At 40.4% G+C, this 118,012-nt stretch overlaps 1 protein-coding gene, 1 long non-coding RNA gene and 1 pseudogene across 2 annotated transcripts; 2 read left to right on the plus strand and 1 right to left on the minus strand.

Moving 5' to 3' along the window:
* Nucleotides 1–1,035: 1,035 nt before the first annotated feature.
* Nucleotides 1,036–4,631, plus strand: LOC100605833 (annotated as a pseudogene).
* Nucleotides 4,632–26,531: 21,900 nt separating this feature from the next.
* On the minus strand, nt 26,532–103,024 carry ATAD2 (ATPase family AAA domain containing 2). Its single transcript, XM_003256177.3, has 28 exons — nt 102,746–103,024; nt 86,796–86,944; nt 78,830–78,879; nt 77,873–78,038; nt 77,439–77,541; nt 77,103–77,190; nt 76,052–76,231; nt 75,286–75,403; nt 66,380–66,487; nt 64,390–64,498; nt 64,045–64,160; nt 62,412–62,586; nt 61,236–61,324; nt 54,113–54,272; nt 52,999–53,089; nt 51,913–52,227; nt 51,444–51,576; nt 50,911–51,097; nt 49,725–49,910; nt 46,147–46,282; nt 44,459–44,655; nt 43,223–43,382; nt 41,067–41,189; nt 40,745–40,888; nt 35,149–35,538; nt 32,865–32,998; nt 29,913–30,041; nt 26,532–27,853 (listed from the first exon to the last, which is right to left on the minus strand). Exons 1-28 carry the CDS (start codon nt 102,914–102,916, stop codon nt 27,812–27,814), a joined length of 4,149 nt encoding a protein of 1,382 aa, XP_003256225.2. The 5' UTR covers nt 102,917–103,024; the 3' UTR covers nt 26,532–27,811.
* On the plus strand, nt 41,124–55,771 carry LOC115830696. The gene is made up of 3 exons (XR_004026254.1): nt 41,124–41,196; nt 44,579–44,674; nt 55,734–55,771. It is a non-coding gene; the product is annotated as an uncharacterized LOC115830696 (long non-coding RNA).
* Nucleotides 103,025–118,012: the final 14,988 nt, after the last annotated feature.

Below are 118,012 nucleotides of genomic sequence, written 5' to 3' on the forward strand. Positions count from 1 at the left end.
TTTTGGGCATTTAAATCATTTTGATTCAGCATGTGCTGTGAAGGTAGAAGTATTTCAGGAGCCCTCTCGCTGCATGTTAAGTGCTGTTCTCTGACTCCCAGCCAGAGCTCGGATGTTGGCAGGGTTGATGGCTCAAATGTAGTGATTTCATTTCCATCCTTTGCACACTAAAATTACATAGCCTAAACACAACACTTCCAGATTTTCCCTCTTAGAAGCACCACTTAACATTGCCACAAATAAAACAATCTTTAAAATGGGAAGAAATTTGAAAATAAAATTGTAATGCTGTCACAATAAAATATTGGGGATATTAATGCTGGTTTGTGAGGTTTGGTAGCTGCGAAACCTTTAAAAAGTTATTGTTGGAGTATTTAATTTTTCCTACTTTTATTTTTTAAAGACAGTGGGTGTCTTAGGTTGGGCTGCCCCTAAAACGGACCCTGAGTAAAGGATATGAGGGCAAGTGGTTCATTTGGGAGGTGATGCCAAGAAGAATGAGTAGGGGAGTGGGGATATAAGAAAGGGAAGGGAAGGAAGCTAGCAATAGTACAGTTTCAAGCAGTTGCTGCTGTGGGACCTAGTGCTCAACTGTAATGGAGAACCTAGAGATAAAGTGTAGAACACACCTCAGAGGTATCCCACCAAAGGGCCAAGGGAACAGGGGTATTATTCACCAACTCCCATCTATGTCTAGCCAGAAGCTACTCACAGGGGTGTTAACTCTTTGTCACTTCCAGACCACCTCCAGCGTCAGTCATGAGAAAACTCTCAGGTGGAGGGTTACAAACATTTGCAGGAGTTGCCATTGGCACATACTGGAATGCTGAGTGCCAAAGCCCTACAGTGTCTGTTCAAGGAAGGTGGTTAAGAACATGGGTTTCGAGTGACAGATACCTCATTTAAGTCCTGCTTCTGCCACTTATGTGTGATAGTGAGTGAATGACTTAATCAGTCTCAGCATCTGTTTCTTTATTTGTAAAATAAAAATAATACTAGAACCTACCTACTAGGCCTTTTATGGCCATTGTAAGTATGAATGAGATACTGTGTATAAACTGCACACAAGGTGAGTGTTCACCATACGTATCAAATAATTGGCTCAAATGGACATGAGAGAGTAAGTCAGCAAATTTTGTCTGTTAAACTTTTGTGGCAGACAACTCCCGGGTTGCCTGCCAGGGTCACACTTTCTTATAATATGGGTTTCCCCTAATAACATCTAAATTATGTGACATCGGTCTCTGGCAGGAACTAGGGTAGACATCAGGACCAATCCAATTCTTTGGAACCGGGAGGGTACTATGAAGTCTAGAACAGAGAATCACTGAGCCTGGGTGGCCTTGTCTTTGTCGAGTCACATTAATGGCAACTATTTTAGGAACTTCAGCCAAGGGCTTGAAGCAAGACTAGTTCCCTCTCATTGACCTTTGGTTGTTCTAAACATCCATGAGGTAATTTACATCCTTTCAAAAATGTGCCTTTTTGCTAAAGTTAGAAAGAGGATTTCTGTTACTTAAAACCAAAGAATCTTAACCAATAAAACCCATCTGTTTTTTATTTTTGTTAATTTTTTAGAGCTGTATTTTAGGCTGAAGCTTGGTAGGGCAATCATGACTCACTGAAGTCTCAAACTCCTGGGCTCAAGTGATCCTCCTACCTCAGCCTCCCGAGTAGCTGGGACTACAGGCATGCACCACTACACCTGGCGAATTATTATTATTATTATTATTATTGTAGAGATGGGGTCTTGCTATGTTGCCCAGACTGGTCTCAAAATCATGGCCTCAAGTGATCCTACTGCTTCAGCCTCCCAAAGAGCTAGGATTACAGGCATGAGCCACTGTGTCCAGCAAAAACCCATCTGTTTTTATTTTATTTTATTTTATTTTTTTGAGACAGAGTCTCACCCTGTGGCCCAGGCTGGAGTGCAGTGGTGCGATGTCAGCTCACTGAAACTTCCACCTCCCAGGTTCAAACTCCTGAGTAGCTGGAATTACAGGCATGCGCCACCACGCCTAGCTAATTTTTGTATTTTTAGTAGAGACAGGGTTACATCATGTTGGCCAGGCTGGTCTTGAACTCTTGACCTCAGGTCATCAGCCTGCCTCAGCCTCCCAATGTGCTGGGATTACAAGTGTGAGCCACTGCACCTGGCCCCATCTGTTTTTAACCTAATAATTTAATTAACTGCTGGATGCTGTCTTCTTTTATTAATATTTTATATAAATATAATATTTCTTGGTATTTTATACTTGTTCCCAGAGCTAGTAAAAAACAAAACAAAACTCCCACAACCTTTCAGTCCTTTCTGCAGTTATTTTACTGACTGACTATGCAAAGCTTAGAATATACAGTAGTAACTAAATGGATTTCAATCTCATGAAGGTGCCCAATATGTAAACAATTAACTGTAGGCAAATCAGACTGAAAATTTGTTCTTTCATGGCCTTGGAATGAGAGAAATCTAACAGAAGCAGCTTCTAAAAATACAATCAAGATGATCTTGTATCTTTTTAAAAATAAGCCATTATTAGCAAGACCCTTCTCTCCTTTTCTGAAGTATGGGCTTCCCTTCACCATAGCTATATGTGCCTCCATTTCTTAGTAAACTCATATCTTTCCATTCTGCTTTCTTAATCCTCTTCTTATCTGTTTATCCAGCAATTAACTCAACTGATACCTATTTAGTGCCAACTGTGAATTGATTGTGGTAGGTGCTAGATCTATAATCATAAAACAAAACAAAACAAACTTAGTTCCTGACCTTAAAGAGCCTATGATCTCATAGTGAGACAAATATTAAATAAATAAGCATTAAAAAATACCTAGTCACTGGGCACAGTAGCTCACGTCTGTAATCCCAGCGCTTTGGGAGGCTGAGGTGGGTGGATCACCTGAGGTCAGGAGTTTGGGACCAGCCTGGCCAACATGTGAAACCCCGTCTCTACTAAAAATACAAAAATTAGCCAGGCATGGTGGCAGGCGCCTGTAATCCCAGCTACTCCAGAGGCTGAGGCAGGAGAATCACTTGAACCCAGGAGGCAGAGGTTGCAGTGAGCTGAGATCGTGCCATTGCACTCCAGCCTGGGGGACAAGAGCGAGACTTCGTCTCAAAAAAAAAACCTAGTCAAAGTATGTGTCACTGCAGGCTGGACTCATGGTCTCACCACTGAGTTTCAACAGCTGGTGATACTGGTCACTGGTGTAGGGGAGGACTGTGCCCAGTCTATGCCCTGGCTTTTGTAGAAAAAGGAGCACTAATTGTGAATTATTTAAGAGGGAGTTGGTAAAGGCTCCTTAGTTGCTGATAAGGTTGGTGAAGAAATAAAAGACAAAGGTGGAAAAGTGGTGGCCAACTATGATTCAGTGAAAACAGGAGAGAAGGTTGTAAAGACAGCACTGGATGCTTTTAGAATAGATGTTGTAGGTCAACAATAGTGGAATTCTGAGGGATCATTCTTTTGCTAGGATAAGTGATGAAGACTGGGATATCATCCACAGAGTTCAATTGCGGGGCTCATTCCAAGTGACCCTGGAAAGCATGGGATCACATGAAGAAGCAGAAATATGGAAGGATCATTATCACTTCATCAGCTTCAGGAATATATGGCAGCTTTGGCCAGGCAAATTATAGTGCTGCAAAGTTGGGTCTTCTGGTCCTTGCAAATTCTGTTGCAGTTGAAGGCAGGAAAAGCAACATTCATTGTAACACTGTTTCTCCTAATGCTGAATCAAGGTTGACTCAATTATGCCTGAAGATTTTGTGGAAGCCCTAAAGCCAGATTATGTAGCATCGCTGGTCCTTCGGCTTTGCCAAGAGAGTTGTGAGGAGAATGGGGGCTTGTTTGAGGTTGGAGCAGGATGGATTGGAAAATTATTCTGGGACCGGACCCTTGGAGTGGTTGTAAGACAAAATCAGCCAACGACTCCTGAAACAGTGAAGGCTAACTGGAAGAAGACATGTGACTTCGAGAATGCCAGCAAGCCTCAGAGTATCCAAAAATCAACTGGCAGTATAATTGTAGTTCTAAGTAAAATAGATTCAGAAGGAGGAGTTTCAGCAAATCATATCAGTCACGCAACATCTACAGCAACATCAGGATTTGCTGGAGCTATTGGCCATAAACTCCCTCCATTTTCTTCTGCTTATAAAGAACTGGAAGCTATTATGTGTGCCCTTGGAATGGGAGCATCAATCAAGGATCCAAAAGATTTTAAATTTGTTCATGAAGGAAGCTCTGATTTCTTCTGTTTGCCTACCTTTGGAGTTATCATAAGTCAGAAATCTATAATGGGTGGAGAATTAGCAGAAGTTCCTGGGCTTTCAAGGAACTTTGCAAAGGTTCTTTATGGGGAACAATACTTGCAGTTATATAAACCACTTCCTAGAGCAGGAAAATGAAAATGTGAAACAGTTGTTGCTGATGTCCTAGATAAATGATCTGGTGTAGTAATTCTTATGGATGTCTATTCTTATTCTAAGAAGGAATTTATATGCCGTAATCAGTTGTCTCTCTTTCTCATTGGCTCTGGAGGCTTTGGTGGAAAATGGACCTGAAAGTCAAGGTAGCTGTAGCCATACCTAATAGACCACCTGATGCTATACTTACAGATACCACCTCTCTTAATCAGGCTGCTTCGTACTGCCTCACAGAAACTGGAATCTGTTACACGTTGATCCTAACTTTGCTAGCCTAGCACGTTTTGACATGTGTACATGGATTATGTGTATGTGGATTATGTACATTTAGATTTTTTGCCAGGCATGTTTTATAATGTGTCAAGATTCAAAGTGATTAAGACTTGTTTTGCAAAACCAGTATATCCAGGGCAAACTACAAACTGAGATGTGGAAGGAAGGAAACAGAATTCACTTTCAAACCACGGTCCAAGGACCTAGAGACACTGTCATTTCAAATGCATATGTGAATCTTATGCCAGCATCTGATATTTCAGCTAAGACACCCTCTGAAGGTGAAGAACTTCAGAATACCCTTGCATTTGAGGAAAAAGGTCACTGCCTTTAAAGGATGTTGGGCGTGAGATGGCAAAGAAAGTAAATGCTGTATTCAAGTGACATATTAGTGAAGGTGGAAATATTGCAGCTAAGTGACCTGAAAAGTGGCTCTGGAAAAGTGTATCAAAACCTGGAAAAGGTTTTGCTGATGCATACTTTCAGATGAAGATTTCACGGAGGTAGTTCTAGGCAAGCTTGACCCTCAGAAGGCATCTGTTACTGGCAGACTGAAGGCCAGAGGGAACATTATGCTGAGCCAGAAACTTCAGATGATTCTTAAAGACTACACCAGGTTCTGGCTGGGCGCGGTGGCTCACGCCTGTAATCCCAGCACTTTGGGAGGTCGAGGTGGGCGGATCACGATGTCAGGAGTTCGAGACCAGCCTGACCAACTGAAACCCGTCTCTACTAAAAATACAAAAATTAGCTGGGCGTGGTGGCAGACACCTATAATCCCAGCTACTCAGGAGGCTCAGGCAGGAGAATCGCTTGAACCCGGGAGGGGGAGGTTGTGGTGAGCCAAGACTGCACCATTGCACTCCACTCTGGGTGACAGAGCGAGACTCAGTCTCAAAAAAAGAAAAAAAAAAAGACTATACCAATTTCTGAAGGGCACACTATATTATTAATAAAAATAGAATAATTAAATGCTCTCTTCACCCAAATATGCTTGATTCTTCTGCAGAAGTGATCAGAACTAAGATGCAGAGGAAGTTACTTACCATTTTCAGATGTCAGATAAGTTTTCAGATTTTTTTTTTTTTTTGAGACCCAGTTTCGCTCTTGTTGCCCAGGCTGGAGTGCAATGGCACGATCTCGGCTCACCACAACCTCCGCCTCCCAGGTTCAAGCGATTCTCCTGCCTCAGCCTCCTGAGTAGCAGGGATTACAGGCATGCACCACAACACCCAGCTAATTTTTGTATTTTTAGTACAGATGTGATTTCTCCATGTTGATCAGGCTGGTCTTGAACTCCCGACCTCAGGTGATCCACCTGCCTTGGCCTTCCAAAGTGCTGGGATTACAGGCGTGAGCCACTGCGCCCAGCCGAGATTTTTATTTTCGACTATTTTTTAAATGTATAATTATTTTTACAAGGAACTATATATAAGCTAGCATATAGTTATCCTTCTGTTCTTAGATCTATATCTTCATAATAAAAAATTTTCACTCAAGTCTAGATTCTTTAGAATTTGTGATAGCATTTATAAAAGTTAAAAGGAAAATTAAATGAATAAAGGCCACTTTGATACCTTTAAAAAATACCTAGTTAAAAATCATGAAATATGTAATATAGGAATATTGTACATTAAATGAGAGGTTAAAATACGAAGTCTTGTTTAGATTCAAGGGGTAAGAAAAACTTCTCTAAGACAGTGACTTCTATGCTGATAAATGAAGGATAAAGCATAGAGGTTAGATAGGTACAGAAGAAGGAAAGAGCATTCTAGACAAAAGGAACAGCATATGAAAGAGCCCAGAGGTAAGAAAAAGAACTTTAAAAAGGACAAGTGTAGGCCGGGCGCGGTGGCTCACGCCTGTAATCCCAGCACTTTGGGAGGCCAAGGTGGGTGGATCACCTGAGGTCAGAAGTTCGAGACCAGCCTGGCTAACATGGTGAAACTCCATTTCTATTAAAAATACAAAAAAATTAGCCGGGCGTGGTGGCAGGCACCTGTAATCCCAGCTACTCTGGAGGCTGAGGCAGAAGAATCGCTTGAACCTGGGAGGCGGAGGTTGCAGTGAGCTGAGATTGTGCCATTGCACTCCAGCTTGGGCAACAAGAGCAAAACTCCATCTCCAAAAATAAAAGGGAGAGAGAAGCTTTGTTTCTGGTTTCAGCATTTAGATGGATGGTAGTGGAATTTATTGTTACAAGGAACTTTGGAGGAGCAGCAGGTTTCAGGGGAAGATCAAGATACATGGGCTTGTAGTTTAGAAAAATGATATGACCTAGAGATAGAAATTTGGGAGCAGTTGATATACAGATGGTATTTAAAGCCTTGAGAGTAGAAAACACCACCTGGGAAAACAGTGTCGACTGGTAAGAGAACAGAACCCCACACCAACTCTGCAGAACAACATGAAGCTAAAGGTAGAGGAGGATGCCATCAAAAAGGCAAAAAGGCCGGGCGCGGTGGCTCACACCTGTAATCTCAGCACTTTGAGAGGCTGAGGCGGGTGGATTATTTGAGGCCAGGAGTTCAAGACCAGCCTGGCCAACACAGTGAAACCCCATCTCTACTAAAAATACAAAAATTAGCCAGGTGTGGTGGCAGGCGCCTGTAATCCCAGCTATTCGAGAGGCTGAGGCAGGAGAATTGCTTGAATCCGGGAGGCGGAAGTTGCAGTGAGCCAAGATTGTGCCACTGCATTCCAGCCTGGGTCACAGAGGGAGACTTACTTCAATTTAAAAGAAAAAAAGAAGGCAAAATGTTTAAGAACAAAAGAACAGCCATAGAATCTGGAGGAAAAACCACATGAGTGTAGAGCAGGCATAAGAAAGCAGGCAGAAGAAAAAATTTGTTTCAAGAAAGCTATATGCTCTATTTCATGGAATGATGCTAAGTGGCAGAATATAAAAAAAAAGTGCACATTGATTCGGTCACATGGCTGTCACTGATCCCCTTAGACTAGTTTGAAGAAGTGTTTTTGCAACTTGCTATGCCCTATTCCAATCATGCTCTTCTCCCTGACCAAAAATTTTAAAAAGCAAAAACCGTTCTCCTACATTTTGCTTTGAAATCTATAGCACTCCTACTCCAAGGTGAGAAATTCTCCTTCATATAAAATGAATTCAAAACCTCTTTCATTTCCTTCCTCACCTTATTCTCACATGATAACCTCCCCATCTTCTGAGGAAGATCCACTTCAAGGGGAGGAACTTAGAATACTTGTTTTTTCTTTCCATCATTACTTCCAGGCAATCATAACTCCACCAGTTTTCTGTTGAGTGAAACGTTGGTTCTAGCATTTGCCTCTAGCATTAATTCAATTATTTAACAAGTATTTATTGTGTACTTTTATCACTAGAAATACAAAGACACAGTATTTATTCTCAAGAAGCTTATAGATTCCTAGAATAAGCAGAGATAGTGGTATGATATAGATATAAACAAGTATTTTACTGAGAGGAATTACTTATGGACCATAAATATGTATAAAATCACGATGACTGGGCCAATGGAAATAAAGGCCACAGTGGGATGCCATTTTACACCCATTTAATAGACAAATGTTACAAAGTTTGACACTGTCAAGTTTTGGAGGAGGAAATATGCATTCACAAAGTCTCTTGTACACTACAAGTGGAGCGGAAGTTCTGTGGCCATTTTGAAAAGTTTGACATCACCTCCTAAAGGTGGACATTCACATGCCTTATGACTCTAGGTACACAGCAGTGTTGGATACTTTCTGTTTGTCCCTCCAGGTCTGCTTTCCACCCTTCTTCATCCTGCTCTCCACTAAGATGTCTGACTTGTATGGACTGCATCGACAGGATCCCATACACCACTGCTTCTGGTTGGGTTAGCTACTGGGAAGCAACGACAGGAAAAGAGGGAGAGTGAGGTTAGGGCATTTATTCCAATTCCCTCTGTGGGGTTGCTGTGGGGTGGCCATATCCCTCATCTGATGGTTACTGTTTCCCTCAAGGTAGCAGAGTCTACATGACTCTTTCTCTTTCCAGGTTTCAGTAACTGTTCCCCGCCCTTGTTCCTTTGGGCTTAGGGGTAATAACTAGCACCATGCACCCACACATTTGTAAATAAATGTTCTTCACAGGTACTATTGCATGCTAAGACACTGATTGATACAGTATTTGACACCAGACCTAGGTTAAAACAAAACAAAAAACAAAGAAACTTCTCAAAATAGGATTCTGGGACTGGGTTAGTCATATATTCAAATGCTTGTGCACTGTTGTGAATGTAAAATGATATAGCTGCTATGAAAAACAGTATGGCAGTTCTTCAAAAAATTAAAAATAGCATTATTATTTGATCCATCAATTTCACTTCTAGGTATATACTCAAAAGAATTGAAAGCAGGGCCAGACACAGTGGATCACACCTGTTAGTCCAGCACTTTGGGAGGTTCAGGAGGGCGGATTGCTTGAGCCCAGGAGTTCCAGACCAGCCTGGGCAACATGGCAAAACACCGTCTCTACAAAAAATACAAAAATTAGCCAAGTGTGGTAGCATGCACTTGTGGTCTCACCTACTCTGGAGGCTGAGGTGGGAGGATCACCTCAGCCCAGGGAGGTCAAGGCTGTAAAGAGCCATAGTCATACCACTGTACTCCAGCCTGGGTGATGGAGTGAGACCTTGTCTCAAAAAATAATAATAATAAATAAAATAAAATAAATCGAAAGGGGGATTTTTTATTTTTTTGTTTTTCAGATGGCGTCTTGCTCTGTCACCCAGGCTGGAGTGCAGTGGCATGATTTCGGCTCACCACAACCTTCGCCTCCTGCGTTCAGGCAATTCTCCCTGCCTCAGCCTCCTGAGTAGCTGAGATTACAGGTGTGCCACCATGCCTGGCTAATTTTTGTATTTTTTAGTAGAGACGAGGGTTCACTATGTCAGCCAGGCTAGTCTCAAACTTCTGAACTCAAATGATCTGTCCGCCTTGCCCTCCCAAAGTGCTGGGATTACAGGCATGAGCCACCATGCCTGGCGTTTTTTGTTTGTTTTGATGGAGTCTCACTCTGTCGCCCAGGATGGAGTGCAGTGGCGCGATCTCAGCTCACTGCAACCTCCGCCTCCTGGGTTCAAGTGATTCTCATGCCTCAGCCTCCCAAATAGCTAGGATTATAGGCATGTGCCACCATGCCTGGCTTTTTTTTTGTATTTTTAGTAGAGGCAGGGTTTTGCCATGTTGGCCAGGCTGCTCTTGAACTCCTGATCTTAAGTGACCTGTCTGCCTTGGCCTCCCAAAGTGCTGGGATTACAGGCATGAGCCACTATGCCTGGCCTGGAAGCAAGATCTTTTTTTTTTTTTTTTTTTTTTTTTTTTGAGGTGGAGTTTTGCTCTGTCACCCAGGCTGGAGTGCAGTGGCGCAATCTCAGCTCACTGCAACCTCCGCCTCCTTGGTTCAAGCGATTCTCCTCTCTCAGCCTCCCAAGTAGCTGAGACTACAGGCATGCACCACCACACCTGGCTAATTTTTTTGTATTTTATTTTTAGCAGAGACAGGGTTTCACTATGTTGCTATGTTGGCCAGGCTGGTCTTGAACTCCTGACCTCAGGTGATCCGACCGCCTCGACCTCCCAAAGTGCTGGAATTACAGGCATGAGCCACTGCGCCCAGCCCTTCCAGGGTTTTATAGTTTTGGATTTTACATTTAAGTCAGAAAGACAATTTTCTTATGTTAAACTTCCATCTTACAACCTTACTAAACTCAACTATTAGTACTAGAAGTTTCCTTTTTTTTTTGCAGATTCCATTTTCTACACAGATGATCATGCTATATATGAATTAAGACAATTTTGCTTTTTCCTTTCCAATCTGTATGTCTTTTATTTCTGTTTTTTAATTATGGCAAAATACACATAACATAAAATTGGCCACCTTAGCCATTTTGAAGTGTTCAGTTCAGGAATGTTAAGTATGTCCATGTAGTTGTGCAACCAATCTCCAGAACTTTGGCATCCTGCAAAACTGAAACTCTGTATCATTCAACAACTCCCCAGCAACCAGCCCCTGGCAACCACCATTCTACTTTCTGTCTCCATGACTTTGACTACTCTAGATACCTCCTATAGGTGAAATCATATAGGATTTGTCTTTTTGTGATTGGTGCATTTAACTTAGCAAAATGGTTCATCCATACTGTAGCATATGTCAGAATTTCCTTATTTTTAATGCTGAATAATATTCCTTTGTATGTATATACCACATTTTGCTTATTCATTCATCCATGGATGGACACCTGGGTTGCTTCCACGTTTTAGCTATTGTGAATAATGCTGCTATGAACATGGGTGTACAAATACCTCTTCAAGATCCTGCTTTCGGCCGGGCGTAGTGGCTAGTGGAAGACAACCTAGACAATACCATTCTGGACACTGGAACGGGCAAAGATTTCATAACGAAAACTTCAAAAGCAATTGCAACAAAAGGATTATATAGGATTTGTCATATAGGATTTGTCTTTTTGTGACTGGCTCATTTAACTTAGCAAAATGGCCCCAAAGTTTATCCATATTGTAGCGTATGTCAGGATTTCCTTCTTTTTAATATTCACATATATATATGTACACACACACGCCACATTTTGCTTATCCATTCATCTATGGATAAACACTTGGGTTGCTTCTGCATTTTAGCTATTGTGACTAACGCTATGAACATAGATATACAAACATCTCTTCAAAGTCCTGATTTCAATTCTTTTCAATATATACCTAGAAGTGGAATTGCTGGATCATATGAGGAACCGCCATACTGTTTTTCAGTGACTGTACCATTTTACAATCCCACCAACAGTGCACAAGATTTCCAACTTATCCATACCCGCACCAACACTTGTAATTTTCTTTCTTTTTTTTTTTTTTTTTTTTTAGGTGGAGTTTCTCGCTTTCACCCAGGCTGGAGTGAAGTATGAAGTAGTGCAATCTCAGCCCACTGTAACCTCCACCCCCCGGGTTCAAGCGATTCTCCTGCCTCAGCCTCCTGAGTAGCTGAGATTATAGGCGCCCACCACCATGCCTGGCTAATTTTTGTATTTTTAGTAGAGACGGGGTTTCGCCACATTGGCCAGACTGGTCTCGAAGTCCTGACCTCAGGTGATCCACCCACCTTGGCCTCCTAAAGTGCTAGGATTACAGGCGTGAGCCACCGCGCCTGGCCAATTTTCTGGTTTTAATGTCAGTCTTCCTCCCGGGTGTGAGATAGTATCTCACAGTTTTGATTTGCATTTCTCTAATGATTAGTGATATTGTACATCTTTTCATGTGCTTGACCATTTGTATATCTTCTTTGAAGAAATGTCTATTCAAGTCCTTTGCCCAATTTTGAATTGAGTTTGTTGTTGTTAAGTTTTAGGAGTTTTCTTTATGTTCTGGATATTAATTCTGGGTATATGATTTGCAAATATTTTCCCCCATTCAGTGGGTTGTCTTTCTTCTCTGTTGATAGTGTCTTTTGATGCACAAAATTTAAAAAAATTTCCTGAAGTCCAATTTGTCTATTTTTTTTTATTATCTGTGCCTTTGGTGTCATATCCAAGAAGTCATTGCCAATTCCAATGTCATGGAAATTTTGCCATATATTTTCTTCTAAGAGTTTCATAGTTTTAGGTCTTACATTTAGGTCATTAATCCATTTAAGTTAATTTTTGTATATGGTGCTAGGTAAGGGTCTAACTTCATTCTTTTGCATGTGGATATCCAGTTTTACCAGCACCATTTGTTGAAAAGATTGTCCTTTCTCCATTGAATGGTCTTGGCACCCTTACCAAAAATCTCTTGACCATATAAGTGAGGGTGATTTCTGGGCTCTCTATTTGATCCCATTTGTCCTTATGTCTGTCTGTCTTTATGCTAGTACGACACTGTTTTGATTACTGTGGCTTTGTAGTAAGTTTTGAAATCAGGAAGTATGAATCCTCCTGCTTTGTTCTTCTTCTTTTTTTTTTTTTTTTTTGAGATGGAGTCTCACTCTGTCACCCAGGCTGGAGTGCAGTGGCACGATTTCAGCTCACTGCAAGCTCTGCCTCCCGGGTTTATGCCATTCTCCTGCCTCAGCCTCCCGAGTAGCTGGGACTACAGGCGCCTGCCACCATGCCCGGCTAAGTTTTTGTATTTTTAGTAGAGACGGGGTTTCACCGTGTTAGCCAGGATGGTCTCGATCTCCTGACCTTGTGATCTGCCTGCCTTGGCCTCCCAAAGTTCTGGGATTACAGGCATGAGCCACTGCACCCGGCTCTTCTTTTTCAATATGGTTTTGGCTATTCAAGGTGTTGTGAGATTCCATATGAAATTTAGAATGGGTTTTCCTATTTTTGCAAAAAAAAAAAAAAAAATCCCAAAAAGTCATTGGGGTTTTAATGGGGATTGCATTGAATTTGTAGATCACTTTGGGTTATGTTGACCTCATCGACAATGTTAAGTTTTCTAACCCATGAACATGGGATGTGTTTGAATTTATATATGTCTTCAGTAATTTCTTTCAGCAATGGTTTGTAGTTTTCATTGTACAAGTCTTTCACCTCCTTGGTTCAGTTAATTATCAAATATTTTATTCTTTTTGTTGCTATTGTAAATGGAATTGTTCTTGCAATTTCCTTTTCAGATTGTTCATTGTGTTTAGAAATGCAGTTGATTTTGTGTGTTGACTTGGTAACCTGCTACTTTGCTGAATTCACTTACTAGCTCTTAACAGTTTTTTCTTTGGTATTTGTGTGTGTGCGTGTAATCTTTGTTTTTTTTCTACTTATAAGGTCTGTCTGTAAACAGATAGTTTTACTTCTTCCTTTCCAACATAAATGCTTTCTATTTTATTTTATTTTTCTTAAATGCTCTGGCTAGAACCTCCAGTACTACATTGAATGGAAGTTGCGAAAGTGGGCTTCCTTGTCTTCTTTCTGATCTTGGAGGAAAAGCTTTGTCTTTCACAATTGGGTATGATGTTTGCTGTGGGTTTTCATATATAGCTTTATGTTGAGGTAGTTTCCTGCTATTCCTAGTTTGTTGAGTGTTTTTATAATAAAAGGGTGCTAAATGTTGTCAGATGCCTTTTTTCTGAATCAACTGAGATGATCATGTGTTTTTTCCCCTTCATTCTGCTAATTTAGTGTATTTCACTGATCGATTTTTGTATATTGAATCATCCTTGCATTCCAGGAATACACCTTACTTAGTCATGATGTACAATCCTTTTTTTTTTTAATTGATATGGAGTCTTACTCTGTCACCCAGGCTGGAGTGCAGTGGCATGATCTTGGCTTACTGCAACCTCTGCCTCCTGAGTTCAAGCGATTCTCCTGCCTCAGCCTCCCAAGTAGCTGGGATTACAGGTGTGAGCCACCATGCCCGGCTAATTTTTTGTATTTTTAGTGGAGATGGGGTTTCACCATGTTGACTGGGCTGGTCTTGAACTCCTGACCACAAGTGATCCACCCACCTTGGCCTCCCAAAGTGCTAGGATTACAGGAGTGAGCCACATGCCTGGCCTACAATCCTTTTAATATGCTGCTGAATTCAGTTTGCTAGTATTTTATGGAGGATTTTTACATCAGTGTTTGTAAAGGATACTAAAGAAAACTACAAATATTTATCTGTAATTTTCTTGTACTGTCTTTGGATTTGGTATCAGGACAATTCTGGCTACAGAATGAGTTAGAAAGTGTTCCTTCTTAAAAAAATTTTTTTTAAGAAAAGTTTGAGGATTGGTATAGTTCTTTAAATGTTTGCTAGAATTCACTGGTGAAGCCATCAGGTCCAGGGTTTTTCTTTATCAGGAAATTTTTGATTACAAATTCAATCTCTTTGTTACTGATCTATTCAGATTTTCTATTTCTCTATGTTTTAGTGTTGGTAGGTTTTGTGTTTCTATAAATGTGTCCGTTTCATCTAGAGTTTCCAACTTGTTGGCATGTAATTGCTCACAGTACTATTATAATCCTTTATATTTCTGTAACATCAGTAATAATGTCCCCATTTTCATTTCTGACTTCATTTCATTTATTTATGTATTTATTTACTTATTTTTGAGATGGAGTTTCACTCTGTCTCCTGGGCTGGATTGCAGTGGTCCAATCTCATCTCAATGTAACCTCCACCTCCCAGGTTCAAGCAATTCTCTTGCCTCAGTCTCCTGAGTAGCTGGGATTACAGGTGCCCAACACACCTGGCTAATTTCTGTATTTTTAGTAGAGACAGGTTTCACCATGTTGGCTAGGCTGGTCTCGAACTCCTGACCTCAAGTGATCCACCTGCCTTGGTCTCCCAAAGTGGTATTACAGGCGTGAGCTACCGTGCCCGACCTAATTTCTGACTTTAGTAATGTGTCTTCTCTCATCTTTTCCTAGTCCTTCCAGCTAAAAGTTTGTTGATTGCGTTGTTTCAAAGAACCAATGTTTAGTTTCATAAATTTTCTCTATTGTTTTTCTATTCCTTATGTTGTTTTTCTCTGCTCTAATCTTTAATATTTTCTTTCTGTTAGCTTTTGGTTGTTCGCTGTTTTTCTTCTAGTTCCTTAAGTTGTAAAGCTAGGTTATTGATTTGAGATCTTTCTTGTTTTTCAGTGGAAATGTTTATAGTCATAAAGTACCCCTTCGCACTGCTTCCCTGTGTCACATAAGCTTTGGTATGTTGTTTGCGTCTTCACTTGTCTCTATTTTCTAATTCCTCTTATGATGTTTTCTTTGATCCATTGGTTAAGAGTGTGTTGTTTAATTTCCAGAAGTTGTGAATTTTCCAGTTTTATTTCTAACTTCATCCTAATGTGAATGGAGAAGATACTTGGTATCTTTTTACATGTATTGAGACTTAAATTGTGAAATATGGTGTATCCTGGAAGATGTCCCATGTTGCACTTGGGAAGAATGTGTATGCTGTTGTTGGGTAGAGCATTTTGTATATGACTCTTATATTAGTTGGTTTCTATTTTTTTACTTATCTTCTGTGTGGTTGTTCTATCCGTTATTGAGAGTGGGGTATTGAAGTCTCCAAATGTCATTGTAGAATCATCTGTTTCTTTCTTCAATTCTGTCAGTTTTTGCTTGATATATTCTGATGGACTGTCATTATGTGTGTGTAATGGTTATAATGTTTCTATCTTCCTGCTGTATCGAACCTTTATTAATAAAAGTCATTTTTTTGTCTCCTGTAAACTTTTCTTTTTCCTTAAAGAGTCTTTTGAATAATTTACATATTTAAGATCTTCCTATTCACCTGCTTTCCATCAGCATAGGTAGCCAAAATTTAGGTATAGCTTTCATTAAAGAGAAAAATTAAGTGAGAGACTGACAGACAAAAGGAAAGGACAGACAAAAGCCAGGATGGAGGTGAACAGATGGATGTAAGGAGAAACATTTATTGAATGCATTCTGTGACTTTATTTCTCGTAAACTTTTTAAAACTAAAATCTATTTTGTCTTATAGTCACCCTGCTTTTCTTTTGGTTACCATTTGCATGAAATATTTTTTGCTACCCTTTAACTTTCTGTTTTTTTTTGAGATGGAGTCTCACTGTCGCCTAGGCTGGAGTGCAGTGGGGCGATCTCCGCTCACTGCAAGCTCCGCCTCCCAGGTTCATGCCGTTCTCCTGCCTCAGCCTCCCGAGAAGCTGGGACCACAGGTGCCCACCACCACGCCCGGCTAATTTTTTGTATTATTAGTAGAGGTGGGGTTCCACCATGTTAGCCAAGATGGTCTCAATCTCCTGACCTCGTGATCCACCTGCCTTGGCCTCCCAAAGTGCTGGGATTACAAGCGTGAGCCACTGCGCCCGGCCTAATTTTGTATTTTTAATAGAGATGGGGTTTCTCCATGTTGGTCAGGCTGGTCTCAAACTCCTGGCCTTAGGTGATTCACCTGCCTCAGCCTCCCAAAGTGCTGGGATTACAGGCATGAGCCACTATGCCCGGCCCAGTACTAATAATTGTTTTTAAATATATATTAGTCTCTCAAATAATGTAGAAAACAAAAAGTGCAGTTACAAGCTATTACTGCAATAATACTACTAGCTTTTATAATCACCCATGTATTTACCATTATTCAGTTCTTTATTTCTTCATACAAGTTCAAATTACTGTCTAGTATTTTTTGACATTTCACTCTGCAAGAGTCCCTTGACTGTTCTTGCAAGGCAAGTCTAGTGGTAACACACTCCCTCAACTTCTGTTTATCTTAAAATGTCTTAATTTCTCCCTCAACTTCTGTTTATCTTCAAATGTCTTAATTTCTCCCTCATTTTTGAAGGACAGCTTTTGCCAGATATAAGATCTTTGGTTGACAGTTTTTTATTTGATTTTTGTTTTTTAGCATTTTAGCTAACTGCCTTTGGTATTCCAATGTTTCTGATGAGAAATTTGTTGATAATCCCACTGAGTATCCTTTGTATGTGATGAGTTGCCTCTCTCTTGCTGCTTTCAAGATTCTTTTGCCTTTCAAAAGTTTGATTATGTGTCTTGGTGTGGATCTCCTTCAGTTAATCTTACTTGGAGAATGAATTTCTTGGATGTTTATATTCATGTCTTTCATCAAATTTGGGAAGTTTTCAGCCATTATTTCTTCAAATATTTTCTCTGCTGCTTTCTTTCTTCCCCTTGTGGAACTCCCACAATGTGTATGTTAGTCTACTTTATTGTGTTCCACAGGTTCTTTATGCTCTGTTCATTTTTTTTCAATTTTTTTTCTGTTCCTCAGACTCAGCACTCCCCAGTATCCTATCTTCAAGTTTGCTGATTCTTCTTCTGCAGATTTCTGTTCAACTATGCCTTTAAATCTCTTTACTAAATTTGTCATTTTAGTTATTATACTTTTCAGCTCCAGAATTTCTGATTTAGTTTGTGTCTTTTTATTATTGATAGTAAAAGCAATAAAATAAATAAATAGCACAGTTTTCTTTGCTTCTCCACATTTTCCTTTAGTTCTTTGAACTCTTTAAGACAGGTTTTTATCTTCATACTACATGCCTGTTAGTATAAGACAGTTTTTAAAAGAGTCTTCGCCTAGTTTATCTGCCATCAGGTCTTTTTCAGAAAGTTTTTGTTGATTATTATTTTTTACTTTAAATGGGCCATATTTTCCTGTTTCTTCGTAAGCCTTGTGATTTTTTTGTTGTTGTTGGAAACTGAGCATTTAAATATATTACTGTAGTAACTCTGGAAATCAGATTCTTCCCCTTCCCCCAGGGCTTGCTGTTTTTGTTACTGTTTTTGCTTTTTTAAAAAAATTTTTGTCTCTGAGCCAAGAATCAGCCCAAGCTGTAAACTTAAGGTCTTCTCAGCTTTTCTGAGCCTCTCTTTGGGCGTGCAGTCACTTTCTAATTTTCCCTGTATATGCAGTTGTTGAGGCTTTTCTCTTCACTTTTTTTAAAGACAGGGTCTCTGTTACCCAGGTTTTAGTGCAGTGGCACAATCATGTCTTATTGCAGTCTCAAACTCCTGGGCTCAAGTGACCCTCCCACTTTGGTCTCTCAAGGATCTGGGATTACAGGAATGAGCCACCACATCTGACAATATATGCAGTTGTTTTTGAATGGCCTAGTCTTAATGTCTGGCTCCCAAAAGGGAAAAAGGGTGCCAGCCTTTTAAATACCCCAAGAGCCACAGGAAAAAAAGACTTGCAACATTGGAGGGAAGTGCAACAATGGTCATCCACCTTCATCTGTACCTTTGTAATCAGGAGGAGCAATCAGAGCACAGATCCCTGATATTTGGAGGACAGGGTCCTTTCTGCCCACTCTGGCTCCAATAAATTGTGTGTAAGCTGCTGCCGGAATATGTGCACAGCTGCCTGTCACAGGGCTGATTATGGGTAACTACTACTGTGCTAAAAGCTGAAATTGACTGAATTAACCACAATTTAGTGTCCAAGCCTTTCCCTGGAATTTGCAAGCCTTGAACAGACCCTAGAATTCCAAAACAGTAACATCAGACTGATTTTGCCAGTACAATTGTCTTCTAGGTGGGGAGACAGATTCCTGGTGTTTCCCACTCCACCATCTTCCCAGAACTTTACAGTATATGTGTTAACCAGCAGTATTTTATGCCACCTCCCTCACACTCCAAAATGCAATAGAAAAGTAAGGGTAGGGATAACTTGTGTCCCCTCTCACCATTGCATTTAATAACCCACTGGAATTTTTGCTTCCCATTCCTGAGACCTTGAGATCAGAGACTTTAGAGTCTTATCTTAGTGCTCAAGGAAGAAGCTCTCACCAGAGAACATGATCATGGTTCCAGTTGATCGGCCTCTTTTAGGTCCCCATGCCACTGAACCAACTGGCAAAGACAGCAGTTACTGTACTGACCAGGGTAATTGATTCTGATTATACTAGGGGGAAATACGGAAGCTAGGAAAAGTGTTTGCAACCCAGGGAATTCATTTGGGATGCTTTTAAGTACTCCCTTTCAATAGTCTTGGTCACTGAAACACTGCAATAGACCACAAAGAATTCATATCTTGCAGGAATGAAAATACGGGTTACCCCATTAGGTGAAGAAGCCTGTCCAACTGAGGTACTGATGGAAGGGAAGGGCAATAGGTAAATGGGTGGTGAAAGGCAGTTCTGATTGCCAACATAAACCTAACGAGTAGATACGGAGGTAAATACTATAGCAGCTGGTTTTTAAATGATCTTTCTTCTCTCTTCCTTCGACCTCCACTACCTTGTATGAGTAACACTGGTTGTGGTATCATTTTAGGTTTCAGGTGGGAATTAGTAAAATGACATAATCGCACAATGATTCAGTATCTAATGGACTTTTTATATCCCTGATGTTAAAGACAAACTTTTCACATGGACAAAGAATAAAAGTGGATACAGGGGTGCAAAAGGGGTAGACTGTGCCAATTATTTTATTTGTCCTCCATCCTTCTTCATTCTACTCCCTGCTCCAGAAAGCTGACCATATAGATTACAGCAGTGGGCTCTGCAAGTGTGGTTTTGACCGTGTTTAACTAACTGGAAACCCTAGCAAGAGCCTAAAGAGAGTGAAGTCAGAGCACTTTTTCTTCTGGTTCCCTTTATGAGGTAATGTTGCCTAGGGCTGAATAGATGCTGTGACTGCAAATCACTGCTTTTCTCAAGGTGGCAGACTACATGCAGCCACTCCTCATCCATTACAGCCTAGGAAAGGTAACTAGGGCCAAGTTACTACTTGACATTCCCCTACACCAATAATCTTTCCTTGAGTTATTCTATCTTCAGTATGGTGTTTCCTAATACCCAAGTGGATCTCTTGCACAACACATACAACAGACAGAAGGTGCAAGAATGTCCTTAAAACAGTTGACAATAATCAAAACCTGGAAAAACTCCAAATGCCCCCACAGTAAAGTGGATTGATAAATAAACTGTGATTTACTCACAAAATGGATTCTATAGCAGTCGAATGATGTACAATATGCAATCCTATAAAAAATTTTAGCAGTAACATTACGTGAAAAAAGGAAGCTCCAGAAGATATCACACATGTAGTAGCGTAATACCCTTTCTCTAAGGTAAAAATCTGGTATTTTAAAACATGATTTGTAGGAACACACGGATGCAATAAAATTACATACAATAGAAAGCAAGGAATGATGATTGAGGATTATAATTATAGTGGGTGGTAATGGGTTAATGTGTCCAATAGGTGATTTGGTTAGTTCCTTTTGAGAAACAGGTTTTTATGGGGCATTTATTATTTTAAAAAATAAACTTTCTAAAGGGGGGGCATGCATGAATCGATGACAAGTGTGTCATAGTGCATGCTGATTAATTCTGTATACTTGACATTAAATTTAAAAGTGGAAGGGACTTATACAGGAAGCTATGAGAAATTAAAAGGTCCCAGTTTAGCCTGGGGAATTAGGGAGATCTTTCTGGACCATCTCTGATGCCTAAAGTAGTCAAGTGAAAGGAGAGTTGAGAGTGGGTGAGAAAAATTATTTCTGGCAGAGGATATAGCCTGAACAGAAGCCCTGAAGAGAGAAAAGTCATTTTTAAATTATTTTTTAAAATTATACTTCTGGGATACATGTGCAAGAAAAGGCATTGTTTATAAAATGGCAGTTTTGTGTTGGTATAAGGTTGTATTAGTTTTCTGTAAACATTGTAACAAGTTACCACAATCTTGGTGGTTTAAAAAATTCTTTCACAGTTCTGGAGGCAGAAATCTGAAATCAGCATCATTAGGCCAAAATCGAGGGATTGACAGGGCTGCACTACTCTGGAGGATCTAAGGAAGAATGTTGTGTGCTTCTTCAGCTTCTGGTGGTTGGCTGCTGACATTACCTTGGCTTGTGGCTGCAGGACACCAATCTCCGACTCTGTGGTTTCACAGCCTTCTCCCTTCTGCATAAAATCTCCCTCTGCTCTCCTTTTATAAGGATACATGTGATTGATTTGGGGCCCACAGAGATAATCCAGGATAATCTCCCATTTCAAGATCTCAAAATCTAAAAGAAACCCTTCCTCCTTTTTTGTTTTGCCATATAATGTAACATTCACAGTTTTCAGGGATTAGGACAAAGATATCTTTGGGAGTGGGGGAGGGGGTAATTTCTCAGCTTACCACAAAGGTTTTGTGCGACATATGAACTGTAAAAACACTCTTCTGAGCTGGGTGCGGTGGCTTATGCTTGTAATCCCAGCACTTTAAGAGGCTGAGGTGGGTGGATCACCTGAGGTCAGGAGTTTGAGACCAGCCTGGCCAACATGGTTAAACCCTATCTCTACTAAAAATACAAAAACTAGCCAGGTGTGGTGGCACACACCTGTAATCCCAGCTACCTGAGAAGCTGAGGCAGGAAAATAGCTTGAACAGGGAGGCGAAGGTTGCAGTGAGCCAAGATTGCGTCACTGCACTTCAAAAAAACAAAAAAACTATTCTCTTCAGCCTCGACAGCATCCCTACATTACCTGAAAAATCCAGATATTTCCAATTGTAATCAACTAATAGCTGAAATGGGCAACTTTGCTTTTAATGTCATTGCCGAGGACCTTCTACATATATAGAGAAAATACGGAGAGTGTAAATGGTTTCAATTTTGAAGTCCAATTGATCATTTTTTTGTGTTTTTTATGGATTGTGATTTTAGCGTATCTAAGAACTTTTTGCCTAACTTAAGATCATGATGTGTCACTTCAAATATGAAGCTATAGAAAAAAGAAAGATCAGCTGGGCGCAGTGGCTCATGCCTGTAATCCCAGCACTTTGGGAGGCCGAGGTGGGCGCATCACCTGAGGTCAGGAGTTCGAGACCAGCCTGACCAACATGGAGAAATCCTGTCTCTACTAAAAATACAAAAAAATTAGCTGGGTGTGGTGGCACATGCCTGTAATCCCAGCTACTTGGGAGGCTGAGGCAAGAGAATCACTTGAACCTGGGAGACAGAGGTTGCAGCAAGCTGAGATCGCACCATTGCACTCCAGCCTGGGCAATAAGAGCGAAACTCTGTCTCAAAAAAAAAAAAAAAAAAAAGAGATAAAAGAAAGTAAGATCATGATGATTTTCTCTTATCCTCTCTTCTAAAAGTTTTATAGTTTTAGCTCTTATAGACAGGTCTCTGATCAATTTTGAGTTAATGTTTTATGTGGTGTGAGGTAAGGATCTAATTTCATCTTTTTTTTTGCATGTGAATATCCAATTAATCCAGCACCATTTGTTAAAAAATAACTATTTTTTCCCAACTGCCTTGGCAACTCTCTTGAAAATAAGTGAATACATAAAGACTCTCATAACTCAATAAGGAAACAATTAAAAAATGGTCAAAATATTCAAAAGGCCATTTCACCAAAGACGATATATGAATGGCTAATAAGTACATGAAAAATGTTTTCAACATCATTAATCACTAGAGCAATGCAGTTAACAACCACAAAGAGTACCACTTTGTACCCGCCTGCATGGCTATTAAAAGCAGACAAGGCCAGGCCTGGTGGCTCATGCCTTGTAACCCCAGCACTTTGGGAGGCTGAGGCAGGAGGATCACTTAAGGCAAGGAGGCAAGGAGTTTGAGACCAGCCTCACCAACATGGCGAAACCCTGTCTCTAGTAAAAATATAAAAGTTAGCTGGGCATGGTGGTGAGTGCCTGTGGTTCCAGCTACTCAGGAGGCTGAGGCAGGAGAAACGCTTGAACCCGGGAGGCGGACGTTGCAGTGAGCTGAGATTGCACCACTGCACTCCAGCCTGGGTGTTAGAGCAAGACTCTGTCTCACACACACACACACACAAAAAGGCAAACAACAAAAACAGTACAGATGATAACAAGGGTGGTAAGAATGTGGACAAGGTGGAACCCTCATATAGTGCCAGTGGAAATGTAAAATGGAGCAGCCTCTTTGGAGAGCAGTTTAAGATAATCATAAGTTTACCATATAATTCTGCAATTCTAGTCCCAGGTATCTGTCCAAGAGAAATGAAAACATAAGTCACACAAAGACTTGCATGTAAATGTTCACAGCAGTACTATTCATACTAGCCAAAATGTGAAGCAATCCAAATGTCCATCAACTGTGGATGAATAGGCAAAAGGGGCATATCCATACAATGAAATACTATCCCACAATACAACATAACAAATTACTGATACATGCTACAACACTGATGAATTTCAAAAACATTACGTTAAGTGAAAGAATCTAGATGTAAAAGACTATATATTATTTCATTTACATGAACTGTCCAGAAAATGCAAATCTATAGAGACAGAAAGTAGGTTAGGGAATGCCTGGGGTTGGGGGTAGGAGGCCTGACTGCAAATGGGCACGAGGAAGAGATTGGAAATCTCTCTTTTGGGGAGATGGAAATGTTCTAAAACTGATTCATGCTGATAGTTGCACAACTCTGTAAATTTACTAACAATCATTAAATTGTACTGTTAAGATCAGTGAATTTTATGATATATAAATTATACCTCAATAAAGATGTTAACAATAAATAAAAAAATACATATAAGAATTGGAGACAATATTTTTTATGCTTAAGGGTCTGTAAAGGCCTTGCTCAGGATCTGCTACTTATAGTAAAGTTGAAAAAAATACATATTTATTTTATATGCTTTTACTGGTTAAGAATTACATTCCACTATCAGTAACAGAGATCCACTCAAGAATACTGAACAGCAATTCCCTAAAATTATCATGCACACACACATACACAGAGATGCTTAACTGTATATATGTATATATATATATATATGTGTGTGTGTGTCTGTGTGTGTAGGAAACTCAGAAGGCAGAAAGTACTCTCATCCTTGCCCTTCCAGAGAGCTTTCCTAGAAACTGTGTGCAATTCTCTATCTCACTGGCTAGAATTTAGTCACGTGGCCATATTTGGCTGCAATGGATGAAACATAATTTACCAAATGGGACTTTGTTACAAATAACGGAAGAATGGATATTAGGAGGCAAGTTGGCAATCTTTCCCTCAATGTCAGGGAGCAATCTCTTAATTACATTACTTTGAACAATAAAATATTCTGTGTATAAGGTGGGGAGTAGTAGGGAGAAGACACGAGTCTAAAATAAGCTCAATTAACTCTACAATATGTACATTTAGGGATCACTGATAGAACTGGCCTAAAAATAAATGGCAGAGTATAACTCCTCACTCCTTAAGAGTGGGCTGTTCATTGTGTGACTTCTTTTCATAGTACAGTTCAAAAGAGAGAAGTATAGTTCAGAAAAGATTAATTTTTTGGTGGAGAAACCTGAGAAATACTACTTAACTTGGTGATCAAAGTCAACCAATAGTCAAAAATCACATCACTAGTAGGCAACCTTGATATGACCACTTTGCCTCTGTGATCTTCCTTCCCCAAACCCATAATTCTGGTCTGGTCATGAGAAAAACATTAGACTATTCCAAAATAGGTATCTTCCAAAATATTTGCCTGGTATCCTAAATATTGTTAATGTCATAAAAAACATCCACATCCATTGGGTTGTCTTTTTCTTGTTGAGTTTTAGGAGTTATATACATTATTTGTTGAAGCACAAAGTTTCAAAATTTTGATGAAGTCCAATTTATCTAATTGCCAAACTCAAGGTCATGAAAATGTGCTTGTTTTCTTCTAAGAATTTTACTTTTAGCTATTCAACTTAGGTCTTTAATCCATTTTGTTGTGTTTTTTTTTTTTTTAAATCAACTTTTAAGTTCTGGGGTAAATGTGCAAGATGTGCAGCTTTGTTAGACACAGATAAACGTGTGCCATGGTGGTTTGCTGCACACATCAACCCATTACCTAGGTATTAAGCCCAGCACGCATTAGCCATTCTCAGATAGGGATCTAACTTCATTCTTTTGCATGTGAATATCCAGTTGTCTCAGCACCATCTGTTGAAGAAATGGTTCTTTCCTATTGAATAGATGTGGGCACTCTTGGTGAAAATCAAGTGACCATAGATATATTGGTTTATTTCTGGACTTTCTATTCCATTGACCTATATGTCTAACCTTACGCCTGTATTATACTGCTTTAATATATGTAGCTTTGTAGTAAGTTTCAAAGTCAGGAAGTGAGTTCTCTCCTTTTTCAAGATTTTTTGGGCTATTCAGGGTACCTTGCAATACGTCATGATTTTTAGGATTTACTTTCCTATTTTTCAAAAAAAGGCCATTGGGATTTTGATGGAAATTGCATTGAATCTGTAGTCGCTTTGGGGATTACTGCCATCTTACCAGTACTGTCTTCCAAACCATGAATACAGGCTGTCTTTCTGTTTATTTAGGTCTTACTTAATTTCTTTCGGCAACAGTTTGTAGTTATCAGTATGTAAGTTCTTATACATCCTTGGTTAAATTTATTCCTAGGTGTTTACCGTTTTAGATGTTATTATAAGTAAAATTGCTTTCATAATTTTCCTTTTGGACTGTTCATTGCTAGTATATAGAAATACAACTGATTTTAGTATGTTTTCTATCTTGTAACTCTGCTGATTTTTTTTTTTTTTTTTAAAGACAGAGTCTCACTCTGCCACCCAGGCTGAAGTACAGTAGTGCAATCTTGGCTCACTGCAGCTTTGACCTCCTGGGCTCAAGCTTTGACCTCCTGCCTCAGCCTCCCAGGGAATAGCTGGGACTACAAGTATGTGCCACCATGCCCAGCTAATGATTGTATTTTTTTTGTAGAGACAGGGTTTCACCATGTTGCCCAGGCTGGCCCTGAACTCCTGAGCTCAAGTTGAAGGCCACCCACGTCGGCCTCACAAAGTTCTGGGATTACAGGCATGCACCACCACATCCAGCCTGCTGAGTTCTTTTACTACCTCTAACAGATTTTTTGTGGATTCTTTAGGATTTCCTACGTAATACAAAAATTAGCCGGGCGTGGTAGTATGTGCCTGTGGGCCCAACTACTCAAGAGGCTGAGGCGGGAGAATCGCTTGAACCTGGGAGGAAGAGGTTGTGGTGAGCCGAGATCATGCCATTGCACTCCAGCCTAGGCGACAGAGCAAGATTCTGTCTCAAAAAAGGATTTCCTACATATAAAATCATGTCATTTGTACATAAAGAGAATTTCACTTTTTCCTTTCTGAGTTCCTTTTGTTTTTCTTGCCTTAACTGCACTTTTGAGCAACAAATGAGAGATAACATTCAACACTGCAATTTCAGCATGGTTTTCAAACTCTGCATAGGAATGTAGACATAACACTTCTAAAATCTGTAGAAGACATTTCAGGAAGCACTTTAGTCGTTGTACCTAAAATACATGTACCATATAAACATTCCAGTGTCAACAGCACTTTAAATTTGCACAGTAATATATGAAAGAACAGACTTTACACTTCTTTTGCACTGAATTATCTTTGCTATGTTTTAAAATACTTAAGAAATAGAAACAAATTTGACAGTTTTCACCTTTAAAATTTATTACATAAGCTACACACACAAAATGAAATCCTAGTTATAAAAGATGCATCTAGAATAATTTATAATAAACCAACAAAAATGAGAATGTGTATCTCCAGGAATACAGACATATTTAAATGTTCTCAGTGACTGGCATTGCTTTATGCATTACATAAGACAGTATCTACTAATTAAGATATTGAATTTACTGGGTTTTAGAAGGCTTTAAAAACAATATCCAGATAAATCAACAACAAAAATTCAGCTCAACTTTGAACTGCATTAAAATCCAGAATCTCTCATTTTAGATGACCATTCCTTATTCCTCTCAAAAGGTTTCCAACAGAAGCTATTTCACAAACTAATTATTAGAATGTCTTCTCCCCACTCTCCCCAAAAGCAAGTATGCATAGAAATGCATGCTTTTAACCTTAAGAAATGTATTTTTGGTATCATTAATATAAAATTATAATATTTATATTTATAAAATTGTATATAAAAAGTATCAATAGAATATAACCTAAACACAATTTTAGAAAGATATCAACAGCTTGCAAATATAAAAACTTTGTGCTATTAAAAGGTGTTTAACAAGGTAGTTATTAACACATTTGTTGTGTATATAATTACAAAAGTAAACCAAGAAATATTTAAAATCTTTATTAACCCAAATTAGAATTATAAGAATGTTTGTCTCAAAAACAGTAACTGTGACACTCAAGTACAGAATTGTGGTGCAGCCAGAAGTTGTTTAAGAGCCCTCCCGCAAATCATGACTTGCACTCTGGCTTTTAAGTGAAGACAAGGGAATCTCAAGGCAGATGGGAGGAGGGCATTTAAAGAAAACAAAGATGACAAAAAAGATGGGAAGGACACAATGGTTAGGTAAGTTTCTTGTCTGATACAATAAACTATTTTTAGGAAGGATAAAATTAAAAGTGCTTAATACAAACAAAGTTTAACGCTGCTAATTATTCTTAAGTGCCGTAAAACATTAGTTACCAAAATAACTTTATTAAGAGTTGGCCAAACTTCAACTATTATTACTATTACTACAGGGTCTTGTTCTAGCAAAGTTCCAATATTTATCAGTTATCTTACACATGACATTTATCTTAATATGTACATAAATATCAGGAAAGTTTAAATACTTTTATTTTACTATTTTAATCTTTTCCTTAAAGATGCAGGGTTTCATACTACATCAATTAGGCGGACATGACAAAAATGACTTGAATAGGAACTGAATATAAAGAATACTCGATACCATGACATCATCATCTGGAACAACTGAAGTTTTCTACCTCTTCCTCCATTTTCTAGATAAAGGGGAGGAAGAGCAAATAGTAAGTTTCAATATGGAATAAGCTAAAGAAACATTTCATTACTGTTTTTTTTCAGTAAACAACCTTAAGAATATTAATATTCGTGTATATATTTGATAGTGAAAATAAACATTCAGTTCAATATTTAAGACTGCCACATAAACTGATTTTACCTGTAGGACTTCATTATTTAAATAACTTTGAAATGAGTCTGGGGTGCATTCATCTTATGTTAAATTCAAATAGTATTATCAAGGTACTGATGTAGTTAAAGAGTTTAGTATTTTACACTTTGTAGGTATCAACATTATATATATACTACATAGTATACTTTAGTAGGTATACTAAATACTATATATATACTAATCGGTATCATTTTTATATTTTGTAGTTACCAATAATATGCATATGTAAGTAATATCTTTTTTTAAAATTTAGCACTCTCTAGTGAAATGATCTGTTATTAAAAATAATAACAAGGCCAGGCATGGTGGCTCCTGCCTGTTAATGCCAGCACTTTGGGAGGCTGAGGCGGGAGGACTGCTTCAAGCTAGGAATTTGGGACCATCCTAGGCAACACAGCAAAACCTCCATCTCTACAAAAAATTTAAAAATTAGCCCAGCATGGTGGTGCTTGCCTATAATCTCAGTTACTTGAGAAGCTGAGGCAGGATTGCCTGAGCTCAGGAGTTCCAGGTTATAGTGAGCTATGTTCTTGCCACTGCACTCCAGCCTGGGTGACAGAGAAAGATCCTGTCTCAAAAATAAATATTAATGCTCTAATTAACACTCTTAATACCTACTATAAAGGAAGATTAAGTACATAAGTCTTTTTTTTTTTTTCATACAGAGTCTTACTCTGTCAGCCAGGCTGGAGTGCAGTAGCTTGATCTCGGCTCACTGCAACCTCTGCCTCCCGGGTTCAAGTGATTCTCATGCCTCAGCCACCCGAGTAGCTAGGACTATGGGTGCACACCACCACATCTGGCTAGTTTTTGTTGTTTTAGTAGACACGGGGTTTCACCATGTTGGCCAGGCTAGTCTTGAACTCCTGGGCTCAAACAATCCACCTGCCTTGGCTTCCCAAAGTGCTGAGATTACAGGCATGAGCCACTGTGCCTGGCTGACAAGTCTTAAAAGAAGCTATTATTCTTCATTAATACATACACACAAAAAGGGTATTCATAGTTTACGTTTCACTATTTTTTTTTTTTTTTTTTTTTTTTTTTTTTGAGAGGAGTCTCGCTCTGTCGCCCAGGCTGGAGTGCAGTGGCGCAATCTCGGCTCACTGCAAGCTCCGCCTCCCGGGTTCACGCCATTCTCCTGCCTCAGCCTCCAGAGTAGCTGGGACTACAGGCGCCCGCCACCACGCCCGGCTAATTTTTTGTATTTTTAGTAGAGACGGGGTTTCACCGTGGTCTCGATCTCCTGACCTTGTGATCCACCCGCCTCGGCCTCCCAAAGTGCTGGGATTACAGGCGTGAGCCACTGCGCCTGGCCTCCACTATTTATTAAAGACACAAACTATGGCTGGGTGCAGTAGCTCACGTTTGTAATTCCAGTATTTTGGGAGGCTGAGGTGGCTGGATGGCTTAAGCTCAGGAGCTCAAGATCGGCGTGGGCAACATAGTGAAACCTCATCTCTACAAAAAACACAAAAATTAGCTGGGCATGATGGCAGGTGCCTGTAGTCCCAGCTACTTGGGAGGCTGAGGCAGGAGGATCGCTTGAACCTGAGAGGTGGAGGGTGCAGTGAATGAGTTGAGATCGCACCACTGCACTCCAGCCTGGGCGACAGAGACCCTGTCTCTAATTAAATAAATAAACAAACAAACTAAGTTCTAGATTGAAAAAATACTAAACTCACTTGCATTTAGAAATAAGTCATCATATATTAAAAATGATCTTTATGGAATGGGACATCAACTTTGGAAATAGAAAGATGGTCTTTAAGTTCTTACACAGATTAAATAAAGCCTCAACAATCCTACATAAGTGATATATTAATGTGACCATAAGAGCATTTGTAAAAAGTTTCCACTCAAGAGTTTACCTGAATAAGTGATGTTTTATCATAGTCCTTGCGATGCCGATAAATACATTGGCTGATTACTGCATACAAATTTTCCAACTGAAATATGTTGTAGTTTCGACTTTTTTTAACAACAGTCTTCAAAAGATTCTAAAAGAAAATATGAGTGTCAGTGTGTGAGAGAGAAACTTCCTCAGACAAGATACTTAATTTAGAAGGTTTGGGGAATTATTACAAGCCTGACAGAGGGTAGACCAAGCCATCTGATGACACAGGGCAGCCTCTGGCAGTGGCTCTGACATTTAAATGTACTTAAGTCTAGCTATAATCCTGGCCTTGACCTTGAGTAACTCATATTCTAAAAACTACAGCTGAGGGGATTGCCAATTCTACGTCTAGCCATAAGCATCTACAAACAAATTAAAAACTAACCTCAATTTAGATTAACAGGAGAAAAGCAAAGTTTTTTTGCAGGAGATTTTATGATAGTATAAGTAGATTTTAACTAATTTTATTATGTGAAACTAAAAAAGATACTACATAAATGGTGAACTACCTCACCACTTCAGGGTTCTTATATAAAAAGGATTTTCCATCTGCTAAGTGTTTTTTTCTCATGACTAAAATGGTGGACTTACTGGATTTCTGTAATTCTTCAAGTCTGGCCCTTCCAGAATATGCTGCCATTACCTCATAATTAACAAAAACACACCATTATAGTTAAGTAAAAACCAACTAAAATGGCCATAGGTAATGGTCATAAAAACAATGTATGGGACCAGTAATTTAGATCAGCAAGTTAAAAACTGCAATTTAATACATTAGTCACCTCCAACTACATCCTTTATGCAAATTATTCTATAGCAAGTATATCCTCTCATAAAAGGCCATTATTTATTGCATGCCTAATGGATATATGGTACTATTACATAGTCTATTTTGATGGGTTATATTATCAGAAAAAGTAAAAATTGAAATAGTCTCAGTAATGAATTTAATTGACTCTGAATGACACACATGTATATTGAGCAGAACAAAGCTGTAAAATTTATAAAAATTAAGTAGAATAATAATTACTACTCTTAACCCCAAACAACATAACACGGTGAACTTACACACAAGTTCCTGTTTCAGCACTAGGAATACTTTTCACTGTCATGAGATTTACATGGGCTTTCAGTTCCACACATATTTTTTAATAGAGTTTTTCAGAAAGACCACAGTTTTTTGAGAGAAACTACTCCAGGAATACTGCTGCTTCCTTCTCTAAGAAGTGTAGACATCAAGTTCTTATTAGCTCTGCTACATTCAAGAAAAAGGCTTTCCTAAGTTCATTAGTACTAACAGGTTCACTTTGTACTTAAACAGGGCAGATTTCCCTCTAAAATGCCAAAACTCTTATCTGTATTACAAATAATGTATCTTTGATAAATGTATAATGTTTTCAGACTTGAAATGTGGCCAAAATAAAACAGGTAAATTGGAATTGGGATGCGAAATGTTTTTACTTTTGAAGGAAAAGGGCAAGAAATCAATCTTATTTCAAATATGTTAAGGCAACTGTAACACATCCAAGTTGTTGGTTGAGGAGATAAGACTGTTGTTTAGGTGTGTCAGGGTGTGGGGTTCCAGATGTAGGATCACCGTTACAGAGGTGATGGCTATTCCAAAAGTACAGAATAATAAAGCAAATGATCAGAAAAACCCTGAGGAGCTTACAAAAGTAGTTGAAGGCAAGGATGACTTAAGGACACAACAGTCAAGGAAGAAGAGTTATCTATTGTGTCAAGTGTTACAGATATGGCAAGAAGAATTCAACTTAACAAAGGCAAGTATTATTAGCTATTAGGATGTCATTTTATTACAGTGGTCAGGATGAAAATTGAATTTAGGGGAACAGGCAGGGGAATAGAATGAGCAACAGATAACCTGACAGCTATCAGAATCACTTAGCTATTTTCTCTCTGATTCCTACCACAGATCCTTGGATATAATTCTTAATTTTGGGCCAGGCATGGTGGCTCATGCCTATAATCCTAGCACTTTGGGAGGCTGAGGCGGGAGGATTACTTGAGCTCAGGAGTTCAAGACCAGACTGGGCAACATAGTGAGACTTTGTCTATTTTTTTAAGAATTAAAAATCTATTTTATATTAAAAAATAATAGTAATAATTCTTTTTTTTTTTTTCTTTTTGAGAGAGTTTTGCTCTTGTCACCCAGGCTGGAGGGCACGATCTCGGCTCACTGCAACCTCCGCCTCCAGGTTCAAATGATTCTCCTGCTTCAGCCTCCCTAGTAGCTGGGAATACAGGCACCCAGCACCACACCTAACTAATTTTTTGTTTTATCTATTACTATTTATTTTTTTTGGACAGAGTCTTGCTGTATCTCCCAGGCTGGAGTGCAGTGGCACAACCTCGGCTCACTGCAAGCTCCACCTCCCGGGTTCACGCTATTCTCCTGTCTCAGCCTCCTGAGTAGCTGGGACTACAGGCGCCAGCCACCACACTCAGCTAATTTTGTTTTTGTATTTTTACTAGAGATGGGGTTTCACCGTGTTAGCCAGGATGGTCTCAATCTCCTGACCTCATGATCCGCCCACCTTGGCCTCCCAAAGTGCTGGGATTACATGAATCATGGAAGGCATGAGCCACTGCGCCCAGCCTAATTTTTTATTTTTAGTAAAGACAGGGTTTCACGCTGTTGGCCAGGCTGGTCTCGAACTCCTGACTTCAGGTGATCCGCCCACCTCAGCCTCCCAAAGTGCTGGGGTTACAGGCGTGAGCCACTGTGCCTGACCTATTCTTAATTTGGAACAGGGGAAGGAGAAGAACAGTAAAGGGAAGCTTGGAGGAAAAAAAAGTTTTACTTTTTCATGTAAATCCCATGTAGCCAGAATGCTACTAGTCACAAGCCAGTGTTTGGGGATTACTAATCTGCAGAATAAAAGCATTATGATTTCAATTTACATACTTTTAATCGCTCATGATCCACAACAAGTGAGGGTATAGGCTGAGAAAGAATTGCCAAAGCCTTTTCAACACTGATGAGCTGCTGCTGTTGTACCTGGGAACGTCTAGCTCGAGTCATTCGCAGAACACACATTTCTAGAATGAAAAATCAAATGATTATTATTTGGTCCATAGATACTATGATGCCTAAAATAAATAATAATATTAGGCAGATTAAACAGGACATGTTTACTAAGGACATAAACAGCAATTCTGGCTTATTAACTCGTTCTAAGATTAAGATACTGCCACTCATACACTCAAAAATTAAGGACAGTTTGAGAAGTATGTTTCATACTGAGTATTTCAAGGGGATTCTCAACAGGTTAGAATGTCTTCTACTTGAGCACAAGACACACAACTGAAAAGCTAGAAGGGACCTCAATAATCTAGAACAGGGGTTGTAAAATACCATCCATGGTCAAAATCTGGCCTACCACTGTAAATTACGTTTTATTAGAACACAGCCTGCCTGTAATCCCAGCACTTTGGGAGGCCAAGGCAGGTGAATCCCTTGAGTCCAAGAGTTCAAGACCAGCCTGGGCAACATGGAAAAACCCCATCTCTTAAAAAAAAAAAAAAAAAAAAAAAAAATTAGCTGCGCATGGTGGTACATGCCTGTAGTCTCAGCTGCTTGGGAGGCTGAGGTTGGAGGATCGTTTGAGCCCAGGAGGCAGAAGTTGCAGTGAGCAGAGATCATGCCACTGAAATCCAGCCTGGATGACAGAGCAAGACTCAAAACAAACCAACCAACCCAGCCATATCCATTTTATCTACTCTCAATGTAGTTTTCCCAGCAGGGTTGAGTAGTTGTCACAGAGACCAAGATTGTACGGGCCCCTGTGTAGGCTAAAGTATTTAACTATCTGGTATTTGGTTCTTTAAAGAAGTCTGCTGATCCATGATTTGGCACAATACATTCAATGATAAATGAGAAAAATAAGGCCAGGAGAGGTGAAGAGACTTTTCTTTCTTTTTTTTTTTTGAGATGGAGTCTTTCTGTCACCCAGGCTGGAGTGCAGTAGCATGATCTTGGCTCACTGCAACCTCCGCCTCCGCCTCGTGGGTTCAGGCGATTCTCCTGCCTCAGCCTCCAGAACAGCTGGGACTACAGGCAGGAGCCACCACGCCCAGCTAATTTTTGTATTTTTAGTAGAGACGGGGTTTCACCATATTGGCCAGGCTGGTCTCGAACTCCTGACCTCGTGATCCACCCACCTCAGCCTCCCAAAGTGTTAGGATTACAGGCTTGAGCCACCGTGCCTGACCGTGAAGAGACTTTTCTAAGGATATACATCTAATTGTTGTGAGAGCCAGGATAAGAACCCAGACTTCTTGATATCGAAGCAAGTACCTGTACCGCTAAATAGTATTCTTTTTAAAAAGAAAACGATGAAAGAAAAAACAAATCTGATTCAAACCAAAACATATTCTACAGCCAGAAGATTAACATTTAAAATATTCACACTAGAAAGTATATCCTAGTCTATTATTGCTAATTACTCAAATACACTTAGAACTCATGTCAAAGAAGCCCTTGCAAAAGCCTTGCATTCAGTGTATTAGCCACTAAAAAAAAAAGTCCATTAACTGAGTCAATGCTTATTTTTGACCAAAATAAATGTTTGGCCCCATTATCCACTATTTTGCTTTGTATAATTAAATAATGTTTGGCTTTTCTAAAATCCAAACAAAACTACTGTCAAGGGCTCCAGAAGATCCAAATGAGGACAATTCTAAATAGAAAATTTGGGGAGCAGGATCAGTGGAATAAATATAAATAATCTTGGACTTAACCTACAATAAGGGATAGAAAAATGATCGGGGTAAGAGTTGTTCATACCACTCAGCAAGAATCATAGCAGACTCTTACCTTGCTTAAAAATGAAAGGGTATCATATGCTTTAGTTTGTTACATTTAATCTTCAAAATACCTCATTACCAAGCAACTATCTTATCTACCCCAATTCTGCAGATGAGCAAACAGGCTGACAAGTTAAGTATCTTGCCAAAGGTCACAAGCTACTAAGTAGTGAACTGGAGGCTCAAATCTAGGTCTGTTTGATGCCACAGCTTGTAACTATCCTTACTAGCTCAATAGTAAAGATAATGCTATTGTTTTCTAATTAACTAACATCTGCTCTGAAAGGCAAGCAAAAAGCAATAAACTAAGATGCAATTAGGTGTTTAGAAACTTTGAAATATCTTTTAAAATTGGTAGATTATTTTAATTGAAAAAGACGTACCTTTTCCTTCATTTTCATCAGAAATATGTATTATCTGAGAGCTAGAAGCATCTTCATTGCAAGCAATCTTGTCTCTCAATTCTGTACATGCTGTAGTCTTCCTAGAGTCTTCAAGCTCATTCTCGATATTACAAGTATTTGAATTATTTCTCAATTCCAGTATGCTTTCAGAGGCATTTTGCTGTTTTTCATTTTCTTCCACTGAAGACTCTCCTGTGTTTCCGGTCTCATTATGATCTACACTTGTGTCTTGAGTTTCCTCTGTATCACTCTCAATTTTGTGGTCCATGGCATTCTGGCTATCATCCTTTGCCTGTGAAATCTTCCTTCGCTTTTTTATGGTGCCTAAGTACCAGTTTGACTTTTTGCGAATTTTCCTCTTCAACTGAGCTTCAAGAAATTTAAAGAAAAATGATGAAAGAACATTCAAGCATTTTCTAAAATTCAAAGAGTGAAAAGCCCTGATATATGAAAGGATAAATAGTGAGAAACCACAGTAGTTTTGTATGATTAAAATACAGAAACAAGAATAGAGCATACTGTGAGAAGGTGGAGAAGTGGGTAAGGCCCAGATCATAAAATGGTAAAAAATTTTGATTTTATCTTGAATTTTTTTTTTTTTTTTTGACACGGAGTCTCGCTCTGTTGCCCAGGCTAGAGTGCAGTGGTGCAATCTTGGCTCACTGCAAGCTCTGCCTCCTGGGTTCATGCCATTCTCCTGCCTCAGCCTCTCCAAGTAGCTGGGACTACAGGCACCCGCCACCACGCCCAGATAATTTTTTGTATTTTTAGTAGAGACGGGGTTTCACCATGTTAGCCAGGATGGTCTCGATCTCCTGACCTCGTGATCCGCCCGCCTCGGCCTATCCTGAATACTTTTAATCTTGAATAATTTTAAGGAGGGTACTGACACAATCTGTCTAATGCATATTTTGCAAAGATCACTTTGGCAGCAGTATGAGAAATGGACTGGAAGAACGACAAGACTTGAAATAGGCTACACTTATTGAGCATTTATCATATACTAGAAACTATCTTACTACATTGCCTAGACTGGAGTGCAATGGCGATACAGAAGCACAGTCTTGGCGCACTACAACCCCCAAACTCCTGGGCTCAAGTGATCCTCCTACCTCAGCTTCCTGAGTAGCTACAACTATAGGTGTATGCCACTGCATCAAGCATACACTAGGAATTCTTCTAAGCCCCTTATGTATACTTACTCATTAAAATTTAATTTAACCTGGCGGGGCGCGGTGGCTCACACCTGTAATCCCAGCACTTTGGGAGGCTGAGGTGGGTGGATCACGAGGTCAGGAGATCGAGACCATCCTGGCTAACACAGTGAAACCCCATCACTACAAAAAATACAAAAAAATTTGCTGGGCATGGTGGCCGGTGCCTGTAGTCCCAGCGACTCACAAGAGAATGGTGTGAACCTGGGAGGCGGAGCTTGCAGTGAATCGAGATCATGCCCTGACGCGACTCTGTCTCAAAAAAAAAAAAAACTTCACTTTAACTCAATGAAGTTTGCTACCATTTTCATCATCATTTTACAGATGAAGAAACTAAGGTACAGAGAGGTTAAATATTCTGTCTAGACTAGATGCAGTATAACCACACAGCAGTAGTCCTGGAAAGAAGTGGTAAAACTTTTAGGTAACAGAAATGACAAAGGAGAATGAAAGATTACCTTTCTCCCCAGTGGCTTTTGTTTTTTTTTTTTTTTTGAGACACGTTCTTGCTCTGTCACCCAGGCTGGAGTGCTGTGGCATAATCAATAGCTCACTGCAGCCTTGAACTCCTGGGCTCAAGCAATCCTCCTGCCTCAGTCTCCCAAGAAGGTAGGGCTACAAATGTGTGCCACCATGCCTGGCCAGTGTTTTGTTTGTTTTTTAGAGATGGAGTCTTGCTCTGTTGCCCAGGCTGGTCTTAAACTTCTGGCCTCAAGCAATCCTACCACCTTGGCCTTCCAAAGTGCTGGGATTACAGACATAAGCCATAGTGCCTGGCCTCTGTCCAGTGATTTTCTTAATGGTGTTTGGGAACTTGTCTGCTGCCTCTTGGTTGTCAGAAGCTGCTTCTCTTGTTATCTTGATTTTTTTTTGAGATGGAGTCTTGCTCTATCACCCAGGCTGGAGTGCTGTGGTGCGATCTCGGCTCACTGCAAGCTCCGCCTCCCGGGCTCACGCCATTCTCCTGCCTCAGCCTCCCGAGTAGCTGGACTACAGGCGCCCACCACCGTGCCTGGCTAATTTTTTGTATTTTTAGTAGTGATGGGGTTTCACCGTGTTAGCCAGGATGGTCTCGGTCACATGACCTCATGATCTGCCCACCTCGGCCTCCCAAAGTGCTGGGATTACAGGCGTGAGCCACGCGCCTGGCCCTATCTTGATATTTTTTAAGCCAAACCTCTTTCTAAAATTATCAAACCATCTTTTGCTGGCATTAAATTTCTTCTGCTTTGTCATACAATGACTTCATTTTTTCTTGAATTGTATTAGAGTCTACAGGTATGCCTTTCTTATAGCAATCTTGCATCCGGATAAAAGCTGCATTTTCAATATCAGACAAAAGGTATTTCACAAAAAGTACAAAGTTTTTGCATCTGCTAGTGTAGCTGCAACAACAGCTTCAGAAATTTCCTTCTTTTCTTTATTTTTTGAGACAGTCTCACTCTATTGCCCAGGCTGGAAGGCAGTGGCGCGATCTCGGCTCACTGCAACCTCTGCCCCACTGGGTTCAAGCAATTCTCCTGCCTCAGTCCCTTGAGGGCTGGGATTACAGGAGGAGCTGGGATTACAGGCGTGCACCACCATGACCAACTAGTTGTTGTATTTTTAGTAGAGACGGGGTTTCACCACGTTGGCCAGGCTGGTCTTGAGCTCCTGACCTCAGGCAATCCGCCCACCTTGACCTCCCAAAGTGTTGGGATTACAGGCGTGAGCCACTGCGCCTGGTATTCTTTTCTTTCTTTTGAGACAAGGGTCTCACTTTGTTGGCCAGACTGGAGTGCAGTGATGCAGTCTGGCTCACTGCAAACTCCACCTCCTGGGTTCAAGTGATTCTCATGCCTCAGCCTCCCCAGTGGCTGGGATTACAGGCACTCTCTACCACGCCTGGCTAATTTTTTTTTATTTTTAGTAGAGACGGGGTTTCACTGTGTTGACCAGGCTTGTCTCAAACTCTTGACCTCAAGTGATCCACCCGCCTCAGCCTCCCAAAGTGCTGGGTTTACAGTTGTGAGCCACCACGCCTGGCTCTTTATTATTGTTTATAATGGTCCTTATACTGGATTCATTTGTCTTGAAAGGGCAGGATACTACAGCTGCAGACCTCAATCTATGGTATATATCAAACAATTCAACTTTATCTTAGAAAGTTATGACTTTCTCTGCTTCTTGGGAGCACTTCCAGCATTACTAGTGGCACCTCCTAGGTGTCCTATGGTGTTACTCAAGGTTTTTTGTACTATACTAAACACACAAAAAAATACTTGAGAACCGCAAATCACTTTTTACTGCAATAAGCAATTTCCTGGAGAGGCCAACTGCTCACCGCATCACACATCGTTTTAAGCAGATACTCACGAAACTTGAGCTCACCACAACAGTAACAGGAGGTGGCTCCGAAATTACGGTAGTAAAGTTATGTACTACAGTAAATTTTATGCAGTTGTGATTTAATACTGAATCTTTACATTTGTTTACATTTCTCTTGACTGCAAATGGTGCTATGTACGATCTGTGTTTGTGTGATAAGTTTTGATAAATCTTAACTTCTTAAAATAGACTTGTGTATATTTTATGGTGGTGATAAAATAGACTACTGTTTATACATATTGTATGCATCTGTGACATACCTAATTTTTTCACTATTTCTAGGCTATGCGATTCAATCTGCAAGTTTTTTCAAACTGTTGCAAAGCTCCAAAAAATTTTCCAAGATATTTATTGAAAAAAATCCACACATATGTGGACCTGTGTACCTCAAACTTGTATTATTCAAGGGTCAATTGTACTCAGAACATAAACATGAAATGAATATCCACCAACAGAAGAAACTCACATAATCAGCACCCAGATTGAGAAACAGAATATATACTAACATTCCAAATCACCTTTATTCTAATTCTAGTCATAATATCCTAAAAAGTAAACAGTATCCTGATTTATAACACCATGGATTAGTTTTGCCCATTTTTGACTTCATACATATATAAAAATTTTAAATGTATATTTTAAAATTTATTTCACATGTGAATGTATCTAGGATTCACTCAACATTGTTTGGGAGGTTCGTCTATGCTGTTATATGTAGTTGGCGTTTAATGATTCTCACTGTATAATAATTCATATCTTTCCATTCTACTGGTAATGGGCATTTGAGTTACCCCCAGTGTTGAACCATGACTTTTAATGGCAAAACCACAACCACTTTTGTACCAACCTAATATTACGAATATTGCTTCTTTGAATATTCTTGTACATGTCTTTTGGTGGACACAAAATATGTAATCCTGTTGGGTATCTATCAAATGACTGTTTTAAGGTAGCCAATTTCCATGTCATCAATTTATATATTCTTGCTTAAAGCTGATTTGACTGTCAGCATTCTAGTAGTGAAGGCCTCTTGCTAATTTTCTTCTCTTATCTTTCCTTTCCCAGCTGCCTCCTCCCATTTTTTCAAAAGAAGGGCTTATTCTTTATCTATCTCAAATCAATTACCCGAGGATGGACAAACTTGCAATACAATAGAAGGTTCAACCCCAGCAAACACCGCTAACCATAACCTTAACACACACACAGAGATCTAAAAAGGTAGTGAGGAATGGCCAGGCGCAGTGGCTCACGCCTGTAATCCCAGCACTTTGGGAGGCCGAGGCGGGTGGATCATGAGGTCAGGAGATCAAGACCATCCTGGCTAACACGGTGAAACCCCATCTCTCTAAAAAAAAAAAAAAAAAAAAAAAAAAAATTAGCCGGGAGTGGTGGCGGGTGTCTGTAGTCCCAGCTACTCGGGAGACTGAGGCAGGAGAATGGCATGAATCCGGGACGCAGAGGTTGCAGTGAGCCGAGATCGCACCACTGCACTCCAGCCTGGGTGACAGAGCGAGACTCCGTCTCAAAAAAAAAAAAAAAAAAAAAAAGAGTAGTGAGGAATTACAGTGCTAAAATCTGGGAAAACAAATGAATAACAGAGGCTGAGAAGCTGAGCAGTCTGACAAAGGGGCTTAAAGAACAAAAATTGGAATTAGAGGTCTGCCAAGGAAGGCAGGCCTTAGAAAACCCTACAGGCTTTGAATAGGTAACATGTGGAGTTACCTTCTAAGAATAAGGGGGAGTAGGAAATAGACCAGAATTTACAGACATCAGTTTCAAATCAAGGCAGTCCACAATTAGATGGTGACTTCTGGGTTGCAAGTGGTACATTAAAAACTTGGATTTATTTCAAGAATGCAAAGTTGTCTTAATAGTAACAAAATCAATGTAATTCACTGCATTAACACATATAAAGGAAAATAAGGGAGAAAGTTAATGGTATTAGAAAAGAATAAAGTTATAGTTTCATAAATGAAAACTACTTGAGTACTTACCAGGAGTGCTGCAAGCCATGGGAGTACTCGGTGTCTTTAGCTTTTCATTCTGCTCTGGGTCTGATCTTTTATCACCAACAAGAGTGGAATTTTGCTTTGGCATCACGTGGTAGTAAGACGGGGCATATTTGGAGGAGCTACAACCTTATAAATAGATATGTGGGATGTCAAAAGGATTTCCAGATTTCAAAATTACATGAAGGATTAACTAAAAGTACAAAATACATCTGAAGCATCCTTTTCAGATGCTTCTGAAATTCATATATTCTGAAATTCATTCATAATATTAAGTTGGTACAAATCAACCAAACCACTTTCCTACCTCTTTTCTTTCTAGATTCCTGAATTTCTTCACAGAGCTGCTCAAAGTCTTCATCAAGTTCTTCTTTAATTATGGCATAGGCAGTATCTCTTAAAGCACAGGCTCTATGCCTAATAAGACGATCTATGAAGTGAGTAAAAAATGTAATTTTTAATTTCCCCCTTTTAATAATATACCAAAAATAAACTCAGTATATTAGGCTAAGATAATAGCTCTTACAATTCCTTTTGACTTTTATCAAGAATAGTAAAAGTTACTAGAATTGTCCTATTCTGTTTCTGGTGCTAATCTAATGTTCTGGACATCTGATTCAATATGGCAGACTAAACCCAAACAATTTTACTGCTCTGTCCTGTTCAGATCCCTTTGAAATATCAGAAGAAAAAAGAATCAATCAATAGCAAGAGATTAAACATGATAACAAAAAATAAGAGGCAGCTATCAGTGTCATTAGTGAACAAAGAATGTGAAAGAATTTTGCAAGAGATTTATAGAGGTTGTTATTGCATTGACAAAGAAACTAGACAATGAAAAAGCAATCCTCCACAGGAAACACTGGGAAAATCCTAGGCTGAGAGTATGAATACTACAAACTGGAATATGATTTGAGGCAGAAGACGGAATAAGCGAATGCAGGATTGCTTGAGCCACATCAATACTCCTCAAAGGACAAGAGATTGCAAAATTCACTCCCAGGTTATACAGTACATCACACGCAGAATGTTGAAGTGGGCTTTCTAACATGGCATTTGGGCCTGAAGAAAGTCAGAGCAAGGTCTAAGTAGTGGTTCCTGAACCCAGCAGCATCAGTGTCACCGGGAAACTCATTAGAAATGCAAATTCTCAGGGTCCACACCTACAGAATCAGAAACCCTAGAGATGGGGTCCAGTGATCCGTATTTTATGAAGTCCTTTAGGAGATTCTGATGTCCACTAACATTTGACACCACTAGCCTGAAGTAATTTTAGATTGCCACAATAGACAGAAAGGGAGTAGCAGCAACAGCATGATTGCAATGCAACAGAGAAAGCCCTCTGCCTCCAGGGTACCTCGTTTCTTCTTCCTACGTACAATGGACTGTTCTCATCTTGTTAGTCTGTTTCCTACTGCTTAACTCCAGAACTCTGAACTACAGGGAAATGCCTAGGGAAGGTGAGCTAGAGGACTGGGAGGGAAAGAATAGTAAGATTTTCAATTGTTGAAAAAAATTTTAGTAGTTTCCTATACTAATCAATCTAACAAACAAGCGCCACCAATTTAAAAACAGAAAGCCAATGTACTGGAGGAGAAATTAATACAGAAAACAACTATTTTTAAAATGTATCTTTTTATCCACTGTAAGAGTTAAAGAACTCTGCATCTGTAAGAACAGGAAGCCATCAAAAAATTAAATAAGCACCCAAGAACATTTCTTGGAAATGGACAAGCTGCAGAACAAACATATCATTAAAAATCCTTTATACATTTTATTTTTAAAAATTTGTAAAAATTTATGGGGTGCAAGTGTAATTTTTGTTACAGGCACAGACTGCACATGAAGTCAGGGCTTTGGGGGCATCTACCACCCAAATAACATACATTGTACCCATTAAATTTTATATTAATAGAGGGGATAGGTGAGAGCAGAACGGGTATATGCACAGAAAAAGGTCTGAAAAGATATCCTCAAACTTAACAGTGTCTGCCTTTGGAGAAAGGAAATGGGGGACTAGACTTTTTAAAATATTACTACTAGTAAGCTCTATATTATATTGCTTTTGGAATAAAAATTATAATGGTCTTAACTAATAGAATATTTTAAAAACTATTTCATTACTGAGTGCCTACTTTTCCACTTTGAGGAAGAGCACTAATATAGAAAGTATACAAGCCATTTTGTGTCTCATTAGAGGATCTATCATGTAATTGTTAATAAACAGGGATTTGGGAATGAAAGAAACCTGCATTCAAATTCTCACTGTCCCTTCCTGGAAATGTGACCTTCAGCAATGTTTTTAACCTTTCTAAACTTCATTTTTACCATTTGTAAAATGGTTGTTGAGGATTAAATAGTATTTTGATTATGTTTATAATACAGCACCTGACATAAAAATCAACCCTAAGTGTTAGCTGCCCCCCAACTCAATCCCCTGAAAAAAAATTCACTAATGCTCACCTCCAGGATCTCTATCTGGATTGTATTCTAAGGCATTACTACAGATTAGATCAATATCTCTCAAATAGTCTTTCACGGTCAGATACTTGTGTAGATCAATTTTACTGATTATAGATGAAAGGTCCATTGGTTGCTTTATTACAGTGACATAATCAGGAACCTAAAATTCAAGCAAATGATGAAATCACGAAGTTAACTCTAAACATAACATGTGAGTCAAGTTTCTCTGACAGGCAATATAGGAGATAGAGAATAAATACGTAAGAGATTATGATAATATATTTAACATAAAACCTTTCACTTGATTTAAGGCTATTTTTGTTTTGTATTTGTTTCTATTCCTTGGGCAGCTGTATTCTCCAGTAATTGCTTCTTATTCTTGGGCAGCTATATTCTCCAGTAACAGCCTATATTCTTTCCTCATCCAATTGCCACCCATCCTTCAGGGCAACTTAAGACCTGGCTCTCTAGGTCTCTTCCAACCGTGTAGGTCATGATAATAACATGCCTTTAATCCCCAGCACTTTGGGAGGCTGAGACAGGAAGATTGCTTGAGGCCAAGAGTTTGAGACTAGGCTGGGCAACATAGCAAGACCCTATCTCTACAAGGTTGCAGTGAAAGATGATTGTGTGACTGCACTCCAGCCTGGGCAACAGAGTGAGGCCTCAACCCTTACTACAAAAAAGGCCAAGCATGGTGGCTCATGCCTGTAATCCCAGCACTTTGGGAGGCCGAGGTGGGTGGATTACCTGAGGTCAGGAGTTTGAGACCAGCCTGGCCAACATGGAGAAACCCTGTCTCTACTAAAAATACAAAAATTAGCTGGGCGTGGTGGCACATGCCTGTAGTCCCAGCTACTTGGGAGGCTGACGCAGGAGAATCACTTGAACCTGGGAGGTGAAGGTTGCAATGAGCTGAGATCGCGCCATTGCACTCCAGCCCGGGCAACAGGAGCAAAACTCCGCTTCAAAAAAATAAAAAATAAAATAAGACATTCTCAATTACTTCTGGAATGTTTAGGTTGGGGAGACAAAGTTAACTGTCTGCAGGAAAGGAAAATGTGTTACCCTGCTCTTATAAAGTCTACATGTGCTTAGGACACTACCCCGGTACATGTTTCCAAATAGATAAAACTAGTTCAGAGTGTAGGCAGAACCACATAAACTCTTCAAATATCCTTTGATTGTGAAGCATTATGGCCTAGAATACACTTGATCCAAAGATTAATCTAATACCTCATCAGGGTCAACAGGCTTAGTAAACACTCGGAATCGCTTGTCAATAGCAAGCCTATGTGTAACATTTCTTAAGAAAATCCTCAGTTCTCTAAATGTATCTTCTTCTTGTTCTTCTAGTCGTTTCACTTCTTCTGCTGTCAGTGATCTTGGCTCAGGTGGTGGTGCTACTGGGAGTACCTCCAAAGCCTGCAAAACTTCACATGAATGGAAGAGGTTAGTTACTGCTCCTCCGTAACATTGAGGGTGACAAGTGATTTAATGAAAACAGAGTCAGGATTTGAGGGATTATCTTCCTTATATATGCAAGGAATCCAAAGATTTGAAATACAAAAGTACTACCATAATCTCTAACCCTACATCCCCTCTAGAAATCATTAGTAACTTGTAATTTGGAATGCTAATTCCTACAAGTCATTACCTCTGTTCCATTTTAAGATAATTTAAGAGGCAGCTGGGTGTGGTGGCTCACACCTGTAATCCCAGCACTTTGGGAGGCCGAGGTGGGTGGATCACCAGGTCAGGAGATCCAGACCATCCTGGCTAATACAGTGAAACCCGGTCTCTACTAAAAATACAAAAAATTAGCTGGGCGTGGTGGCATGTGCCTATGGTCCCAGCTACTCAGGAGGCTGAGGCAGGAGAATGTCATGAATCCGGGAGGCAGAGCTTGCAGTGAGCCAAGATCGTGCCACTGCACTCCAGCCTGGGTGACAGAGAGACTCCGTCTCAAGAAAAAAAAAAAAAAAGAGATAATTTAAGAGGCTATTAAACTTCGAAATTGCATTATTTCCAGGACAAAAATATTCTAACTATAAAAAAGCCTTCTTTACTAGTTTTGAACTAATGAAAATGTGTAATATGTTTCAAATATAACAACAGGTTATTTTGTTTAAATAGATGTCCAATGAGTACTCAGGATAAAAAAAGGATTATTAGAGTCCTGCCACAATGAGCTGACAAACTACTAAGGGCGTAAGAGGCATAATTATATCATTGTAATGCCATATTAGTAGTATTTTAAAAGTATGATGGGTCATAAAGGCAGAAGCAATTCATTTTGCCCATATAAGTTAGGAAAGGCTTCATAATAAAGAATAAATGAGGTATACTAAAAGGACAAGTATTTAGCCGGGCATTTTGGCATGAGCCTGTAGTCCTAGCTACTTGGGAGGCTGAGGTGGGAGGATGCTTGAGCCCAGAAGGTTGAGGCTGCAGTTGAGCCTCAATCATGCCACTTCACTCCAACGTATAACACAGACCCTGTCTGAAAAAATAAAAATAAAAGAATAAGTAGTTCTTTAGACAGAGATGGGGGATAGAGATAGAAGCTTTACTGAGGAGAGAGCAAGCATTAATAAAATAGTGAAAAGGTAAAATCATGTTACATATGGTTTAAAGATAGTGTTTTATAAGAAAAAAAAATGTGGGGGTGGAGGGCTGAGCAGAACACAAGTGCCCAAAATGAGCTCAGAAAGACAGACTGGGGCTATACTATGAAAGACCTTGTGTACCTTAAGAACTTTAGTCTATTTTAATGGGAAGCATAGAGATTTTTAAGCAGCAGATGCATCAACCTCATGACTGAAGTTTTGAGCTTGTGTTTTCAGACACATGTCAATGCCATTAACTATTTCATTCCTACTTTCTCAAAATTATTAAATATTAACTTTGATATAGAAACTAACCTGCTTTCTTTTTTGATATAGGAGGCTTAGCAGCTTGTTTTAGAATTAAATCTTCAAAAAATTTTGTCCGTTCTTCTTTATGCGGTAACTGGACATTAAAAATCTCTCCATAATCACGGATAAACAATTCTTGCACCTTAAAAAAGAAAATAAATGCAATATATATCATATATACAGATGATCCCCAACTTACAATGGTTCAATTTACAATTTTTAGACTTTACAGCAGCATGAAAGTGACATGTATTCAGTATGTCCCTCCACTTAACAATCGGGTTATGTCCAAAGAAACCCATCATATGTCAAGGAGCATCTGTACAGTATATAAACATATGTATGCAGTATATATACACACATGCATATGAAATGCATGTGTCAGTCATTTAAGACAATAGCAGGTTATTATACACATATTTTTAATGACAAGCTAAATTGTATATTTTTTAAAAGAGTCTTTAAAGAATGTTAGATTTATGTATAAACTATGTTTAGAAGAGATTGAGGAACTAAAAATCATGAGAACTCAAGAACCCAAACTACAATTAATAAAGGACCTGACTTGATGATATTTTACTTTTTTCGTTTTCTTTTTTTTTTTTTTAAGAGACAAGGTCTCGCTCTGTCACTCAGGCTGGACTGCAGTGGCACAATCATAGCTCACTGCAACCTCGGACCGGGCTCAAGCAATCCTCTTCTCTCAGCCTCCTGAGTAGCTGAGACTACAGGCACGCACCACCACACTCAGCTAATTTTTAAATTTCTTGTAGCGACAGGGTATCCTTGTGTTGCCCAGGCTGATCTCAAATTCCTGGGCTTAAGTGATCCTCCTGCCCTGGCCTCCCAAAGTGCTACAATTATACGCATATGCCACTGTGCCTGGCCCTGATACTTAAAAGGTTTGTTGAGATCAATTAATTCATTTTCCCAACCCCAAATGAGATGAGATACAAGAAAGAGAAATTGTTCAAAAATAAAAAGCAGGCGGGGCGCAGTGGCTCACGCGTGTAATCCCAGCACTTTGGGAGGCCGAGACGGGTGGATCACGAGGTCAGGAGATCGAGACCACGGTGAAACCCCGTCTCTACTAAAAATACAAAAAATTAGCTGGGCGTGGTGGCGGGCGCCTGTAGTCCCAGCTACTTGGAGAGGCTGAGGCAGGAGAATGGCGTGAACCTGGGAGGCGGAGCTTGCAGTGAGCCGAGACTGCGCCACTGCACTCCAGCCTGGGCGACAGAGCGAGACCCCGTCTCAAAAAAAAAAAGAACTGTGTAGAAAGTGTTTCAACATAGGTGAGATATCCACATAAAGGCGATAGTGTAGAGTATGAAACTAGATAATTAAATAAACTGGAAACCTTTAAGGACCTCCCCCACTCAAAGAGTTTATAATATATACTTAATATTCATTTCCTAGCTTATTTAACTTAGAGGTTCTGTAATCAATTATTATTACATAGAGTCACTGGGGACATAATCTGGTCCCTTGATAACCTTGGCCTCCTTTCCTCCTGCATTACCCCTCACTTACTCTGCTCTATCATCCTGGCCTTCTTGCTATTTTTCCAACCCGCCAGATACAGATCTGCCTCAGAGCCTCTGCATTTGCTTCTTCCTCTGCTGGGACCTTTTGTCCCTCAGCTATTCCAATGGTTCACTACCTTACCTTTTCCATGTCTTTCCTCAAATATCATCATCATCATTTTCTTTTTTTTTTTTGAGATGGAGTTTTCCTTTGTCGCCCCAGCTGGAGTGCAATGGTGGGATCTTGGCTCACTACAAACCCCACCTCCCGGGTTCAAACGATTCTCCCGCCTTAGCCTCCCGAGTAGCTGGGATTACAGGCACACATCACCATGTCTGGCTAATTTTTGTAGAGACAAGGTTTCACCATGTTGGCCAGGCTGGTCTTGAACTCCTGATCTCAGGTGATTCGCCCACCCCGGCCTCCTGAAGTGCTAGGATTACAGGCGTGAACCACCGCACCCGGCCAAATATCATCTTACTGAGGCCTTACCTAGCCTATTTAACACTGTAACCTACCCATACTCTTTTACCCTTAGCTAAATCTTTCTCCACAATAATAGTTAGTATTATAATTTTTTTAAAACTTCTCTCCCCCACTCAACTAAAATGTTAGCCCTATATGTGTAAGGATACACGTTTTTGTGTATATTATTCACTGTTATATCTCCAGTTCCTAGAACCATGCCTGGGAGAAAATAAACACTCAATAAATATTTCTTTAATAAGTATTTGAGCTTATCTTCCTACTAGTGTTCTAAAAAGTGTAAACCAATTTTGTCAAAGTTGTGAAAAAAACATTAAACTCATTCATTAAAATATACAGAAGCCTACAATATGCTTGTTATGTGCTCTATGGACACAAAGGTGACAAAAAATAGTTCCTAATTTCATGTACTTTACATTCTGATGGGGAAACAGTCAAGCAAATTAATATTTAATGGAAGGAGGCAATACAAATAAAGCAGGAAAAGGGAAAAGAGTGTGATGGGTGAAAGACCTATTGCTATTAGTGAGAAACTCTGATCAAAGAAGGCCTCCCTGAGGTGATATCTGAGCAGAGATTTGAGAAAAACAGAAAATGATGCCAGGCAAGTATGTAAGAGAAGAGTATTCCAGGCAGAAGCAGCATGGCCTTTTGTTCACTATTGGCAGTTGTCTAAATTGGCACAAACTTGAATGAGTAATTTAATATTGTTAAAACTTGTAAATGTAAAACACTCTTTGATTCAGCTACAGCTATTCCACTTCTAGGAATCAATACTAGAAAAATCCACATACTAGTGCTCATACTAACTAAAATACAAGGATGCTCACTATAATAGTTCAGTAGAAAAAAATCTGCAAAACCACCAAAAAACCTATCAACAGGGCTTTGGACAAATAAATTATAGTACATCAAGAGTGGAAAAACCATGCAGCTCTTAAAGAGACTTTCGCACTAACAAATACATGACTACATTTATTGATAAATGAATAAAGCAAATTGCAGAATAGTATGTGTCATATAATCCCGTTTTTTAAATACTTTTTTTTTGAGACGGAGTCTCGCTCTGTCACCCAGGCTGGAGTGCAGTGGCTCACTCAGCTCACTGCAAGCTCTGCCTCCAGGGTTCATGCCATTCTCCTGCCTCAGCCTCCCGAGTAGCTGGGACTACAGGCGCCAGCCACCACACCCAGCTAATTTTTTTTTGTATTTTTAGTAGGGACGGGGTTTCACTGTGTTAGCCAGGATGGTCTCGATCTCCTGACCTCATGATCCACCGCCTTGGCCTCCCAAAGTGCTGAGATTACAGGCGTGAGCCACTGCGCCCGGCATATAATACCACTTTTTTAAGAGAAAAAATTTATGTATCCTTAATATATATATACACATATACATATACCATCTTACCCAATGAGCATATATACCAAATAGTTAACAATGGTATCCTTGATAAGAAAACTTATCCTTTTATTCACTTCTATAGCATTTGAATTTTTTCAATAAGTTATGATTATTGTGGTACCAACAACTCTCTTTTTAAAAGTATAACAATACTGCCCCACATAAATTACCTCTTCTGGCAAAGCAGAATGGGGTTTGTCAGAAGTTGCAAGTAGTAAAACTGGAGCAAATGAAGGAATATTCTGTAATAATGTGGTAAATGTGGCTTTAAGTGTTGGTCCAACTATTTCCCACCACACGTGGATATGAGGAACATACACTATACTTGGTGCTGTTCTCTTAGCTTCACGAATCACCTAATAGAGAGAGAACAAAACAAATTCAGAGTCAGCATGTTAATAATGCTAGTTCTATTAGTCTGAAACAATGTTTAACCTCCCAGGAGTAACATATAAAGTCCTCAAGTTTTTAAAATGCTTCTCCAAAATCCCACAACCTTATTTTTAAATGTTGATTAAAAGTTTCATTTTTTTGGAAAAAGATAATTTCTTCAAGCAACTAGAAAACAGCTGGAGAAATCCAGAAGATTTTTCTATTGTGGTAATCAAAAGTAAACAAAACTACAAATATAAAATATTTTTATATTTTAAAAATGTTAATATAGCCAGGCGTGGTGGCTCATGCCTATAATCCATGCACTTTGGGAGGCTGAGGCGGGTGGACTGCCTGAGTCCAGGAGTTCGAGATCATCCTGGGCAACATGGTGAAACCCCGTCTCTATTAAAATACAAAAAAAAAACCAAAAAACTGGGTGTGGCGCCATACACCTGTAGTACCAGCTACTTGGGAGGCTAAGGCAGGAGAATTGCTTGAACCCGGAAGGTGGAGGTTGCAAGGAGCCAGGATCGTGCCAACTGCACTCTAGCCTGGTGACAGAGCGAGACTCTGTCTCAAAAAAACCAAAACCAAAAACAAACAAAAGTTAATATACAAATACCAAAAACAGAAACTGCAGAATATCTGAGTACTTACTAAGGAGCAGTCACCATTTTAAGTACTTTTACTCATTTAATTCTCACAACAGCCATATGAGGTAAGTATTATTATCTCCATTTTCCAAAAGGGGAAAATTAGATCTAACAACTTTACTAAGGTCACAAAGGTATTAAGGGTGAATGTGGGATTTAAAGTTATTCTCTTTAATGACTAAGCAATCATGCATAATTCTGTTTTGTAAACCTGAAGTTACAAATCACAAAGACAAAAAAACACAATACAAAAAAATGGGGCAATTTTAGCTTTTGTCTCCGAAAGGCTGTTTTGTCTTACACTTATACTTGGGCACCAACAAATTACCTGGGCACATGTTTCTTCAGGGGATGTAGCACTAACTCCAAAAAGAACAGGAATGTCTAATGTATATACAGTAAACTTTTCCAAAGCATGAATGACAGCTGGTGCCAAGTGAGAACCCTGCCCAAATCCTGGTTCTCCTACTATCAATATTCTCGGTCGAAAAGACATAGGTTGGTAACAAGCATTTCTGAAAGAGAAATGATTAATAAGCTATGTTTTAGAAAAAACAGTTTAAATTTCCCCTCTAAATTGTCAGCTATAAACTTTCATAAGTAAAAAGTCTTGCCAATAAGGCCAACCAATCATAACATGGTTCACATAGTTTCTGGAAACAACCGACCCTCAAAGGTTTTTAGGAATATTTTTATAGACTGTAATTTCTACTGTTGTGACAACTGTAACAACTAAAAATTTCTGGTAGTTTAATTTAAATAAAAAGCAGATTGGTTAGCATTTTTTACTTTTTCAACCACATCTCATTTATTTTTAGAAAATTTACACATGTAAAACATTGATTTGCAAGAAAAATATACCTATTCAAATGAAGAAAATTAAAATTGTCTTTTGTCTTATGAGAAGATTTCTGAGAAAGTCCATTTTCATAAACTGATGGAACATCATCATCACTGTAAGCCAAGTCACTTTCTAGCAGAGGACAAGAAATATCTATAAAACCAAAAAATTGTACATTAGTAACTTTTGGATTGCAAAGCAAATCTTTAATGCTTCAGTTACCAAGTCAGCATACTTCAATTAAATTTTTTCAAATAATCAAAAATATTTGTGTAGATATGAATTAATAAGTAAATGTAAAAATGTACCCCAAACTTACAATAAATTAAGGGCAATCCATGGAGTAAATTTCCTTCAAATATCCCAGGTAAAGCATTACCAAATTCTTTTCAAGAGATTCTTTTACAAATAAATATTTCTGGTATGTATGAAACATTTCACTTTACTGATTATAAAAACTAACTTTAAATGGTCAATCAAGTTTTGTACCTGAGTCTAATGTTTTATTTGTTCTGAATTCTGCATGTGGAAATACTCTCTGCAGGGCTTCTAAGATCTTGTCAACAGTGTTTTGCAGGAGTGGTTTCACAATGGTGGACAGTGCCTGCCCAGGTGATGTCACAGCTCTTTGGGAGGCTGGTATCATCTTTTGCATAGCTACCTCGAAATCCTTAGCTGAGATATTAATTGAAGAGAGATCCAACTGTAGTTTCTCACTAGTGGTATAGATCTGTGGGTAGCGTCGTCGTAAAGCACATAAAGCAGCTTCAGCACATATTGATTTAATATCTGCTCCACAGTATCCTATCCAAAGCAACCAGGGGAAGAAAAGAACCAGCCGACCAAACAAAGAAACACAAAACTCTATTAGCAAGACCACGGTTAAAAAAAAATTAAAAATCAGCCTCCCAATATAGTTAGCAAATATTTAAGAGTAATAAGACCAAAATCTCTTTTACCCATAAACTTATAGGGTAGTAATGGCCATCAACAATCAATCAACTTTTAAGAGTGCAATACACAAGCACTAAGTATAGCACAGAGGTCAAAAGCAAGAGTTTTAAAATCACACAGACTAGATTCAAATTCCAGTTTGTAATTCGCTAGCTGTATGACCTTAGAAGATTCACATAATGCTCTCCAGCCATTTCCTCATCTGTAGAGATACTGCTACCTACATCACAGGAATGATGTAAAAATTACATGAAATAATATATGTAAAATGCTTAAAAGGATGACTACAAAATGGTTAGTAAAGAATAGCTATTATCTTATTATGATATAATAATATAATGTTTTTATACAATTATATTATTATCTACTCTGCCCCTGATGGCCAATTTGTCAAATATCTCTATTTAATACCAAGACTTCGTGAGAAGAAAATGCCACAAATAAGAGATAAGAAACAAATATAACCTTGTATTTCTTTATTAGTTTGGTGCAAAAGAAACTGGTTTTTGCCATTACTTTTATAGGCAAAAACCACAATTACTTTTGCACCAACCTAATATAACTTGTTTCATATTTGAAATAAATGTAGTATTTATTTTAACTGCTTAAAACAATGTTTACCAACACAGTTTTCTGCTAGCTCTTCTAAAAATGTGTCCAGTGGTTTGGGATTCCAATCCCTGGTGTGAATCTTTAGAATCTCTTTTCGAGCCTATGAAAAAAAACAATTTAATTTTTTACAACTATAATAATAAATGCTATTCGGATTACATTAATTTCAATTAAAATACTTTTGATTATCTAAAATTTTAAAGTGATCAGTACTTAATATTGGCTGGGTGCGGTGGCTCACACCTGTAATCCCAGCACTTTGGGAGGCCGAGGCAGGTGGATCACTTGAGGTTGGAAGTTCGAGATCAGCCTGGCCAACACAGTGAAAACCACTCTACTAAAAATACAAAGATTAGCTGGGCGTGGTATCGTGTGCCTGTAATCCCAGCTACTTGGGAGTCTGAGGCACGAGAATTGCTTGAATCCTGGGGGCGGAAGTTGCAGTGAGCTGAGATTGTGCCACTGCACCCCAGCCTGGGTGACAGAGCAAGACTTTATCACAAACAAACAAACAACCAAAAAAACTTAATATAAGCAAAATATGAAAGTGAAAATAAGAAAAAGGATGTACTTTTAAGAGTTTAATGAACTTAAGTCTCATTATTAAACATATTTGCATTTATAGCACTAAAGTTATATTCGTCATAAATACAAATAAGAGAAAATAAGTAACTACTAAAGTAGCTATTCATTCTGGTGCATATTAAGAGCTGTTTTTAAGACTACAGAGAGCTCTTCGCATATTTTCCTCTTTGGTTCCCAGAAGATTAAGTAGACATAAAAAAACTCAGTAGAATTATATAATGATATTCATGAAAAAGCCAAGGCTAACAAACTGGCTAAGGATTGATTACTCATTAAGCCATATGTTCTGAAGCAACACTTAGAACATCCAAAGGCTACACTCAAATTGAAATAATTTTAAGAGTAATTTTGGGAAGGCATTATTATATTTAAAGAAAAGAATAAAAATTTGTCCCCACTTGAGTTGTTTACTAACAACTATCACTTGACAAGACCATGATATAAAACGCAAGAATCTCCAAATTTTTACTATACCAAGACTTATTATTAATAAACAGCAATATATTTTGTCAAAATTTGAGTGACATTAAATTCTTACCTCTTTATCAGGCAGGCTAAAGAGGAATTCTCTGTCAAAGCGACCAGGCCTTCGTAAAGCAGGGTCTATAGAATCTAGTCTGTTGGTAGCACCAATGACCACAATTTCCCCCCTGCTGTCCAATCCATCCATAAGAGCTAGCAGGGTGGAAACAATAGAACTAAATTTTAAAAATAAGAGAGAAGAGATTAATACTATGAACACAGTCTATATCATTCAATAATATTTCTTCTTTTGTAATATTTAATGCATTACACGTGAATAAATTTTCTCAGGGCACCTCACTATTTCCAATGGATTACAAAAATCTATAAAATAACATCCCAAATGGCCCACAGAAATTGAAATAAATGGAAAACAGATGGTCGTTAGACCCCCAAAAATGAATCCTAGAAGACATTTCATAAAGCATAATTTCAAAGGAACTTAAGAGTTCCCAAACAATATATAACATCAAAAAGAAAAAAAAGGCAAGGCATGGTGGCTCACGCCTGTAACCCCAGAACTTGGGGGCTGAGGTGGGAAGAGTGCTCGAGGCCAGGAGTTTGAGACCAGCCTGGGCAACATAGGGAAACCCCATCTCTATTAAAAAAAAAAAATTAGCCAGCATGGTGACATGACCTGTGCCTGTAGTCCTACTACTGGGGAAGCTGAGGTTGTACGTAGTGAGCCAAGATTGCACCACTGCATTCCGGCCTGGGCGACAGAGCAAGACCTTGTCTCAAAAAAATAAAAAAGAAAAGAAAAAGAAAAAAAGTGCTGGTAGCACCAGGTAGGACACACAGTATCTAAAAATAATAAAATTCCCACTATATATACATTATCAAAGGACACCAAAATAAAATACAATATACATAAAGCATAACAGAATTTTCATTACATTTCAAACTTTTTATTATAAAGACAGAATAGTAAAATGATATCCAAATTTCCATCGCTCAGCTTCAACAATTATCAGTATGCCTTTTTTAATGTCTTCACCTGACCACTTTTAAAAAGAAAAATAAAACCTCGGACACACAGTTCAATTCATAAATATTTCATGTAAGTACTTCATGTATGTATTTCTAAGAGATAAGGACTTAAACCCAACAATATCATCATCCTAAGTAAATGACTAATTCTTTAATATCCAATACCCAATTTTTCCTGATTACCTCAAAATATCTGTTTACATTTGATTTAGTTAATCCAGGACCCACACACCACACTTATTTGTCACTCAATTCCTTGACAGTTCCCACTGTGCCTCTTACATCTTTTTTCCCTCCATGCCATTTATTTGTTGAAGAAACTGGGTCATTTGGCTTGTAGAATTTCCTTTCCACATTCTGGACTGGGCTGACTGCTTCCTGACAGGGTCATTTAAGTTGTCCCTCTATCTTTCGTATTTCCTGGAAACTGGTAGCTAGATCTAGAATCTTTTTTTTTTTTTTTGAGACGGAGTCTCACTCTGTCTCCTAGGCTGGAGTGCAGTGGCGCGGTCTTGGCTCACTGCAAGCTCTACCTCCTGGGTTCATGCCATTCTCCTGCCTCAGCCTCCCGAGTAGCTGGGACTACAGGCGCCCGCTACCATGCCTGGCTAATTTTTTTGTATTTTTTTTTTTTTTTTTTTTTTTAGTAGAGATGAGATTTCACTGTGTTAGCCAGGATGGTCTCGATCTTCTGACCTGTGATCTGCCTGCCTAGGACTCCCAAAGTACTGGGATTACAGGCATGAGCCACTGCGCCCAGCCTAGATCTAGAAGCTTAATGGATGCTGGCTAAACCATTTGGGATGACATATTTCACAGGAAGATACCAGGTAATTCCTATTATATCCCCACAGGAGTCACCTAATACCAGTTTCCCATTTAAGGTCAATCAGTGGGTTGAGTTTCGGTCAGGTGTTATCAGCTTGTTCCACCCATCATAAATATCCCCATCAATCTTCTTTTTTATCTTACTGCTTGAGTGGCCATTGATAATTATTGTTTAGATAAAGGTTTCCCAAATTAGCACTACTGACATTTTGGGCCAGATAATTATTTGTTGTGGAGAGCTGTCCTGTATGTGTAAGATGTTTAACAGCATGTCTGGCCTTCATTTACCAAATGCTAAGTAGCTGCCCCCACCAGTTGTGACAACCAGAACTGTCTCTAGATATCTGTCCCTGTGGGGAGGGGGATGGCATCATCCCTGGTTAAAAAACGACAGGTCTAGATCCACTATTTCATAAGAGGGGGCAAAATGGTGATTTTCTAATTAAATCATTTCTTTTGCATTTATTAGCTGTGATTTTCCTATATAAAGAACTACACTACTTCATCAACTGCTGAATTACCCTCAATCATGGCCTGTATAGGACAGGAAGAAGAAATGTTTGATTCTTTCCCTCTTATCAATTTTCAGAGTAATAAATAATAACTCAGCAACCTTAGGTGACCAGTTGAATTAAAAACATTATTAAAAACTGATGATTTTTTTTTTCTTTTTTGAGACGAAGTCTGGCTCTGTCGCCCAGGTTGGAATGCAGTAGCACGATCTCAGCTCACTGCAAGCTCCGCCTCCCGGGTTCGTGCCATTCTCCTGCCTCTGCCTCCCGAGTAGTGGGACTACAGGCGCCTGCCACCACGCTTGGCTAATTTTTTTGTATTTTTAGTAGAGACGGGGTTTCACCGTGTTAGCCAGGATGGTCTCGATCTCCTGACCTCGTGATCCACCCGTCTCGGCCTCCCAAAGTGCTGGGATTACAGGCGTGAGCCACTGCGCCCAGCTCTAAAAATTGATGATTTTTAAGATCTTGGTGTGTTCCCTGCCAGCAGTGGCGGGGGTGGTGGTGATGGGGAGAAGGCTCATTCTGCACTTTCTGGTTCTCGTGGCTATCTCCTCCCCTCACCTCCTTGCTCTGCCATGCCCTGCTCCAAAGAGACACCTTTGGAGTCATTTCCCTCTGCAAGTGGGTCTGGCCTGCAGAGGAGGGTGGGGTGGGGCATACAGCTCCACCTTGCCTGGTTCTGGACTCAACCTGGGAGTGGGAGTCCACACAGGCTGAGGGCTATGACCTACACAGTGCATATGATTATACAATACCACCTATGGAAGAAGCTATCAGACATTCAGATACCTCCTCCTTCTGGGTGTTACGGAAGAGTAGCTCTACATTTTGGCTTGGCTGCAAAACACTTAAGAGCTGGGTGTCTTAGATGAAGGTTATAAGAGAAACATTGGTGTTTTGTCAAAGAAAAGTTTGAAGTCAAAACTTCAAGGTAATTGAATTGCACAGCTCATTTGTGAATCAATTTTTTATCCAGCAATAGAACTCCAAGTTTTGAATAACAATGCTGAAAAGGGTTCAGGAAGTTTTGGTTGCAATGGAAAGAAAATTTATGCCAAGAATAGAAATTAAGAAATCATACCTTTGTCTTACAAATAAGATGTTTTCATTTTTTTTAAAAAAAAAAACAAAAAATCAAAAACAACAACAACAACAAAAAACTGATGGTGGCTGGGCATGGTGGCTCATGCCTGTAATCCCAGCACTTTGGGAGCCCGAGGTGGGAGGATCACTTGAGCTCAGGAGTTCGAGACCAAGCTGGGCAACAGAGACTTCATCTTTACTAAAACAGAGACTTCACCTTTACTAAAAAAAAAAACACAGACAAAAAAAAAACCCAGCTGAGTGTGGTAGTGTGTGCCTGTAGTTCCGAGAAGTTGAGGTGGGAAGATTGCTTGAGCCCAGGAGATCAAGGCTGCAGCGAGTTGTGATCATGCTAATGCACTCCAGCCTGGGTAACAGAGTAAGATCCCGTCTCAAAAAAAAAAAACAAAAAAAAACAAGGCCTTGTGCGGTGGGTCACGCCTGTAATCCCAGCACTTTGGGAGGATGAGGCAGGTAGATCTCTTGAGGCCAGGAGTTCAAGACCAGCTTGGCCAAAATGGCAAAACCCCGTCTCTACTGAAAGTTCAAAAATTAGCCAGGAGTGGTGGCATATGCCTGTAATCCCCGTTACTGGGGAGGCTGAGGCACGAGAATGGCTTGAACCTGGGAGGTGGAGGTTGCAGTGAGCCAAGATCATGGCACTGCACTCCAGCCTGGGTGACAGAGTGAGACTCTGTCACAGAACAACAACAACAAACAAAACCAAAACCAACAACAACAAAAAACTAACAACACAAAAAAAGTGATGTTTTTTAGGTATTTGATATATTTCTATCTACTGTAGTCATTATTTTTGATGCTCAAATTGTTTAATCTTCAGCCAGTGAGAGATCCCTCAAAATTGGCTCCTATGTCATTCTGGTACGATTCCAGTAATTTTTTTTTTTATTGCTTTCAGGCATTACAAAGTATTCCAGGCTTGACTTTATCATTTCTGCCTCAGTGTTACAATCCGCCATCTCTCCTGAGTCCTAAGATTTAGAGACCACACTCAGGGACGGACATTAATTGCTACTGGACTGTGATTGCTTCCAGGCCTTTTTAAAGTGTCCAGAGTTAGGATTTTTTTTTTCTTTAAAAAACAAAAACAAAAAAAACTTCGTCCCAAGTTTCTATTGATATTTGCAATTCAAAGTAAAGACTATCAGGGTTTCAGGTCGAGTGGGTGGCTCACGCCTGTAATCCCAGTACTTTGGAAGGCTGAGGCACAGGTGGATCACCTGAGATCAGGAGTTCGAGACCAGCCTGGCCAACATGGTGAAACCCTGTCTCTACTAAAAATACAAAAAAATTAGCTAAGTGTGCTGGTGCATGCCTGTGATCCCAGCTACTCGGGAGGCTGAGGCAGGAGAATCGCTTGAACTCGGGAGGCAGAGGTTGCAGTGAGCCAAGACTGTGCTACCGCACTCCAGCCTGGGCGACAGGGCAAGACTTCGTCTCAAAAAAAACAATTTAGGGTAATTTGACCTCTTTATTCACATTTGAATCTTCTTTCTCTTAGGTTGAAACTATTATTACCTAATGACATTCACATAATTACTTATTTGCATTATTCTACAGTATTATTACTAAAATTAAGGTACAGAATACAGTTTAATCATCTTCAACATGCAATGTGCTAAATTCTAAAAAAGCTTAATTTAACATACATTTTTACTCTGTCAGAATTTTTAAGTTTTTGGTTAAAATAACTTGAATACTAAATTTCTTTTAAAAATGTAGCTATATTTGGCCGGGCGCAGTGGCTCATGCCTGTAATCCCAGCACTTTGGGAGGCAGAGATGGGTGGATCACCTAAAGTCAGGAGTTCAGGACCAGCCTGGCCAACATGGCGAAACCCAGTGCCTGCTAAAAATACAAAGAACAGGCTAGGCACGGTGGCTCACATCTGTAATCCCAGCACTCTGGGAGGCCGAGGCGGGCTGATCATCTGAGGTCAGGAGTTCAAGACCTGGCCAACATGGTGAAACCCCATCTCTACTAAAATACAAAAATTTAGCCAGGCATGGTGGAGCACACCTGTAGCCCCAACTACTTGGGAGGCTGAGGCAGAAGAATCGCTGGAACCTGGGAGATGGGAGTTGCAGTGAGCCGAGATCACACGCTATTGCATTCCAGCCCGGGCAACAGAGCAAGACTCTGTCTCAAAAGAAAAAAGAAAAAAAAAAAAAAAAAAAAAAAATATATATATATATATATATATTTGAGATGGCAGTTTTGCTACAATTACTGTGTAATTTTTTTGCCAAAATTCCTCCAATACCTTTAGAACTATCCCAAAACACAGTAAGTACTCAACTTACTTCATTATGAAGTGATGGAAATATTGTTAAATGTTTCTTCCTGTTAGCACAATGAATATAGTGTGACTGATGAAATGTGTCATATATAAAAAGTTTATCTGATTACTAATAGGACATGCAGAGACAAAACTACTTTTACCATGGTACTTAACATATATTTTAATTTACTCACAGCAACAAATAAAATTGTTTATCATCAAGTTTAAAAAGCCATTAGAATATAGCAAATCTTGTTAGATGTTAGAAAGGCCAAAACCCACCTATCAATCACACACTATATCTTATTCATCTACATTATCTACAATATAAAACAATACTACTAGCATATATGAAAGCATGAAAATATTTCCTTTAGGATATTCCAAATTAATCAATAAATTACACGTCATTCATGAAACCATTTAAAAAGAAGTTCTAAAAAACTAGAATGAATTGGGACTAAAAGTAATTTAGATTCAGGTTGGGACAGTAGCACTAGTAAAAGTGCTCCCTTGGATAAGCAACTAATCATGGGGGTTGAGGGTTCAATTTACACATCTTTAAAATGAGGAGATTGGTCTAGTATTAGAATCCTAAACTAATAGTAATGCCCTAAGTTAGATTTTATTTAGCGCAGGCAACGTCTTAAAAGCATCCAAATTAGCTGGCAAAATTTAAGATACTTAACAATTTGAACATAAAATCTGAGGGAAAAAAATCGATTTTTCAAGCCTGGGTAAGCTTCTGCACATCAGTAACAGGTCAGAGATAAAAGCAACTGGATATGCTCTTGTGATAGGACATTCAGCCACATTCCCCACCATAGCCCTACTCTTACTAGTGGCTTAACATTACTGACCCGCAGACATTTGTTTCTATCATGAGTTAAATCTTCTGTAACCAAGATTTTTAAACCATGCTTTACAACACACTGACAGTCGGAGCAGGTTTACCTTTTTTTTTTTTTTTGAGAGGGAGTCTCGCTCTGTCACCCAAGCTGGAGTGCAGTGGCATAATCTCAGCTCACTGCAACCTCCGCCTCCCGGGTTCAAATGATTCTCCTGCCTCAGCCTTCCATGGAGCTGGGATTATAGGTTTGCATCACCACACCCGGCTAATTTTTTTTTTTTTTTTTTTTTAGTAGAGACAGGATTTCACCATGTTGGCCAGGCTGGTCTCAAACTCTTGACCTCAAGTGATCTGCCTGCCTTGGCCTCCCAAAGTGCCAGGAATACAGGTATGAGCCACTGCACCCGTCCACATTTTTTATTTTTGTACTATATACTGGGGTTCTACTACCAAAAAAAAAGGAACTACTAGCTTATAAAGTTTATTTTACCATTTAACATTCTATCTCTCACACATCAATACCACTCAGGAAATAGGAAGAAATGTTGAAGTGCCATCAAGCAAGTTTTACCTGTGAATCTGATCTTGCCTGCTTGACCGTACTGGAGCCAGACCATCAATTTCATCAAAAAAAATAATTGATGGGCGCATCTGATAGGCCTAGAAAGTAGGTTGAGTGGTCATTTGTTAGCATAAACAGCCTCAAACACGTAGACTTAATATAAACCATTTTAATCAATTCTCATTCAAACATGCTTAACAGAATTTATAAAGCTGAATATATACTATTTCAATCGGTTTTTCTTCAAACTTGCTACCAGAATTTATTTATAATTTTTTTTTTTTTTTTTTGAGATGGAGTCTGTCACCCAGGCTGGAGTGCAGTGGTGTGATCTTGGCTCACTGCAACCTCTCCCTCCTGGGTTCAAGTGATTTTCCTGCCTCAGCCTCAATTTATTTATAATTTATAACTATTTATAATTTATAAATTTAAACATAAGTTCCAGTAACTGGGTTTTAAGAATTGAAACTAAATTATAATGACATATGGTTTAATTTTCAATTGCATTTTCGACTAGAAGTATTCAAAAGACATACTCCACTGGTTATATACCTTAGATTTCATACAGCTATCATTCCTGGACACGCAAGAATATCTACTGAACTATGGAAACAAGACAAAGAATAGAAGACAGTGACATAGTCTTCCTCCAAGTCAGGATGGGAAAACATTATTTAGCAAGATGCCACAGTTTTTATCCATTTCCATAAACATAAAAGTAAAAAAGAACCTCGGGAGAGTTCCAAAAAGAGATTTAAAAGCATTTGCAGCAATATGCCCCAGTAGATCAGAATGTATTATCTCACAATGTGCTGTCAATACAATCTGGGATATGAAAATGAAAGCTGCTCCAGGGCAGAACTAGTCTTCAACTCCCATACTGAGCCATAATTCACTACTACCGTCTCTCTAAATATGAGATTACCACTCTCTTCCTAGGCATGAGACCTAAGACTCCAAAGAACTAAGATCCAATTATTTCTTTCCCTTCTTACTATAAAATTATTCACTGTAGGTCAGTGTCATCTCGACATATAAAAGAAAATAATCTAGAAAGATTACATATTTAGTCTAATTCCTCTGGGTTTATTTAGAACACTGATTAAATGTAAGATTTATCTAATCCTCACAGACATCTGCCTAGATTACAGAACTATCCAGATATATAAAATGTTAATACCATACCTGATCAAATAGCAATCGTAGCTGTCTTTCAGATTCTCCTACCCATTTACTTAGGCAATCAGCACCTTTCCTCATGAAAAATGCTACTCTTTTATCCCCCTGACTGCACTCATTGGCAAGTGCTCTGGCAACCAGAGTCTTTCCAGTTCCAGGTGGCCCATAAAACAAACAACCTCTGAAAAACAATACATTAACATTTTAGTATTACATTTAAAAAGCAGACTTTTAAAACAAAAATTAGAAACCAATTTCATGATTCATTTAATTAGAAAATTAAAATGTGTAAGACAACTGAATTATGGTACAGTTTCACGCCACAAAGCACAACTTAAAACCTGGGAGTTAATACTGATACTGTAAAATTAATATTGAAACTGTAAATAAAACTCTATTTGAAACATTTAACAATTCATTCATCATATTATCTTATCTTGCATACGTAATCACATATCACAATCATATAATTCAATTTGTATGGGGGAAAACGTATGTTGTAAGGAAGAAGAAATGTGAAAGAAAATTCAAGAAATTTGTTTTTAATTTACTAAATTACTTTAACTAGGCATTTCCAACATTTCCTGTAAGAAGTAAACGTTATTTAATAACTTTCTGACTTATTTTTAGAGATGGGGTCTGTCAGCTAGGCTGGAGTGCAGTGGCATGATCATGGCTCACTGCAACCTCAAACTCCTGAGCTAAAGCAATCTTCCTGTCTTAGTCTCCCAAGTCACTGGAATCACAGGTGTGAGCCACCACGCCTGGCACTTTCTTTCTTTCTTTTTTTCTTTTGAGACAGAGTCTTGCTGTGTCGCCCAGGCTGGAGTACGGTGGTGCGATCTCGGCTCACTGCAACCTCTGCATCCCAGGTTCAAGCAATTCTCCTGCCTCAGCCTCCCAAGTAGCTGGGACAACAGGTGCCTGCCACCATGCCCAGCTAATTTTTTTGGGTATTTTTAGTAAAGACAGGGTTTCACCATGTTGGCCAGGCTGGTCTTGAACTCCGGACCTTGTGATCCACCTACCTCGACCTTCCAAAGTGCTGGGATTACAGGCAAAAGCCACCGTGCCTGGCCACTTTCTAATTTTTTAAATTACAAAATTTAATTTAAAACCCACCAGTGTTTACCTGTGATTGATATATGGTACATACTTTTTTTTTTTTTTTTTTTTTGGAGATGGTGTCTCGCTCTGTCGCCCAGGCTGGAATGCAGTGGCACAAGCTCAGCTCACTGCAACTTACGCCTCCCGGGTTCAAGCAATTCTGCCTCAGCGCACGCTGCCAGGCCTGGCTAATTTTTTGTATTTTAGTAGAGATGGGGTTTCACCACGTTGCCCAGGCTGGTCTGGAACTCCTGAGCTCAGGTAATCCACCCGTCTTGGCCTCCCAAAGTGCTGAGATTACAGGCATGAGCCACTACGCCCGGCCCGGTATATTACTTTTATGATGGGGGGAAGCTTACTAATTTTTGAAAGTTTATTTAAATTATTGCTTCTAAAAAGGTGATTCAGAGAGAAAAGCTGTATAATGAAAAGGGAAAAATCGCTTAAAAATGGGTTAATAAGCAAGGTATAAGAACTACAAGAAGCAAGAATAACAGATTTTCAGCTAAAATTAAAAATATAATTAAATTACCTTGGGGGTTGAATTTTAAATTTTTCAAAGACTTCTGGATAAAGTAATGGAAACACCACCATCTCTTTTAGAGCTGCTATATGATTAGACAGGCCACCAACACTATCGAATCGTACCTGGTAATGGAAGCGAACATGTACATTTTTAGATTTGCAGTCCAGATTAAAATGTCACCCACACCATACACAGTCAATGAAGTAATAATATCTTAATTGTGACCTGAAGATTAACAAAAAATGTCTGTAAAGGTTAGAGTTTTGACTAAAAAGAAAAATCATTGGTTCCTTTTTTTAACTTTAAAAGCACATTATAGTTCAAGCGTATGTTTCAAAACAGAGTACTCACTGAAGAATCTAGTTGCATTGGATCAACATCGGCAAGGCTTGCTCCAATTTTCATTCGATCTTTATAAATGCCTTTTAATTCATCTTTCCGAAAATTTAGTGGGAGGCACCTATTTAAAAAGATTTTTTAAAACCACACAAACCCATCAACTCACCCTTCTTTCCAAATTCAATGTTTGAATATAAACATTTAAGTTAAAAAAAAAAATCTAATTCAACTGGAGCAATCTTAAGATATATATTTTAATTTCCTCATTTTCTGTAATAGGTCCAGAACTTAAGTGTTAGAAATATTTATATCTGAAGCTTTATTATGAAATTAAAGATATATAATCAAATAAAAATGCCAAGATGCCACAGGCACCGTAAAGTGATTCATGATGGTGGAATCAGACAGTACCAACCTACATTTTAATGGAGGTGTCTAACATAGACAGGGTATTTACCATTTGCCAGACACTGTTTTAGTTTTAGGTGCTTTACCTGGATTAAGTCAATAAATCCTCACAACAGTCTTATGAAGAAGGTATTATTATTTTCCCCATTTTAAAACAAAACCAAGACATAGAAAGATTAACTGATTTGTCCAAGATCACCCAACTGGTAAATGGCAGGGCCAGGAATCAAACACAAGTGGTCTGTCTCCAGACCTATAACAACTCTGCTATAATACCTCTCAGAAAAAATATTCGCCGTCTACCAGCATTTGGATCCAACATCAATCCTCTCAAGCAAGTTCCCTAACTACTTCCTTTTTTTGTTGTTTTGTTTTGTCTTTTGGGTTTTTTCTGAGACTGAGTCTCACTCTGTCGCCCAGGCTGGAGTGCAGTGGCGTGATCTCGGCTCGCTGCAATCTTCGCCTCCTGGGTTCAAGCGATTCTCCTGCCTCAGCCTCCTGAGTAGCTGGGATTACTGCTGTGCACCACCAACACCTGGCTAATTTTTGTACTTGTAGTCGAGATGGGGTTTCACCATGCTGGACAGGCTGGAAGTTCCCTAACTACTTTCAAAAATATTCAGAAATAGTTATGGCCAGGTGTGGTGGCTCATGCCTGTAATCCCAGCCGAGTCACTTGAGGTCAGGAGTTCGAGACCAGCTTAGCTTCTACTCCAGTCTGAGTGACATAGTGAGAACCTGTCTCTATTAAAAGAAAAAAAAAAAAAGAATCCAAGCACCTAAGCACTGCATTTTCACTTACTCAACCAGATCTGTAAAATGTAAATAATCCTTGCTCTATCTCCCTTAAATAATTATTGGGAAAATCAAATAAGCTAGTTACTATATGTGGACTTACACTACAAGGAGTTATAAAATGAGTAAAGCCTTCCGTTTTCCTTAAGAGTTCCTCAGAACTTATCATTATTACAAGCAAAAAAATAAATAAATAAATAAAATAAAATAAAAAATACATGAAATGAAAAGAAAAGGTTATTTCCTTTTCTGTTTGACCAGAACCACTGTGGGCCATATATAATGATTTGGCAAGTGGGCCAGGCATGGTGGCTCACAGCTGTAATTCCAAAGCTTTGGGAGGCTGAGACGGGTAGATAATTTGAGGCCAGTAGTTCGAGACTAACCTGGCTAACATGGAGAAACCTCATCTCTACTAAAACTACAAAAATGAGCCGAGTGTAGTGATGCACACCTATAACCCCAGCTACTCGGGAGGCTGAGGCAGGAGAGTCGTGTGAACCCAGGAGGTGGTGGTTGCAGTGGGCCAAGATCATGCCACTGTACTCCAGCCTGGGCAACAGAACCAAGCCCTGTCTCAAAAAAAAAAAAAAAGGCAAGAAATCAGTCATATGTTCTAACCTGTTATTCTGATTCAACTGTAGATAATTCTAACAAGACAGCATTCTAGTTTATACATTAACCTGTTGTGCAACTTTTTAATCAGCCAGCCTATACTTATACCCAAATTATTCTGTTTTCTTAGCAATTTTTAAAAAATGTATCTTCTAGTTTAAAAAGGCATCGATATGGCACTTACCTATTGATAGCCCTATTACGACTCCTTTTCCTCCGCCTCTCAAAGTGCTGTTCATCTTCAGAGGAGGAAGATGAAGTCGAGTCACTACTGTGGATTGCATGCCTTCGCCTAAAGTAAAAAACAAAATTGAAATCATGATAAGGGAGGGCAGGAAAAAGAAAAGGCATAAGAAAAGCATCAGAAATATCTAATGCTCCAAAAAGGTTTATCATAAAATTAATACATCTGCTGACCCACTGACATAAACTTTGTTGGTTGAATCTTTCAAACGGAATAAAAGACTTAAACTAAAGACTGTGGCAGAGCTGAATATCAAATGTTCATGAAGACAGGAGAAGGCAGGGTGACTTCTTAGTCTTGATATAAATCAGCTATTCTCGAAGAGAAAGGTGGGATTAAGAGGGTATTAGAATATTTGGGGCTGGGTGTGGTGGCTCACACCTGTAATCCTAACACTTTAGGAGACCGAGGGTGAAGGATCACTTGACAGGAGTTCAAGAACAACGTAGCGGGACCTTGTCTCAACTAAAAATCATTTGAGCAACTTGGCAAGATTTGGTCTCTACTAAAAATCAAAAAGCTTAGACAGGTATGATTGTAGCACATCTGTTGTCCCAGATACTCAGGAGGCTGAGGTGGGAGATTTGCTTGAGCCTGGGAGGATGAGGCTGTAGTGAGCCATCATTGCATCACTGCACTGCAGCCTGCTGGGTGACAAAGTAAGCCCCTGCCCCTATTTAAAAAAAAAAAAAAAAAGTATTTGGGACTGTAATTTGAAACTATTTTCAATATTACACTATACATAATATTCACATTTGGGAGGAAATCACCTACTTTAAAAAATCAAATAACTTTTTTTTGAGATGAAGTCTCACTCTATAGCCCAGGTTGGAGTGCAGTGGCGTGATCTCAGCTCACTGCAACCTCTGCCTTCTGGGTCCCAGTTGAGCAATTCTCCTGCCTCAGCCTCCCGAGCAACTGGGACTACAGGCACGCGCCATTGTGCCCAGCTAACTTTTTTTTTTGATAGAAATGGGGTTTCACCATGTTGGCCAGGCTGGTCTTGAATTCCTGACCTTGTGATCTGCCCGCCTCAGCCTCCCAAAGTGTTGGGATTAAGGTGTGAGCCATCACGCCCGGCCTAAAATATCAAACAATTTTAAAAGAAGGACATGAGATTTTATGTAAACAAAAGGGCAACAAGAAAGACTTTTTAAATGCTGGGAAACAGTGATGAGTAAGATGGCCTTTTATCAACAGTTTACCATCCACTGTAAATTCACAACTGTCACTTAACAGCTGTGTAAATGTGGATGAGTTACTCAACCCATAAGTTTTCTTACTCACAAAAAAGAAAAAAATACTATCAAATACTTAGGCTGGTTGGTAATATTAAATAAGATGCCAGGTATTACAAATATACAAGAAAATTTTTAATCACTTCTACCTTTGAATGGTTGCAAAAGACTCACAGAAAAAGTCTGGTTGGGAAGAACTTTAATTATTCTACTTGCTCAGGGTCTAGAACTTTTCTGAGTCAGAGTGCAATGATGGTAAGTAGGTATTTCCAGAAATATAAAAGGTTCACAATCTATTATCTGCATAATGTAGTTCCAGAAACGTATATCAAAAAAACTCTGAAAAGTTATTCCATTATTCACTTGCAGCAAATCATAACCTGACATAGTACAAGGCAATTTTTAGTTTCTATTTTGTCCCACTTACTATGATTATTCATATGTTTTACTACAGAATTATTAATTAATATATTTGACTACACAGTGCTGGCTTGGAGACCCTAGAGATGTTAATGTTGCCATACTACATATGTTGTGTGTTATCTGTAAATCCAGCCAAAAAGTCTGAATTCTGAAACACAAACAGTTTTCCAAGGGTTTTGGATAAGGGGTTGTAGAAACACAGAAATAAATGAGAAAATAATCTTTCACTCATCCACCTACCCAAATACACCCAAGACCATCTTTGTGATCAGCCTGAAACTAAAATTATTACATCCAGTACAAGTCTGCAATTTTATATGAAAAGCTAACTTATTCATTATTACCATGAATATTAGACTTTAATGTATTCACATAATTTTATGTGAACTCACTATGTAGTCACAGAATTCAGACTAACCTCCCAATTAATAAAAAAGACTAACATTAACTGACTGCTTTCTGTACCATGTGCTTGATATAGTATTTAATCTTAATTAAAATTTTGGAAAAGTGGATTATTAGTAGGCTCAATTTACAGTTAGGGCCAGTGTGGCTTCCAGGTTAAATAATTTACTCAAAATATCAGAATTAGTCATTGATGGTATCAGAATTCAAACCTATATGTTTATTCAAAAAATCTGCATTCTATACATTACTATACTGATGATTTCCAGTTTTTTATTTCATAAACCAATAAAGTTAAAAGCAAATAATAACACAACCTGTGGACCAACATGAAATTTCTGACATTCGATTTGCAAAATGGACATTATTTTTAAACATCAAAGTACAGTTATAATAGCAAATACATACAGCACTTAATGTATGGCAGACACTATTTTAAATGCTTTACATGTATTAACTCATCTAATTCTCACAATACTATGAGATAGGTTCTACCATCCTCACTTTACAGATAAAAAAAAAACTGAAACAGAGTTAAGTAACTTGCCAAAGGCCACCAATAACTAGCAGAGCTGAGCTCCAAGCCTAGACAGTCCTAGTCATGGGCCCAGGTTCTTAGCAATTACTCTATACTGTAGAAAGGTCATTATTTCAGTTTAAAAACATTGTAAACACTATTCCACAAGGTAGAGAAAGAGGGAATCCTCCCCAAATCATTCTATGAAGCCAGTATCACCCTAATACCAAAACTAGGAAAGGACATAACCAAAAAAGAAAACTACAGACCAACATCCCTGTGAACACAGATGCTAAAATCCTTAACAAAATACTAGCTAATCGAATCCAACAACATCAAAAAGATAATCTACTATGGTCAAGGGGGTTTCATACCAGGGATGCAGGGATGGTTTAACATACTCAAGTCAATAAATGTGATACACCACATAAACAGAATTAAAAACAAAAATCACATGATCATCTGAACAGATGCAGAAAAGGCATTCAACAAAATCCAGCATCCCTTTATGACTAAAGCTCTCAGCAAAGTCGACATACAAAGAACATACTTCAATGTAATAAAAGCCATCTATGACAAATCCATAGCCAACATAATACTAAATGGGGAAAGGTTAAAAGCATTCCCTCTGAGAACTGGAACTAGACAAGGATGCCCACTCTCACTACTTCTGTTCAACACAGTACTGGAAGTCCTAGCCACAGCAATCAGACAAGAGAAAAAAATACAAGGGTATCCAAATCAGTAAAAAGGAAGCCAAACTGTCTGTTTGCTGATTATATGATTGTGCACCTACAAAACCCCAAAGACTCCTGCAGAAAACTCCTAGAACTGACAAAATAATCCAGCAAAGTTTCAGGATACAAAATTAATGTACACAAATCAGCAGTAGGTCTACTATATACCAACAGTGGCCAAGCTAAGAATGAAATCAAGAACTCAACCCCCTTTACAACAGCTGCAAAATAAAATAAAATACTTAGGAATATACCTAACCAAAGAGGCAAAAGACCTCTACAAGGAAAACTACAAAACACTGCTGAAAGAAATAACAGATGACACAAACAAATGGAAGCACATCCCATGCTCATGGATGGGTAGAATGAATATTGTGAAAACGACCATATTGCCAAAAGCAATCTACAAATTCAACATAATTCCCATCAAAATACCAGCTATCATTCTTCACAGAACTAGAAAAAAAATCCTAAAATTCATATGGAACCAAAAAAGCCCACATAGCCAAAGCAAGTCTAAGCAAAAAGAACAAACCTGGAAGCATTACATTACCTGATTTCAAACTACGCTATAAGGCCATAGTCACCAAAACAGCACAGTACTAGTATAAAAACAGGCACATAGACAAATGGAACAGAAGAGAACTCAAATAAAATCAAATACTTACAGCCAACTGATCTTCAACAAAGAAAACAGAAACATAAAGTGGGGAAAGGACACCCTATTCATCAGATGGTGCTGGGATAATTGGGTAGCCACATATAGGAGAATGAAACTGGTTCCTCTTCTCTCACCTGATACAAAAATCAACTCAAGATAGATCGAGGACTTAAATCTAAGACCTGAAACTATATAAAAATTCTAGAAGATAACATCAGGAAGACCCTTCTAGACATTGGCTTAGGCAAGGGTTTCATAACCAAGAACCCAAAAGCAAAAACAATAAAAGCAAAGATAAACAGGTGGGACTTAATTAAACTAAAGAGCTTTTGAACAGCAAAAGGAAGAATCAGCAGAGTAAAAAGGCAGCCCACAGTATGGGAGAAAATCTTCACAATCTATACATCTGGCAAAAGACTAATATCTAGAATCTACAATGAACTCAAACAAATTAGCAAGAAAAAAACAATCCCATCAAAAAGTGGGCTATGGACATGAACAGACAATTCTAAAAAGAAGATATACAAATGGCCAACAAACATGAAAAAATGCTCAACATCACTAATGATCAGGGAAATGCAAATCAAAACCACAAATGTGATACCACCTTACCCCCGCAAAAATGGCTATAATCAAAAAATCAAAAAATAATAGATGTTGGTGTGTATATAGTGACCACTTCTACACTGCTGGTGGAAAAGTAAACTAGTACAACCACTATGGAAAACAGTGTGGAGATTCCTTAAAGAATTAAAAGTAGAACTACCACTTGATCCAGCAATCCCACTACTGGGTATCTACTCAGAGGAAAATAAGTCATTATACGAAAGATACTTCCACACGCATGTTTATAGCAGCACAATTCGCAATTGCAAAAATGTGGAACCAACCCAAATGCCCATCAATCGAGTGGACTACTACTCAGCCATCAAAAGGAATTAATTAATGGCATTTGCAACTACTTGGATGAGATTGGGGACTTACTCTAAGTGAAGTAACTCAGGAATGGAAAACCAAACATCATATGTTCCATGTGTTCTCACTAATAAGTGGGAGCTAAGCAATGAAGATGCAAAGGCATAAGAATGACACAATGAACTGTGGGAACTCACGGGGAAAGAGTGGGAAGGGAGTGAGGGATAAAAGACAACAAGTTGGGTTCAATGTATACTCCTTGGGTGATGGGTACACCAAAATCTCACAAATCACTACTGAAGAACTTACTCATGTAACCAAATACCACCTGCTCCCCAAAAACCTACGGAAATAAAAACTTAAAAAAAAAAGGAAAGAGGTGCTGAGGCAACCCTTGTATTTTTTTCTCTTGTCTGATTGCTGTGGCTAGGACTTCCAGTATTGTGTTGAACAGAAGTGGTGAGAGTGGGCATCCTTGTCTAGTTCCAGTTCTCAGAGGGAATGCTTTTAACCTTTCCCCATTTAGTATTATGTTGGCTGTGGATTTGTCATAGATGGCTTTTATTACATTGAAGTATGTTCTTTGTATGTCGACTTTGCTGAGAGCTTTAATCATAATCCATTTTCATAGGAAAATGTTTCCTAAATTTGAAAAACAAAAACCAAAAATAAAATAAAATAAAAAACATTTTAAACACACATATCTGTCTACATGTGCTCATCCCCCAATCTCCATTTTACTGAAAGCCAATTAAAAATCTGACACCCACAAACACTGGACCAGCATTTTGAATCTAACCAAGAACTCGGCCGGGTGCGGTGGCTCACGCCTGTAATCCCAGCACTTTGGGAGGCCAAGGCGGGTGGATCACGAGGTCAGGAGATCGAGACCATCCTGGCTAACACAGTGAAACCCCGTCTCTACTAAAAATACAAAAAATTAGTCGGGTGTCGTGGCAGGTGCCTGTAGTCCCAGCTACTCAGGAAGCTGAGGCAGGAGAATGGCATGAACCCAGGAGACAGAGCTTGCAGTGAGCAGAGATTGCACCACTGCACTCCAGCCTGGGCAACAGAGTGAGACTCCGTATCAAAAAAAAAAAAGAATCTAACCAAGAACTTCAACTTCTTGCCAGTTCTAGTTCTTTGACAAAAGATAAAGAATATACTGAAATACTAGTGATGCAATTGTGCTATTACGTTACCTTATTCAAAGGTAACATTACCTATAAAAAAAAAAAATTAGCCAGGCATGATGGCACAGGCCTGTAATCCCGCTATTCAGGAGGCTGCGGCAGGAGAATAACTTGAAAACGGGAGACAGCAGTTGCAGTGAGCTAAGACTACGCCACTGCACTCCAGCCTGGCAACAGGCGAGACTCTGTCTCAAAAAAACAAAAAAAATCAGGAAAAAAAAAAAAAACACCCCAAATAATTAGAGGAGAAAAAAAATCCTGTAACAAGGAGCTACTCAACGATGTGAGGCATTTTCCACAGGAGAAGACTAGACACTGTGAACCAAATATGGAAACTCACAAACATCAAAGAGATTAAAAAAAAAAAAAAAAAACCTACCCTCTGCAAGATACATACATTGTAGGTGGTAACTGTAGAGTTAGTCAACCAACAAATATGTTACTTCCAGAAGCATACATTCATTAAAGATGGGAGAAGAGGCCAGGAGTGGTGGCTCACGCCTGCAATCCCAGCACTTGGGAAGCCAAGGCGGGTGGATCACCTGAGGTCAGGAATTTGAGACCAGCCTGGCCAATAATGGTGAAACCCCGTCTCTACTAAAAATACAAAAAAATTAGCCGGGCGTGGTGGCAGCTGCCTGTAATCCCAACTACTTGGGAGGCTGCAGCAGGAGAATTGCTTGAATCCAGGAGGCGGAGGTTGCAGTGAGCTGAGATCGCACCACTGCACTCCAGCCTGGGCGAGAGAGTGAGATAACCAAACCAAACCAAACCAACCAAACCAAACCAAATCAAACCAAACCAAACCAAGCCAACCAAACCAAACCAAAACAGGAGAAGAAATAAAATCCCAAAGTAGCTGCCACCCTCTTAGTATTGCTGGATCAAACAGAGATCCACCCCTTGAGTTAGGTAACCATAACAGTGCCTTGGTCCTGTGCCTGGTGGTGGTGGGGATTCTAGGGAACACTACCTTCCTCTCCTTTTCTGAAGATCATTACATTTCACCACCAAAATAGAGGTCTTTACATTCTAACGGGCCTGTGAGAATACTGACGTGCAGCCTCCTTTCAAGTGCAATAATCTTGAGAAGCCCTGAGAGACTGAGTTTGTCTTCCTGATCGTCCATCCTTCTGGACCCTGGTCATGTGAAATAGGATGATGAAATAAGAAATCTAGATGTACACTTGTGATTCTTACAAGGAAATGAAAAGACCTAGGGACACAAATAGTATTTTTTATTTTTCCTAAAAGAAATTAACCTTCAGCACTTATAAAGGTGCTGCCTTCCATGACCAAAACATGATCAGATGGTCTGTTTCTAGGAGAAAACTTCCAAGAACTGTTCAAATTGAAATATCCTAAGGCTTCGGTCTTACTTCTGAGAAAATTCTAATATTAAGGGAAAAAAGTACCATTTCCCATACAAATAAAATTTTTTTCGGCTGGGCGCGGTGGCTCACGCTTGTAATCCCAGCACTTTGGGAGGCCGAGGCGGGCGGATCACGAGGTCAGGAAATCGAGACCACAGTGAAACCCCGTCTCTACTAAAAATACAAAAAAAAAAAAATTAGCCGGACGTGGTGGCGGGTGCCTGTAGTCCCAGCTACTCGGAGAGGCTGAGGCAGGAGAATGGCGTGAACCTGGGTGGCGGAGCTTGCAGTGAGCCGAGACTGCGCCACTGCACTCCAGCCTGGGCGACAGAGCGAGACTCCGTCTCAACAAAAAAAAAAACAAAAAACAATTTTTTTCCTGGTTTCCTAGTCTTCTCTCTCATTCATGAACTACCAAAATGATTATTCCAATGCACTGATGAGGAAGTATCAACAATTATCTCTTTGACGGGGTGTGGTGCCTCACACCTGTAATCCCAGCACTTTGGGAAGCTGAGGCGGGTGGATTACTTGAGGTCAAGAGTTTGAGACCAGCCTGGCCAACATGGTGAAAACCCGTCTCTACTAAAAATACAAAAATCAGCTGGGTGTAGTGGCAGGGACCTGTAGTCCCAGCTACTTGGGAGGCTGAAGCAGGAGAATCACTTGAACCCAGGAGGCAGAGGTTGCAGTAAGCGGAGATCGTGCCACTGCACTCCGGCCTGGGGAACACAGCAAGACTCCGTTCCGCCCCTGCCCCCCCAAAAATAAATAAATAAAATAAAAATAAAAGAATTATCTCTTTGGACTTAAATTTGACCAACATGCAACAACTGTTGGGATGTAGAAGGAAAAGAAATCCACAAATATTGAATAGTCGAAGAAAAATGTTTCCTACAACAGAAGAGGAACAAATTATAAAACAGATCCAGAAAAAGATAACCAGAGTCATGAAAGGTCTAGAGGCCATGTAGCTTAGAACATCTGACATGGCAGGAAAATGCATCTGTGACAGTATGCAAAGACTAAACCTATATTCTAACTTAATGTGAAGATTAAATGAAACCTTTTATGTAAAATGCTCAACACAGAGCCAGGACTACAGTAAACCCTGAGTCTAAGGTTGCTCTATTATTAAAGTGTGGAAAAATGGAATAAACTACCTTACTACGGTAGTTACTAACACTTCCTATTAGTGGAAGCAAAAGCAAAAACTAGTCAGTGGTACTGGGGATTAGACTACTAAAGGCATAGAAACTAAGCTCTCCCAAATACACAATTCTAGAATTTTATCCTAATACACCCAATCCTGAAAGTCTAGAGTCCAGCCCCAACAGCAAAACAATTATGTTGTCATAAATCAATCACTATATCAGAATCAAACCTGTTCATTCGTTTACAGTAGGGACTTCTTGGTCCTGCGGAAGATAATCGGTATCTTGGTCTTGCAGGAGAAGCTGGGCCACTATAAAATATATTGGGCTTTCTCTGGTGACGAGGTTCTAAAAAAAAGAAATATATATATATATATATATATATATATGTGTATATATATGGCATATAAATACGTATGAAGATAATTTTGCTCTTCATCTATACTTACAAAGGTGCTTATTGCCTTCCATGAAGTACTAGTAAATATCCACTACGGAATATTTTGCTGTTCATATTTTAAGTCATTTATGTCCAGAGGGTTGCAGCTGATAACATGTATAGCACAGATACCAACCAACCAAAACACACACAGGCCATAAACAACCATTGTGACTGTAGAGATGTGTAACAGGTGATTATCAGCCTTGTATGTTAATGCTCACAAGTACTGTGGTATAATATTAACATAAATCAAAAGAAGTCCTATCTCTATACAAACTGACAAAATAAATTAAGTAGAAAGCTGTGCAATCTAAAATAAAGACAGATATAAAATTCAAAAATAGCCCAATTATTTGCTTTGGTCAAGGCTAACATTTAACTTTCTTCAGAGAAATTATTTGTTACAAACTTACGATAGGTAAAGACAACAGTAATGAGTATTCAACAAAATGAAAATATAAAACATACCAAAAACACAAGAATAACAGAGGGGAAACGGCAAATATAAAGCTAATATAATTACATCTCCTGGAAAGAGTATGTATAGCACTTACTTTCCAATGGAGCCTGATAGTAAACAGTAGCTTTTCTCTGTCTAAGATAATATCGCTTCTGATTATCTTCTTCTCCATCTTCTTCATCTTCATCATCTTCATCATCATCATCATCTTCTTCATCATCTTCATCTTCACCATCATCTTCATGTTCTTGGTCTTCACCCTCTTCAGATGACTCTACAATTAAGAGATACTTACTTCCAGAAGGATACTCAGCAAAATGTTAACAATTTTTAACATAGGTGAGTTGGGAGAGAAAGATCCACCCTTTTAAAACTTATCTACTCCTAAAAAAAAAAAAAAAAACAAAAAACAAAAAACCTTATCTACTTCTGGATTGTTCATGGGAAGAACTTGTAATTCTTTTCCAACATTAAAAAACTGTAGAAAAACGAGAGGAAGGAAAAAAGGAAGCAGAGAAATAAGTTTGAAGGCTACGTTAAGCAAGTACCAAACTAAAATGTATAGTCTTTCTATGAATTTCATTAATGTAGGTAACTAAAGTTTCCAAGTTAACATAACTTTTTGACAAGTTTTCAAATTTCCTCATTAAGCTTTTGCTTTCTAAACTTAAGTGTGACATCTCACCCAGCCCATCTGGCTGTCATGGAGTTACATGCTGCATAACTCAATCTACTTAGATTATGGCAAAACATGCTCACCAAACATTTAAAATGCATTTCAGAAAACTGATTTTCACTTAAGATAAGTTCTAATAGATTATGGTAATAAGTCCTAAATGGAAAAGCAAAACATAATTTTAATCACCTTTAAACTAAAAAAGAGATATACAGTGTGTTGTCCATAGCGGATGTATTACATAAGCAGACCAATATTATTGGCTTTAGATTGTTGATTTCAGTTACTTTCCCAAACAAAACATACTATCCTTTTAAGCTCTCCCCTGTCCCCACTTTTAAGTTACCAATCCTCTGATCTCTCACAAACTACCATAAATATCACACCTTCTAAATAAAAAGGCTATTTTCTACTAAATAAAAAGTTCTTAAATTCAATCCCAGAAGACAGAACAAGAGAAGAGACTAACCCACACTGCCTTCTTGATTATCAGTTGTTTCTTCATCAGTTCTTTGAATATCTTTCTGTTTTCCTCTTGTGTACATATTAAGATTGCTCTAAAAATGTTTAAATAAAAGCCATTAACATTTGGAATCTATTTATTGAAAAAATTAAGTTGGATCCTCCAATCTTGTTTAAAATGAAGATATTTATAGCCATAAACTCTTACATTTCCAGCAGTAACTAATGACTGATCAAATAAATGCTGGAAAAAGTGGTGTTTAACCAAAAATGGATTAGGTACTACAAAAAAAATTAAACTGGATATTATTAAATCATTCCCTTAATGGAAGAATATATTTACTTCTTCTGTTTCATTAAACACTCCCAAGTCTTCAAGTTCTCTCATTCGCTGTCTACGCATCTTCTTCATGTCATCCATTTTTTGAAGTACAGCTTCAGCAGTGCTTTAAAAAAAAGATATAAATATAAGTGAAAATTGTAAAAGAGTAGCAGAATTTTAAAAACTTTATTTTTCTTCCATTGCAATCTTTTGGCACTAGGGTTTTAAATATTTTTATAAGAAGCATTGATTCACTTGTATAAAAATATTTTAAAATTTCTTTCCAAGAATAGAGACATATACAGAATTGTCACAAAGATCTCTGATAATCATTCTCCTCTATGCTTTATGTAGTAGAATGCATTAAATGTTTGGGCTGGTTGAAATCCATGATTCTTCCCCAGCAAAATGTCTCTGACAGATAAATCATCTTGATCTAAGGAATTTTTACTTACTTAGTTATAAGTTTGTCAAACAGCATGGACTGGTTTACACCACTATAACGACTTCTAATCCTACAACTTCGACGCACTTCAACATCACCATTATCTTCATGTAAGTGTTCTGTACTTTGAACGATGTTTCTAGCCCTCAATGACCGAGTAACTGGAATCACTTTGTCTTCACAAATGCATACATAAAAATAAATAGAAACATTTTAAGTAATAGTATTTATAAAACAATTCTAAAATGAACAATTGAAAAGCAATACTTTCATGTAACAAAATTACAATATCTTAAACTTAGCTTTCTTAAAAACATTAGAAAACAAAAATAAAGTTAAAACATATACCTACCATAAGATGGAGCCCACCTACTCCCAGAAGAGGAAAGATATGTAATACAAAGACTTGTACATGAATGTTCAAATCAGCTTTGTGATAACCCCAAACGAGAAACAACCCAAGTCCACCAAAAGGTGAAGAGATAAATTGTGGTATATCCATATAATGGAATACTACTCAGCAACAAAGTGACCACATGGATTCTCAAAGCAATTATGATGAGTGCAAGAAGCCAAACAAAGAATAAATACTGTATGATTCCATTTATATAAAACTCTAGATAATACAAACGAAGCTATAATAACAGAGAACAGATTCTAAAATGAATGGTCACGGCTATGTTCCAATGAAATTATTTGCTCAGGAATCTGGTGGGGAGTAGTGTCAAAGAGTGAGGAGAGAAGCTAGAAGAGCCAGGAGGAATTACAAAAGGGCCTGGGGAAGTTTTTGGGGGTAATAATTACCTTCACTATCTTGTGGTGATGGCTTCATGGCATATACTTATGTTAAAACCTAACAAATTATACACTTTAAACATGTAAAATTTATTGTATGTACCTCAAGAAACCTGTAAACAGAATATTAATTACACATTTTAAGATTTGAAATGCCTTTAACAGTACTTACCTTCTCTGCGCTCTTCTTTTTTTTTATCAGCCTGCTGTCTGGCCAACTGCCTATATTTTAAAAAATTAGATTAATTCAAAATAATTGACATAACTTTATTTTTATTTATTTAGATGGGATCGCACTCTGTCGTCCAACAGGAGTGCAGTGGCACAATCATGACTCACTACAGCCTCAAACTGCTGGGCTCAAGCAATACCTCCCACCTCAGCCTCCCCAGAAGGTAGAACTACACACCTCACTACATCCAGCTAACTTTTAACATTTTTTGTAGAGATGAGCGGGGGGTCTTGCTTTTTTGTCCAGGTTGGTCTTGAACTCCTGGCCTCAAGCAGTTCTCCCACCTTAGCCTCCCAAAGTGCTAGGATTATAGGCATGAGCCACCATACCTGGCTATAACTGACATAACTGTATTTCTTATATTCCATAATACTACAAACAAGACAAAAAGTTAAATCAGCCTGGAGAACAAATACTAAGATACCTAAAAACTTAAAATATACTGAAAAAAATAGGCCAGGCACAGTAGTTTACACCTGCCGAGACTGGCGGATCACGAGGTCAGGAAATCGAGACCATCTTGGCTAACAGGGTGAAACCCCGTCTCTACTAAAAATACAAAAAAATTAGCCGGGCATGGTGGCGGGCGCCTGTAGTCCCAGCTACTCAGGAGGCTGAGGCAGGAGAATGGCGTGAACCCAGGAGGCAGAGCTTGCAGTGAGCCGAGATTGCGCCACTACACTCCAGCCTGGGCGACAGAGTGACACCCCACCTCAAAAAAAAAAAAAAAATCTACTAAGCAAAACAGTATGTGCCATTAATTTGTTTTTAGTGACTCAATATTCCATCCTTAGGCTGCATTTGTTAATCAAGCTATGTATCATGCTATTTGCAAGTGGGCTGGTTTATATGTGGAATTTCAAATATTACAACTTAAAATAAAACCATCTTTCCCGGATGAGTTAACTTATATATTCTCATTAACAAAGTAAGTCATCATTAATTCCTCATCTCTCTTGGAAGACAGGTAAGAATTAAGAAGAAAATAAAAACTTTTGGCTGGGCACAGTGGCTCATGCCTGTAATCCCAGCACTTTGGGAGGCCAAGAGTTCAAGACCAGCCTGGCCAACATGGTGAAACCCCATCTCTACTAGAAAAAAAAAAAACAAAAACCAAAACCAGTCAGGTGCCTGCTGTAGTCCCACCTCCTCAAGAGCTGAGGCAGGAGAATCACCTGAACCTGGGAGGCAGTGGCTGCAGTGAGCTGAGATTGTACCACTACATTCCAGCCTGGGTGACAGAGCACGGGGTCCATCTCAAAAACAAACAAACAAACTTGAGTAGTCCACCTACAGGTAAAGGCTTAGTTTCTTCAAAGGCTCACAGACTTTTCTCATGAAGGAGCTCCTCCCTTCATACCATGTAGGTCTATACATTTTATAACCAGGCCCCTTTCAGATGCTAGAAAAAGAATGATTAAAGCACTATTTTTCTGAACCACCCACCCCTGCTGCCTCCTTTTTGCCTGCAGGAGGAAAGCAACCTTCCAAGGGTTGGTAAACTTTTCCTTCAATTGCTATGCACTAAATATTTTAAGCCTGTAAGCCATACAGTCTTCTCTGTCACAGCTACCTAACATTACAGGGTGAAAGGAGCCACATACAAAATGAATGGGCATGGCAGTGTTCCAAGGAAACTATTTACAAAAATATGCAGCTGGACTTTGTCAACCGCTGCAAATCTGATGAAAGCTACGGTATACACAAGTTTAAACATTACTTCAGAGGTTTTGCATACCCTCTGCGAAGACTATACATAATCACTGGACTCCAGTTAAGAACCGCAGGATTATGGGCTGGGCGCGGTGGCTCACGCCTGTAATCCCAGCACTTTGGGAGGCCGAGGCGGGTGGATCACGAGGTCAGGAGATCGAGACCATCCTGGCCAATATGGTGAAACCCCGTCTCTACTAAAAATACAAAAAATTAGCCGGGCGCGGTGGCGGGCGCCTATAGTCCCAGCCACTCGGGAGGCTGACGCAGGAGAATGGCGTGAACCCAGGAGGCAGAGCTTGCAGTGAGCCGAGATAGTGCCACTGCAGTCTGGCCTGGGCGGAAGAGCGAGACTCCGTCTCAAAAAAAAAAAAAAAAAAATAAATAAATAAATAAAAAGAACCCCAGGATCAAGTAAGTAAGTATGTAGATCCTGCCCTCATGACACAGTTACTCTTATCTTTCTGTCTTTTTCTAACAATCTTGATCCTCTGGTCTTTGAGCCTCAAGTAGATTGAAAACAGAGTAAAAAAAAGAATGGAAAGGAAGGAAATAAAGAGATTTCTATAGTCAGGCATGCTGACAACAGTGAAAAAGAAACAGGAAAAGTATATGAAAAAGGACTCAGAAATACTGTAGGCTCTTTTATATATGCCTTATGCAAACAGATACTGATGTTACCATTATGTAAAATAATCATCACTATTTGTAATAATGACCTGAATATAGGGAGAGGATTTTTGTACAGGAAATCTTCTTGACAGAAGACATACAAATGGCCAATAAGCACATAAAATGATGCTCAACATTATTAGCCATCAGGGAAAGGTAAATCAGAACCACAGTGAGATACTTCACACCTGTTAAAATGGAGAATACCAAAAAGGCAGACTATGACAAGTGTTGGTGAGGATGTAGAGACCCTTATACGTTGGTGGTAGGAATGTAAAATGCTGCAAATGTTTTGGAAAAGTATGCTACTTCCTCAAAATGTTAGTGTTACTATTTGACTCAGCAATTCCACTCCCAGGTGTATACCCAAAAGGATTGACACCTACACCTTCACATAAAAATGTGTATACCTACATTCATATTATTATTCATAATGGCCAAATAGTAGACAATCCAAAGGCTCACCAACCAATGAATGAATAAACAAAACATGGTATATCAATACAATTGACTCTTATTCAATAATAAGAAGTACTGAGCTGGCCACGGTGGCTCACGCCTGTAATTCCAGCATTTCGGGAGGTCAAGACGGGTGAATCACCTGAGGTCAGGAGTTCAAGACCAGCCTGGCCAACATGGTGAAACTCCGTATCTACTAAAAATACAAAAATTCGTGGCTGGGTGCAGTGGCTCATGCCTGTAATCCCAGCACTTTGGGAGGCTCAGGCGGGTGGATCACAAGGTCAAGAGTTCAAGACCAGCCTGGCCAAGATGGTGAAACGCTGTCTCTACTAATAATACAAAAATTGGCCAGGCGTGGTGGCGGGCATCTGTAATCCCAGCTACTCGGGAGGCTGAGGCAGAGAACTGCTTGAACCTGGGAGGCGGAGGTGGCAGTGAGCCGAAATTGAGCCACTGCATTCCAGCCTGGGCGACAGTGCAAGACTCTATCTCAAAAAAAAAAAAAAAAAAAAATTAGGCTGGGTGCAGTAGCTCATGCCTGTAATCCCAACACTCTGGGAGGCCTAGACAGGCAGATCGCCTCAGGTCAGGAGTTTGAGACCAGCCTGACCAACATGGTCTAACCCTGTCTCTACTAAAAACACAAAAATTAGCTGGATGTGGTGGTGGTCGCCTGTAATCCCAGCTACTAGGGAGGCTGGGGGAGGAGAATCTCTTGGACCTGGGAGGCGGAGGTTGCAGTGAGCCGAGATTGTGCCATTGCACTCCAGCCTGGGCGACAAGAGCAAAACTCTGTCTAAAAAAAAAAAGCTGGGCATGGTGGCACATGACTGTAATCCCAGCTACACTGGAGGCTGAGTTAGGAGAATTGCTCGAATCTGGGAGGCAGAGGTTGCTGTGAGCCAAGACTGCACTCCAGTCTGGTCAACAGAGGGAGACTCCATCTCAAAAAAAAATACACACACACACACACACACACACACACACACACACACACACCATGGAATTGTACACTTTAGAACTGTGAACTGTATGGTGTATAAATTATATCTCAATAAAGCTGTTATTAAGAAATAATTAATATGGCCAGGCACAGTGGCTAGCACCTGTAATCCCAGCACTTTGGGAGGCTGAGGCAGGGGGACTGCTTGAGTCCAAAAAAGTTCAAGACAAGCCTGGGTAACATGGTGAGACTCCATCTCTACAAAAAATTTAAGGCCGGGCGCGATGGCTCACGCTTGTAATCCTAGCACTTTGGGAGGCCGAGGCGGGCGGATCATAAGGTCAGGAGATCGAGACCACGGTGAAACCCCGTCTCTACTAAAAATACAAAAAATTAGCCGGGCGTGGTGGCAGGCACCTGTAGTCCCAGCTACTCGGAGATGCTGAGGCAGGAGAATGGCGTGAACCCGGGAGGCAGAGCTTGCAGTGAGCCGAGATCGCGCCACTGCACTCCAGCCTGGGCGACAGAGCAAGACTCCGTCTCAAAAAAAAAAAAAAATTTAAAAATGAGGCAGGGCATGGTGGCTCACGTCTGTAATCCCAGCACTTCTGGAGGCCAAGGCAGGCAGATCACTTGAGGTCAGGAGTTCTACACCAGTCTGGCCAACATGGTGAAATCCTATCTCTCCTAAAAATACAAAAATTAGCTGGGTGTGGTAGGGCATGCCTGTAATCCCAGCTACTCAGAGGCTGAGGCAGGAGGACCACTGGATCACTTGAGCCTGGGGGTTTTAGGCTACTGTGAGCCATGATCATGCCACTACACTCCAGCCTGGGTGACAGAGCAAGGCAATATTCTCAAAAAGAAAAACAGAATTAATAAAAAGGATAGAAATTCAATATATTTTAGAAGTAATCTAATTAAAAATATCAAGTCATTCCTCTTTAAATCCAGATTGAAAGCATTTATTTTATTATACTCCCTTAAGACCTTTCTAACATAAAGCCAAACAATGTTTTATAAACTTGAATAATGTACAGATCCTTTTAAAGGTAAAAACAGGACTTCCAACATTAATTTGTTTGTATGACTATGTAAACCAAACTAAACAGAAATTCATCTATAAGTTTTATACAAATAAAACTATAAAACCATCAATAAATATTAATGTAATAAGGGGTTTTGCTAAAATGAAATAACCATTTGGTGTATGAATGTGGTATTGACTGCTATCAGTTTCTCTCGAATTTGGCATGTTGTGTATCATATTTGCGTTATATACTGCTGTGTACCACGATGGGGCAACTCATCCACTTCTCTTTATTGGAAATGTGCCAAACATTCATTTAAATAGTATGTCATGCTATGACATCATATTGCCTTTCATACGGAAGCAGACGCATCACTTATGTATTCAGGTCTGATTCTGTTCTTATCTCATTAATCTAAGATAACTAAAGTAGTACTACTTGATGCCAATTCAACTGTAAACACAAATGTATGGCCTCAAATTTTATGGCAATTCTCTATAAGGTAACAATTTAGGGAGCCTAAAATGTTTATTTTTTTCTTCAGATTGTCAAAAACAATTTTAAGTTCTCAGAGACAGTTAATGGACCACTACCTTAACCCAGAAGAATAAACCTTAAGACTTCAAATTTCAGAAATATCAGGCTGGTTTATACTTCATCGATTCTAAAAGTTGTACATTTCTCCCCATTTTAACATCTCTGAAATTGGAATGTGTCTTACCGATGGCACCTCACAGTTCACTGTCAGTGTTTTTTCTTTTTTAGTGTCCCATAAACATTGTCATATGTTTTAATTGCTGATACTATGGATTTCATAAAATATAGTATAAAACACTCCATAAATAATGGATGAAATAAGATGCAAATTAAAAAATATGTATTAAAAGAATGATGAAATAGCTGAGAAAAAAATTAAAAACTCAAAAGGGCATAACCTTGCTTATCTAGAAAATATGGTATACAAAATAAGAGAATCAAAATTCCAGGCTGAGCGCAGTAGCTCACGCCTGTAATCCCAGCACTTTGGGAGGCTGAGGTGGGTGGATCACCTGAGGTCAGGAGTTCGAGACCAGCCTGGCCAACATGGCGAAACCCCATCTCTACTAAAAATACAAAAATTAGCTGGGCATGGTGGCGCGTGCCTATAATCCCAGTTACTAGGTGGGCCGATGCAAGAGGATCGCCTGAACCTGGGAGGCGGAGGTTGCAGTAAGCTGAGATCATGCCACTACATTCCAGCACGGGCGACAGAGCAAGACTCTGTCTCAAAAAAAAAAAAGAATCAAAATTCCATTTACGAGCAGGAGGATTTCAGTCTTCTAAGTCATTACAAATTGTTTATTTATGAGAAGAAGTAATGTAAAAACGATTCTTTCTTTTTTTTTTTTGAAACAGGGTCTCACTCTCAGTGGCATGATTACAGCTCACTGCAGCCTCGACCTCCCCAGCTCAAGTGATCCTCCTGCCTCAGCCTCCACAGTAGCTGGGACTACAGGTGTGCGCCACCATGCCCAGATAATTTTTTTATTTTTATTTTTTGTAGAGATAGGGTCTCGTTATGTTGCCCAGGCCGGTATCAAACTCCCCAACTGAAGTGATCCTTCTGCCTTGGCCTCCCAAAGTGGTAGGATTACAGGTGTGAGCCACAGTGCCCAGCCAAAACAATTATTTCATCAAACAAATTTTACTCTAATTGGGGCTTTTCGCCCTGAACCAAATATACTCCAGTTCCATGAATTTAGCCAAACTACCTAATCCATTAAAATTGATTTCTTGAGTTTAAAATGGGTTTCATGCCACCTCATTAGACTAAAAACAAAACCAAAAAACTGTATGTACAGACTGCTTTAGAAATACACCAACACATAGAAATTCATAAATGACTCAGAATTGATAAAAAAAACTTTATAGCAAGCAATCAGAAACAGAACTACAATTATGAATGAAGGCTTTGTATAGACTATGAAGCGGAGCCATAAACCACAAGCTAAGTTATAGTGACAAAAGGTCTCTTTAGACACTCAAATACCTGAGAATTGATCCTACGTCAGCTAACCTTGTTAGCTGTACTCATACGTATCACAGGTATCATCTTTGAATAATAAAAGCATGAATGTGTACATTTTTTTTTTTTTTGGAGATGGAGTCTTGCTTTGTCACCCAGGCTAGAGTACAGTGGCACGATCTTGGCTCACTGCAATCTCTGCCTCCTGGGTTCAAGCGATTCTTCTGCCTCAGCCTCCCGAGTAGCTAGGACCTCAGGTGCACGCCACCATGCCCAGCTAATTTTTAAAATTTTACTTTTAGTAAAGATGGGGTTTCACCATATTGGCCCGGCTGGTCTCAAACTCCTGACCTCGTGATCTGCCTGCCTCGGTCTCCCAAAGTGCTGGGATTACAGGTGTGAGTCACTGCGCCTGGCCACATATTATTATTATTATTATTTTTTGAGACTGAGTTTCACTCTTGTTGCCCAGGCTGGAATGCAATGGCACGATCTCCGCTCACTGTAACCTCTACCTCCCGGGTTCAAGTGATTATCCTGCCTCAGCCTCCTGAGTAGCTGGGATTACAGGCAAGCGCCACTACACCAGGCTAATTTTGTTTTTTTTTTTTTTTTTTTTTTGAGACAGAGTCTCGCTCTGTCGCCCAGGCTGAAGTGCAGTGGCACGATCTCAGCTCACTGCAAGCTCCGCCTCCTGGGCTCACGCCATTCTCCTGCCTCAGCCTCCCGAGTAGCTGGGACTACAGGCGCCCGCCACTACGCCCAGCTAATTTTTTGTATTTTTAGTAGAGACGGGGTTTCTCCATGTTGGTCAGGCTGGTCTCGAACTCCTGACCTCAGGTGATCTGCCCGCCTCGGCCTCCCAAAATGCTGGGATTACAGATGTGAGCCACCATGCCCAGCCACATATTAATTTTTAATTTAGTAATACTCACTTGTGATCATTTATTTTCAAATAAACTACATTTTATAGCCCTGGAACCTTGATGACCAGTCAAAAATACACTTCAAAAATTAAAGCAAATCCTAAATTACTGCTTTAAAACTATTTTGAATTAGTGTTCAACCATCTTGTATTACCTTGTAAAATGCCTGCCATTAGCAAGTTGCTCCGTTATTTCCACATTCTTCTCAAAACTAGAATCTGAAGAATTCTGTGCATCTTTTCTCAAAGATCTTAAAGCACGTGTCCGGTGGTAGGTTTCAACTTCCTTAACTGATGACCCATCCTTTAAGAAAAATTAAGAAAGCCATCTAAGTTTTTCTTTACAAAACTCCCAATTTAAATTCCTCCAAAGAGTATTCTCTGATTACAAGTTAGTAAAAACTGCTTTTTGTGCAGAATCATTTTGCAGCTCCCCAGGAAACTACAAGTTAGTATCTAGAATAACCATTTCATGATAAACAAATATCAGCAATGTCTATGAAGCAGCTAATATAAGATTTACTGGTTTATGGTTCATAGCAAGTAGTTCATAACCACTTTAGAAAAAGTAGTCTAGACAGTGAAGTTTTCCACCACTGACAAAAAGTTGTAATAGTTTATTACAGTAGGTACTCGTTTATTTTAAGGCTATAGAAATTAGAAAGACCTAAGAAAGATACAGACTCACCAAAATATTGCCACCTAACCACCAGCAGCAACCTCAAAATAACTGGTCCATCAGAATTATAATTTTGGCTTGAACAATGAAAAAGAGTTATTACTGTATATTTTGCCCAGTTTAATGCAGATAATGCAACAGCTGAATTAAAAAACTGTTTAGGGGCCGGGCATGGTGGCTCATGCCTGTAATCCTAGCATTTTGGGAGACCTAGGCAGGTGGATTGCTTTGAGCTCACAAGTTCCAGAACAACATGGGCAATGTGGCAAAACCCCATCTATTAAAATTGCAAAAAAACTAGCCAGGCATGGTGGAGCACACCTGTGGTCCCAGTTACTTGGTAGGCTGAAGTGGGAGGATGATTTGAGCCTGGGAGGTGGAGGTTGCAGTGACCCGTGATCACGCCACTGCACTCCAGCCTGGGCAACAGAGTGAGACCCTGCCACAAAACAAAACAAAACTGTTTAAGTATGTTAATCTGTTGTAAAAACCATACAGCTTTATGTAACTTCATTTTAGTACAATAAATAGACTACAGGCTAAGTTAATGGGCTGCTTTATGAGCTAGAGGTTCTATCATAAAGTATTCCAAAGTTCATACACCGCTCTGAGATCATATAGAGTATTTTCACATTAGAAGTCAAAGGTATCTAAAATACAAACAAAACAAAACAAACAAAAATAGACAGGGCCAGGCGCAGCTGCTCATGCCTGTAATCCCGGCACTTTGGGACGTCGAGGTGGGCGGATCACTTGAGGTCAGCAGTTTGAGACCAGCCTGGCCATGGCCAACAATGTGAAACCCCGTCTCTACTAAAATACAAAAATGAGCTGGGCGTGGTGGCACGTGCATGTAATCCCAGCTACTTGGGAGGCTGAGGCAGGAGAATCGCTTGAACCCAGGAGGCGGAGGTTGCATTGAGCAGAGATCGTGCCACTGCATTCCAGCCTGGGCAACAGAGCAAGACTCAGTCACAAACAAACAAACCAAAGATAGAAGTCAAAGTCAAAGGTTCCTAACAACTCTATAACTCTATGCCCTACTACTCTGAAAACTGATCAGTTTAGAAAAACAGGCAGTGCTTTAGGAAAACACCACCAAACATTTGAGTCTTTGGATCACATCCCAGGCTGGCTTTACTCTATTGTCGAATGTTGTTTTATCAGGGCATTTATTTTTGATTTGAGCAAAATATTTGGTTGGTTCACAATAAAAAGGATATTTATACCACAATAATTTGTGTAAAAATTAGACAGGTACTTCAAAAATATTAAATGATGTGTACGATTTGTCACCATCTTTATCAATGTACCTATATTTGAGGATGTTTGAAAAAAGCTTACACCTTGGGTGGTGTATTATTTTTAAGACAAATATTTACATCTTAGATCAGTGTAGTGTATAAGACTTTCATTTTCCAAGGAATATTTAAAAGGAATCTATTTCCAAATTATCAACTTTCACATGTACTTTTTCTTAAAACTGATCAGCCTAAAAAGGCACAAGGCATCCCATTCATTTGCGTTTCTCCATTTTAAAAAAGAAAGTTCTAAAACCACAATGAGATACCAGCTCATACCAGTTAGAATGGTGATCATTAAAAAGTCAAGAAACAACAGATGCTGGAGAGCATGTGGAGAAATAGGAACACTTTTACACAGTTGGTAGGAGTGTAAATTAGTTCAACCATTGTGGAAGACAGTGTGGCAATTCCTCAAGGATCTAGAACCAGAAATACCATTTGACCCAGCAATCCCATTATTGGGTATATACCCAAGGGATTACAAATCATTCTACTATAAAAACACATGCACACACATGTTCACTGCAGCACTATTCACAATAACAAAGACTTGGAACCAACCCAAATGCTCATCAATGATAGATTGGATAAAGAAAATGTGGCACATACATACCATGGAAATACTATGCAGCCATAAAAAGGATGAGTTCATGTCCTTTGCATGGACATGGATGAAGCTGGAAGCCATCATTCTCAGCAAACTAACACAGGAACAGAAAACCAAACACTGCATGTTCTCACTCATAAGTGGGAGTTGAACAGTGAGAACACATGGACACAGGGAGGGGAACACCACACACTGGGGCCTTTCGGGGAGTGGGGGACATGAGGAGGGATAGCATTAGGAGAAATACCTAATGTAGATGACGGGTTGATGGGTGCAGCAAACCACCATGGCACATATATACCTATGTAACAAACCTGCACATTCTGCACATGTATCCCAGAACTTAAAATATAATTTTAAAAATAAATAAAATTAAATCTAAAAAAAAAATTCTCTCACCCATTCTGAATTTCACTATTGCAGACACTTCAAGGTATTAAAAACTTTCATAAAGCCAAAGAAAAACACTGGTGTAGGTGTTAAGAAATTGAATGACAGCCGGGCATAGTGGTTCATGCCTGTAATCGCAGCACTTTGGGAGGCCGAGGCTGGTGGATCACCTGAGGTTGGGAGTTTGAGACCAGCCTGACCAACATGGAGAAACCCTGTCTCTACTAAAAATACAAAAAATCAGACGGGCGAGGTGGCACATGCCTGTAATCAGGGAGGCTGAGGCAGGAGAATCACCAGAACCCAGGAGGCGGAGGTTGCGGTGAGCCAGGATCGTGCCATTGCACTCCAGCCTGGGCAATTAAGAGCGAAACTCAGTCTCAAAAAAGAAAAAAAAAAAAGAAAGAAATTGAATGACTAGGCCAGGCATGGTGGCTCACGCCTGTAATCCCAGCACTTTGGGAGGCTGAGGCCGGGGGATCATGAGGTCAAGAGATAGAGACCATTGTGGCTAACATGGTGAAATCACGTCTTTACTAAAAATACAAAAATTAGCTGGGTGTGGCAGTGCGCACCTGTAATCCCAGCTACTTGGGAGGCTGAGGCAGGAGAATTGCTCGAACCCGGGAGGCAGCGGTTGCAGTGAGCTGAGATCACACCACTGCACTGTGGCCTGGTGACAGAGCGAGGCTCCGTCTCAAAAAAAAAAAAAAGAAAAAAAAGAAAAAAGAAATTAAATGACTAAAGAAAGGCAACAAATACTTTCCCTTATTAGGTGGTTTTCAATTCTCTGCTTTCAATAAAATTGAAAGGAGACCTAATAAAGCTAAAAGAACATTAAAAATCATTTTTGGCAAGTGATTTTTGATGTATAACAAAAAAAACTGAGTGGCACTGCTAAGCATAACTCCTTTTATTACTGTCTACTTATTTATATGAACAATACTTACATTTATAAAAACAATGGAACTGATACACAAAAACACAGTCTTGATTTTTTGTTTGTTTGTTTCGCTTTAGGAGCTTTTAACGCTTAGACCGGAAAAGATCACAGGATAGGTTTTTCATAGTCATTGATCCATCTCTGAGAAGGCAAGAATTTTCCCTTCATTCTGGTCACAGGTAGAAGTCCAGACTCTCCCCTAGCAATGTCTTCAGAATGCAGAATGGAGGGGCTCCCTTTGCAGTGCAGTGCCTCCCCAACCCAGAGGCAAGAAAGCAAGCGTATGTAATAAGCACCCATGTGCCAGGCCCATGAAAGGCATTTTCAAGAGAACACTGTCTTTAGCAATAACTACAATACATCCACAGACACATGAACTAATTGGGTGGGTAAGGAAACTTCAACCATGTGAGATCTCATAAAATCTTACTTTTCTTGCTCACAAAATTGGAACGATACAAAGATTAGCGAAAACAATTTTTTAAAATCTTACTATGTTTTATCATTTCAAATCCAAGTAGATAATGTTCTTGTTCTGAATGACAGAGCATTAATTCTAACAACTCTACCCACAAACATTTTATTTCTTGGCACTCAGAAGCCCTCTAAGGCTCAGAAATTTTTCTTAAACTGATTTCATGTCCTATTCAAGTGTTGTCTACAACCTGCATAACCAGTACTTTGTACAACTTGTTTATACTTTAATTGTATATAAAAGTTTTTAAAGAAATACGTAGTATTTTTATTTAGGTACCTCCAAACTTGAATTCACCTGTGTAAAACATTTTAAAATGATACAATTCTCTTTTGAGTACCACTACAGCTATACAGAGGTTTCCACTGGTTCTACTTTTCTACTGTTATTGATGAGCATGCTAACACTGACTGTCTTACATATAGTAGACATTTCAAATAAACGGCTTGTATAGAAAAAAATTTCACATCAACATAAAATACAGTGGGTTAAGTCGACTGAAAACGCAAATTAAAAGAGAGAAAAAAAGAATCAAGGTAAACTTTGTTTGCTAAGAGTTTGCTCATGTTATTATTTTTAAATGTTTCACAACATATCAACTGGTTTTTAGACTGCAGTGGGTACACGTAAAGTCTGACATAATAGTTTTATTCTTTTTAATGTCAACATCAAAAGATGACAGAAATTACATCCTCTGAAAGAAATAAATGAGGGGGAAGTTGAGATGATAACTTAAAACTGTATGAGAGAATAAAGAACTAAAAAACAATTTAGGAACTCTTAGGAGAAAACAGCATTGGATTTGGCAATGATTTCGTGGATGACACTAAAAGCACAGACAACTAAATAAAACTATGTAAGTTAGACCTCATCAAAATGAGTACCTTTCATGCACAAAGAACACTATCAATGGAGTGAAAAGGCAACCTACAGAAAAGGAAAAAAATCTGCAGATCATATACTGATAAGGTATATAAGGTTTTATATGTATATACACACACACACACACACACACACACACATATATATATACACACATACATATATATATATCTCCAGAATATTTAAAGAACTCCTTTGCAAAACAAGCAAACCAATTAAAAAATAAGCAAAAGATGTGAATAGAGATTTCTCCAAAGATAGACAAATAGCCAATAAACACATGAAAAGATGCTCAACATCACTAGTCATTAGAGAAACGCAAATCAAAACCACAGAGTTAACACTTCACACACATTAGGATGGCTATTCACAAAAAAAAAAAAAAAAAGGAGAAAATAGCAATTGTTGCTGAGGATGTAGAGAAACTGGAATCCTTGTGTGTTGCTGGTGGTAACATAAAATAGTAAGGCAATTCCTCAGAAAGTTAAACACAAAATTTCTGTATGATCCAGCAATTCCACTTTTGGGTATATACCCAAAGAAGCAAATGCAGGGATTTGCACAAATATTTGTACACTCATGTTCATAGCAGCATTATTCAATTCCCAAAAGGGGAAGCAACCCAAGTGTCCACTGACAGACGAATGGACAAACAAAACATGGTACACAGAATGGGGTATTATTCCTTTTTGTTTAAAAAAGGGAATTTTAACACATGCTACAATATGGATGAACTCTGAAGATATGCTAAGTGAAATAAGCAAATCATAAAAGACAAATACGATTAGTCTAGGAATATGAGATTCAGAGAACAGTCCCATTCAGAGACAGAAAGTAGAATAGTGGTTGCCAGGGACTAGGAGGAGAGAGGAACTGGGACTAAGTGTTTAATGGGTATGGAGTTTCAATTCTGGAAGATGAAAAAGTTCTGGAGATGAATGGTGATGATGGTTACAGAACAACGTGAATGTACTTAACGAACTATAAGCTTAAAAATGGTTAAAATGGTCAATTTTATGTTATGTATATTTTGGCACATTAAAAAAGAAAATAAATACTACCATATTCCTGAGGATAAAAAGATTTTATTTCCTTACAAAACAAGAAAAGGGGTGGGTGGGGACAATACTAGGAAAAAACATTTCCTAAGAAACTTGGAAGACAATCTTATAAATGGTATAAGAGAATCTTTGATTTGCATAGTGAATGGCTTGTCATTCTCTCCAAATAAGCACTAGGCAGCAAGAAAGACTCAACAATGTGGGCAAAAAAAAAAAAAATTATTTGGGAGTCTCTATATAGAGTATACACTAAAAAATTTTTAAATGCATCTTTCAAAAACAGTTCTAACAAAAGCAATATAAAAATAAAAGCAATACATGCCCATTATAACTGGAAAAATGAAAATGCCACCCTTGCCGGGCGCGGTGGCTCAAGCCTGTAATCCCAGCACTTTGGGAGGCCGAGGCGGGCGGATCACGAGGTCAGGAGATCGAGACCATCCTGGCTAACAGGGTGAAACCCCGTCTCTACTAAAAATACAAAAAATTAGCCGGGCGTGTTGGCGGGCGCCTGTAGTCCCAGCTACTCAGGAGGCTGAGGCAGGAGAATGGCGTGAACCCCGGGAGGCGGAGCTTGCAGTGAGCCGAGATCGCGCCACTGCACTCCAGCCTGGGGGACAGAGCAAGACTCCGTCTCAAAAAAAAAAAAAAAAAAAAAAAAAAAAAAAAAAAGAAAATGCCACCCTTAATTTCAGCCACCCACAGACAACCTCTTTTAATCTCTTGGTGCAAAAACCATTTTTTTCCTGTGCAAACATATTTACATGATTTTAAAACTGAGATAATACTATATATGTTTTGTAGTTTTTTCTAGTAATACCAACATTTTTCATGTCATTAAATATTACTCTAAAAATTTAATGAATGAATAGTATTTCAGCCATTACACGAATCTATTTAACAAATTGCTGAATGTATTATATTTAGGTTGCCTGCAATTTTTTCTGATGTTGTAAGTATCTCTAGATGAATTATCTTGTGTATATCTTATTTCCTAAGGAAGACTAGCACAAGTATTAAATCGAAGTCATCTAATTCCCAAGAGGTAAGTTCAACACGTTAACAGTAATTAACACTGGATGACAGAGATGGGGACTTTCACTTTCTATTTTTCACATTTTCACATGTATTACCAGAAAAAAATTCCTAAAAAGTAAAAAACAAAGAGAAAACAAAATCTGAAATTTTAACCTAGAGATGTAATATTCTCATTTATTCTTTGGCTAAAATCTACTTAAATATTGAGAGCACTTATAGTTCTTTAAAAGTGAAGTTTTAAGAGAGGAAATGTCAGTATTTTGTTAAATTTTAAGTCTCTCACAACCTTGCAGAATCAGTAAGTTAGCACAGAGAAAAAGCAGCAATAACAAAAAAGTTTTCCTAAAGTAGACACAGTTGCATAATAAAAATATTCTATGTTATTTTTCACAGAAAACCAAGCTTATTCAAGCTTTAAATTCATTTTTTTAAAAGCATGTTTGGTGGGGAGGTCAGTTGTTTGAGTCAATTCAAATATCAACAAATGAGGTTGAAATAGGATGTACTCAACACAAATTTAGGGCTCTTTGAAAACTTAAACAGCAGTATATTCTAATACACGATATACATGTTATATCACTATAGTTGTGATATCCTTCCTTAGCTTTGTCTTTAAACATGAGTTTAAATCACCTCACCATCTACTCGGTAATCCAATTTAGTTTCTACCTCTACAGCTCTTTCAGTACATTCACAACTGTCTCCCAATAGCTAAGTCCAACAGCCTTTTCTCTACCTCACTGACTTCTACAGAACTATCACTACCTTCTTTATTTATTTTCAGAGATAGGGTCTTGCTCCGTCACCCAGGCTGGAGCACAGTGGCACAATCATGGCTCACTGCAGCCTCAACTTCCTGAGCTCAAGAGACCCTCCTGCCTCAGCCTCCCCAGTAGTAGCTGGGGCTACAGGCATGTGCCACTATGCCTGGCTACTGATTATGTATTTTATCTTATTTTATTTTACTATTTTGAGACGGAGTCTTGCTCTGTTGCCTGGGCTGGGGTGCAGTGAGTGCAGCAGCACAATCTCAGCTCACTGCAACCTCTGCCTCCTGGGTTCAGGCGATTCTCTCTCTCAGCCTCCTGAGGAGCTGGGACTACAGGCAGGCGCCACCACACCCAGCTGGTTTTTGTAGAGACAGGGTTTTACCACATTGCCCAGGCTGGTCTTGAACTCCTGGGCTCAAGTTATCCACCTGCCTCGGCCTCCTAAAGTGCTGGGATTACAGGTGTGAGCCACCATGCCCAGCCAATTTTTATTTTTTATTTTAGAGATCATCATCTCTAAAATAAAGAGGTGGGGGGGGTCTCACTATGTTGCTCAGGCTGGTCTCGAACTTCTGGCTTCAGGTGGTCCTCCCACCTTGGCCTCCCAAAGTGCTGGGATTAGAAGTGTGAGCCACTGTGCCTGGCCACTACTTTCTTAAAATGCTTCGATCCCTTGGTTTACTTGGTTCCATGATTCAACTTCTCACCTTTAAAATACAGGCATTGCTTCAGACCTCCTTAATTCTTTTTGTGCTTTGCTGTTTTCTTTTCTTTTTTTTTTTTGAGACGGAGTCTCACCCTGTCGCCCAGACTGAAGTGCAGTGGTGCGATCTTGGCTCACTGCAAGCTCCGCCTCCCGGGTTCACGCCATTCTGCCACAGCCTCCCAAGTAGCTGAGATTACAGGAGCCCGCCACCACACCCGGTTAATTTTTTTTTTTTGTATTTTTACTAGAGATGGAATTTCACCGTGTTAGCCAGGATGGTCTCGATCTCCTGACCTCCTGATCCGCCCGCCTTGGCCTCCCAAAGTGCTAGGATTACAGTCATGAGCCACCACGCCCGGCCTGTGCTTTGCTGTTTTCTATTCATCCCCAAGGATAAGCAGTCCCAACCTCTTAGCAATTCTGGCATAAAACTCCCAACGGTCGGCCGGGCGCAGTGGCTCACATCTGTAATCCCAGCACTTTGGGAGGCCAAGGCGGGCAGATCACCAAGTTGGGAGATTGAGACCATTCTGGCTATCACAGTGAAAACCCAGTCTCTACTAAAAATACAAAAACTTAGCCGGGCGTGGTGGTGGACGCCTGTAGTCTCAGCTACTCAGGAGGCTGAGGCAGGAGAATGGCGTGAACCCAGGAGGAAGAGCTTGCAGTGAGCCCAGATCGTGCCATTGCACTTCAGCCTGGGCTATAGAGCAAGACTCTGTCTCAAAAACAAAACAAAACAAAACTCCCAATGGTCTACTGCTCACTTCTTCAGCTGGAAACAACACTGCCTTCCCTCCCTGTGTTCAAACAACTCTCAGATCCTGTGCTATATTATTTGACATTTTTCTCCATTCCTGCTAATACCACCTTAATTTAAACTCTAAGGATCTAGTAATCTAGAATACTTAGTATATGGATACTAGATACTAAGAATCTAGTAATGAGGATAATGATAGTTTATAAACAGGAGAAATATATGTGTCTTATCAAGTACTATGCCTGGTACATAGCAACTGCTATGTAAGTGGTAGCTATTACTATTATATATATATATATATATATTTTTTTTTTTAGACAGAGTCTCACTCTCTTGCCCAGGCTAGAGTGCAATGGCACAACCTCGGCTCACTGCAACCTTCGCCTCCAGGGTTCAAGCAATTCTCCTGCCTCAGCCTCCCAGGCAGCTTGGATTACAGGTGCACACGGCCACATCCAGCTAATTTTTGTATTTTTAGTAGAGACGGGATTTCACCATGTTGGCTAGGCTGGTCTTGAACTCCTGATCTCAGGTGATATGCCCGCCTCAGCCTCCCAAACAAAGTGCTAGGATTACAGGCATGAGCCACCACACCCAGCCTACCATTATAATCTTTTAACTGGTCTTCTTAGCTCTAGATTTGTTAACTATAATCCATCCTAAACACTGTGTCATCAGATCCCTGTTCTAGCTCTTCACTGTCTCCCAAATAAAGCTGTAACTTCTAAACCTAAAATCATGGGCCCTTTCTTGCTTATAACTGAATACAGAACTGCCATGTCACCCAACTCTAGCGAACACCATTCACTGCCACACCCAAAAGCTCCCTACCTATGCTTTGTGATACTTCATTAAGCTGTATACTTTTCATGTTTCTGTACTGTGTTATGCTTTAAGTTTTCAAAATCTCCTGTATGCTACACGTATTGGTGTTGAGTTTTGAGTATCTTTCCAGACTTTCAAATAAACATACAATTTTTAAAATAGTACCTTCTACATACTGCAGAATGTTCTATTTTACCTAACACATGGAAGAATAAAAATGTAGGTAAACAACCCAAAAGTAGGCTGGGCGCAGTGGCTCACGCCTGTAATCCCAGCACTTTGGGAGGCTGAGGCAGGTGGATCACCTGAGGTCAGGAGTTTGATACCTCATCTCTACTAAAAATACAAAAATTAGCTGGGCGTGGTGGCAGGCACCTGTAATTGGGAGGCGCTTACAGCTACTCCGGAGGCTGAGAGGCAGGAGAATTGCTTGAATCCACGAGGCAGAGGTTGCAGTGAGCCAAGATTGCGCCAATGCATTCCAGCCTGGGCGGCAAAAGCAAAACACTGTTTCAAAAGAAAAAAAAAACCCAAAAGTAATGTACGATCATCATCAATTTAAAAAAAAAAAACACCCTACTATCCATCCTTAAGTGACTCTTCAACATGAGAAACAACCCTAACTTTACAGAAACCAAAGAACCTTAGACTTTAGAAAACAAAGAAAGTACAGAAATAGACAATGGCTACTCTGATTCTGGAAGAAAAAGAAACTACAGAAAAGATATCCAAAGTCATAAAGTTGGTAGGATGAAAATAAAAGTTTTAAAAAAACAACAAAAAACAAACAGACCACCACCACCACAATATTCAGGGAACCTGTACAAATCAGGAAAAAACAAAAACACAAATCTATAAGCCCAGCTGAATGAGATCATATTCAAAATGTAAAAATAGAATGTAGTTAATAAATAGGTGACTATAGGTAACTTCAGAACTTGAAGATAAGATCAGCCTGATCAAAGGTAATGAGAAGTTTTGAAAAAAAAGGTCAGCCTGAGATTAGACTAGGAAAAATTCAAGTTAATGAATTAATATGAATAAATGTAACCACCCATAAAAGTAGCCTAGCCTAAGAAATGCTCTGTCAATAAATATGTGGCTGAGGAAACTAAGAAATATCCAAATATAATCAGGGTGATCAGGGAGTGAAGTCTCTGAAATGCATGATTGATGTAAAACAGCAAGGTGTAATCCAGCCAAATGTTTTGAATGTAAAGCCCCCAAATCAGAAAATATTCCAATTACAGAGACGTTTCATTTTCGGTACTGATGGGCTTGTCAGTATGAATATATTACCCCTAAAGACCACCGATTTATTTTAATCCAATCCCATGCTCATTAAGTAACACTGTGATTATAATTTGGTCTACACAGACACCTTGATGTATAAAAGGGAGGAGAACTTTGTCTCAAAAAGGTATAATGCCTGCTGGGAACTGTGGTGGGGGTTGGGGGGGAATCCTTTCTATTCTACAACACCCAGCAGAGTGCATTCTAATTGCTCAACCACCATATACCGCAAATATGGGATTTATGGCAAATAGTCTCTGTATATTGCCGTTAGGTCTCCTCTGCTAGACTTCTATCTCTTTAGAGTATAGGACAATCAACAACAAATATTTAATATACACTTACTTCCTGCTAGGTTCTGTTCTAAGTGCTGGGATAACATTGCCAAACAAAAAGTCAAAATCCAAGTCCCCGTGCAGTTACATTCTGATTCGGGAAGGGAGAAAAATACTTAAAAATAGAAAAGTATAGAAAATGTTGGAAGGTGGTAAGTGCTAGGAGAGGCATGTCAGTGAGTGGTTTGTAATTTTAAATGTGGTGCTATGGTAAGCATCATTGCAAAGGTGAAATTTTAGCAAAGACTTGAAGTAGACAGACTCCTAAATTTGAATCATAGTCACACAGCTTACTATAAGGTGAATTTGGGCAATTTATTTAAATCTCTGTGCATCAGTTTTCTCATATAAAAAAAAATAATCTTACCTACCACATAAGGTTATAAGGACTGAGTTATTTATTTGTACACTTTCTGGACCACACTAAAGTACTATAACTCCTGAGGTTTTGTTTTTTAGTTTAAAATAATGTAAAAAAAAAAAAAGTTAAAAGAATGGGTCATGCAGATATCAAGGGGAAGAGTATTTCCAGCAGAGGTATACCAAATGGAAAGGTCCTGGTATTAAAGAAGTAGCTATGCCAGTGTGGCTGGAATAGAGTGGGTTTTGCAAAGGGGTAAAAAAAGATGTCATCATAAAGGATGCAGGGATGCTTAGGGTTGCTTCCAAACTTATAGACTTTTACTTAGATAGGGAGTCTCAAGAGGGTTTTAAGTGATCAACTGTTTTGACTTTTTAAAAGATTCACTGCATTTGCTGGGCGCGGTGGCTCACGCCTCTAATCCCAGCACTTTGGGAGGCCAAGGAGGGCGGATCATGAAGTCAGAGACCACCCTGGCCAACACGGTGAAACTCCGTCTCTACTGAAAATACAAAAAATTAGCCAGGCATGTTGGCGGGCGCCTGTAGTCCCAGCTACTCCGGGAGGCTGAGGCAGGAGAATGTCGTGAACCCGGGAGGTAGAGCTTGCAGTGAGCCGAGATTGTGCCACTGCACTCCAGCCTGGGTGACAGAGCGAGACTCTGTCTCAAAAAAAAAAAAGATTCACTGCATTAAGAACTGACTATTGGTGGGGCGTGGTGGTGGTTCACACCTTTAATCCCAGCAATTTGGGAAGCTGAAACTGAAGGACTGCTTGAGTCCAGGAGTTTGAGACCAGCCTGAGCAACATAGTGAGACTCCATTTCTACAAAAAAAACTTAAAAATGAGCTAGGTCTGGTGGTGTGCCCCTGTAGTCCCAGCTACTTAGGAGGCTGAGGTGGGAGGATCACTTGATTCTGGGAAGTTGAGGCTGCAGTGAGCCGTGTTGGTGCCACTGCACTCTAACCTGGGTGACAGGGCAAGACTCTGTCTCAAAAATAAATAAATACATAAAGAGAACTGACTGTTGAGGGAAGGTGGGGCATAATATATATATCAAACAGTGGAAAACAGGAAGGAGGCCAATCAAGAATCTATTATAATAATCCAGGAAAGATGGTCAGGCGCCGTGGCTCATGCCTGTAATCCCAGCACTTCGGGAGGCTGAGGTGGGCCGATCGCCTGAGACCGGGAGTTTGAGACCAGACTGGCCAAAACGGTGAAACACCGTCTCTACCAAAAACACAAAAATTAGCTAGGCGTGGTGGTGCATGCCTGTAATCCCAGCTACTTGGGAGGCTGAGGCAGGAGAGTCACTTGAATCCGGGAGGCGGAAACTGCAGCAAGCCAAGATCACATCACTGCACTCTAGCCTGGGTGACAGAGCGAGATGCTGTCTCAAAATAGTAAGTAAATAAATAAATAAATAAATAATCCAGGAAAGAGATTATGGCTTGAACCAGCATGGCAACACTGGAGGACATATAAAGTGGTCAGACTTGGAATGTATTTTGAAAGTAGAGCCAACAGAATTTGCTAATGCACCGGATGTGAGGAGTCAACAATGACCTAAGGTTTTTCTCCTGAGGAACTGAAAAAAAAAAAAAAAAAAAAAAACAGAATGGCCATTAACTAAAACTGACGATGGTCTTAATAGCTGACAATGACTGAGTCCTAACTATATGCTAACTGTTCAATTAATCTCCTTACATACATGATCACATTTAATCCTCACTATCAATGTGGTGGGTATCACCCCATTTAACAAGTGTAGAAACCTGCTGATTATTGGTAAACCTGAGAAGCTGAAACTGAAATTCATAATTAACAGTTTTCTTAAGTCTATATATTTGGCCAGGCAGGGTGGCTCACATCTGTAATCCCAGCATTTTGGGAGGCTGAGGCAAGTGGATCACCTAAGGTCGGAGTTCGAGACCAGCCTGGCCAACATACAGAAACCCTGTCTCTCCTAAAAATACAAAAATTAGCCCAGCGTGGTGGTATATGTCTGTAATCCCAGCTACTTGGGAGGCTGAGGCAGGAGAACTGCTTGAACCCGGGAGGTGGAGGTTGCGGTGAGCTGAGATCGCACCAGTGCACTCCAGCCTGGATGAGAGTGAGACTCTGTCTCGAAGAAAAAAAAAGAGCCTATGTATTTAACCAGTATTCAATACATCAGTATGTATCATTATGTTCATAAGATCTAGTGTTACCCTGGACATAAATAATCAATCAGTATTGAAACAGCTTTTCTGAACACAGGTTAAGTCAAGTAACCAATTTCAGTGCAGAAGTGTTTGGCCTCTCCAGGTCTCTGCCAATTCCTGGCAGATGACTGAGAAACAAATCCTGAGAGTCAGGAAATTACTTGTCTTTTCAATTCAGAATCACAATTTCAGAGACTGAAGGGACTACAGTTTTTAACCCATTCCCCTCAGCAGAGTAGCAACCAGAATGGGATGCCCACAAAAGATACTGGCAACTGATTTTATATAGTTATCTAAATACAAGATCTTAATAGAAGACTTAATACAAGACCCTGAAATCGTCTGCTGAACTGAAGAGGATTACATTGTCACTTCCACCACACGCTTCCCCTGAGCCTCTCATTCTCACTCCCAAGTTCCCAACCTTCTCTCAGGTCCTATTTTTCCTACTCCATGCCTACCCTCACTCGCTCCAACACCTTCAGTCCAACTATATATTACTTGCTGCCTTAACTAAATTTACTAGCGAGCTTCCTCGACTTCAACCTTCGGTGAATGCTGAAACCCCTCCACCTAGGCCTCTTTCAGCAGCTGGGGTGGGGAGGTAGATGGGACGGGAGTAACTCTGCTCAGCTTTAACTCTGCCCTGCAAAAACGGTCACTGTACTTCAGACCTAGAAGCAGCACTTCTTTCAAGAGGACCCTCCTCCCTTCCAAACTTCCCCTATAGACACTGCTTGTAACTGCAGCATGATGAATAGAAAGGGAACGATTTGGGAGGCAGGCAATCTGAGTTCCAATTTTAGATCTACCCCTTACTGTTTACCTTTTTGAGTCCGTTTCTTCATCTGTCAAAGAGATATCACAACTATGCATTCTCAAAGGGTTATGATGAGGCTTGGAAGGGGGGGGTACAGGAAATGTTGGTCCATCCCTCCACATTATGCAACCTGGTATTATTCACTGCGCTGTTATTACGGAACCCCTCTGGATCGTTAATGGAGGTCAGAGAACCTGAATTACAACCTGTCTGTCCCTGTGCCCCCTCCCCCCCAACGTTTATGGCGCAGACAGAAAGCAGTCAGGAGATGCGTGTTGCCTCCAGGTTGATGCGAACCTAGGGCAGGAGCCTGGGCGATCGATCGGCCAGGGAGGGGGGGGTCGTGCGGGCGGCCGAACAGCCGCGGCTTGGCCCCAGACCGCACTCCGCTGTGGCGGGCTTCGATTTCCTCTTGCGTAAAAGTAGGTGGTGACCAAATGCTTAGTCCTCTCCCGGCCAGCCTAAGCTCAGCGACCCGACCCGCACCTCCGATCCCGAGAGCTTCCATTTTACTCGTCCTCGACCACACTTCTCCCCCGACAACTGTCACCCCGACCGGCGCCGCCCACCCCCAGGCCCCTCCGAGCGCCGGGCTGCCGGCAGTCCCCACGGGAACCGCCCAGGCAGCCCGCCTCAGGCCGGTACTCACGCCCGCTTTGGCTGTGGTCGCCGCGGGTTTCTTCTGCGCCGCGCCGGCCGAGCGGAGCCGCCTCCGGCCGATCTGCTCCAGACTGAGGAAGTCACTGGACAGGTCCAAGGAGTCCGTGGCCGAGGCGGCGGAGTGGTTGTGCAGCTCCAAGCTGCTGCGGAGAACCACCATCTTCTCTCCCTAATGGCCTCGGCGTGCGCGACTGGAGAGGGCTCCAGCGCCAGGCGCCTGCAGCTCGGGCTCTTCCGCGCTCCGAATTCTGGCGCCACAAGCTCCGCGCCAGGGGCCGCAGCGCGCGCGCCCAGAATCCCTCCGCCGTCTGTCCCGCCCACGCCACCACCATAGAACAGCAGGCTCGAAACTCTCCTCCCATTTGTAGAGCGAAGGAGGCCGGGCCAACGTGGAGAGGAACACAGGCCGACAGTATAGAGGACCTGAGCAGAGAGTCGAGGGGAAAACGCTGACTTCTTTTTCTTCACATAGTTCCGGCTCGCTGAGCTCGGCGGAAGAAGACGGTGGGAGCAGTGCGCAGCCCGTTTGGAATTTTGGCGCGGGGACGGCGGCGGGGGAAGGGAGGCCTCCGCGCGCTCTGATTGGCTGGCGGGATCCGGCGTCTCCTCCCCACCCTTGGTGACACCTGCTTGCTGCTTCCCGCCATCCAGGATTCAAATGCAAAATGCCCAGTCCTTGACTGGAGGGAAATAAAGCACTTGGCCTTTGACAGGTTTTGACTTTGAGCCTTAAGAACTTTTTTTTTAATTGACGGCTTGACGAAAACAAGTTAACCACCAAAAAGAAAGAAAACACAAGGAGCTGAAAGCGAGCCAGCAGAGTGCCATCGTTTAGTTAAGGACGCGGGTTCTGTACCCATCTTTGCCATTGATCATCCCACGTAGAAGATCTCGAACAAATTATTCACCTCTCCGGGTTGTATTTTCTCACAGACTGAGGCAGGAGAATCGCTTGAAGCTGGGAGGCACAGGTTGCAGTGAGCCAAGATCGTGCCACTGCACTCTAGCCTGGGCAACAGAGCAAGACTCCGTCTCAAAAAAAAAAAAAAAAAAGAACCTGTCTCAAAAAAAAAAATAGCAGGACTCCCAGTTAAATGTGAAGTTCAGATAAACAACACATCAAGGCGCTGGCCCTTAGTGCCTCCACAGTGATGATGGACTCCCTGCTGGCTGCCACCTCGGAGGCCCCCAGTGAGTACTTCTCAGACACGTTGCAGCTCCAGAAATACCGGGGCACAGGTTCGCTGGATGCCACGAAGAAGAGCAGCAGCAGCCAGAAACGATACTTCAGCGAGGGGGATAAGGTGAAGATCACACAGGGTGTCTCGGGCTCCATCCAGGACAAAGGGTCCATTCAAAAGTTCGTGCCCTACCTCATAGCGGGTATCCAGCATGGCTGCTAGGATATCAGGGCCCACAGCCTGTCTATCCTTTGGTCCATGATGTACTCAGGAGAGCTCAAGTGTGAGAAGCGGACCATGTCGGCCCAGATCGAGGGTGGCGTCCATCTTAGAAGCGGTTGTACTGAGGACAGCAGTGGAGGCCGAGGTAGTGGAGGGGGCACTCCCCAGTGTCCACCTTCGAGCATAGCCTCCCTCCATCACTAAATGGTCCCCAGATTTGCACTACGGGTTCCCCAGCTCCTTTCCAGGGAGAGAGGAGGGGAAGTTCTGAGGGGTCTGCGGCCCCTTGCTGGGCATCCCCTGCAGAGTCAGGACTGCTCCCTGGGCCAGGCTGCCCTGGGAGCCCCCCCAGAGCCCAGCCAGCCGGGCTCTCAGGCCCTATGCCTGCTTCAGGTCTTGCTGCAGCCTGCTCCAGCCTGGCCCCCACCCCAGGGGCAGGCAGCCCCTCCTGGCTTCTCCTGTAGGGCACTTCCCTGCCCCCAGCCCCCCAGGAAATGATGCTCTCCTGGCCCTGCCTCTGGCCCGCTGCCCCCTCAGCCATGTGGCACTTCTGAGCTCCTGACCTAGGCCAAGGGGAGGTCTCTGCCCGCTTCCCCGGCCCTGGGCTACCCTTGGGTCCTGCTCCTCAGGCCACTCCCCTGTCCCTGGCCCTGGGGAGAAGACTGCCCTGGTCATGGCTGCCTGCCCCTCATTCCTGACTCACCACCTTCCCCAGTTGTACCATTCCTGCCTTCTCCTCAGCTGCAGTTGAAGGCTTTAACTTTGCACACTTTGGGATCACAGTTGCATCACTGTGTATTAAATAATCAGAATAAATCAAGCAGGTCTCAATGCCAAAAATAATAATAATAATAATAATAATAATAATAAAAAAAATCAACACACTACACACAACTTCAAGTGCCTCCTCTAAAGAGCCTGATTTCATGGGTCTGAGATAAGGCCTGGAAACTTGGATTTCTTTCAGGAAGTCTCCTGGTGATTCTTATCCACACAGTGATTTGTGTTGCGCTGTTCTGGAATGTGGTGAGGAAAGAGTTGATTGCTAGAGAAGTAGCTATTGAGAATAGAAGGGTATGCATGGGCCAGATAGCATACTTCAAGAGCACAATAGAGACGGATTTTGTTGTTGTTGTTGCTGTTTTGAGAAAGGGTCTCGCTCTGTCACCCAGGCTGGAGTGCAGTGGTGGGATTTTGGCTCACTGCAACCTCCACCTCCCAGGCTCAAGAGATTCTCCCACCTCGGCCTCCAAGTAGCTGGGAGTAGCTGGGACCACAGGGGCACACCTCTGCTCCCAGCTAATTTTTTGTATTTTTCATGGAGATGGGGTTTTGCCATGTTGCCCAGGCTGGTCTCGAACTCCTGAGCTCAGGTGATCTGCCCACTTAGGCCTCCCAAAATGGTGCGATTACAGGTGTGAGCCACTGCGCCCAGCCAGGAGGGTTTTTTTTTTTTTTTTTTTTTTTAACATTTATTGATTTATTTTAGAGACAAGGTCTCCCTATGTTGCCCAGGTTGCAGTGCAGTGGCTATTCACAGGCGCAATCACAGCTTGCTACAACCTCGAACTCCTGGATTCAACCGATTCTCCCACCTCAGCCTCCTGAGTAGCTGGGACTACAGGCATGCGCCACCATGCCAGGATGGGAGTTTGGTTTTGATCCATTTGCAAAGAGCAGCTGTGAAAGGACAGCAAAGGAAAGAAGTCACATGATTGGCTCTTTGGTGAGAATGATTGGAAGTAGCAAGAACAGATGTAGAATGAAAAACTAGGAGGTTACTGCACTGTCTTAGTGAGAGAAGATGGTGGCCTGGACTAGTAGCAGTGAGCAGAAGCGAAATGGACACAGATGGGGGATCTATTTCAGATCACAGCCTACAGAAGATCCTGTCTGCCTTCAGCAGAAGGACTTTGTCTAGGTGTGCTGTTGACATAAAGTGACCTTGTGAGGCCATCCACAGGAAGCCACACCAGCAGGAGGGGAGGCTATTTTAGCTGGTCAGAGCTGAGCAGACTAAAAAGGCAACATGCTTTACAGTGATTATTTTAGACACCTGCTACAATCAGAGGTAACTCTCTTCCCTGGGCTAGACCAATTAGGAGTTATTAACTTTTCTACTTATATTGTATTTATTTTTCAAGATGTAGTATATTCGTATGGTTAAATTTTAAGTTACAAAGGAGCATATGGATTAAAAGTCTCCTTCACACGCCCGTTTGCTAGCCATCTTGTCACCCTTCCCATCAGCAACCAAAGTTATTCATTTCTTGGGTATCCTTCCAGAGATCATCTATACCAGGTATGTTCATTTCCTGAGGCTGCTGCAACAACTTATCAAAAACTTGGTGGCTTAAAACAACAGAAATTTATTCTCTGATGGTTCAAGAGGCAAGAAATCCAAAATCAAGGTGTTGGCCATGTTGCTTCCTTCTGGGGGCTCTGAGTGAGAATCTATTCCATGCCTGTCTCCCAGCTGCTGGTGTCTGCTGACAACCTTTGGAGTTTCTTGGCTTGTAGGAGTGTAAGTCCACACTCTGCTTTCACCATCATATGTCCTTCTTTCCTGTCTTTTTGTGCTTGTACTCAAATCTCTCCCCACTTTCTCTCTTTTTTTTTTTTTGAGATGAAGTCTCGCTCTGTCGCCCAGGCTGGAGTGCAGTGGCGCCATCTCGGCTCACTGCAACCTCTGCTTCCCGGGTTCAAGTGATTCTCCTGCCTCAGCCTCCAGAGTAGCTGGGATTACAGGCGCCCGCCACCACGCCTGGCTAATTTTTGTATTTTTGGCCAGGCTGGTCTTGAACTCCTGATCTCATGATCCACCCACCTCGGCCTCCCAAAGTGCTGGGATTACAGGCGTGAGCAACCGCGCCCGGCACCCCCCTTTCTCTTATAAGGACATCAGTCATTGAACTATTTAGAGCACACCCTAAATCCCAGGATGATCTCATTTTGAGATCTTAGTTATATCTGCAAAGACCCTGTTTCCAAATCAGATCACATTCACAGATAAGAGGGGGGTTAGGACTTGAATATACCTTTTTGGAGCCACTATTTAACCCACTACCCCTAGGGGCTGGCAAACTTTTTCTGTAAATGGCCAGAGAGTAAATATTTTAGGTTTTGCGGATGGTATGATATTTGTAGCAATTACTCAATCCCATAGTAGTGAAAAAGTGGCCACATACAATATAGACACAAATGGGCATGATTGTGTTTCAATAACACTTTATTCACAAAAACAGGTCTCAGGCTGTATTTGCCCCAAGGAGGTCATAGTTTTCTTTTTCTTTCTTTCTTTTTTTTTTTTTTTGAGACGCAGTTTTGCTCTTGTTGCCCAGGCTGGAGTGCAATGGTGCGACCTCAGCTCACTGCAACCTTTGCTTCCCAGGCTCAAGTGATTCTTCTGCCTCAGCCTCCCGAGTAGCTGGGATTACAGGCAAGCATCATCAAGCCTGGCTTTTTTTTTTCTTCGTATTTTTAGTAGAGACGGGGTTTCACCATATCGGCCAAGCTAGTCTCCAACTTCTGAGCGCAGATGATCTGCCCACCTCGGCCTTCCGAAGTGCTGGGATTACAGACAGGAACCACCACACCTGGCTAGTTTTCTAACCTCTGATTTATACTATACAAGTAAGTGTGAGCATGTGTTTGCATGGGTATTCATTTCCACCCTGTTTACACAAATGTAGCATACTGTACACTCTGTTCTGTACTGTGCTTCTTTATCTAGGTCTTAGTGATCTTTCCCTGTGAGTACATAAAGAACTTCCTCCCTTTGTTCAGCAACATCATAGTCCACTTTGTGGACACACCGTATTTTATTTAAGTAGAACTTTCTTGCTGAACATTTGTTTCTGTTCTCTTGCTATTGCATAACTGCTAATGAATAGGTTCAAATATCACTGCTACATTGTATCTGTAGAATAAATTTCTAGAAGTGCAATGGCTAGGTCAAAAACTATGTACAACAACTAGATGCAATAATATGAATAAATCTTACAAGCAGAATAGGAGCCTGTATAATTCCTTTTATATTAAGCAGAAACACAGACAAAACTAACTTTTGCTGTTAGAAGTCAGAATATTGATTATTCTTGGGCTTGTAAAACATGAAGGCAGGCTGGGCACAATGGCTCATGCCTGTAATCCCAGCACTTTGGAAGGCCGAGGCGGGCGGATCACTTGACGCCAGGAGTTCGAGACCAGCCTGGCCAACATAGTGAAACTGTGTCTCTACTAAAAATACAAAAATTAGTTGGGTGTGGTGGTGCATGCCTATAATCACAGCTACTTGGGAGGCTGAGACAGGAGAATTGCTTGAAACTGGGAGGCAGAGGTTGCAGTGAGCCCAGAAGATCATGCCTCTGCACTCCAGTCTGGGGGACAGAGCGAGACACTGTCTCAAAAAAAAAAAAAAAGTTTTCATAAAATTAAAAAAAAAGAAACTAAGCAAAGAAATCAAAATTCCAGAACACTAACAGATGGACAGCCAAAAGCTTTTCTCTATTCCTTTATTCTCTCTTTATAATATTAAACATTAAGGAATTACCACACTGGAGCCAGGTGTGGTGGCTTTAGCCCTCCCAACATTTTGGGAGGCCAAGGCAGGAGGATCCTTTGAGGCCAGAGATTCAAGACCAGCCTGGGCAACATGGTGAAGCCCCATCTCTACCCAAAATACGGAAATTAGCTGGGCGTGGTGATGCATGCCAGTACTCTCGGCTGCTTGGGAGACTGAGTCAGGAGGATCACTTGAGCCTGGGAGGTGGAGGCTGCAGTGACTGGAGATCTCGCCACTGCACTTTAGCCTGGGCGATAGAGCGAGACCCTGTCTCAAAAAAAAAAAAAAAAATTACCATACTGGCTTCAGCTTTTGGTTGGATTAGTGAGTTGAACTGTGCCCCCATAAAGGATATAAACCTCCCCTTGTGAATGTGATCTGATTTGGAAATAGGATCTTTGCAGATGTAATTAAAATCTCGACATGAGATTATTCTGGTTTATGGTGAACCCTAAATCCAATGACTAGTGTTTTTATAAGGGAAAGGATAGAGAGATTGGTGCATACAGACACAGAGAAGGCAGTGATGTGAAGACAGGCAGAGATTGCAGTGATGTGTTTATAAGCCAAGAAATGCTAAGGTTTGCCAGCAACCACCACAAGCCAGGAGAGAAGTATGGAACAGATTCTTCCTCCAAATCTCCAGAAAGAATCAACCTGGCTGACGCTTTAATTTCAGACTTCCGGACTCTTGAACTGTGAGAGAATACATTCCTGGTTTTTAAAGGTTACCAAGTTTGTGGTAATTTGTTACATATAGCACCCCTGGGAAATGTATATAGTACAGTTGGTCTGGGATTGGTCTTCTCTTGGTGACCAATTCTATCTTTTCTAATCTTAACTATTCTAGTTAGGAGTGACTTGATTTAGGAAAAAAATAAAAAAAGGCAGGAGAGGCTGGGTGTGGTGGCGGGCGCCTGTAGTCCCAGCACTTTGGGAGGCCAAGGCAGGTGGATCACTTGAGATCAAGAGTTCAACCTGGCCAACATGGCAAAACTCCGTCTCTACTAAAAATACAAAAATTAGCTGGGTGTGGTGGCACACGACTGTAATCCCAGCTACTCGGGAGGCTGAGGCAGAAGAATTGCTTGAATCTAGGAGGCGGAGGTTGCAGTGAGCCGAGATTGTGCCACTGCACTCCAGCTTGGGCGACGGAGTGAGACTCCGTCTCAAAAAAAAAAAGAAACAGAGGTTCTTGTTGGTAACCCCTGACTGCTTCAAAAAGACTCAAGTGTTCTTACTTCACATGCTACAGAAAAGAGGCTCAGGTAAGAGCTACTCACGATTCCACTACCTCATTTGGGATGAGGTCATAGGTGGGTCCCTTTCTGTTCTTTGGTAGCAAAATTAGAAAGTAAACATTAATTTGGACTGGGATTTCTTTCAGGAATGTTGCAAATGTGAGCTTACTTAAATTGTATACCAAATCTTATTGATTTCCCACAAAAGAATAAAAAAATTAATTGAATGGAGGTGGGGAGACATTATTGACATTTGCCATATATTAGCTATTCTATTCCATGTTTTAACTATATCCCAGATTCCCCTTCTGTCTGGGAGATTTTTCTCTTTGGGTGGGTTTGGTTTAGGGAGGGCCCAGCCTCCTTCTGTGGAAATCCTACAGGGAAATACACTTTATTTCACTGGAAACCTGGCAATAAGGATTCAGGCATGTGACCTTGGACCAGCCAATGGGCTGCTCCTATCTGAGGCATTTATTGCCTCTGGGAGGAATGACCCAAAGATGTGGGGACAGAGATTATTCATGGTGGCAGAGCAAAGGATACAGAGCCATGGCATTAATGGTGGCCTCCCCTCCCCTCCCCTCCCCTCCCTTTCCTTTTTGAGGCAGAGTTTCACTCTTGTCTCCTAGGCTGGAGTGTAATGGCACGTTCTCGGCTCACTGAACCCTCTGCCTCCGGGGTTCAAGCTATTCTCCTGCCTCAGCCTCCCAAGTAGCTGAGATTACAGGCACCTGCCACCACGCCTGGCTTCTTTTTGTATTTTTAGTAGAGACAGGGTTTCACTATGTTGGCCAGGCTGGTCTCAAACTTCTGACCTCAGGTGATCCACCTGCCTCGGCCCTGCCAGGTGGCCTCCCCCTGGAAATAGAAGGTGCCTGTGGGGGATTACCAGAGGTGTTGCAGCCCATCCGGCACACCCCGGCCTGGAAGATAGTATATTCCTTTTTTTTTTTTGGTTTTTTTTTTTTTTTTTTTTTTGAGACGGAGTCTTGCTCTGTCACCCAGGCTGTAGTGCAGTGGCGCCATCTCAGCTCACTGCAACCTCTGCCTCCCAAGTTCAAGCGATTCTCGTGGCTCAGCCTCCCCAGTAGCTGGGACTACAGGCACGTGCCACCACGCCTGACTGATTTTTGTATTTTTAGTAGAGACGGGGTTTCACTGTGTTGGCCAGACTCATCTCTAACTCCTGACCTCAGGTGATCCACTCGCCTCTGCCCCTCAAAGTGCTGGGGTTACAGGTGTGAGCCACGGCCCTGGCCGATATATTCTTATAATGTGGTTTTCAGGCCTTACCTCTCTATTGACCTCTCCTGAACATACGTAGTTCAATTTCTCAGTTTTCCCATGTAATGTATGGTACACAGCAGTGAGTCTAATACCACAGGTATGGACCTGCTTCCCACCCCAATCTAATTCAGATGGGTCTCATATTGTGTTTCAACCCAGCCAACTTCCCACCCCCAGTGATAAGGACTCTACCCTCTGAGTTCACATAGTACTTTGCTGCCATAGCACAAATTGCTTTGTATTGAAATGATCGCTTTAACTTGGGAAAACAGCATAATGCAAATCAGATAAATGTAAATTAGAATAACAGTGGGAATGTCAGGGTTTTGGTTGTTTTGTTTTGCTAATTTGTTTTTCTTTTGAGACAGGGTCTCGCTCTGTCACACAGGCTAGAGCGCGGTGGCTGAATCATACCTCACTGCAGCTTTGATCGCCTGGGCTCAGGTGATCCTTCTGCCTCAGTCTCCGAAAGTGCTGGTATTACAAGCTTGAGCTACTACACCCATTCTAGTTTTTGTTTTTAAATAATAATCCTTGGCTGGGCAACGGGGCTCGCGTCTGTAATCCCAGCACTTTGGGAGGCTGAGGCAGGTGGATCACCTGGGGTTGGTTTAGTTTTGTACCAAAAATACAAAAATTAGCCAGGTGTCGTGGCACACACCTGCAGTCCCAGCTACTCGGGAGGCTGAGACAGGAGAACTGCTTGAACCTGGGAGGTGGAGGTTGCAGTGAGCCGAGATTACACCACTAGACTCCAGCCTGGGTGTGACGAGTGAGACTCCATCTCAAAAAAAAAAAAAAAAAAAAGGCATTAAAAGCACATCTTTCCAATAAAAAAAAGCTTAAAAAAATACCCTTTTGTTATTAAAGCTCAATGTACTGTGTGCTGTAGATTCCCTGGATCTCCTTTTACATGTCTGTGGCCTTTCTTATAATTTCCTCTGTTATTTATCTCTCTTCTAAACACCTGTCCTTTAATATCTTAATTTCACTGGATACAGGCTTCAAGTAGCATTTCGTATTTCTTCCTTAACCAGATCATTTGAGTTTGTAGGTCAGAATCTGGTTCTAAGCATCTCCTACTCTTCTGAAACCATATCCGTTTTTATAGTTTCTATTGTAGGATCATATTATTTATTTATTTATTTATTAGCAGAATTTTGCCCTTGTTGCCCAGGCTGGAGTGCAATGGTGTACTCTCAGCTTACGGCAACCTCCACCTCCCAGGTTCAAGTGATTCTCCTGCCTCAGCCTCCTGAGTAGCTGGGATTACGGGCATGCGGCAACATGCCTGGCTAATTTTGTATTTTTAGTAGAGACAGGGGTTTCTCCATGTTGGTCAGGCTGGTCTCAAACTCCTGACGTCAAGTGATCCACCTGCCTTGGCCTCCCTAAGTGCTGGGATTACAGGCATGAGCCACAATGCCCAGCCTATATGTTTTTTATGATCTATTTTTTTCAATCTAAAAAGTAATTCCTGGGCAACCCCCTTTGGGTCCCCTCCCTTTGTATGGGAGCTCTGTTTTCACTCTATTTCACTCTATTAAATCTTGCTACTGCACTCCTCTGGACCATGTTTGTTACGGCTCGAGCTGAGCTTTTACTTGCTGTCCACCACTGCTGTTTGCCGCCGTGGCAGACCCGCCGCTGACTTCTATCCCTCCGGATCTGGCAGGGTGTCCGCTGTGCTCCTGATCCAGCAAGGCGCCCATTGCCACTCCCAATCGGGCTAAAGGCTTGCCATTGTTCCTGCATGGCTAAGTGCCTGGGTTCATCCTAATCGAGCTGAACACTAGTCACTGGGTTCCACGGTTCTCTTCCATGACCCACGACCTCTAATGGAGCTATAACACTCACCGCATGGCCCAAGATTCCATTCCTTGGAATCCGTGAGGCCAAGAACCCCAGGTCAGAGAACACGAGGCTTGCCACCATCTTGGAAGTGGCTTGCCATCATCTTGGAAGCTCTGTGAACAAGGACCCCTGGTAACATTTTGGCAACCATGAAGGGACCTCCAAAGCATTTGTCTCTTCCAGAATCAAAGCTGCAAAACTACAAATCATTCTTCAAATGGAGCCCCAGATGCAGTCTATGACTAAGATCTACTGCGGACCCCTGGACCAGCCAGCTAGCCCATACTCCGATGTTAATGACATCGAAGGCACCCCTCCCGAGGAAATCTCAACTGCACAACCCTTACTATGCCCCAATTCAGCAAGAAGCAGTTAGAGCAGTCGTAGGCCAACCTCCCCAACAGCACTTGGGTTTTCCTGTTGAGAGGGGGGACTGAGAGACAGAACTAGCTGGATTTCCTAGGCGGACTAAGAATCCCTGAGCCTAGCTGGGAAGGTGACCGCATCCACCTTCAAACACGGGGCTTGCAACTTAGCTCAAACCCAACCAATCAGAGAGCTCACTAAAATGCTAATTAGGCAAAAACAGGAGGTAAAGAAATAGCCAATCTATAGCCTGAGAGCACAGCGGGAGGGACAAGGATCGGGATATAAACCCAGGCATTCGAGCCAGCAATGGCAACCCCCTTTGGGTCCCCTCCCTTTGTATGGGAGCTCTGTTTTCACTCTATTTCACTCTATTAAATCTTGCAACTGCAAAAATAAATAAATAAATAAATAAACAAAAAGTAATTCCTGCTTATAATAGAAAGTTTAGAAACAGAAAAAAAAAAAGCACAATATGGCAGTTTAGAAACTGCTGGCAATCTCTCAGTATGCATTCTCCCCTTCTTCCTTGAGACACTCAAATAATACCTGCACTGCTCAGAATAAACTGTATGTTTCCTGATCTCCTTTACACCTGGATGTGATCCTGTGAGCATATTTTGGTCAGTGGAATGTGAGCAGAGTGATGTGCATTAACTTGCAGATTTTGTCCTTGAACCTCCCACTACTCCTTTTCCCTGGTCTTACCAGTCAGAATGCAATCAGCAGGTAGGGTGGCAAGCCATCTTCAGCCACGCGGACTAGGGCATCACTCTAGATATGGCCCCCAATAAGACATCAGAAGCCTGGGTAACAGATATTGCAGAGACACTATATCAGCTCTAGAATGTATATGCTCAGGCTGTGGCATGAGAGATGCATTTGTATCTCATTTAAGTCACTAATATTTTTGGGTTTCTTTGTTACAGCAATGTCACCTGTATTTTAATTGAAATATCGATTCAACAAGGATTTATGCCAGCTACAATGCTTATACCCTGCTCAGAGCTATGTGATGATAATAATCATAACTGCAAAATTATGTAGTTTTTTAAGTTATTTTATTTATTTTTTAAGAGATGAAGGTCTCACTGTGTTGCCCAGGCTGGAGTGCAGTGGCGTAATCATAGTTCACTGCAGCCTCAAACTCCTGGGCTCAAGCAATTCTTTTGCTTCAGCCTCCTGGGTACCTAGGACTACAGGCACCACCATGCCTAGCTAATTAAAAAAATTTTTTTTTTGTAGAGACACGGTCTTGCTGTGTTGCCTAGGTTGGTCTCAAACTGACCTCAAGCGATCCTCCCGCCTTGGTCTCCCAAAGTTCTAGGATTACAGAGGTGAGCCACTACACCCGGTCTATGTAGTTGTTTATTACGTAGGGTACTGAGAACTGCAGAACTCTCAGCACAACTTGGTTCCGAATCCCTACACTAACAGACTTGACCAAACTCTAGCATGGCTTCTAGCAGTATAAGGCTATGTCAGCCTTCTCCCCCAAACCCCCCACTAAAATGCCTGCTTAAGAAAGCTCAAAGCTGCCAGGAAAATTTACTATTTGTTGTTGCCAGTACCTGATGATAGGCCCCTGACCTCCTTTTCTTAGAGCATTTACTAAAAGGGCTTAGAATTGTAAATATGTATTAGTTGCAACTCAGAAGTCCTTCTCAAGGACTTAGCCATTCCTTTGAAATGTAATCATCAGGAAGGATAGGGCCTCTGACTCCTAATCTCTGTGGGAGGATAGAATCCTAACTTAGATAACTGCCAGCTAGCAGACACTGCTGGCTTAATGGTATTTACACTGACCAACCCTTTGTAATTTTCACTTCCCTGGCTCTAATGAGTGCCGCTCCCCCGGCCCCCCAACTCCTCCCTGCTTCCTCATCCTCCTTTCCAAATGCCCAAATTACCTCTGCACAATTGGAATGGAGCTCAGCTCTTTCCCCTACTGTCAATAGTTGCTGAATAAAATCTGTTTTCATCGCTTTGACTGATGTTCAACGGCTGTGTTTATTTTTGACAGTACCTATGTTCTGCCAGGCACTATGCTAAGTGTTTTGCAGAGATTAGTTTATTTAATTTTCACTGCAGCACCCATTAGATAAGCACTCTACTATTATTATCCTCATTTTGCAAAGAAACTGACACTCAGAAATCCTAGTGTTACTTATCCAAGGTCACTCAGGGTAATAAGTAGCCAAGATAAGATTCGAGTGTGTTTCTGACTACAGCACTATTTATACTATTCTACCTCTCAGGGCAAGACCCATGCCCTGGAAGAGCTCATGGCAGAGGTAGAGACAGATTGAGTTGCTGAGCATGCTACTGCTTTTCAAGACATATGAATAAAAAGTTGTGACAAAACAGGAAAAAAAAAAAAGCTCCAGGAAGATGGAAGCCAACAATAAACTCTTCCTGGGAAAAGCTGCAAATAAGGCATGTGAAAGAGTGCATCAGACAGAGTGTACATACATCTTGTGCAAAGGCTTGGTGTATCAAACGAAGAATAAGACACTCAGTGACAAGAGTATGGCTGCGGGGGAGGGCGGCCGAGGCGGGCGGATCACTTGAGGTCAGGAATTTGAGAGCAGCCTGGCCAACATGGTGAAACCCCACCTCCACAAAAAAATACAAAAAAGTTAGCTGCGGTGGTGGGGGTGGAGGTTGCAGTGAGTCAAGATTGCACCACTGCACTCCAGCCTGGGCAACAGAGTGAGACTCTTATCTCAAAAAAAAAAAAAAAAAAAGTATAGGGTATATGGGAAATAATGAAATCAGATTTTTTTAAACAAAAAAATCATAGTTGCTAACATTTATATTATGTACTACCAACTATTCTAAGTACTTTATATACATAAACTCAACTAATCCTCATAATGACCCTATGAGGTAGTAGCATTATCATTAACTTCATTTTACAGATGAGGAAAGTGAGACACAGTGAAGTAACTTTGCCCAAGGTGACCCAACTGGCAAGTTGTAGAACCTAGCCAGCCTGGCTTCAAAGTCCTATAGTAAGTAGTTTGTGCCCAATCAGGATAAGAAACTACACAGTCAGTCAAGCAAGGGAAGTTATATGTAAAGAACTATTAATTATGTTAGCTGCGCACAGTGGTGCGTGCCTGCAGTCTCAGCTACTCAGGAGGCTGAGGCTGGAGGATCACTTGAGCCCAGGAGTTTGAGGCTGCAGTGAGCTATGATTGCACCACTGCACTCCAGCCTGGGTGACAGAGGGAGACCCTGTCCCCCCGAAAAAATTATTATTAACTATGATAAAGGCATAACGATAACATATAAGGAAACTCTATTCAGTACCTTACTGTATAGAAGGTAGGGTTAGGGAGGACCCTGGTTTCTGTGTCAAGAGGCTGAAGAAAGGTTATTGCCAGGCGAAAGCTGCAAGGTTAGGGAGGGACCATGTTCTGAGTCTGGGGCTGGGGCAGACTCCACAAGGATGTTCTCACCACTACACCTGTCCCACTCACTTTAAATGGAGCATTTGGACCATTTACATTCAATGTTAGGATTGACTTGTGAGGTACCATTCCATTCATTGTGCTTTGTTGCCTGTGTACCTTGTTTTTTTTTGTTTGTTTGTTTTTGCTTTTTAAATTGCATTTTTGTTTTATAGGTCCTGTGTGATTTATGCTTTAAAGAGGTTCTGTTTTGATCTGTTTCCAGGATTTGTTTCAAGATTTAGAACTCCTTTTAGCAGTTCTTGTAGTGGTGGCTTGGTAGTGGTGAATTCTCTCACCATTTGTCTGAAAAACACTGTATCTTTCCTTAATATATGATGCTTAGTTTCGCTGGATACAAAATTATTGGCTGATAATTGTTTTGTTTGAGGAGGCTAAAGATAGGGCCCCAATCCCTTCTAGCTTATAGGGTTTCCCACTCACTTTAAAGGAGAAATGTTTACCAGAGTTGTTATATAGCATGGAGGCTATATGGAAGTTTGTATTAGGAGCTGAGAGGCTATAAAATTGGTAATTGACACAGGAACTGTGCTCCAAGTCTTTAGGATTTATCAGCTTTGAGACTCAAGAGATTGGAGAATCCGACTGTGGATGGCTAAAATCAATGTAAACATCTCAGTTTTTATAACGGAAGTACCCTGATTAGCTAGCTATGCTCATTGCAAATATAAACAATTCAGAACACTGTAAAGTGTAAAGTCCTTGAAACTGAAAGTCCCTGATATTAATATCATTCATTCACCAGAGATAAACACTATTTTTTTTTTTTTTTTTGAGACAGAGCGTCACCCTGTTGCCCAGGCTGGAGTGCAATGGCACAATCTCGGCTCACTGCAACCTCTGCCTCCCGTGTTCAGGAGATTCTCTTGTCTCAGCCTCCCGAGTATCTGGGATTACAGGCGTGCGCCTCCACGCCCAGCTAATTTTTGTATTTTTAGTAGAGATGGAGTTTCACCATGTTGGCCAGGCTGGTCTTGAACCCCTGACCTCGTGATCCACCCGCCTCAGTCTCCCAAAGTGCTGGGATTACAGGCGTGAACCACCGCGCCCGGCCCTAAACAC

Source organism: Nomascus leucogenys, chromosome 16 (genome assembly GCF_006542625.1).
Source record: "Nomascus leucogenys isolate Asia chromosome 16, Asia_NLE_v1, whole genome shotgun sequence".
Lineage (NCBI taxonomy): Eukaryota > Metazoa > Chordata > Mammalia > Primates > Hylobatidae > Nomascus > Nomascus leucogenys.

Bases quoted from the DNA above. Each gene is read 5' to 3' on its own strand.
- ATAD2 (XM_003256177.3), bottom strand. From the start codon at position 102,916: ATGGTGGTTCTCCGCAGCAGCTTGGAGCTGCACAACCACTCCGCCGCC. The intron at 54,273-61,235 runs GTAAAACTTGCT...TTTAAAATTTAG, and splicing joins AGGCAAGATCAGATTCACAG to TTCTATTGTTTCCACCCTGC. The intron at 51,577-51,912 runs GTACAAAACTTG...TTGGTTTTATAG, and splicing joins AAATAAAACATTAGACTCAG to ATATTTCTTGTCCTCTGCTA.